A 125470-nucleotide genomic window follows, 5' to 3' on the forward strand; every position below is an offset into this window, starting at 1 on the left:
GAAGTTGGAACTCGCCAGTCTGTCTTGGAGGGGAAAACAATGAGGCTTTCTGCTCCTGTTCCCATCAAGAGCTACAGCCTCTGAGCCCAATGGGTCAATGTATGCTGCCCTAGAGGGTCCTGTGAGTGAACAGATTCAATGGCAGTATGTCTTTTGTTTGTTTGTTTGTAACGATCAGAAAGTCCTCAAACAGTAAGTGAAATTTCATCAGGATGGAGAATGGAGTTGCCATCTCCCTAGACTACAACCTTCCTTCAGCCAGCCAAGAACTTAGAATTGAAGCTGTAATGCGGCTACCCTAAACAAACACTATTTAATGCGATATTCTTCCAAAGTCCAAATGTACGCGGAATTCATGAACAAAATATCAGCATTTTAAGTGCATAACAGAATCTAACCCTGTACTTTGCTCTGCTTCTTCTTCTTTTTTTTTTTTTCCAATTCGGCGTTTTATTTGTTTCGATGTATTACATCCCTAGAAAAAGCAGCCCAGGATTTTCCCTCCCGTGAGCTTTTGCCTGGCTTCCTTGTGGTCCATGATGCTGGCACGATGAAACTGAACTGCCGGGAAGGGTGCAGGTTGTTCTGCCACTTTTCCAGATCTTTGAGCTGCACGTCAAATCTAGGGCGGATCACCCCGCACTTTGTTTAGTCTGTCCGGAAGGTTCACTACAATTTTCCCAGCTCTGTGATCATCAATAATTTCAAATTCACCAATGTAGCCGTGCTTCAACATCACAGAAACGGGACAATGAGTTAGGAGCATGGCCTAATAAGAACCTGGCGCTTGCCTCTCTTCTCGGCATTACTGATGCTCTTGAGAGCCAGGACGTTCATGCGCACCATTATGGTGGCAAGGAAAGATGGCAGAAAGCGGGAGGGAGGGGCAAGCGCATGCAGTTATCCGCTCTGCTTCCAATGAAATTTTATTTAGAAAACAGGCAGCGGGCCGCAGCCACTAGTTTACATATATATTTTTAACAGAGCGCTGAAATAATCCTTATTTTGATGAGTATTTTGACAGTCCCTCTAGCCTGCTCAGTAGAAGGAGCAGGTTTCCAGCGACCCAGCCAGTCCCTACCTGTGAAAGAGCAAAATCTTGCTTGGAACCCCAGCTTAAGTACCGCCCCCACTGGCCCCGCCCCCTCTGCCCCAGGCCCGCCCCGAACTCGGGCCACGCCCCCGAGTAAACACTGCTCCGCCGGTGCCTCCGGCCCACGCTCAGCGTTTGCGTCACTTCCGGGGCGGAGGCGACGCTCACTTCCGCCCGCGGGGAGCGGCGGCGCAGGAGGCCGGGCCCGGCCGCGGAGGGACTGACCGACGCACGGGCGGGCGGCCAGGCACCATGGAGCGCGGCCCTGGGGCCGGGGGGCGCGGGCCAGGGCGGTGAGTGCCGGGCAGGGGCGGGCAGGCCAGCGTGGAGCCGGCTCGATGCCGCCCGCGGCCGTTTGGGGAGCCGGGCCCGGTCGCGAGGCCTGAGCAGCCCCGTGGACGCCCCTGGAATCCCCTCACTCCTGGGGACAGCCGAGGACGGGGGTCCTGACTGGGGGGGCCAGGAGCGAAGACCGCGAGTGAGCGTCTGGGGCTCCTGCCAACCCGTATCCTTCATCCATTCAGTCCCCGACGTGGGATGAGCGCCCAGCTTCCTAGGGTCGCGGCCTGCGTCCCCTCCCCTCCGGCCCCGGCCCCCGCAACCAGCTGGTGGGCGAACCTCGGTTCGTAAATTTCGCCCCAGCACCTTCCCTGGAGTCTTCCTGCCCGCCTCGAACACCTGGGCCGCCTCCCCGTCCCACTGCAGCTTGTTTCCCCGGTGTCTGTCCCCGGCTCGGGACTCTCCAGGGGCCCCCCACCTCCCGCAGGAGGATGCAGCCGGCGCTCCGCCGCAGGGCTCGCACGGCCCAGCCTGCCCCACCCGGCTTCCTCCGGGATCCCGGCGCCCGCCCCGCCGCCTCCCTCGGGCTCTGGCCAGAGCCGGCACCTGCAGTTCCTGGAATGCCCTGGGCCTCCGAGCTCTGCACCCGCGCTTCCTTCCCGGAGACCCGGAGCCTGGCTGTTTCCTGTGCTCGCTGCAGATGGCTCCTTCCAACAGGCGGCTTTCCCGGCCTGGCTGGCGGGGTTGGCGCCACCCTAGCCTCAGTATGTAGGTCGCTCTGTAGAACTGGAGCCCTGCTCCCGTGAAGACTTAATAGCCTCAGGAAGCTTTTGTATTATAGGGTTGCCGTGAGTGAGAAGCGACTAGATGGTACTGGGTTTGTGATAGAATCGGAGCTGCTTGGCTTATTTGTTGCTTCTTAGCGTCACGCGGGGCGGTGGGGCGCCCAGAGTGCAACCAAAGGAGTCTTGTGTGCTGGATGAGTGAGGGAGTATCGAGAAGACAGGGGTGCGGTCTTACCTGCCTGTGGCCCTAGAAGGGGCTGTCCTCTTGGTCAGGGAACCTTCTCTCCATCCCCTGTCGCCTCAGCTGTTGACGCTCCAGGAGACCACTAGTCTATCTTGGATTGTGTGGCAGCCCTGCTGGCTCTGAGGAACCCTAGGGCTGTGGTGGTTAACGCGGGCTGCTAACCCACAAGGTCAGCGGTTCGAAACCATCTCTACTCCAAGGGAGAAAGACGGGTGGGGGTGGGCTGGACTTTCTGTTCCCATAAAGGTACAGTCTTGGAAACCCACGAGGGGCAGTTCTACCTTGCCGTGAGGTGGAATCGACCTGAGGGTAGTGAGTTTGGCTTTGGCTTAGTGGCACCTGGGTTTCTAAGCACAAGGTCAGCAGTTCAAACACACCAGCCGCTCCGAGAGAGGGGCGAGGAGGCTGTCTGCGCTGGGAAGGACGGGCAGTTTGGGAAACCCTGTGTATGCTGTGCGTGGGACTGGTTTTGTTCTGGGCACCGCCCGTTACCCTTCTCTGCAACCTATGTGCATGCACCAACGTAGAGCACGAGTCGGAACCGACTCTGGGGCGCCTAACAGCAGCCACCCCCAGCCTGTGGGTTGGTAGTTTGAATGCACCCAGCAGCGCTGTGGAAGAAAGGCCTGGTGACCTTCTGTCAAAGGTTAGCACTGAGAAACCCCCGTGGAGGGGAGTAGCTCTGCTCTGTAATGCATGGACTGCGGTGAGTGGGCATCAGGCGAGAGACCGGGTCCGAGTGTGGAGGACGTCAGGGACTGGACTGTAGATCTGTGAGGCTCACCCGCTCGCTCGCTCGCTCACAGGAAATGGGAATGCTGTCGCCTGTCCATTAGCCCTTTACTTCCTTTTGCCCTTCGAGATGGCCTAGAACAGCGGTTCTCAACCTTTCTAATGGTGTGACCCTTTAATACAGTTCCTCATGTTGTGGTGACCCCCAACCGTAAAATTATTTCTGTTGCACTTCATAACTGTAATTTTGCTACTGTTATCAATCGGGCGACCCCTGTGAACGGGTTATTTGACCACCAAAGGGGTCTCAACCCACAGGTTGAGAACTGCTGGCCTAGGGGCAGGGTTTCTCCTTGGGGATTCATCTCAGCTTTTCCTCTTGAAGCCTTCTGTTGGCTTGAATATCCCCCCACCCAACCCCTCCCCCTATTACTATAGTGTCCCACTGTTCTTGAAAACTAAAGTCCCCGCCTTGTAGCACACAGAGGAGGAACGGGGGCACCAAGCACGCCAGCACGCTTCTAGGGCCTTGACCCCTTGAGTCTTTGGGTGAGTCCTGTAGCCCCGTCTTCCCTCAGCCCTGCTGACAGGGCTGTGGGGCTGTCCTGTAGGGTTTGGAATAGTGTCCCTGGTCTCCCCTCAGGGGATAGTTTAAGGTGACACCTCCCACTCCCATGGCAGCCACAGATGGTCCTAGATATCCTTTGAGAACCTCTGCTACAGTCAGGAGCCTTGGTGGCAATCTGGCCCAGGGCTTGCTGTTGACTGGAAGGCTGGTGATTTGAAGTCCCAGCCCCTCAGTGGGAGAGCGGGGCAGAGTCTTGCCCTGCAGGGTCGCTGTGAGTCCTGATGGACTTCATGCTACCCATTTGCTTCTCTCACTTTTGCTGCTGCTGCTTTGCAGTAGATTAGATCCCCTCTTTCAACTGCTGGCCTGTGAAATTTGCATCCTGTTTGGGGGACTCAGGGGCTCCCTGAAGCAGTCCATGCCCCCAGCTCTTCCTAGACCACCTGGATGCTGTGGTCTAGGGCCTCCTACCCTGATCTTCAGCGGCGGGGCCCAAGGGGACTGGCGCCGTTCTCTGCCATGGGGACTCCCATGAGCCATCCTGTGGGCGCGAGCCTGCCAGCATGTCCCCAGTGGCTCTGCCCGCCTCTGCATACCCACTGCTGTGCAGTGGACAGAGTTTAACATCTCCTTTGGATTTCCGAGGCTGTAAATCTTCACAGGAGCAGACAGTGTCATCTCCCTCAGGGGGCTGCTGGGCTCGAACCGTCTACCCGGAGACTAGCAGCCCAGCTTTTGCCCTCTTTGGCACTTCAGACTGGGGCTGGGCCCTCCTCCGGTGTGCCCACCCTCTGAGGTGTTGAGCCAAGCTCACTGTGGCCCCACTGTGCCACCAAAGTGCATTTTCAGGAGGCCAGGGATTCTAGGGAGGGTCACCCCCCTCTGTTGTCCCCACCTTCTTCCTCAGTGGTCCCTCTTCTTGTGTGTCCTCTGTGGTTACGTGGCCTCCTGCTCAAACTGAGGGCCTGCCTTGTGCTGGGAAGTCCCTGGTGGCCCAGTGTGCGGCCACTTGGCTGCTAACCAGGGAGGGTGCTGCTTCCACCCACCCAGCAGCCCAGGAAACCCTGGGGCCGCCCCCTCTGTCTTGGGGTCCGGAGCATAACCGCCAATGGCACTCAGCACTGTCCCTGGTGTGACATCCGGTATGAGTGACCACTGTCCCCATTTCCAAGTCAGGCTGGCCTTCTGAGGTGTTGTGGACGTGAATTTTCTTTGCAAGGGGGAGGGGGTTGCAGGTCTCACCCTCCCAGGCCTCTGACCGCTTGCCCCTTCCCTCGCCCACCCCCACTCACACTGGGAGCTGCTGTCTGGCCTGATGGGACCTCAGAGCCCCAAGATGCATCCTGTGTGCGTTTCCTGAAACTGATTTGTATTTCCGCTGCTGGACACTGTCCCCAGGCCCCCAAATCCTGCTCTCGCCTGCCCCTTGGGGCACCCAGTTGGCCAGTCTCCTTTGCCCTCAGTCTTTTCTCTGGCTGCTCTGCTCCCAACGGGTGGGGGCCAGAGAGCCTGCACAACGCTGTTAGCAGCCTGCACAGGAGAGCCGGCTGAGGACTGTGCCATCCTGGTCTAGGACAAGGGGCCTGCGTGCCCCCAGCCCCCTCTCGTGACTTCACACAGTGGTTGTGGTTGATCCTCAGAACATTCAGTCATGGTGACAACCTGTGTGTGTTAGCCAGGACTGTACCCTGTCAGGGTCCTCAGCTGCCCAGATCTCGGGGACTCAAGGCCAGGCCTGTCTTCTGAGGCTCGTCTAGGTGGGCTCCTGCCCCAGCCTTTGGTGGGTGAGTGGCCCAGCTCACTAGCTGCAGGTTTCTCTGGAGGCCAGCAGTCAGGAGTTGGGGTGGGCCTGTCTGGACCCAGGGTCTTGTCAGGCATAATGAGGTTAGCAAGAGGAGTCTCATCTCCCTTACCTCAGGGCTGTCGCGGAGTAGGGGAGGGGGTGATGTCCCGTCATTTGGCTGTTGAGGCTCCATCACTTGGATCTCTGGCCAACTCCTGCATCCCATGTCTCCGTTTTGGCTCAGTACCAGACGGAACACTCTTGTACGGGGTCAGAACCCATCTTAACCTCAGCATACAGGGTCCAACTCATGCTTAACCTCAGCATACTTGCCAGGACCCTGGGGGGACACAGACCCAGGAAGAGTGCTGGCCTGAAGGGCCTGGTCAGCAATCCTGGGGTGAGGGCCTCCTCTGGAGTGACAGCCAGCCACTCCCTCTCCCCTGCAGAGTTTCCCACTGTGTGGCACCGTGGCATGCGGCTGCCAGCCTCCAGAGGGCGCAGCTTGGACCGCGATGGGGCTGGGCCGCAGCCTCCTAACGGGGCTCTTGTCTGGGGCGGAGGCCGGAGCACCCCTGCCGCCCCCTGCGGCGCTGCCCACCCGCCATGAACGGCCTGTCGGTGAGCGAGCTCTGCTGCCTCTTCTGCTGCCCGCCCTGCCCCGGCCGAATCGCCGCCAAGCTTGCCTTCCTGCCGCCCGAGCCCACCTACTCGCTGGTGCCTGAGCCTGAGTCGGGGCCTGGTGCCACTCCCTCTGGCCCCCTTCGGGCTTCAGCTGGCCCTCCCGGACGCTGGAAGCTGCACCTGACGGAGCGGGCTGACTTCCAGTACAGCCAGCGTGAGCTCGACACCATCGAGGTCTTTTTGACCAAGAGCAGCCGTGGGAGCCGTGTCACCTGCATGTACGTGCGCTGTGTGCCCGGCGCCAGGTGAGCTGGGGTCCTAGGGCCCACCCACAGAGGGCCAGAGGGTGGGCCCTCTTCTCCCAAATCCCAGCGAAAGAAGCCAAGGACTAGTATGGAAGGAGGGGGTGTCCACTGCTAAACGTAGGGCTCGCCTGTCCAGGAAACTCTCCCAGGTCCTGGGGACCCTGAGTGTGTCTCTTTAACAAGTCTCTACCCCACCCCCAGTTGCACAGACCAGCTCTTCAGGCCACAGGGCAGCAGCTGTGGTTTGCCCAGCTGGACGGGCTGCTGGGGGACAGGAGGGGCTGCTGAGCGCCCAGCCCCCACGTGGGCCCTGACAGTCTCACAGCCATGCACTGGCTCTGTTTCTGTCCCCTCAATCCAGGAGTCTCTGGGCAGCAAGGGCCTCAGTGGTAGTTGCCAGGAGGGCAGGTGACCTGTGGGGTGAGGAAGTGGCAGTGGGGGACAGAGCATGGTGCCTGTGCCCCAGGTACACGGTTCTCTTCTCCCACGGCAATGCGGTGGACCTGGGCCAGATGAGCAGCTTCTATGTGGGCCTGGGCACGCGCATCAACTGTAACATCTTCTCCTACGACTACTCCGGCTACGGCGCCAGCTCGGGCAGGCCCTCGGAGAAGAACCTCTACGCCGACATCGACGCTGCCTGGCAGGCCCTGCGCACCAGGTGACCTGACTTCCGACTGCAGTTGGGAAGGCTCAGGCCAATGTCCCTGGTGGGCTGCCCAAAGGTGGGGCAGAGGGTGAGGCTTGACTGTGGTTCACTTACATGGTGTGCCAGCTCTGGCCAGATGGGGCTAGCTGGGTGTCCACAAGGAACAGGTGGGGTCTGAGCAGGGGGAAAGGTGGCCCTGGAAGTGGGTCACAGGGCGGGTCCAGCCGGTGTGGTAGCTCCCCATGGTGCAGCCCCTTGGCCTGTCCCAGCCTCACCACAGACCCAGCCTTGATCTCTCCGAAGGCCTAGTGACTAACACTGGCTCCTCCTGACCAGCTGTAACCTTGCACTGTGGTGTTGCCCCCTTCCAGCTCTAGCTGGGGGTTGCAGGTGTGCAGCAGTCAGCTCTGGGGAGGCAGCAGCCAGTTGGGGTGATGTGCAGACATCCCCTGGTGCTCAGGGTTCTGGGGATACACCCGGTGCCCAGTCCCCAGCCTCTTGGAGCCCCTCCCCTAATCCACAGGGTAGGGGATGAAGGCTGCTTGCCTCATGTCCTCTGTGGACTGCGAGTGCCCTAACCTCTGACCTTTCAGAAAAGCAACCTCTGCCCCAGCAGTTGGGGAAACAGTGGCTCTTCTATGTGGGGCCTCATTGTCCCTGCGCCTGGAGCTAGGTTCAAGTCCAGCAGAGGTGGCCAGGATGGCTGGGTACAGAGTGTAGGGCTGCAGGGGATGACCCAAGGTAGAAGGAGAGACCTGACCCTGGTCCCTGTCCATTCCAGGCTGGGCACTGCACCTTGAGACCCCAGGCCTTGCCTACCTAGCCCCTGTCTACCTAGTGGGTTAGGTGTTTCTAGAGGGGGAAGGGCCCAGCCCTTTTAAGGCCCAAGCACTAGACACCCAGGCCAGGTGGGAGGAGGCAGCTGGACACAGCGCCCCTAAAGGTCTCAGGCAGAGGTGCAGACGCTGTCCCCAGGTGTGACCAGAGGGTGCTCTAGCCCCAGGGCTGGGAGGAGGCCTGCACATCTGTGTGACTGTTGTCCTCTGTGGGTGGGTGAGAGGGAGCCCCCCAAGCACTGACCCTGCCCTGCACCAGGTATGGCATTAGCCCGGACAGCATCATCCTGTATGGGCAGAGCATTGGCACGGTGCCCACCGTGGACCTGGCCTCACGCTACGAGTGCGCTGCTGTGGTGCTGCACTCCCCGCTGACCTCGGGCATGCGCGTTGCCTTCCCCGACACCAAGAAGACCTACTGCTTCGATGCATTCCCCAAGTGAGTGGGGGTGGGGCGGGGCGGGCAGGGGGCAAGGGCAGGGACACGCGCAGAGGAGGTGTGATCCGCCCCACCCCCGCCCACAGCATCGAGAAGGTGTCCAAGATCACGTCGCCTGTGCTCATCATCCATGGCACCGAGGACGAGGTGATCGACTTCTCGCACGGCCTGGCGCTCTACGAGCGCTGCCCCAAGGCTGTGGAGCCCCTGTGGGTGGAGGGCGCAGGCCACAACGACATAGAGCTCTACAGCCAGTACCTGGAGCGCCTGCGCCGATTCATCTCCCAGGAGCTGCCCAGCCAGCGCGCCTAGCTGCCCAGCCGGCCTGGACCTCAGCAATAAGGACCTGCCCCGTCTGCCGGCCGGGGCTGCATGAGAACCCCGGCCACACTCCCGCCCACCCGGCAGCCCACTGTGGGGCGGTGCCTGGCCCACCTGGCCACACTCCTCTGGGCTGCGGACAATGTACAGGCGACGGAGCTACACACTCCTTTCCTTTTGGACGCAAAAAGAAAAAGATCCTCAAAAATTAAAGATTTAAAATTTTCAGGCTCCTCTTGCTTCCATTGCTGGGTATCACCCCCTCCCTCATTCCTAAGGTCTCCACTCCACCTCTGGGAGTGAAGGAGGGTTGGGGGCTAGTGGGCCCAGCACCCGGTCTGCGGGCTTCCCTCCCAGGGCAGCTGTCCGTGGCTTTCACAGATGGCCTCTTGCCCACCCTTTGAATCACCACTGCAGAGGGGACAAAGTCCACCTGAGACCCTGGTACCCCAGGACAAAAGCCTGGAACCTCCCTTTGCAAAACGGAATGCAGACTCAGGTGGAGCCCTGGCGACTCCCAGCATGTCCCCAGAGAAAGGGCAGGATGCCCTGAGGGGGTCACTGGATGTGATTCTGCCCCCCAGCCCAAGACCTGTTTCAAAATTTCCCACGATATGCCAGGCCCTTCCTTCCGTCCGCGGACTTCCTGGGGGGGGCGGGCCAGGTCCCTCTCCAATTTCTGGCATGCTCTCTGCGGTCTGCTGGGGAAAGCTGCTCCTAGCAGCCTGCAGAGTTGAAGCCTGGGTGGTTCTAAAGGCGCGGGCCCTTTAAGGGGGCGGTGCCTCCGTCCGGGGCGGGGATGCCGGAGGGGCGCGGCCGGGGCGGAAGTGGAAGCGCGCGCGCGGAAGTAGCGAGCCCGCGCTTAGCCTCGGCGGGAAGCGGCGGTGCGGGTCCCCGCGGGCCTCGACCTCCCACTGTGGGAGTCAGGTCGGTGACGCCGTGAGAACTTGGGGTGCCCCCGCCTCCCAGGCCATCCCAAAGGCCCTGTCCCCCGAGGGTGGAGCCACTGGCAGGTCCCCCTAGCGGGTAGCTGGCCCCCGGGCTCGCCGCCTCTTCGCAGCGCTTTCAGTCACTTGGGCCCGGCGCTTAGGACGCGTGGGCAGCCCACCGCTGCGGCTGTGGCTGGCTGGGTGGGTGGTCGCCCCCGGGCCTGGAGCCACCTAGGGCGCCTCACCAGTCCTCCAGACCGTGGAGGTGCCGAGCCTGAGGCGCGCACGCCGCTGGCCCCCACCTCTGCCAATGCTCCAAATCCAGGGCTGTCTCCAAGCGCACCCACCCAGCGTGAGGCGCCGCGCACACTCACCAACCTAGAACACTTGGTTCTCTGCCTCCACGAAAAGGAGCCCAGCAGGCTCTGGGTGAGATGTCACCTGCTCACTCCAGGGTCGGCGGTTCAAGCCCACCACCCGCTCAGAGGGAGAAAAATGAGGCCACAGGACCATTTTGTTGTGCTCAGGGTTGCTTCAGTCCGAACTGACTACACCATCTAACAGCAACAAAGTCTCCGTACAGATTTAGCCCGGAGACAGTAGGGAGTAGTCTCCCCACCCTCTGTAGGGCCCGTAAGGCCGGGAGTCGACTTGATGGCAGTGGCCTTTTATTTGGGTGTGGTGCGATGGGCTTGAACCCACAGCCCTGCAGGGGGAGAAAGGTGTGGTGGGCCGCTTCTGTAAAGATGGCAGCTTACAAACCCTACGGGGCAGTTCCAGTCAAACATCACTGTCCCACAGCCGCAGGCCCTCCCCAGGCCCGGCTTCCTGATGGAAATGCCCTCCCTTTGTGCGGCTGCCACCCGGGCCCCACCCAGTGTGACCAGCAGTTCTTTGTTCAGGAGCGGCCTGCGGTTCACTCACTACAGGATTATTTATCCCATGTTCCTCCTCCCCTGGTGGTGTCTTTTTGAACCTCCAGAGCTGGGGCTCCCCCAATAACTGCTTAAAGGTTGAACACACAAACACCCTCTATAACCAAAGCCACACTAAATACACTGCCATTGGGTGGATGCCGACTCACATGGCTGCAGGTGGATTCTTAAGGTAACTTGGGGAGTGGCCTGATGGGTGTAAGAACTTACAGATGGAACTTACTCTCTGTACCATCGACACGGGCTCTTACTAGAACAACTGAGAGGGCGCTGATGGTGCAGGACCGGGCAGTGTTTCCTTCTGCTGCACACAGTAGGGCCACTGAGAGTTGGAACCGACTCAAAAGCACCTAAAAGCAAGAACAAGGAGGGGCCGGCAACAAGAACGAGGGGCCAGGTAGGCAGTTCTAACCCACCTGCTGCTCCGAGGGAGACAGATGAGATTTACAGCCCCTTAAACCTCAGCGCAGTGGTTACGTGTTGGGCTGCTAACTGCAAGGTCAGCGGTTGGAATCCACCAGCTGGCTGCTCCTCAGGAGAAGACAGGGCACTTTCTACTCCCTTTAAAGGGTCACAGACTCGGGAACCCACAGAGGCAGAGCCTCCCTGCCCTGTAGGGTGACTGTGAGCCCGCATCTATTCCATGACAGTGAATTTGGTTTTGGAAACCTTATGTACCGTTCCTGGCAGTGACTTCGGTGTCTTTAATAGCTTGTTTATCCCATGTTCCCGATGGTACAGATTGAGACCGTCTTCCGTGTTTTGTATCCACCGGTCCCACTGGGCTGTATGCTCCTGACCTGGGTAGGCAGATTCCTGTAGGTTAAATGTATTAGTGTAGCATTGTGGGGTCGGAGCCCAGACCTGCCTTTTCCTTGGACCTCTAAATAGGTTGATCGTCTCTAGTGGGCTGGACTGAGTTAAACCATTCCAACTCCTCTCTCCACCCTTTAGGACAGAGTAGAACTGCCCCCATGGGGTTTCCAAGGCTGTCGATCTTCCTGGAAGCCACTCCCCACGGAGCACTTGGTGGCTTCAAACTGCTGACCCCTGGGCTTGCAGGGGAGCGCTTTAACCCCTGCATCACCAGGGCTCCTTTGGACCAGGCGGAGCCCCATCCCCTTCACATCTGAGGAGCAGAAGTGCCCCCTTCCCGGCATCATGGAAACTGGCTGCGAGGGCTGTAAATTAGTATCTCGTTGTAGCTCTAGCTGCCTTTCTCAGGTACGTGCTTCCGGCTCCCTTCAGACTGACTGCTGATCCCTGCTACCCTGGTCAATGATGATTTCGGAACTAGAAATGTTACTTATAAGCACCAGTTTCAAAGCCACAGGAGCTTCATAGTCTCTGCCTGTTTCCCCGTTGGGTTTGGGGTTACGGCTACCTTTCTCTGTTGTCCAGAGTGAAGCTTCCAAACCTCAACTGTCCAAGTTCACACCCCAGCCACAACACTTACAACGTCCCCACCAGGAAGAAAGGAAAAAAAAATGAGCCATGTCAGGTTTCTGGCAGTTAACAATAAGCGGGGATTTTTTTTTTTGTCTTTCCTCTTTACCTAAGATACTATGTATCAAAAAAAAGATACTATGTATCCATTCTTGATTTCTTCAGGACACCACTGGACAAGGTAGAACTACCCTGGTGGGTGGGTTCTCCAAATTGTAACTTTCTTTCTTTTTTTTGGTAACTCTTTCTTAAAGAGAACAAAGCCTTGGCTTTCTCCCAAGTTGCAGCTGGTGGTTTCAAACCACTAACCTTGTGATTAGCAGCTCAGTGTGTATGTTGTTAGGAGAGACCAGTCCCTGGTTTTAAGGATATTGTGCTTGGTCAAGTAGAGGGAAGTTGAAAAATAGAAGGCCCTCAACCAGATGGCTGGCAAGAGAGGCCACTATAATGGGCCCAGACATGAGGACAGCTGTGAAGAGGGCTGTGTTCTCTGCTACACTGGGTTGCTATCAGCCCTTTGTGGATGAAGGTGCTTTTACCTGGGCTCCATCTGCCCCTGGTCTCTCTGCTGCTGGTCCTTTGCTGCATTTGGGGTCTGAAAGTTGCCCTTCCCTGTATTTTCCTAGGAAGTTTTCTTTCCCTGTGCTTTTCCTTCATCTCTGCTGCAGTGAGAGACAGGACTGGGGTTCACATCTATCAACATTATGAAAGGTTTCCTCCAAACACACTGGTCTCGTTAAAAAAACAAAACCTGTTTAAGTCACTGGTCTGCTTCTAGAATGTACTCAAGGAACTAAGGCTGCTTCCCACCCCACTCCCTGATCCGGGGTGCTCTGCCTCAAGTCCATGTCCTGAAAATGCCATCTACCCTACCCCATACCACCCCTACCCCCAAAGAACTGCACACAGGACTCTTCTGTGTCTTTGGGCCTGTTTATGGGCTGTTACTCCAATGTGTCTGACCCCCCTTGCCCAACTCCTCTATTAAGATCTTTTGTGATTCCTGTTTGGAAGCTGTGAGAGCAGGAATGCCAGGGGCTGCCAATTGGGAGTTTCTGGGTCTTGAAGGTTTGCCTCCTGTGGGCAGACTTCAATCTGTCGCTCCCATTTGAGTGGGGAAATATTTGAGTGTTCCTTCACTGGCAGGTTTCCGCCTTAAGTACCTGGGGAATTCCCCTCCCCTGTGGCTATTCTCAGCCTGTGATGCTGCCCTAAGTTTGAGGCTTAGAGATGCCATCCTGGACCTTTCTCCGTTGTGCCTGCCCATTTCACGGAAGGGACACACTGAGGCTGGCACATGGACCAAGGGCTTTCTGGCATCGAGGGACTTGGCCTCCTCTAATTCACTCCTAGGCCCCTCTGGGGGTACCTACTGTGCACCTTTGACCCAGGAGGCGGGGAGAAGCAGGTGTTACATACCTCCCCCTCTCCCCCCACTAGTTAAGTTTTCTTTACTTGGTTTGGCCTGGGCCTTCCTTGATTCTGGTTCTGTTTTGTGAATTCCACAGATGAGTCTGTTCAGACTCATTAACCTCCTGACCTGACCCAGGCAGGTGCCCAGTGTTGCCCCCTGTCATTACCCAGACATGGCTCCCTGGTCCCATCAGTAGGTACCAGGCTCCCTGTGCCCGTGGCCCTCCCAGGGCACACAGCCTGCCTGGGGTCAGGGGTATGATGACTCCCAGTGTTTTGATACTTTGCAGAACAGGACCTACCAGAGGGTCCAGAGAAGGACAGGTAGATTTCTGTGTCATGGTACTGTCCCCTCCTCTGTGACTGCCCACTAAGGGACTCCTCCACCATGCACTCCCCACCCCCATTTAGGTCTCAGATCCCCTCCCCCTGATCAGATCATCCTTCAGGTCTCCACTCTGACACCCTGATTTCAGAGTGTGTCCCACGGCCACAGCACTGTGTGGGGCCACCAGGAGGCTCCAGCTGGGCGGGGGGCAGTTCTTCCCGCACTGCTCAGGGTAAGGCTGCGCTGTGCCTGAAAGGATGGAGCACTGTGTGCAGCATTTGGGCTTTAGGAGTTAAATGTTCACGGAGCGGAGTACCTAAGCCATTGTGTGTTTGTTTCACCAAATGAAATAATATGTTTGGTCATTCAAAGCAAATGGACCTCCAGCAGGGGTCCAGGGCTGCCCTGTTAGTTACCTGCAAGTCTATCCAACTGTGCCCCACCCAGCCCCCGACTGGCCCCACACCTGAACAATTCTCTGTCCTCCTGACCACCTGGAGCTCCTACCCTGGGCCAATCTCACCTCACTGAAGCCACTGTCCCAGCTGACAGGTGAGTGGCTGGGCCAGCTAACCTGAGGGGAGAAGCCCTGTGACCACCCAGGTCAGGCCTCGGGTGGGTTCAGGTTAAAATAGCCACAGCACGCAGGCCAGGTGACCAAGCCTGTGTACACTCAGACCCCGGGCTCATCACTTTCCTGTGCCCAAACAGCAGGGTGTAAGTGGGGAGTGATCAGTCCAAAGTATTTGAAGGAAACCAGGGCTGAGGGACCCACCATCAAGCTCACAACTGGGGACATGCACCGGGGTGCCTCTGCCGATGCGTCCTTAAAAGCTCAGCAACTTCCTGTCCAGACAAGGACGAGGGAAAGGTCTAGTCATCTTAAAAAACAAGGTAGGAAACAAAGAGGCCAGGGGCCTAAGGGTGGCTTCAGAGCCAGACCCGTCAGCATCCCTGCAAATAAAATTCCTTTCATGACAGAACTGACTGGGTCATGTTTGTGACCAAGGAACAGCGTTTGTGTCCGAGTCTCTTCCCAGGAACTTTGGCCAGAGAACTTGCTGCCAGGTCTCTGCAGTCACAGCTGAAAGGCCAACCAGAGCCAGGTCACATCCACCCACAATCACCAAATAATATCTATGGGGAATTCTGATTGAAGACGGAATACACATTTTAAGTTCTCACAGATTTCTGAAGGCATGAAAGCTAGAAGAATCCCCCAAACTATTTCCCTGAGATATAACCTTTAAACTTTAACCCCAGAATGTCCCTTGAAGCCCTCAACAGAACAAATAATCCTCACTGCCATTGAGTCAACTTGAACTGCCTCTGTGGGTTTCTGAGACTGACTCTTGATAGGAGTAGAAAGCCCACTCTTCACCTGAGGGGCACCTGGTGGTTTTGAACTGCTGACCTTGTTAGCAGCCCAGCACTTAGTGGTGGGCCACTACTCCACCAAGGCTCCTGAGAACAAAAAATAAGCAAACAATAATAATTTAAAAAATAAAAAGAAACTCACAGCTATTGTGTCAATGCTGACTCACAGTCCCCCCCTCCCCCGTGGGATTCCGAGTCTGCAATTTTTTAATGCCGGCTGAGGCTGATTTCAAACTGGAGACCATGTGGATCGTAGCCCAAGGCATAACCAGTATATCACCAGGGCTCTGAGAACACACAGTAGCTGAGCTTATCCAGTACAGCATGTCTGTTTTGAGCACTGCTCTTTCAATGTTTGCTGTATGGGACCAAACTGACAACAGCAACTTGAAAGGTTAGATGAGACCCTTTGTGGGCAGGATATCACGGGAGAAGAACAATTCAGGAAAGACATGTGAGAATAGTTGTACAACTACAACATGAAGACTGTAATCCAGGCCACTGAACCACACATGCAGAAATCAATGAACTGACTGATGTACGTTCTGTTATGTGTAAGCCTGATAACAAATTAATTACAAAAAATTGGAGCAACAGGTGAACAAGCAAATGTGGTGAAGAAAGCTGATGGTGCCCGGCTATCAAAATATGTAGCGTCTGGGGTCATAAAGGCTTGAAGATAAACAAGTGGCCATCTAGCTCAGAAGCAACAAAGCTCACCTGGAAGAACACACCAACCTGTGTGATCACGTGGTTCCAAAGGGATCAGTTATCAGGTTTCAAAGAACAAAAAATCATATAATGTGTGCACACCTCCATGATACGATCGCCAAGGACAAACGGGTGCATAAGCAAATGTGGTGAAGAAAGCTGATGGTGCCCGGCTATCAAAAGTGATAGTGTCTGGGGTCTTAAAGGCTTGAAGGTGAACAAGCGGCCATCTAGCTGAGAAGCAACAAAGCCCACATGGAAGAAGCACACCAGCCTGAGTGATCATGATATGTTGAAGGGATCAGGTATAAGGCATCATCAGGAAAAAAAAATCTTACCATAGTGAATGAAGGGGGAAGTGCAGAGTGGAGACCCAAAGCCCATTGGTCGGCCACTGGAGATCCCCTTGCAGAGGGGTCTAGGGGAGGAGATGAGTCAGTCAGGGTGCGATGTAGCACCGATGAAGAATACAGCTTTCCCCCAGTTCCTAAATGCTTCCTCCTCCCCCAACTATCATGATCCGAATTCTACCTTGCCAGTCTGGATAGAGCAGAGGATGTACACTGGTGCAGATAGGAGCTGGAGGCACAGGGAATCCAGGGCAGATGATACCTTCAGGACCAAGGGTGTGAGTGGCGATACTGGGAGGGTAGAGGGTGAGGGGTTGGAAAGAGGGAACCAATTACAAGGATCTACATGTGACCTCCTCCCTGGGGGATGGACAACAGAAAAGGGGGTGAAGGGAGATGTCGGACAGGGCAAGATATGACAAAATAATAATTTATAAATTATCAAGGGCTTGTTGGGAGGGGGTGGGGAGGGAGGGGGGGAAAAAGAGGACCTGATGCAAAGGGCTTAAGTGGAGAGCAAATGCTTTGGAAATGATGAGGGCAAAGAATGTACAGATGTGCTTTACGCAATTGATGTATGTATGGACTGTGATAAGAGTTGTATGAACCCCTAATAAAATGTTTTTTAGAAATTGGAGCAACAGCAAGTTAGCTGAGAGGAATTACTAAGAGGTGGAAGAAGGGCGAGTATGATATGGTGGTGGGGAAGGGGGAAGGTAAAAAGGAAACCAAGGAAAGATCTAGGAAGCAAAGGAATGGCTAGAGGTATAAGCACAGTAGTGTGCTTAGGTAAATACATTAATTCATAAAAATAGAGGTATTGGCCTATGTACATATATTTATATGGTGATATACTGTGGTAGTGGATGGATTTCAGGCCTCTGCTCATGCCCTCTCTCAATGAAAGAACACCTTGTTCTAAAAACCCGGCATTCTGTGATGCTCACCCTCTAGTCACAACTGCTGAAGACAAAGCGGGTGCATAAGCCAATGTGAAGAGAGCGGGATAGTGCCTAACTTTCAAAAGATATAGCGTCTGGGGTCCTAATGACTTGAAGTTAAAACAAGCGGCCATTCAGCAGAAAAGCAACAAGCTCACACAGAAGAAGCACACCAGCCAGTGCGATCATGAGGTGTCCACAGGATCAGAAGACCCCAAACAATAAAACATAGTGTTGAGAACAGTGTGAGGGCAGAGCAGAGACCCCAAACCCATCTATAGACAATGAGACATCCCCTCACAGAAGGGTCACAAGGAAGGGATCTGTTAACCAGGGTTCCATGAGGCTTCCTCACCCCCACTATTGTGACCCCAGTCCTGCCTTTCACTGCGGGCTAGCCGGGAGCATGTGCACAGGTACAGATAAGAGAGAAGCGTCAGCACGGAATCCAGGAACAGGAATGGGAATAGCAACACCAGGAGGGTAGAGGGAAGGTGGAGAGAGGAGGGAGGGGATGATGGACACATGACCCAACAAACAACTGAAACCATGGGGGAAGGGAGACAGCAGTTGGTGCAAGATATGAAAATAATAATTTATCAAGTGGTCCTGAGGGTCGGGGTGAGGGGAAAGAGCTGATACCAAGGACTCAAGAGAAAGTAAATGTTTAGAAAATAATGATGGCGACATATGTACAAATATGCTTGATATAAGTGATGTATGCATTGTTATAAGAGCTGTAAGAGCCCCCAATAAAATGATCTTTTAATTAAAAAAAAAAAGGTGCTTAGGGAGGAACTAGCAAATGAAAGAAAAGTAGGAGGCCCCTATAGGTCTTACCCTACCTCCACTTGAAAAGGGGGCAGGCCCGACCCCTTGGCCCACATGGGGGAAGGCGAGGGGCTGCAACCCCCAAGGATGTTCCCAGCAGGTGCCAGCAGCTTTGCAGAAGTGCTTTCAAGAAGAGACCGGGGACAGTCACCCTCTGGCTCCTTCCCAGAGCCTAACTAGGGTCCCTGGTCCCACACCAAGTCCTCCTATCCCCTTGCCCACCTCGGTAGGATATTTCACTGGCAGACTAAACATGAAGGCAGGTGGGGTCGTGGCGTGAGGAGAGCATGGACTGGACCATCAGCCACTCCCATCGCCCACTCTCCCTGCGCAGCATCAGCCCTGTTCCAGGCAGGCTCTCAGACCACGTTTGCAAGGAGGAGCCATGCAGAGAGCTAGCTCTCAGTGGGTCCCATCCCTGCTGGTTGACGGCTGCAGTGCAAGTGGGCTGGGTGGGGTGGGGTGCCACCCGGCCCCTAGTGGTCTGCAGAAGTGAGGATATACAAACAGAAATGAACTGCCTACTGGGACTCTTTGCCCCCACGTGACCACCAGTGGTGTTGACCGGGGTCCCCAGCTCCGATTTCCTCATCTCTGCTCCATTTTTTCCGAGCGGGCAGGAGAAAGGGTGATTTGAGAATGGGCTGTTCACACTGCGAGGTGTGAAAATGGAAGGAAAAAGGGCCCATCATTTGGCTGTCCAGGTGCCCTGAGGAGCCCCGGTGGCACAGTGGACAAGCCCAAGTCTGCCAACCAAACGGTGGGTGGTTTGAACGACCCCTCCTGCCATCTGCTCCACGGACGAGAGAATTGGCTAGGTGCTCTGGGAAAGGTGGCCACCCGGGGAAGCCCAGTGGGGTGATTGTACTCTGTCATGTGGGGTCACTTCTTGCCTTACTCCATTTAGCAGTGCCCAACAATGAACGAGGTCCCTGACCCTTCACTTTATTTAAAAAGTTAAAGTGGGCAGGGGTGGGGTGGTGATGGGGAACTGATCTCAAGGGATACCAGAAGGAAGAAAGAATAGCAAGGAGAGCTAGCAATTGTAAAATGACTGAACTATCATATCGTGTGTTGTCTGCATTAGGTCCTCATAAAACAGTCTGTGAGCAAAAGTCAAAGTAATAAATACACGAGTTAAAAAAAAGTCAACTGAACCATTGGAATTGTATAAGAGATGGATTATGTCCCAATAAACCACACCAAACTCATTGCCATCCAGTCAGTGCTATGGGTTTCTAAGACTTTTAAAATTTTTAATTTTATTGGGGGCTCTTACAACTCTTATCACAATCCATCCATCCATCCATTTTGTCAAGCACATTTGTTGCCATCATCATTCTCAAAATATTTTCTTTCTACTTGAACCGTTGATATCAGCTCCTCATTTTTCCCCTCCCTCCCGAACCCTTGATAATTAATCATCATTATTTTGTCATGTCTCCCTTCAACCACTTTTCTGTTGTCCAGGGTTTCCAAGACTTATAACTGTTACGAGAATAGAAAGCCCAGGGCTTCTCCCCTAGGAGCTGCTGGTTTTGAACTGCAGACCATGTGGATCCCAGCCCAAAGCCTAGCCACCACACCCCCAAGGCTCCAGCCATGTTCCAATGAAGCTGTTAGAAAGACAGACCGGGCTGACTAGCCAGGCCAAGGATGTAGTTTAAATAGAAACAGAGGTTCAAATTCATGGGCATCAGAGCTGCCAGCAGAAAGGAGCTTCCCCCAAACAGACCTGTGCCTTGCAGTACAATGCCATTTCTCAGCATCCAGTTGTGGACACAGTTCACGATCAAGCTCACTGGCATAGGGAGCACACCTTATAATCTCTCCATTTCTGTTGATGCCCCCTTTATTATGATTCTTTCTCTTCCCTTTAGTTTTCATGAATCATTTAACACTTAAAACAAAAAGTCCTCATCATAGTGGAGCGTGTACAGAGTAGATGTATGTACCCAGCATGCACGTGTACAGTACCTGTTCTCTTCAAGGATTGGGATGGGATCCGTGGGGGCGCAATGGTTAAGCTCTCAGCTGTTAACCTACAGGGCCTACATTCCAACCCACCAGACGTTCCGAAAGAGAAAAGACTGGTCATCCAACTTTCCTAAATATGACACCAAGGGAAACCCTTTGGGGCGGTTCTGTCCTCATAGGGGGTCGCCATCAAACCACCTGGTATCCCATAGTTGATGCTCACCTACCTTGGCAATCTTTCCTACGGTGCATGTGCTTCGGGGTGTCCAAGCACCCCCATTTTTGTACTCACTGCCTTCACCTGTACCCCAGTGCCGTGCTCTCCTTCCCTCTCCCCTCGCCTGCGCCTTAGCTCTAGGCCCCATCTTCCTCCTTATTCCCATCCATACTTTCTTTCTTTTTTTCAGATGTTTCTTTCTAATGAATTGACCTTTACATTTCCAAGTTCTGAAATGGCCAACAGACCATAGGAAGACATTTCTTTAGGCGCCTGCTTGAAGCCAACAGCTCCATCAAACTGTCAGCCTTGATTCAGGGCCAACCCATCCATACTTTCAGACACAGGTTGCCGGCAGGTGACAGACCTACAGGGACCCATTTACGGATAGACAAACGGAGGTTTAAAGACCTGCTGGACGGGGATGTAAGCGCTGATGGCCTGTATTGGTACTTTCCCAGGGCTGCTACTTAACTGTGAGCACGAGCAGTCTACCCTGGGCGTCTGCCCACCTTAATTTCTCCATCTGTGGAATGGAGAGTGTGTGTGTGAGTGCGCATGCGCGCAAACCTAAGGAAACACGGCTAAGCGCAGGGAGGGGTGCCTAGGCAGCGCCAAAACGGCTCCAACAGATTATAAATCCACCTTGCTCCTAGGGATCAGGAGCCCAGCCCTTGGCCAGGTGTCTCTAGGCCCTAGTCCTTGGGTAGCACGCAATCTTGTATATTCCCGTCCCCCCAATGGGGGCACGCACCCACCGAATGTCTGGCAGCTCCACTCGTGGTTACAGGCTCAAAATCTTAATGAGTCCCAGGAAGGGAGTGGACACAGGAGGCGGATCCTGACTTGGTGGTAACTCTGCCCTCTGCCTGGCCTTGGCCCCATCCCTTGAACCTGGCTTCTCCTCGCTCCTCACCTGACCCCTGGCTCTTGGGGGTCTCCCACACAGCAGCCATGCTTACACCCACCACCAGCCTACCTCCTGGGCAACTTTGAAATTTCTCCGTGCCCACTCTCCCTGGCTTATCTGGGCTGGCACCTACACATGCTCAGCTGCGTGGTACTGCGGCCAGTCTGTCCCCAGCCCCAGCCCCAGCCCCCCTGGGAGGTCTCACTTAGGACCAATAAACCTAAGCAGAAGAAACCAGTCTTATTTCTGTTCTGGGGCCACTACAGTGTGCCTGAGGAACATTTTTAACAGCGGCTTGTGGGGTTCAGTGGCCACCAAGAGGTCAGGTGGCCACAGACCCGATGGCACAGGTGATCGAACAGCAAGAAGGCTGACCGAACGGTCCTTGGGCGACTATTGACCGCGAAGCAGCCTGCATCTGACTTCACCTGCCCTGCACCAAGGTGTGCCCCTCTGCCTCTACAGCTTGGTGCAGCCACGTGTACCCGCCTCCAGCATGGTTGAGGGGCCTTGGGGGCAACCGCCACACTGAAGACAGGCCAGAAGGCTTAACTGGGGTTGCAGGTGGGGAGGATGTGGTCAGGGCCAAGGTCAAGGAGTCAGTCCAAACCTAAGCCCCAGGGCGGCTCCCGGAGAAAGGCTAGGTGACCCGTAAGGACAGAGGTCCAAGTAGCTCTCCCCCTGGAGGTCGCTCCGGCTATTACACTGCTGAGGCGGCGAAGGGCGGGGACGTGCAGGGGCGGAGGGGCCGACCAGTGGCCCCCACTTCCTGTGCCTTCTGCCTGGGGTCTGCTAAGCTTTTTTTTTTAAAACTAGGGCCGTCATCTGGGTCCCCGGTGTTCTCCGGGCAATAAGACAACTTGGCCCGGACGCTCTGGGTTGTTCCGAGTGGCCTCAGTTTCTCCTTCCAGGCACGCCAAAGAGCTGTGTCTGGGTAGGTGGGTCGGCCCGCAGGCTGGGAGGCAAAGGCGCCGACCCCAGTGGCAAGGAAGTGCCCGGATCCGCCCTCTGCACACAAGGGGGGAAGGGGGGCCCTGCCTCTTCCTTTGCGGCCTGGCCAGCTCCTCTTCCCGCGCCCAAGCCCCGCCCCCTGCTATCCCGGGCCGACCCCAGCTACCCACGACCTGGTGGGGCGCGCCTCAGTAACCCCAGCCTAGGGTGCAAAAAGAGCAACACAGAATCCCATCACCCCAGCCGAGCGAAGTGCCCCACCTCTCCCGAGCTCAGAGCCGGGGTGCCCGTTACCCAACTGGGGAGTGTCACGAGGCTGTGGGAGCGGCGAGGGGGCCACTCCTGTAGAAGGCAGTTTAGGAGACCCCTGGGCGCGGTCAAGGCAGGACGGGCACCCGGCCATAGGCGAGGCGGGGGAAGGGTCGCGCACGTGGCCGGGGGGGCGGGGCGCCTGCTCCGGCCCCCCCACCGTGACCACGTGGGGATCGCAGTCCTCCACCGCCCTCCCACCCCCCCACCGCTCACGGGGGAGCGCCCAGAGCGCGCTCTCGGTCCTCAGGGGGGGGCGCGTCCGGAGAGGGGGAGGGCCTTTGCCGGCGCGCGCCTTGGTGTGGGGAGGGCGCGCCCGAGTAGGCGGGGCGCGCCGGAAAGGGGCGGGACACGCTCTGGGGCTGGAGGGGTGCGCCCGGTAGGAGGGGCGTGCTGGGAGGAGGCGGGGCGCGCCGAGAGGGGGCGGGCTTCGGCAGTCCGCCCGCCTGGCCTGGAGAGAGCGGACTGCAGGCAGCAGGCGGAGCGCGCTCGGGGGGAGGCGGGCGCTCGGGGGCGGGGCCGCTCGCCCCGAGGGGGCGTCCTCCGGGCGGGGCGGGCCGTCGCCCCCGCAGGCTCCGGTGCGTCAGGGCGCGTCAGGCGGGGCGGGGCGGCGAGCGCGGGCGGCGGCGGCGGCGGCGCGCGCCCGGCCTCCTCCTCCGCCTCCCGCACTCGCAGCAGCCGCCGCCGCCGGCCGGGCCGCTCCGCCTCCAGCTGCCCTCCGCACCCTCCGGCATGTCGGCGGCCGTGGCGTGCGTGGACTACTTCGCCGCCGACGTGCTCATGGCCATCTCCTCGGGCGCCGTGGTACACCGCGGGCGGCCGGCCCCCGAGGGCGCGGGCCCCGCCGCCGGCCTGGAGGTTCGCGCGGCGCGGCGGGAGCCCGCCTCACCCGGGCCCCCGGCGCCGCCGCCGCCGCCGCCCGCCACCCCCGGCCCTGCGCCCGCCGCGCCCCACCTGCTGGCCGCCAGCATCCTGGCCGACCTGCGCGGCGGGCCCGGCGCCGCCTCGCCCGCCTCCTCGTCCTCAGCCGCCTCGTCCCCGTCCTCGGGCCGCGCCCCCGGCGCCGCGCCCGCCGCCGCCAAGAGCCACCGCTGCCCGTTCCCGGGCTGCGCCAAAGCATACTACAAGTCCTCGCACCTTAAGTCGCACCTGCGGACGCACACAGGTGAGCTGGCCCCGGGGCGCCCCCTCCCCCCCATCGGGACCCCAAAACTGCGTGGCGCGCGGGGGGCGGGGAGGGGGGCGCGCCCGAACTGCCGCCGCCGCCGCCACCGCGCCGGGCGGGAGCAGGGAAGGCGGAGGGCGGTGCCTCGGTGGGTGGGGCGCGCGCGGGGGGCGTGGCGGCCACGCGGTCCGGGCGCGCGGATGGCGGCCCCGGCGGGGCTGCCCTCACCGGGCTGGTGGGGCTTGGGGTCCGCAGCTGCACTTCGCCAGGCCGCCCCCGCCCAGCCATCTGTCCTGGGGTTGGCAAGGTGGATAGAGCCTTGCGGATCGCGTCCGCTCCTTCTTTGCCCAAGCCTCAGTTTTCTTATCTGTAAAGAGGGAGGAGCCGCGTCGCCGCTGTTGGGTGGCTGCGCGCACACTGGGCCCGGAGGGCGCTGGGGCATCTGGCGCGAGGCCCGGGGGTGGGGGCGCGGCACGTTTTCTTGCTGCTGCTGAGAGCTTCAGAGGCGGAGCTCGGAGCTGGGCACTCGCAGGGGCACTAGATTGGGAAGGACAGAGACTTGAGAGGGGGACCCTGGAGGGCTCAGATGGGGTAGCCTAGCACGTTATTTTTCTCTCTCCACCTGCAGCGGGAGCCGGGAAAGGGGCTAGCTGTCCAGTGAAGGGACCCACAGGGGTCGGACTACATTCCCTGCACAGTCTGGGGCCAGTTTCGAGACCCTGCAGCCTGGCCGGCCCTGGTCTACTGTTTCCCTGTAGATTGTCCTACTCCTCCTGCTTCTGGGTCACCCTCTTGGCCCTCACCCTCACGACCACCCCGACGGCCCCCTCCGTGTTAGGAGTTTGTGCTCCGAAGGAGGGAAGTGCACAGCGGTGGCCGGCCGGGATGTGAGCATTGGAGGTGAAATCGAGGAACAGGAAGCAGGGGCAGTGAGGGTTTGGGGGCAGGTTCCGCAAGAGGCTGTGATCCGGGCCTCAGTTTCCTCATTTGCAGAAGGGACAGGGAGAGTTACGCCTGCGCCTGCCTGCCCAGCTTGATGGCGAGGTTCCGTGGGGGCAGCCCATGTCCCTTCGCGAGGCTTCGCAATGACCTTTGGAGGAGCCAAGTGTCATGTCTGTAGGTTTTAAGAGCCACACATTGGGGCATTTTGAAGGTTGGGGGGTGGGGAACTGGATGCTGGAGGGGGTGGCAAGCTCGTGAGGGGAGGGCGTGTCCTCAGTGCTCTCAGACCCCCGCCCCCTGCCTGGAGCTAGCCCAGCCAAGGTGCTAGGACAGGATTTGGGGTGGGGTCTTGTTCTTTGCAGCCCCCTTCATCTCTAGCGGAATGGTCCCTGGGGGTTTTTCCCCAGGTGAGTCAGCGCTGGAGAGACATCTGGGGGGGGGGGTTTGAAGGTGGAGAAGTTGGGGTGGGGGCTGGCTTTTATTGGGATGGACGCCCTCATCCTTGGATATTCCTGCATACCCATCTTTCTCACTGTTAACCTCCCAGCCTTCTCCCCCCTCCACCCCCCCCCCACATACGAACAGAAAAGTTGGCCAGGACCATAGCGCCGGGACCCTTGCCCACTGGCTTGATTTGGTTTCTCCAAGCCCCTAGATGCTGCGGGAAAGGGGCCACCCAGGCTCCCTGTGGTTTGTGTGTGGGCCTGAGGGTGGTAGCATTGACCCGTAAACTGTTGGCAGAGGAGGAAGAAGGAGGGACTGAGCTGCTTGTCACCCCCGCAAGGTGTGGAGCTCAGGCTGCATCCCTGTCGGCAGACCTGTGGGGGCCTTAGCCCTGTGCCCCAAAGCCCCTTCACAAAGGTGACTCCAGAGGGTCCAGGATGAAGTGGTTGTTTCAAGGAGCTGGGATATTCGTGCTTAAGCTGTTTGCTCCATGTTCTCCCAGCCTTTTCTAAAGGAGGGCTTCTGGGTTTTGCTGCCTTCCCCCCACCCCCAGGAAGGGGGAGGCCAGAGCGAGCCTGGAGTCCCCAGCACCGTGGCCAGGATTCCTGGGCTGGGCTGGCCTGGAGACAGATTGGATAAGGAGCCATAATTGGGCACCTGCTGTCTGCAGAACTGTAGCCTCAGGGCTCTTGCAAGTCAGCTCTTGCCCCTCCTCACTGCCGGGAGGTGTGGTCTTAGCAGAGAACAAATCCATTGTCACCCAGAGGGTTGTGACCCATAGCGGCCATGGGTCGCAGCGGAGGGCTGCTCCAGTGGGTGGCCAGCGGCTGACCACAGGCTTTCTTTACGCAGCAATGCGGGGTAGATCTGAGCCCCTGGCCTTCCACCCATTTAGTGAGCAAGGAGCAGAGGCCATGTGTGCCGCCCAGGAGCCTCTATCCTGGCAAAGGGAGCCGCACATGGTCCCATTTTACGGATGAGCAAATTCAGGCAGGGGTGGTCCGCCCATTATTATCTCCAGTCCTTTTGGCTCAGACGTAGGTGACAGGGGTATCTGCGGGGTGAGAGGGAAGAGGGGGAATCCAGAGGTTCATCAGGTCCCCCCCTCCCCGCCCTCGTATCGGCCGGCAGCGCCTGGCCCGGGCCAGCGCACTCCTGCGTGGGGCGGGAAAGGACTTTGGAAGCTGCTGGAGATGTTGACGGAGTTGCCGTGGATACGGAGTGTGTGAGCTCAGAGATTGGGCGGGGGCGGGAGGAGAGGCTGCTGTCTCCTCTCTGCTCTGAAACCACCTTCATCTCTGGACCCCCACCCCCAGAGTCCCCCAGTGTGTGGCACATGGTCTGCCCTACACCTTCGGGTGCCCCCTCACCCAGAGACAGGGATCAGACCTGGAGGGGAGGGGCCTGGAGAGGTACCTGAGCGCAAGCTCTGTCGCTGTCAATGCTTCCGACCAGGGGCTGGAGCCTTCTCTGGGGTAGGGGCTGCCCTGTACACTGAGGTGTTGGGCAGCAACCCCCCTCACCTCCGTGCCAGGAACACGCCCCCATGTCTTCAGAGCAGAATATCTGACTCAGCCCCCTGGCTCAGTTTGAGCCCCCATTTAGTTCAGCACCATTTCTGTGTTGCAGGCTCCCCAGGACGGAAGGACAGGAGGAAGGGAGCCCCAAGTGGTCCTGAGGTCTCGGGGGCAGGGCATGTACTAGGAGAGGCTCTGGGTGGAAGGGCGGGCCTGAGGTTTGAGGACTGGGTGGGAAGGAGCAGGTGAAGGTAAAGGGTTCTCCTTAATCCCAAGGGCAGGTGGGGGTGGGGGGCTTGCTTGGCTCTGCAGGGGAAAATCCGTTTATAGAGAAGGGATTATTGAAGAGGGTGGGTCTACCCCCATCAGGGAGGAAGGAGGGTGTGCTGACCAGCAAATTGGGTCAGAGGGAGAAGTCTTCAGACTGGGAAGAGTGGGGATAAGAGGTGAACCCCAAGAAAAAGAGCATATGGGAGAAGTGGCCCAGAGTAGGAGACAGCTGTACCCAGAATGGGGAAGACATGGGTGGCTTATCTGGGGGCCCAGTGGCAGGCCTGAGAGCTATGGAAAGGGGTAGGAGTGTCAGCCTCGAGCTAGTATACATAGATTACTGCCCACCTTCTCTGCCCAGCCCCCCACCCCACACACACCATGGGTGGGGTGTCTGCCCAGGCTCGGGGAGGGCTCCCACTGGGGGAGACCCAGAGAGTGTTGGTCTCTCCTAGTTGCAGGGTGATAACCACGGCTGCAGTCCCTTCATTCCTGCCCCTCCCCCTATGGTCTCCGATAAAGGTGGCCAGGAGTTGGTGCATGATATCAGCCAGAGATGGGCCACCCTGGCCCAGGGATCTCTTCAGAATCAGAGCAGGGGTCCAACACACATGCTCTGAGGACCTTCTGGGAACTATGCCACCCATCCCCCCCACACACACACACAAGGTCCAGCCCCACCCCAGCAAAGATGCCAGGTGGGGATGTGGGTCTGCAGGTGGGTCTCAGGCTGCCTCCCCACCCCCTACTTCAAATGGGCGGGGCTAGCAACCACCCCTGGGTAACTGGCATTGCAGCCAAACTCACAGACCCATCCCCCAGCCCCTCCCCTGCCTTCATTGTCTCTGCCTGCTGGCTCTCTCCACAAGGGTATTGGGTACCTACTGCAAGCCGGTGCTGCTAGCTCTAGCCCCTGAGAGTTGGGGTGTTTGGGGCTCAGACAGGGAACATCTCAGTAGCCTGGATGGGGGAGTCCATGGAGGGGCCCTGGACACTGTGGGGGACGGGGTAGGGCATGCTGGGGTCACTTCTGAGTAGAGACAACATGGGGGGAGGCTTCAACTTTGACTCTTGAGTGGCAGCAGGGCATAAGGTGCCAAGGGCTCCCCAGCTGCTGGGGGGAGTTCAGTATCAGGGAGTTGTGCCTCATCCAGGTGTATGGTGGTGGGCCTGTGGGGAGGTATGGGGAAGAAAAAGCAGGAAGAAGACAGTAGTAGATTGAAAAGGGGAAGCTCGGGGGAGGATACAAGAAGGGTGGGAGAACTTGGACTCCCTGGGTCAGGGTGGGGTAGGGGGCAGATGGGAGATGGGATTGGAGGTGGCCAGGGCCCAGCTTTTATATCCTCGAGGTGTTGGGCGGAAGCTTTGAATTCCAGACCTCAAGGTCAGTGCTTCGAACCCACCAGCCGAACTACAGGAAAAAGATGAGGCTGTCTGCTTCCATAGAGAGAGAGAGCAAGCTTCAGAAACACTGCATAGGATTGATTGCTTTGAGTCTGAAGTCGTTGGCAGTGGATTTCAGTGTGTTTAAGACCCAGGAGCTAGGGCTCAAGTAGAAAATGTTTTGAAAATGATGATGGCAACATATGTACAATGTGCTTGATACAGTTGATGTATGTATTGTTATAAGAGCTGTAAGAACCCCCCCAATACAATGATTTATTTAAAAACACACACAAAAAAAGCGAGCATGGACCCCATGAGACTGGCCTTCACACCGCCCTTAGGAAGGCTGGCTATACAGGGCAAGCACCCCTTCCTCCATGCACACTGAAGCCCTGTTAAGGTGTTACCTGTAGCACTGAGTGAGTCCCCACCCTGTGGGGGGGGGAACCTCCTCCCCCCAGCCCCAGCCCCTTGAGAAGCAGGAATGGAAGTTGCTGTGGGTTTTCCTGGAGGGGGGTGGGAGGGTTACCCCTTGTGGGGTGGCTCACCTACCCTCCCAGAGGCCCTCAGTATCAAGGTGAAGGTCATTCCCACGCCCTTTGCTCCACCCTGCCATCTGGTCCCCACACATACACTAAGGCGGATTAAGCAGACTCTTTCTAACCTCTCCCGCACCCCCCCCCAAAATAGAATCTACCCTCAAGACCCCTTGGGTTCCAGTTTTCAGAGAACTTCCCCAGACAGCAGCCCTCCCAAGCTCACTGGAGCAGCCTGAGTCAGAGGGTCAAGTTCACTGCGGCCCTGCCCACTTGGCTCCCCATCTCCTCCCGGGCCCAGCACCTGGGGCTCCGCCCCCGTGTCCCCAGATGTCACATATACGCCCCTCCCAGTCAAGGCACTTAGGCAGGCCTAGGGGTGGCGCCTGTGCAGCCTGAGCCCACACCCACGTGCGCACACCTCCCGTGTGCCCAGTGCGATGTGTGGGGGGCTGACAGCCGAGTAGGCCACCTCCTCAGAGGCGACCCTAGTCCGGGCCCCTGTCCGGTGGCCGGGAGCGGCCACGTGAGGCAGGCAGGCTTACGTGCGGCAGCTGTGTTCCCGGCGCTGGGCGCCGCCTCTATCAACCTGCTCGCTGCAAAGTGGTGGGGGCGGAGGCGGGGAACTGAGCCTGGCGCCCCGAAAGGGGAAGTGAGGGAGCTTCAGGGCAAACCGAGGTGGAGGCGGTACCCTGCCTTCTGCCTCCACCCTGCAAGATGGCGACAGGGCTGCCTGCGCCCTGGGGGACCGAGTCCGCTTCTGAAGCTAGGAGCCCCAGACCGAGCCACTCCCCTCCCTCCCTGGAGCTGCCAGCTCTGGGTGGGGTGCCCTTTGGAGGGGGCTGAGGGGGACCACCCCAAGGATTTCAGGCCAACAGTGGTCTTGGGAACACTTGTGCTCTCCCATAGCGCCGGCCCCCTCCTCACTGCCTGGTTCACACCCCCCAGGGACTATCCACCCGCTACCGCATGTGTGTGGCCAGCAGCCATTTCGTGGGGAACCGCCGGCGGTGGGGGGGGTTGCTGGTCCCTGACTGGTCTTCTCTGGTGCTGGCATGCCGCCCCCAGCCCCCACTTCCTTCCTCTCCTCTCCCTTCCCCCTTCTCCCACGGCAGCCCGCGAGAGCGGAGATGTCACCACGTGGCCCCTAGAATCTAGGAACGCGCCTCCCGCTGCTGTGGGTCTGTCTTTCCCCCCCCCCTCAGCCACCCTGCCCTGACTCTCCATGGGGAGGACCCCATTACCTGTAGCCTTCCATCTCCCCCTCCCCCCCGCCCACACACACACACACACACACACACACACACACACACATTGGTTGGCTTAGTCCTGGAGTGTGTAGCCTATGAGTTGACCCAACACGTCCTGGTCACTGAGGCCCCTTGGGGCCACGCAGTCCCTAGTTTCTTTTTGCCTTCTCAGTATCGTGAGGGTCGCAAATGCGTACGTGGGTGGATGTCCACATTATAGCTACGCTGCCCTTCAAAACCCGGGAAGGTTTTAGGGTCCCCGTACCCGAGCAACGTCCAGAGGGTGCCAGTCCGGGTGCCTATGGCCGCTGGTCCCCGGGTGTGGCCAGAGACTGCCAGGGTTCTGGGCTCTTAGGGGTGGGGACCCTTGGAGGGGGGTCTAAAGGTGGGAGTGACCTGCCCCCTCCCGCCCCTTGGCGCCGCCTCTGATCCGCTGCTGGGGAGAAGGCAGGCAGGCAGCTGGTTAGAAGATGGGTTGGGTTAAACCGGCGGGAGTAGCGCCCCGGCGCTGTGGCCGAGGACAGGACGGGCGGGGCCGGGCACGCGATGGGAGGGGTCTGCGGAGGAAGTTGAGGGTGGAGGCTGCTCCTCCAGCGCCATCTGCTCTGTGGGGGCGGGGCGGTCCCAGCTGTGGCTCCTGGCCCCGCCCCTTCCCGGAGGTCCCCACCCCCCCGCCCCCCCCCCCGTGCCAGGCTGCAGGTGGCGCGGGAAGCCCCGCAGGTGCCCCTCTGCCCGCAGAGGGACCACGGGTCTTCCCCCATTACCCTTCGGCACGGAAACACAACCGTGATGATTATGTAGGCTTTGTAACGCCCTAGGGTCCCCGTGCCGAAAGGTGGCGATTTGGAGGAGGAGGGTATTGGGATGGGGACTGTGGGGGGTAGGGGTAGGGGTGGGCTGGGGTGGACGCGAGTTGGCCATGGTGGCACCGCGTGACCCATTTATATAACCGTTTACTCCGAAAACCCCGCTCAGAACCTGTATTCTAAGCGCATGTGCATGAGGTGTGGGGGACACCTTTCCAGTTTGCCCTCGGGTCACCTGCTGAGGAGGGCTCCTCGTTGTCCGCCCTAGAGTCTCCTCATTTTTCCTTATTGTTAGTGTATATGCCTCACGGATGGTGGCGTTGCACCAGCACCCGCTTTTCTGGGCAGCCAGTACCGCCCCTTTCACCCTTAGCAGGACCTGGGTTCCCCTCTCTCCCCTCCCACATGCATGCCCCTCAGGCCCACTGAGGCCACGTCTTTCCCAATTTCACCCACCCTTGGCTTAGTGAAGCAGCGTGCTTAGATACTGCACCACGGGGACACCCATTTTGCCCTCTTAAATGAAGGTCAATTTTATGCCCAAGTTCACTTTCCAGCCTGGGGGTCCGGCAACCCTCTGGTGTCTATTGGAAAGCCTCGACACCCCCACCCCCCAATCCATCTCCTCTTTCCAAAGGGAAACGTGAGTGCCAGGCAGGCGTCCAACCGACTGACCACTGTCTGTCCTCTGCTCGGCCCAGGTGAGCGCCCCTTTGCCTGCGACTGGCCTAGCTGCGACAAGAAGTTTGCGCGCTCTGACGAGCTGGCCCGCCACCACCGCACCCACACCGGGGAGAAACGTTTCCACTGCCCACTCTGCTCCAAGCGCTTCACCCGCAGTGACCACCTGACCAAGCACGCCCGCCGCCACCCTGACTTCCGCCCAGAACTGCTCCGGCGTCCCGGGGCCCGCAGCGCCTCGCCCAGCGACTCACTGCCCTGCAGCCTGGCCAGCAGCCCTGTGGCCAGTCCCTCGGCCAGCCCTGGCCCCGCTGGCCTGTAGGGTGTCCGGCCCCTGAAGTGGAGAGACCGCAGCACCCGCAGGGACAGGGTGGGCGGGAGGAGGCGCAGTCAGGGAGCCCCGCCCTCCCAGGTCCTCTGGATTCTGAGCCCACCTTCCAGAAAGGAGGGCGGGGCCTGCAAGGAACCTGTTCAGAGGCCGGGGTCCCGGGGAGGGGTCCATTTCTGCGCCTGTAAATAGCCTCGATTGTTAACTTTACTTGTATCTGTTCAACAGGGACCCTGGGTGGGAGGCCAGCAGGCCTTGCCTGGGGGTGAGTGAGGGGGTGTCCCCCCTTCCACCACCTCCCTGCTTCCCCTGGGGGAGGGTTTCCAGGAAAGGAGCCCCTTGCCCAGGGCTGGACTCCACTCCCCTCCCCTGCCCCCCAGTTTCCTTCCAGTTTGAGATGAGTTGTGTAAAGAGCCATAGATGTACCAGGGGTCCCTGTGGGCCCCCATCCTTCCCCCTCCCCCTCCCCGGGGCCCCCAGCCCCACCGAAAGCCATTGGAGACGTTCAGGGAAATGGGGTGGCCTAGCCGCCCCCTCGGGTACTCAATCTCAGGTGTCCCAGGTTCTGCCCCCCTGCCCCCTCCCCCTGGGGACACCCTGCGGATCTAGACAGGGTGTGGGCAGGTGTTGGGGTTCCCATAGAGGCCCCGGCGGGGGTTGGGGGTGGGGATGGGGAGACCCCGGGGCTGCTTCCAAAGAGCATGGTGACTCAGTTTTGGGGTGGAGCGCGGAGGGGGTCCACGCTGGGACCCAAGGCGGCTTTATTTATTTCCCTCTTTTGGTGGAGGCCCCCCACCGCCCCATCCGGGTGTCTGTGTGTGTGAGAGTTATTGGGGGAGGCTGGTGCTACAGGCTGGCCTCCCCGTTCTCGCGGGGTAGGGTCCCCGACTTTGGCCTTCCGCAGTGTCTCGTGACAATCAATCCCAAACGTTCAGGACCCTGACAGCCATTGGGTATAATGTACCCCAGCCTGCCTGCAAGTGGGGGGTGGGGGGTGTAGAACCCAGCCGGGGCCACTTGGGTTCCATCTGCCCTATCCTCCTCCCTTCCCTCACTACGTATCCCGTCTTCCTTCTGGCTGCCTGGCAGGGAAGATCTTTTGACCACATGATTAAGGTTCTGGAACCTTCCACGTGTGGACTTGGAGCAGGAATGGCCGGCTCCTTGGGAAGAAGCTCGCTTTTTTGGACCGGGTAGAATATTTTTTCAGGCGCCAATCTCTTTCTTGTTCTGGGCCCCCCCACACATGGGTGGTCTGTCCTCAGGGGTGTGAGTGTTGGGGGCAGGGGTGTCTGAGTTTTGGGGGAGAAGGCAGTTGCAGGGGTGGGTGGTAAATGGCCAGGGACCTCTCCCTTACTCATCCAGTGGGATTTCTTTTGGGACAGAGGCTGAGGACCCCCTTCCCTGCATCCCGCTTCCCCCCGACCCAGAGTGGAACCTCCATCGGACACAACAAAAGTCCTGTCCCCCTTTGACAGGATCCCTCACTTACTATAGACCTTTCTTCTCTGATTGGGGGCTGGGGGCCGTGGGTATGTCAGCCGGTGGGATTTTTCTGTCCACGGATCTGGGGAAGGGGGAGGCACGGAAGGAGCCTTGGGAAGCTGGGCTTCTTAAAGGCTGGCCCAAACCCTCCCCTGGGGCTTTCCATTGGGCCCCCCCCAACCCTTCTCGCAGCTGACAGTGTCGATGCCTTAGTTCCCTTGAGTGGGTGGGGGGCTGGGACCCCGTGTTCCTTTGTGGGTTTTAGATGTGTCTGGCTGATGGTAAGACAGGGGACCCCAACTCTTCTCAGATCCTCCCCTGCCTAGGGCATGGGGGACACCCTCCCCCAGAAGCTTCTGGGCATGGGGAGGGCAGTTATTTAGCAGTGGGGGCTGGCAAGAGGAAGGGTCCCCTAGGGACTTGGCTTTCCGTGGGTGGGTGACCCTCCCCTTGTCTCCTGCCTGGTCTCTTCCTTGTATTTAATTAATTAAACAACCCCTTTTTAAAAACTCACCTTCCTGCGTCTGTGTGTTTTGTCTTCCTTCCACCCCCAGCCCCCGGGTCCCAGCCAGTACGGTGGGCTCCACAGCCAGCAATCTTAAGGGGGAAACTGAGGTCTGGACTTAGGGAGCCCCAGGACCCAGCTTTAAGGGTCTTGTCCATGCAGCTCCCTCGGAATCCCTCGCCATCCACTCCACCACCACCTGGGCTGCACAATGGGCCGGCTGAGAGACGCCCCCAGCCCTGGGGCAGGGGCTGCTGGCATCAGCGCAGGCTGCCGCCCACGACTAGGCAGCTGCGCGCCCCCCACCCTCGCCCCGGGCTTCCCGCCCCGTTACCCAGGCAACCGAGGCACAGTGACACAGTGCCGGGGGCGTCCATCACCCGCCCCCTTCCGGTGCTGGCGGAGGCTGTGGGGAGCCAGCGCCCCTGGAGGCAGCCCGCGGGAGCCATGGGGCTCCTCCCAGGGAGGCCCCTGGGGGCCCCCAGCCAACTCCCACCGCCTGCCAGCCAGCCGTGTACATCGTGTGCAGTCTCTCAACGCCCTGGGCAGCTTCCAGTGGGGAGAGTTAAAGGTGGGGGTGGGAGTCCACTGGGTGAGGGCATGGAAAAGCTCTTCAGAGCTTTGAACCCCGGGCTAGAATCCGGGGGGGCCCTCCCTTCCCCATCTCCCGCCCATGCACCTGCCCTCCCCGCGGGTTTCGCTGGAGCCCCACCCCTTGAAAGCGGCGCCCGCACCATCTGGTGGCCGCCCCTGATATTGCAAACTATTGCCGCTCGCCTGGCCCCTCACCATCCATCCTGGGGACTAGCCCCAGCCTGGGCCAGGGGCTCCACCTTCCGCCCCTCCTCCCTAACTTTTCCCCTCCTCCCCTGCCCGCTCCCACCCCGAGTTACCAGGCACGTGCACCCTGGACCCCCTCCCCTCCATCTCCTACCCGTTTCTCTCCAGCAAAACAATGCTTGGTCTGCACTGGCGACGTCCACCCCCCGCCCCCGCACGCCCCCCCGCACTAATTTAGACCCCAGCCCCCCACCGATCCGCTGGGTAGATCCAGTCCTCATCTCAGAGGTGCCCCACATAGTAACACCCCTACCCCGCCCCCGTCCAGTGCTGGAAGCAAGGTGCCGCGGCCTGTGGGTCCCCTGGCGTGCCTGGTTCTGCCCCACCCCTTCACCGCCCAGAGTGTGTTCGCCTCCGAGGCCGCCAGAGGCCGCCAGTGAGTCAGCCGGGTCCCTGCTCTGCCTTCAACGCTCCAGCGCGCCCACCTCCTCCCTCCCTCCCTCCCTCCATCCCTCCCTCCCTCAGCACATTCAGAACGCCTGACGCCTCCGCCAGAGCGGAGGGGGCGCCTCCGCTTTGCGCACTGATGATTCTAGCCGCGTGCCCAGGAAACAGCTTTCAAAGACTGGCTGAGATCAGCGATGGCGGGCGAGCCCTGATCAAGCACGATCTCGCTGGGTCCTCGGGCCAGGCTGAACAAATCAATGGTGCCAAGGCGCCCAGGCATCGAGAGCCTGCACCTCAAATGCCCACAAGCTAGGCTATTGTTATTAGGTGCCACCCAGTCTGCGAGGAAACGCTGCCTGGTCCCACGTCGTGCTCTCAATGACCCCTTCGCCCGAGTCCATTGTTGCAGCCGCTCTGTCCATCCTTGTCATCCACGAACGTCCTCTTTTGCTCTGCCCCTCCACTTTGACAAGCACGAGGTCTCTCTCCGGAAACGCGCCTCTCCTGATAGCATGTCCACAGTAAGTGAGACGAAGTCTCGCCATCCTTGGCCTCTAGGCAGGTTGTGAGAGAGGACCTGAACATAGTCATGGGCAGCCCTGAGCCCAAAGTGACCAAATCTTTATGGAGAAACAGAGAGGGACATGTCGCAGTTGTTACATGAGATGGCCCGATTTTCAGACTCAAACGAGAGGTCCACCTCCATCGAAACCAACAGGTAACAGACTCCTGTTCAAAGGCCGCGGAAGGGGACAAGAACGGAAAGTCCCTTGTTGGCGGGTGCCCAGGTGGGTAAATGCTGTTGTATACCAATAGGGCGAAAACACTGCCCAGTTCTGCGCCGTCCTGGTCCCTCATTACGTTTGGGCCCATTGCTGCAGCTACTGTCTGTCAATCCGCCTTGATTGAGTGGGAGGGGGGGCTTCCCCCTTTTCACTGACCCCTATCTCCTTTACCAAGCATGATATCCTTCCTCCAGAGACTGGTCTCTTCGGAAAACACGTCCAAAGTACCTTAGATAAAGTCGTCTACGGAACGTTACAACTGTCCTTTTACCAAGACTCTGCTCCGTCCTTTGGGCAGTCCACGGCACTCCCCGTTTTCTCCACCAGCACTGCCATTCCGATGCACCAATCATCCAGCTTCTTCTGCGTGCTTGGGAGGCAATGCGTCTTCAGAGTGACATCTTGGGTTTTTTTAAAAAAAGAAAAAAACTTTAAAGAGGTCTTGTGCAGCAGAATTTGCCCAGTGCCACTGGTCTTTTGATTTCTTGTCTGCTGCCTCCAGGAGCACTGGTTATGCACCCAAGGAGCACAGCACCCGCGACAACTTCAGGCTCTCCTCTGTTTACCATCGTGTTGTGTGTTGGTCCGGTTGGGAGGATTCGGCTTGTCCTTGTGGTGACGCGTAATCCGTACCATAGGCTGTGGTCTTTGAGCTCCTTCAGTGAGGGATGCAGGTGCTCTTGGCTTTCTGCACGCTACGTTCTTCCACCTGCACTTCATCCATTTCCAAGGAGCCTCCCCACATCCTGATGCCATTTTTTCCCCGTGACATATCCGGTTTCTCAGATCAGTAGCTCAGCTAGCTGATGGAGTGACTGTGATGAAAGGGTGCAGCCTTGGCGTATATCTTCTCTGGTTTTAAACCATACACTGTCCCCTTGTTCTGCTCTGCTGCCTGCCAATCGGTGTGTGTGTTGGTTCAGCGGGTTCCCACTCTTTACCGTGCTCCCTGCGATGTGCTTCAAGCTACACAGTAGAGCGCCTTTGCATGGTTGGTACCCGGAAGGCAGGCAAGCATTTTTCTTGCATCCTCAACTTTCAGCCCAGAGGCACCCAACACCAGGGATAGCCCTTGTGCCACATCCTCTTCAGAATCCAGCTTGAATTTCTGACGGCTCCCTGTCGATGTGCTGCTGCAACCATTTGTGACTAATCCTCATCGAAAGGTGATTTGCTTATTACACAATCCCCTGTCCACTTGAATGAAGGGTGGAGTCTGGCCTGTCAATCAGGTCACAGCCAGTGATTTCTCCATGTGGGGCTGGCCTTCTCCTGAGGATTCTGGGAACTCCTGCCTTCCTCCCTGGAGGCAGGACACACACCTGCTTGGTCTTCCTGCTTGATAAGACACAAAGAGCCATGCTGATGGAGCCAGAGCCCTGGAGCTGGAGGAGCCACATGGAGACCCACACCCGCTCTGACATGCTTCTACTGTCACTGGATCCACAAGACTTTCCACCCACTGGTCTGTGATCTTCCTGCATTCGGCGTCATTGCATGTGCTACCAATGCTCTGAAGAGGAATTCATAGACTGGTATCAGACATAATGGGCTGGTATCAGACCAGGCTGGGATGTTTTCTTCATATACAATTACTCTTCGCTACAAAGCTCCCTCTTACACACATATGAGTGTCTCTGGATTTGTTTCTCTAGTTGACTCAGATTAGCACACTTAGGATAAAGAGTTTGACAAGGTCTATGTTCGTTAGGTCTCCTTGCTTTGGAGTGGGTGCAAACTTGGGTCTCTTCCAGCTGGATGGCCAGTCACCTGTCTTCCAAACTTCTTGGCATTAGTGAGTGAGCGCTTCCATCACAGCATTTCTCTGTCATGGCAGCTCAGCTGGAACTCTGTTAATTCTCCCGACAGAGGAGCCCTGGGGGCATAGTGATTATGGGTCAGACGGGGCTTCTACTCCCCCCAAAAGGTCGCTCTTTCTGGTCTCAGTACAGCCATGGCTCCTGATCCCGGGAAGCGTCTTAAGCTGCTCAAAGCACTGGATGCTGAACAAACCGACCAGTGTGCCTGCTCCCCGTCCATCCGCTGGTCCTCACAAACTGAGAGCAAGTCTCCTGCTGGTCATCTTCTTAAGGAACAGACTGAAGTACGCTCTGACAGGAGATGACGTTAGGAACATGGACATGCAGCGGCTCATTAAGCTCCAAACTGGGGGGCGTGGGGAGGGAGGGGGTAAAATGAGGAGCTGATGCCAGGGACTTAGGTGGAAAGCAAATGTTTTGAGACTGATGAGGGCAATGAATGTACAAATGTGCTTTACACAATTGATGTGTGGATGGATTGTGAAAAGAGTTGGATGAGCCCCTAATAAAGCGATTTAAAAAAAAAAAGATCCAAACTGACAGAACCTTCCCTGCTGGTTTCCTGGGCGTCGTCAGCCTTGACAAGACAGAAGAGAATTTTGTTCAGCTCTGTGACACCATGGGTCGTTTCGCTGGTCATTGCATGATGCCTGAGGAGGTGATGTACATATTGTGCAAAGTGAGAAAGCTCTTTCGTGGGCACAAAAAGGCACCCCTCACCTGGTCACTCATGAGGCCCCCAACACCCACTCTCCGGCTCCCTCCACTCATCAAGGCCAATGACGCGCCATTCAGATTGGTCTGGAGACTGGAGAGATGACTGATTCATCAGGTGCCACACTGGTTACTCACTGTGCATGTGCATGGTCACCGGAGGGGCTGACCTCGGAAGAAAGGGTGTGCTCGCCGAGAGAGAGAGACGGCCTGGCTCTTTCGAGGTGGTTCATGGGAAAGAACTGGTATCCGTCTCACCACTGCTGAAGAGAGAGATGAGAGACGGCTGCCAGACAGACCAGCAGGTGACATGGTCTCTAGGTGTGTAAATGCAGAGACTGTTAAGAGAGTAAAAGCAGCAATTTAAATTAAAAAAAACAAAGAGGTACAGTCTTGGTAACTCACAGGGGCAGTTCTGCCTGTCCTATGGGGTTGTTACGAGTCAGCTGATGGCCCTGAGTCTGTCATCTACCAATGCCTTGGAAGCAGCTTGGACATGTCCCTTCAGAACCAGCGGTTCTCAATCCTCTGCCACCTCTTGACAGGGCGGTGTGTTGAGAATACTAGCTGCCTCTCTCAATCTCTTTCCCACTTGGCACCGGAGGCTGGAAGGTTTTCATCAGGTATTTAGCTGGACCCAAATGCCAAGGGGGTTGTAGCCCTTCCTTCGGCTGTCTGACTCCCAGCGCCTTCCGAACACTGCGTCTCCTCAAGCCTCCCTCCGGAATCGTCTGTTCAGCTCTGCGGCTTCATCCGTCATTTCTTCCGTGTGCTTTAGCCAGTCTGTTCTCAAGCTCAAGTTTCAGAGTCTCCTCTGACACTGGCTTTGGTTTTTACCTTCTTTCAGATGCTTTTTGGTCTGGTCTTTCCATACACGATGGCCTGGATGTCACCCCAAACTCGTTTGGTCCTCGGTCCTTAGTGTTCTCTGCGTCACATCTATTCTTGTTTCTTTTAAGTTTTCAAAGACTTTGGAAAACAGATCTCCAGGGAGTGCTTGGCCTTCTTAGGAGCCAACGTTAGGGGTATGGACTAGCACTCATGATTTGGGGGACACCGTGAACAAGACACAAGTGGCACTGTGTGCAGAGGTTCCTTTCTGGTCCCGGGTTCCTGCTCAGCCCACAGCACCATTTTCACGTGTTGGTTGCGAGGACTCAGGGCCAGGAATTAAAAACATGTCAGCTCATCATGCTTGGCCTTGTTGGCCTGGTAGTTGGCCAAGGTCAGAGGCATGTTCTCCTGGGGGAGACTGAAATATTTCCAGGTGTGTGACATTGTGGTCCCCCACATGGACCTGGATGGAGTCGTTTGTCCCGGCGACCCCCTGAGTCTGGTACTTCACAGCCTTAAACTGCTGGCATTTCTGTTTCTCTTCCTCTTCCGGCGGGGCTTTACCTTGTCAGCGATCTCTTGGATCTCTGCGATGGCCGGCTTCGTGGGCTAGGGTCACCCGCACGGCATCTCGTGGCGAGAAGCGGGGCGGCTGGCCTGGAGCAGAGAGAGCTAGTGGACACAGCTTGAGGTGTTTTCTAAATGCAGGTGGGGTATACCCAGGGTCAAACTCAGGCTCTAATGGGTTTGTTTTGAATTCCTCAGCTTCCACCTGAACTTAAGTTGGGAACAATTGACGGGAGGCTGTTGGCCTTGTTCTGATTGATGGTATTCAGCGGCTCCAGCATCTCCTCCCACAGTCTCTTATCCCTGCCGTCAGTCTGATTCCTGTGGCGGATCCATCTGATGGGGCCCACGTGCCTCGCTGCTGTGGGGGTTGTTGGAAAAAGGTATTTGCAAAATTCCATCGTGATCACTAGCCTCATTTCTGTCACCAAGCCTGTATTTTCCATCCTCCCATTCTTCTTTGTTTTTAACTTTTCTGTCTTTCTTTTACAATCCATGTTTTTTTAAATAAGAAAAACTGTATGTATGTTTTTCTTTAATACTTTCTTATAGTTTAATTGGCACCTCATCCACATATCATATAGTTCAGTAGTTCAATCATATCAAGAATAATTGCACAGTGATTATCCCAATCAATTTGAGAACATTCTATTTTTTTGCTCTTTTTCAGGGTTAAATCGCTTTAAAAATGAGCAGTGTAATCATCACTTCTAGGACTCCCTTCCCCTCATGCATGCATTGCTTGCCTACCCAGCCCCCTCACCTTCGACATCTTCCCCCCACCACCCCTACCTCCCTTATGAACCCTGTCTCCCCCAGCCCCCTCACCCTCGACATCTCACCCCCTACCCCTACCTCCACTATGAACCCTGTCTCCCCAGCCCCCTCACCCTCGACATCTCCCCCCCACCCCTACCTCCCCTATGAACCCTGTCTCCCTCAGCCCCCTCACCCTCGACATCTCCACCCCCACCCCTACTTCCCCTAGGAACCCTGTCTCCCCCAGCCCCCTCACCCTCGACATCTCCCCCCCACCCCTACCTCCCCTATGAACCCTGTCTCCCCAGCCCCCTCACCCTCGACATCTCCCCCCCACCTCCCCTAGGAACCCTGTCTCCCCCAGCCCCCTCACCCTCTACATCTCTCCCCCACCCCTACCTCCCCTATGAACCCTGTCTTCCCCAGCCCCCTCACCCTCGACATCTCCCCCCCCACCCCTACCTCCCCTAGGAACCTTGTCTCCCCCAGCTGCCTCACCCTCTACATCTCACCCCCCACCTCCTCTAGGAACCCTGTCTCCGTGCATCTGCCCCTTCTGTGCTTCACACACTGGGAAGCCTAACAGAAACAATTAAAAAACAGAAACAAACTGAAGTGGTAGGGATAAAATAATAATAATGTTACAAAAGATAAAATACAAGTAATGAGTAAGAAAGAAAAGACCACCCATGAATATATAACAAGCCAGAAAGAAATTTTTGTCACGGACACAGTAAGAAATACTTGCAGTGAGAACAATTCCAGGTCGGGTCAGAAGGGAGGTCAACTAACCAAGTATCAAGTTCGATCCAGTATAATCACAATTACAATGATCTCTATCTGATAATCTGTCAATTTGCAAAGGGGTGGAGTCTGGCCTGTCAGTCAGTTCACAGCCAATGAGGCCTCTGTGTGTGCGTGGCCTTCTGAGGATCTGGGAACTCCTGTCTTCCTCCCTGGAGGAGAGATGCACACACTCTCTCTCTGCTTCATTGCCATGCTAAACATTCCTGTTGACAAGCCACATGGAGCCATGCTGATGGCAGCCAGAGCCTTGGAGCTGGAGGAGCCACGTGGAGATCCACGGCAGTGCTAAGGTGCTTTCACCACCACTGGATCCACAAGACTGTCCATCCACGGGCCTGTGATCTCCCTGCACTTGGCATCATTGCATGTGTTGGGTGAGTCTGAAGAGGAATTTACAAATTGTTATCGGGCGTATGGGCTAATATCGGACTTACGGACTTGATCTGGAATGGGCTGATGTTTTCTTCATATGCAATTAGCTCTTTGATAGAAAGCTCTCTCTTATACACATGAGTGTCTCTGGATTTGTTTCGCTAGTCAACCGAGACTAACACAGACGGTAAAACTGTCCGAGACCCTTGCCGGTGACTAGAGGGGATTTGCCAGTGGCTTACTCTGCCTATATGCTCACAGATGAGTTTGGGGCTCCCACTGTCCTCTGGAGCCTTCGACAAAGTGGGCGTTTGCATTTCAGGCTCTGACACTTCTTCCTTTGTCATATTTCCATTTTGTAATTGTCACCTTCGGATCACTCAGGCTGGTGTGCTTCTTTTGTGTGGACTCAGTTGACTCCTCGCTTAGACGACTGCTTGTTTGAATCCAAGCCTTTAAGACCCAGACACTGTTTCTGCTGATTGATAGCCAGGCACCGTCTGCTTTCCTCACCTGTCGGCTGCCAAGCTCTTGTCTTCAGTGATCATTTGATGAGGGTGAGTATCAGTCAGGGTCATGTTCTCAGAACTGTGTTTAAATTTAAGTGTGGACTGGGTGAGGGTCATCCCAGTGAGCAGTACCTTCAATGACTCGTATACATGCTATTTCAGCCCCTTCCCTGCAGTCCCCTCCCCACCTCCTCATCATATTTCAGGTTTCCAATCCTCACTCCTTCCTAACCCTGGGGAACTTTGTCCTTGGGTAAATGCTGTTCCCCCTTGATCCCAGAAGGTCGGTTCTAACGAGTGTGTACCTCATTAATGTTACTGTTCCCCTCATAGAACTGTCTCTTTTTTTACTCCCCAACATTTTTATCGGCATCTACGGCAACTCACGCATACAGTTCAGCAGTTCGGTTGCATCAAGAAGAGTTGTACAATCATCACCACAATCAGTTTCAGAGTAGACCAGTCCATGTGTGGCTGGAATTTGAGCAGCCACAGGGGTGATTTTAGTTCCAAGCCTGAAGGAGGCTGACCAATTCCGGGAGGTTCTATCAGTTTCTCTCCGATCAGCAATCCTGGTCTCTTTCATGAATTTTGGGTTTTGTTCCACATCTTCCTCCCACTCTATCCAGGACCACCTCACCGTATCCCCATTTTAGAGAAGTTGTAGTGGTGGCTGGACACCATCTAGTTCTTCTGATCTCAGGGTCATGGAGACCCACGTTTGTGTGGTCCTGGAGTCCACTGGACCAATCGCTCCCATCTGCCTTAGACTTTCATCACTCCTCTTGCTTCCAGACTGGGAGACACCAGTATTTGTACCGTGGAGAGTTATTCATGAGTTTTTAAGACCCCAGCCACGACTCAACATAGTATCAGACAGAGTTTGTAGACTATTGTGTTAATCCGGGTGGTCTAGAGAAACAAATTCAGGGAGACTCACAGGTGCATAAGAAAGCGCTTTCTATCCAGGAGCAATGGAATATTGAGAAAACATCCTGGCTCAGTCCAGATCAAGTCCGTAAGTCCGATATTAGCCCAAATGTCTGACACCAATCTATAAATTCCTCTTCGGACTCACGCAACTCTTGCAATGATGCCGAGTGAGTACAGGAAGATCACAGACCAGTGGGTGGCAAGTCTTGTGGATCCAGTGGCGGTGGAAGCATCTCAGTGCTGGCGTGGGTCTCCATGTGGCTCCTCCAGCTCCAGCATTCTGGCTGCATCAGCGTAGCTCCATCAGGCTTATCTTTGGTAATGCCTCACCGGGGGTGAGCCTCTCTGTATCTGGCTTCCAGTGAGCTATTTATCTCCGTGGTACCTCCAAATGAGGTCCTCAAGCTATAACCCGATGGACAGGCTAGACTCCGCCCCTTTACTATTAATAGTCTCTGACAACAGATTATGTAACTCCCACAATTATGTAATACCAATTGACCCGGAAACGATGGTCTTGAGTCTCCAGGTCCTGTGACTCACTTTCTCAAGGTATTTGGCACATGTGACCAGAGTGTTTTTGTCTGAGACGTTTGTTTTAACTTTGTTCTCTGTGTGGTAGACCACACTCATGGGTATAGTTTCAGCAACGGTAAAACACGCATGCGCAGATGTTGTTGTTGCTCTTAGTACTTGCTAAGTCGCTTCTAACGCATATCAAACTATGTACAACAGGACAAAGCACCGCCCAGCCCTGGGCCATCCTCACCATTGTTGTGGCCACTCTGCCCACTCATCTCGTGGAAGGCCGTCCTCTTTGAGGCAGCCCCTCCACTTTACCAACCATGATGTCCCTCTCCAGAGCCTGGTCTCTCCTGACAACCTATCTAAATCTGTGAGACAAAGTCTCACAATTCTTGCCTCCACAGAGCATTCTGGCTGTATTTCTTCCAACACAGGGTTGTTTGCCCTTTTGGCAGTCCATGGTACTTTCCGTTTTCTTCTCCAGTCCCACAATCCAAATGCATCAATCCTCAGTCTTCCTTATGCAGTGCCCATCTAGGGCACTTACATACTCTATTGTCAACTGGAGGAAGAGGTGGAGTCTGGCCTGTCAACCAGTCGCAGTTTGATGACCTCATAGGGAGGCGTGATGGGGATAAATAGCTCCCTGGAGGCCAGATACATTCTCTGCTTCATCTCCCTGCAAGATATTCCTGCTGACAAGCCACTTGGAGCAGTGCTGGTAGAGCCAGAGCCCTGGAGCTGGAGGAGCCACGTGGAGACCCACGCCAGCACTGAGATGCTTCCACCACCACTGGATCCACAGGATTTTCTACTCAATGGCCTGTGATCTTCCTTCATTTGGAATTATTGCATAAGTCTGAAGAGGAATTTATAGATTGGTATGGGACATATAGGCTAATATTGGACTTATGGAATTGATCTGGACTAGGCTGAGATGTTTTTTCATATACAGTTACTCTTTGAAGCAACAAAGCCCACATGTAAACAGCACACCATCGTGTGTGATCATGATGGGCCAAGGGGACCAGGTTTCAAGCACCAAAGGTGGGGTAAAAAATCATATCATCGTGAATGAGGGGAGTGCATGATGGAGACCCAATGCCCATCTGTAGACAACTGGACATCCCTTGCAGAGGGGTAGTGGGAGGAGATGAGTCACTCAGGATTCAGTGTAGCAACAATGAAGCTTACAGTTACTCTTTGATATAAAGCTCTCTCTTATACACGTTTGGATGTCTCTGAATTTGTTTCTCTAGTCGACCCAGACTAACAGACCGACTTTCACATGGATTGAAAGTACCATGGCTTGAGGCAGGTGCACCCCAGTCCCCAAAGTAGCCCCCTTGCTTTTCAACACTTGAAAGAGGTCTTGTGCCACAGACTGACCCCATGAAATGCATCTTTTGATCTCTTGCCTGCTGCTGCCATGAGCACGGATTGTAGATCCAAGCAAGGCAAAATCCTTGACAGCTTCCAACCTGTCTGCGGTTATCATGATGTTCCCTACTGGTCCAGTTGTGAGGGTTTTGGTTTTCTTTCCACTGAGTTGTAATCAATCACGAGGGCTGCAATCCTTGATCGTCACCAGCAAGGGCTTCACGTCTCCCTCACTTTCGGCAAGCAAGGTTGTGTCATTTGTGTTCACTGGTCTTCCTCCAATCCTGATGCGTCATTCTTCCTCTGTCCATCCAACTTTCATTCGTGGGTGTGCTCTCAGTCCAAACCCACCTCCCGCAAAAACAAAACAACCCACCTCTTCAGCATGCATGCCTATATGTCTAAGCACCTACTCGTAGCTTACAGTCATTACCGGATTGTGTCTTTAACACTACTGACCTCTGTTGCCTTTAGCTTTTGCCCTGATCCCAATGTCTTCCCTGCCGCCATCACTTTGCCAGTCCTTCCTCTGACTGCACACTCGATTGTATTGCGTGCTCTCACCTTCACCAAGTTCCTGAAATCGCCTGGACTGCCTCTCTCTCCATTTGAAAGTTTTGTAATGCGTCTGTTCTCTCATTTTATTTTGTAATTGTCTTTCTTGCAAGTTGATATCTCTGGTTTCTTATTTTCAGCTGTAGCCTGGCTTTCATTTGGATACTTTTTATCTAGGTTGACTTCTGGGTAGTGGTGGGTGGCATGTACATCATCTCATGTCAACTTTGAGATATATAAATGGGTAGGGGTGGAGTCTAGCCTGTCAACCTGGCCACAGCCTGACTGTGGTAGATATATAATTGTTTGTCAATTTGAGGATTAAGAGTGTAGGGGTGGAGTCTAGCTTGTCAATCAGTTCATAGCCAATGAGACCTCTGTGTGAGCATGGGCTTCTCCTGAGAATTCTGGGAAATCCAGTACTTCCTCCTTGGAGACAGGAGACCCTTCTCTCTCTGCTCACACCCTGGGAAACATAGCAGCTGACAAGACACATGGACCCGCCCTGAGGCAGAGACCCCTGCCAGCGCTGAGATGTGTCCAGTGACACTGGATCCAAACACTTTCTATCCACTGCCCTGGGATCTTCTGCATTCAGCTTGTTTCCTGAGTCTGAAGAGAACTTAATAGATTGATATCGGAAATATGGGCTAATATTGTACTTATGGACTTGATCTGGACTGGGATGTTTTCTCGATGTTCAATTGCTCTTGTGTATAAATCTCTTTCTTATATATATGTGTATCCTTGAGTTTGTCTCTCTAGTCTACCCAGACTCACACATTATGGTACCAAGAATGGGGTACTAGAGAAACAAATCATAAAGAGGTGTTTGTTTGATTTCTGCCTCATGGTAGTGTTTCTATTTTGGCTAGCCAGAAGTCAGCTAAATCCATGCATTACTGAATTGTTTTCTAGAAAGAATATGGGAAATTAAAGCTTTATTTTGTTTGGTTGTAGTCTTTGGTTATCCTGTGTGAAATGGTAAAAATGAATGTTGTTAATATATATATATATATATATATATATATATATATATATATATATATATATATATATATATATATATATATAGTTGTTGTATATTTTAAGCTCAGGGGTAGAAATCGCCATTTAAACTTCTCAGAAACCATGCTGCCTAAGGAAAATGGCTGACAGGTCAGAATGGCTGACGGAAAGTATGGATGTTTTCATGCTCTCAGAGGCCTAACCCCATATTTTTATATCAATAGACTAGTTTAGATAAGGATTTAGATAAGCTAAATAAAAGTTGACTGTTTTAAGAACTGTTTTAAGTTTGTATCTGATTCTACTGTGCTTATACTGATTTCTTCTGCTTATTGTTATTGAAATATGGTTGAAAGAAATTGTTTGGGGAAGTATGAAAATAGAGCTTGTAAACCCACTTGCCTTTAGCCATTCATTTGCTCTTTAGATGTGTTTAGGACACAAAAAAAGGCTCTGGAAAGATAAGCCCCACCCAGTGCTTTGGAGAACTCAGGATATTTCCAGTCCAAGAGATCTGCCCAAGGTCAAGACTGACAGATTGAAGGAAAAGAAGGACCTCTTTGGGTTTGAAGTTTGAACTCTGGAGGACTTGGTCAGAAGCTGGAAAAAATGTGGAACCATGAGGAAAAATCCTCTCTGGGACTGAACTTTAAAGGGAGCCTGTGGGCAGGCTGGAATGCTTGCTAGGTGACCACCTGGATTCACTTGTTGAGTGGAAGTGGGAGAAAAGCAGCAATAAAGAGATGGGTTGAGTCTCGCCACCAACACCCATGGACCTGGTTCACAGGAAGTCGAGGAGAAGACAAGAGTGGGTTGACTGGTCTGAAGTTCATGACCTAGCACAAGGGTTGTTGAGAAGTTGTGACGGGGACATGGTCTAAGGCAAGGTGACCAATGGACACCCTGGTGAGGTTAAGAGAGGCAGCCCACATTGAGTTGACCAGAACCCGACCAGATGAAGAGATTTTTGAGCCTGTGAACTGGTGCATATTGTTACTGACTTTATGGATGGCCTGTCTGGATTTGACTTTGCTTGTGGATGCGGATTTCACAAGGTTCCAACTGGAATGAAGATTCTTTGTGTTAAAAAATGATTGTCTCCTCAGAGAACTGGGTTGATGTAAGTGGGCGGTATAGAAATTGGATACTCAAAATTGGGGGGGGGGTGGATAAAGGCATGAAGTGGTTGGCTTACAAACTTTCATAGGTGGGGGATATATTCATAGAATTATAGGATGAAGGTGTTGGTGGTACTTAACTGCAATTGTTAAGTGTAGGATATTTTTGTTTTGTTCATTTATAACATGTTATGATTAAATGAGGGTGGCACATGTTGAATTGGATGCATTTTAGTTTTATCCTGTTAGGTAGAGATATCATTTCATTATTGTTTGTTTGAAAATTACATATGGTTACAGAGTTATGTGAAAGCGTCAAATTGACAAGGGGTGGACTGTGGTAGATATAATTGTCAATTTGAGGATTAAGAGTGTAGGGGTGGAGTCTAGCTTGTTAATCAGGTAATAGCCAATGAGGTCTCTGTGTAGGCAAGGGCTTCTCCTGAGAATTCTGGGAAATCCAGTACTTCCTCCTTGGAGATGGGAGACACTTCTCTCTCTCTGCTCACTCCCTGGGAGACATAGGAGCTGACAAGACATGTGGACCCACCCTGATGCAGAGACCCCTGCCAGCGCTGAGATGCTTCCAATGACACTGGATCCAAAGACTTTCTACCCACTGGCCTGTGATCTTCTACATTTGATGTCATTGCATGTGTTTAGTGAGTCTGAAGAGGACTTTATAGATTGGTATTGGACACATGGGTTAATATCAGAATTATGGACTTCATCTGGACTGGGCTGGGATGTTTCCTCAATGTTCAATTGCTCTTGTGTATAAATCTCTCTTTTGTATGAATATCTCCATGGATTTGTTTCTCTAGTCTCCCCAGACTGACACACTGACCTATGGGCATGGCCTTTTCCCTATGGGCATGGCCTTCTCATCAGGAGGGTCCTGAGAATACCCCTCACCCCCACCTCAGTCATCACCTTTCTGCTGGCACACTATTCCGACACCTGCCAGAGCCCTGGAGATGTGTCTGCCGCCACTGGATCCACAAGACTTTGCCCCCACTGGCCTGTGATCTTCCTGAATTTGGTTTATTACATGTTCCTGTGTGAGTCTGAAGAGGGACTTGAGCTGGACCTGGGCTGGGTGGGTCTATTGATGCATAATCACTTTTTGATATAAAGCCCTTTCTTTCACATATTTTGACAAGTGTCACTGAATTTGTTTCTCTAGCCAACATGGCCTATCCCATGGTGTCATTTATGTCAATCTCGGCTTGAAAAGGCTGAGTTCACCTGCCTCCAACCTTGCACATGGTGCACCTGAGGCCTAAACCATGAAGACCCAAAGCAGGGCCTGCACAGGTTAGTGTAGAGGCGAGGGTGGACCATGCTTGTGGTCAGTCTCCAAGAAGGTGTGGAGAACAAGGAGAGTTCCACCTCCCCTCACCAATGCGTCAGGTCACTGTCTTGATTGAACGCTGCTGGCAAGAGCTAGAGATGGCTGCACCAATGACAACCGCCCGTTTGTCCGTCTCTTCTTTCCCTTTTGTTTTCCTCCCCCTCCTGTCCCTCTAGCTTGTCATCTTGCTTCTGACTTTCAAAAGCCAATCACCGATATTTATCAGCACATCCTGACTGCGGGTCTGATGAATGTCAGGCTGCAGAAATTGGTACGACATCCTCACTGTCTTTGGTATCTGGGGTTGGTGCGTACATTTCATAGGAAGTGGTCTAACTAGTAGCCTTGGGGATCATGGAATGTGTACAGTAGGTGCCCAATAATTAGTGAACAAGTGAGTGGGAACGGGGCCTCCTGAAGACATGGGAATTACACTGCTGGCAAGAGTCCAGTTTGGGGGGAAATATGCATTTATGGAGAGCTAACTGTGTATCAGGGAGTAGGGAGTTTCAGAGTATGAACAGGGTAAAAAAAGTCCATTACAGGGTACTCCCTCCCGGGCCGAGTATGCTAATACATGCAAATACATGCAAACCACCCCACCACGGGGGCCTGACAGCCTCTTTCTGGTCAGGCGCGCTGTGGGCAGCCTCGTCATCACAGTGTCCCGGGGCTCAAGATGGCGCTGGCGCGGCCGCGGAGGGCCGGGCGCCGCTGCCGCCGAGTCTCCCCGAGGCCGCAGGCCGGGCACCCCGCGTCCTCGCTGCCGTCTCCCCCGGCTGCGTGTCCCGACCCGCGGCGTCGGTTTTGCGGGGGCAGGCGTTTCTGATCAGGCGCGCTGCAGACAGCCCCTCCCGGGGTCCCTTGCGGCGGCGTCCTGGGGGCCTCCAGGGGCCTCGGAGCAAGATGGCGGCGGTGGGCTCCGTGAGGCACGGGCGGCGGCGACCGCGACTCCAGTGAGGGGCCCGGGGGCCCGGGCGGCTCCGGGCCGGGGCCCCGCCGTGGGACGGACCATGCTACGCTCCACCGGCTTCTTCCGGTCCATCGACTGCCCCTATTTGGCTGGGGCGCCCGGGGGTCCCTGCCGGCGACCCTACTGCCACTTCCGGCACCGCGGACCCCGGGGCCCCTGCACGCCCGGCGGCGTTGGCGGAGCGGCGCTCCCCACAGCAGGTAATGCCCGCCCGCCCGCCCGCCCGAGGCTCGGCTCCCCGGCCCAGGTCCGAACGCCATCGCCGGGGTTGCCCATGGTTCCCTCGCCCAGCCCCCTCCCCAGCCGCTGACGACCGACGTCCGCCCCCCGCCCCCCGCCCGCTACGCGTCCGCACCCCCAGCCCCCGGACCCGGTGCAGGTGGCCCGACCTCTAGGAGCCCAGCGCCCAGGGCTGTAAACAGTTGGAGGGCCTGCCCTCCCGGGGCTCCCGTGAGGGTGGGGCGAGGTCGGACACAAAGGCGGGAGCGACCTGGGGACCCAGCACAGCTTCTCCGTCCATGATTAGCGCCGCGGCTCTGCGGGAACGACCCAGGCCCAACCTCCAGGCGGCACACCGCCCATGTTTATGACCACACCACTCTCCCTTTGGTGGCCCCCGTCACCGTCCACACCCACACCCTTGCCAGAGGGTCTCAGGTGGTGGACCTGCCACGCGCTTGTCCGAAGCCACCGGGGTGGGGTGTCATTCAACACCCACTTGAAGAGGGCATCTTGGTGGTGGGAGAACGATGTCAGGGCTCAGCGGGGGGTGGGGTGGGTGGGAGGCGCCCCGGCGCGGTGCCTTTTGTAGGCGTGGGATTTGAGCGGAGACACTGAGAACCATCAGGGTTTGGTTTGAGGTGGGGGAGGGGCATCGGAAAGAAAGGTCTCCATGCTGAGAGGAGTAAATGGGGGGGGGGGAGATCTTGGAGACCTGCGAGAAATTCAGGGGTACCCACGGGCATCCACAGCCTCTCCCTGGGCACCTCTCACCTGATTTCTCATTCCCAGGTTTTCTCAGCGAAGCCTCAGCTTCAGATTATTGAGTCTCACTCTCCCTGCTAGACTGTAATTCTCGGCTCCGAACCTTTGTGACTCAGAACGTGCCTGCTTTCCCATTTTTGCCTGGGGGACATAAAAGCACTCTCGGAGCACCTCCTCAGTAATCTGGCAAGGGCCATTGGCACCTGTGGCCACCTGTTTGCTGCCAGGTGAACATGGAGGGTCGTCGTCTGCAGCACACTTGGCACCCAGCAGCTTTGCTGTGCCAGGTGTGGGGGTTCATCTTGGCCTTGCTCCCAGGAGGGAACCAAGTGTGCTTACAGATACCTCAGCACCAGCTCTCGGGGATGGGGGAGGAGGGAGTGGACTGGGAGGCTGACATGCTGGGATGCAGTCTTGTGACTCAGTCTCCATACTTGCTGCTTCTTTATGTGCTGCAATGGCCCACTGAGGCCCCCCTCTCTCTACATGGATTTTCTGCAAAACGTGGGTTGAGCCTATGCAAATCAGGTACCAATGGCCCACCCAGGAGACTGGACAGTATGACAACACACATAAGACCTGTGGCGACCGTGTGTGTTGTGTGTTTAGTGCAGTGCCCTGGAGTCAGTTCTGAGCCACGGCAGCCCTATGCCCTGCAGAATGAAATGTGACCTGGTCCAGCATCATCTTCACGATCATGCTTCTGCTTGGGCCCATGGTGGCAGCCACAGTGTTAGTCTATCTCAGAGAGGACCTTGCTCCTTCATGCTGCCCCTCGACTTTAGCAAGCATGATGTCCTCTAGGGAGTGGGTGTGTGCAATAGGTGTGTGGAACCCTAGAGAGGGGATTGTCCCGTTTTGCCATCCCACTAGCTTAAAAAGAGGACCACTTCAAGAGCAGAGGGAAGGAAAGAAGCAGAGACAGGAGTGAGTGGTGCATCTTTTGAACCTGTGGTCACTGCGGAGAACTTTCTAGACCTAAGAGACCACGGCCATGGCACCAGAGGAACAGAAGCTGAGGCGGAGGACTGGCGGCAACTGAACAAGGAGCCTGGCGTGCTAGACTGTCCACGGAGCAGGATGGCTGCTTGTGGGCCAGCTGACCCACAGAGGAAGCAAGAACCACAGCCCTGGGCATGGGAGAGAGCTGGCCACCTGGCTGGGGTGCCTCTGGGAACTTGGCAGTGGAGCAAAGAGTCTTGTAACACTGAGCAGGGCAGAGGCCAGGCCTGAGTAGGGGTAGGGAGGAGACTGAGGGGAGCTGAAGTGCTGTCCTGCTTTGAAGAAGGGGTGCTGCCCACAGACCTCCTGATCCCAGGCCTGAGACGTAGTTAATAACCCCAGTGATCGTGTGGTTTGAGGTCCAGTGGCCATTTCTGCTGCTGTGGAACTCAGCTGAGTGGGAGTGTTGAGTGAAGAGCTGCTGGCCTCGGTTTAGAGAAGCAGGTCTGAGCCATTGTGGGAACAGGCCCTGAGCTTGTGAAGTAGGGCAAGGTCAGGTGGCCATGGCCATACTTACAGGATAAACTCTCCTAGGAACAGGAAGCCCTCAACTCCCATTCATTCAGGCCCAGCATGACCTCCCCAGACTGCCTCCTGTCCATGTGAGCATTTGACATCTTTGCACATGACAGTTCCCTCAAGTGCATTTGGGTAAACCCAACCAGTGCTCTCCAGCGGGCCCACATGTCCCTGTGCTGGTAAGCTGCGTTTTCTCCATCTGGGTGAGAGCCATGGTTGCTCTTGGCCCTTGGTGGCACTGGAGGCTGATGGGCACCTTCTCTGAAGAGGTCCTCTCCCCTCCTATAGACACCCAGATGAGACATGCTGTGTTCTAGTACACGACGACGCCTGCCTCGCAGCCACACCATGTGTTCCAGATCAGGTCCTTGTGGGTGGGTGTGGCTTCTAGCTTTGTGGAAGCAGTCACCAGGCCTTTCTTGAGCAGTGCCGCTAAGCTCAAGCAGGGCGAAGCCTTTGGTGAGAGGCTGGCTGCTGATGACTTGTACTGAAATTCCAGCCCAGCCTCCTCCCTGCTGGGGGCCCTTTGTGCCTCCACCTCTCATCATACCCATTGGGTCACCCCAATGAGGGCTATTGTCAGACCTGGCCGGACAGTTCACCTCCACCCTTTACCCTGAGAGCTCTGGGCCGAGGCTTGGTGTCCCAGCAGGTGGGGACCCCATGGGGAAGCTCTTAGTACCCCCTCAAAGTTGTCACTTCCCACCCCTTTATGAAATCCCCTTTTGCCTCCTTTGTGACTAGGAAACAGGTTTGTTTGGGGCTCTGGACTCCAGATGGCCAGGTGGTCACTGGAGCAGGGGCAGCTAGGACGAGTGTATATAGGTGCAGAGGACTGGGGTGGTTGGGCGGGGCTTGTCTCTAGGTAGCCTGGGGCTTTGGAGGGGAAGGACTGGGGTTGGCAGATGGGTAGGTGGGGCTTGTCCCTAGGTGGCCTGGGGCTCTAGAGGGGAAGGACAGGTTGTCAGGTGGGTGGGTGGAGTTTGTCCCTAGGTGTCCTGGGGCTCCTGACTGCAGAGCAGTTTCCTAGACAGCTTCTGCCAGGGTGGCTTGGAGTAGTGGCTTAAGGATCTGTGGGTCTGAGACACAGGCACAGAGCTTGCTTCGTGGCATCTTCTGTGTCATCCTTGCCCAGATGTGCCTGTGGGTGTGCATGGTGGCGGTGCTCAAGTCTGTAGTCCCCTCAGGAAGGAGGAGGGCCGTCCACCATGGCCCATCTTTCACAGGCCTGAGAGAGCAGTGCAAGGTCCCACAACCCTGAGCAGGACACAAGTCATGCTGGGCCTTTGCCAATTCCAGAGTGCCTGCCCCATGCTCAGCTGCACTGCCTTCACATATGAACCAAGCCTGAGTGGGGGCACACAGCATCCTACCTGCTACCCAGCTGGCAACTCTGAGGTGTTGGGTGGAATGTCTGGTTACTAGCAAGCCCCCACAGTGTTACAGGCTGTGGGAAGTGATCACAAGGGGGAAATGAGAGAACCCTGGGCTGGCAGCCCTGAGGTGTGGGTTTGGGGTGGGCCTGGAAGTGCTACTTTGCTAGGGTGCAGATGATGTCCAGGAGCAGCATGGGACCCCTGGGTGGGAGTTTATAGAAGGGGAGATGCTTGTTGGCAGGTACTTTCTGGAAGGACCAGGACTTGGCCAGGGGACAGAGATCAGTTCCAGCGGAGGAAAAGGATGAGCAAGGCCATTGGCCAGGTATGGGGGCCTTGGAGAGTATCTTCTTATTGCAGGCAGATGGTCTGCTGACCTTACTAGTGGTCCTGTGATGCCCAGGGAGGCCCGTGGGGTGGGGATGGGGGTTCTCAGGCCCAGGAGCAGAGCCCCCCCTCTGAACCCATCTTACTCTTTCCCAGCAGTGTTGGCTGAGCACCAGCAGGCCCTGCTCCTGCCCCTTAGATGGGAGCTGAGTAGGCATGCAATGTTGACAGGTGTGCAGTCACTTGCCTGTGTCCTGACCACCACCAGGGCTGGGCCCAGTCCAGCCAGTAGCACCTGCCTTTAGAAGAGAGGCCCTGGTCCCATAAGTCAGGCCCGTCAGGAAGCCCAGACTCCCTGAGAAGGAGAAGGGATGGCTCGGGGGAAGAGGCCAGTCAGTACCCCACGCTGTCTTGATGGGCTTACCTCCACTGAGGGCACCCTGCATGGCAGCCCCATATCTGCCTGCTACTGGCAATGGGGACTCAAGCACCCCGAAAGAGTGGGTTGGGTTAAGTGCTTGGTTGCCCAAGAGGGGTTGAGGTTTGCATCCCCTGAGGTACTGGGGAAAGGCCTGGCAGAAGGTGTGGAGTAGTGGCTGGGAGTTACCTGTTCTGTGGAAGTGAGAGGTGAGGGGCTGCCTATTGGTCGGTCCCACTTTCTGTGTGTGCCACAGACAGAAACTGCCGGTCCTGCTGGAGCCCCAGTGTGTGTAGCCCCTGTCCCTCTCCCTGGTGACTGTCCACTTGACCAAGCTTGCTGTCCTTTCTCAGAGGTGGGTAGTGCGTCTAAGTGCATGAGACCAGTCTCAGCACCCTTACTTCTCAGGAACACCTTAACTTGCTTCTTCTGAGGCCACCATGTGAGCTCCTAAGGGTCAGCGACTGATTAGATCTGGGTGGGCTTATGAAGCAGCAGCCCCGGTTTCCCCCACACTGCAGAGGGCTGGTATCTTTCCTCTCCTGCCCCTTCCAGGAGCCCCTGGGTCCCCAGAATCTAAGGCCCTCAGGGACCCTCTACCATGGGAGGGTTTGAGTTGCCTCCCAGAGGAGGAGCAGGCTTCAGTCTCCCCACCATTGTGGGCGTTCCCATTGTTCTATTGTTCCTGTGAGCTGCTGTGGGTTTCTGAAGCAGCCACTCTCCGGGGCTTGTCACAGGGCAGAGGGACTGGGGGGTGGGGAATGTGTCTGGCTCCATCCTGCACAGACACGCCCCGTGCAGGCAACAGAAGTCACCTCAGCTCACTCGTGTCCCCAGGGGTGAAGCTGGCTGCAGGGGAGCCCTGTTGCTCTCTGGTCTCCTAGGTTCCCAGCTAGTGGTCGAGTTCAGCATAGAATTGGGAAGGTGCAGGGGGACCAGCAAGGGGGTGGGGGCTGCATAGTAGGAAATGGTGCTCCCTGAGGGGCCTGGCCCCCCATGGCTGTATGTCAGGGTTCATGGAGGGGGCATACTACTGGCTGGGAGTCCCTAGAGCTGGGGTACTTTGGGGCAGGACCTGACCTCTGGGGGGCTTTCTGCCCAGTAGTTGGTGGTGTGTGGGGGGCAAAGTGAGAGAGTGGGGGTAATGACAGCAGAGGGCTGGGTCCAGCAGAAAGTAGGGGATACTTGGGAGTCAGGTGAGTGTCCCTTAAAGGCGGTTTCTGACCTGGGCTTTCTGACTGGTTGTACCCTTGTGGGTTTCCGAGACTAACTCTTGGTGGGAGTAAAAAGTCTGTGTTGTTCCTGTGGAGTAGTTGGTGGTTTCCAGCCACTGAGGTTAGCCAGCACTGAGCCCACTCTACTGCCAGGAATGGACTCAATTCAGGGCTGTGTTTTTCCGTTTGGAGCTGGGCTTTGAAGCATGAATAGTTTTCCAGGTGGCCAGATGTGGGATGGGGCTGGGTGGTCCAGGATCCTCAGCAGGGAGACCACCTGCCTGAGAGTGTGCATGTGTCTCCACTCTGCCCTGCAGGGTTGACCTTGGTGCTGCAGCCATCATGAAGCCCAGTCTTCCTTCAGCCCCCCCACCCCAACCCCCCCAGCACAGGCTCAGAGACCAAAGGGCAGAGCAGTGGGGCTAGGCTGGGCGTTGATGGAGGGCATGATATATATCGATATAGCCTTCTGGTCTCCCTGTCTTCCTCAGGAACTAGGAGTGGACGTTTGTCAGCTTGCCAACCCTGGTAGGACACATGTTGGGAGTTCCCATATGTGGGGTGGGTCTGGAGGGCCACTGAAGGAGGTGGCTTTGGGTAAGTCTGTAGGAGGTCAGGAGGTAAGGGCTCTGTGCTGTAGGAGGGGTTAGAGATGAAGGAGCCCCCTTGGAAACAAGTGTGCTCAGTCACCTACCACCATCCGTGTCTGCCTGCACCCACCTCATACCTGTGTACACCCTACCTCTGTGTGCGATGCCAAGTAATAAAAGCAGCTGATGCTCACCTCTGACCCTGGTATAGAGGCTCTTTCTTGGGGGACCCAGCAGGCTCCCTCCCTGCACCCATCCCCACCCAGCTTCCTGTCTCTGGAGGACCCCTGGACTTCTACTGTGGCCACCCCTATGGGCTGGGCCTCAGGAGCCTCCCGGAGGGCTTTATCCTTGCTAGACACCACCGTCAGGAGCTCATGGAGGGCCGGGCGGGGTGCCTGTGACAGACTGGGGATCTTTTTCTCCTTTGTGGCCTGGATTCAACCTTGCCACCTGCAGGGAGAGCCTGGGATTCCTCTCTCTGGCTCTGGAGTTGAAGGGACAGCTCCTGGGTAGGGTGGGGTCCTGCCCAAAGGTCTGTGCTCAGTGCTAGGGTTCTGTCACCCTTGGGGATGCTTTCCTGCAATGGGGGGAGTGGTCCCAACCTGCTTCTGGGTCTGGTCTGGCTGAGAGCCTGGAGACCCTATCTTAGAGGATCCCCTGTGGACCTAGCCTCACTGTCCCCATGACCCTGTGGTGGATCCCAGTTCCCCCCTCCCTTTCTCTGGGCTGCTTTGACTGACCCTCAGCAAGGCTCTGTCCCTTCACCTGCGAGGGGTCCTGAGGGCGCTGCGCATCCTTTCTGTTGTAGAGGATGGAGGACCAGGATGGGATTATGTGGGTATAGAGGTGGGGGATATCATGTGTAGAGGTTCCATTAGGGTTGCACACCACATCCTCACAGGAATTGGGGGTGCGATTCCTACTTCCAGGGCTTGTGATTGATCCTGTCAGGGCTGTACCTGGAGCTGGTTGTCGGGGCCCCTGTGTCTAGGCTCCGTATCTCCTGGAAAGCCGTGAGGGGAGGGGTTAACGGAATGGGTGGTTTTAGAGCTTGGGATGTCGGGGGCCAGACTGGGCTGATTGGGACAGAGGAACTGGTTTACCCCAGCTCCCAGGAGCACCCTCTGCCCGTGCCACGCCCTTTTGAGTGCACAGGGGTGGGAGCGCTGATTCTCATCTCTGATGAGGCTCCAGGCCAGCACTTTGGGGGTACAGGGTAGGTGCTGGGCTTTCTGAGCCCCTAACCCATCCCAAGCATATTCTGGGGAAGTTGAGGACTGCAGGGGGGCTCCCCTTTTATTTTGAGTGGGAGTGAAGGAGCCCAAGTGGTGTGGCACCTCCTGCTGCTTTATGGGGTCCTGCACCCTCCGGGAACTGGCAGAAGATATTTAAACCCTCCCCACCAGGCGAAAGTTTTCAAGGCTGTGACCAGGTCACTGGCCCCTGTGACTCACTAGCCATCAATCATTTAAGCTAGAAGATCTTCCTCCCCCCGCCCCCCTGTGACTGACTAGCCATCAATCATTTAAGCTAGAAGATCTTCCTCCTCCCGCCACCCCCCTGTGTCTGACTAGCCATCAATCATTTAAGCTAGAAGATCTTCCTCCTCCCGCCCCCCCCCCCTGTGTCTGACTAGCCATCAATCATTTAAGCTGTTTGCGACATTCCTCGAGTCCAAAACCCCAACCAAGCCCGCTGCAAGTCATGAGACCTTATCCAGGGGTTCCTAGGCTGCACATTCTTACGGGCACAGACATCCTCACCTTTCCCTGCAGCACCGCCGCAGGTGGTTTGAGTCGCCTACCTTGTGGTTAGCAGTCTGCTGCGTAGTACCGGACAGCACAGCCAGTCCTGAAACAGATAAACCTCACTCACCCCAGCTCGCATTTGGAAACCAAGATTACCCCCCTCCCCCAGTTCCCGCTCTGCCGCAGTCCAGGCTTGGCTCCTGGGAAGGGGTGCAGCCCCCTCCCCCACTACCGCACCGCCTCACCTGGGGCAGCGGTGGCTCTCTGCCACCCCGCTGGGTCTTAGCACGCCGGGGACGGCCCTGAGTTCCGGGAGGGAGAACGCCTTGGCCTCAGTTTCCCCGGAGGAGAAGGACTGAGGGTTGCCGCTGTGATTTGCCTATTACTCGGAGCTCAGCGGATGGGGGTCGTTTCTGGCCTCCCTCCCACCCACTCACTGTATCCTCCAGCCAGATAGAGCCCCTCCCCCTCTGGCTCGGCCCCTCCCAGGTGCCCGGGGAGGGGGCCGTCTTCACCAGGTGGGTCCTCCCCATCCCAGGGAGCAGTGCGGTGGGCTGGGCTGAGGGCCCCTGAGTCACGGTGGGAGCAAGGCCATCTGTCGTTGTCATCTCCGTCGGCAGCCATGTCCAGTAAGTACCCCATGGCGTCTCCGCTGCCGCCCGGTGGCCCAGACCCCTTTGCTAAGGGCTACGGGGTCCATCGCTGGGGTTCTTCCATGGGGCGTCGGCCGGGTTGTGTGGTTGTCGTGGCTTGGAGGGATCTGCCCTGGGAGGAAACCTGGCCCCGCTGCTGGACCGGGGATGGGAGTGGGGGGGCACGGGCAGTGCGGCGGCCCTCTTGACCTCTTCTGAGAAGCCCCATACCTTCTCACCCGGGACCCCTGCAGAGGGTCTCCACCCCACCTGGTATCTCGGAGCCGATCGAAGCCCCCGTGACCGCTGCCGGGCGTGGTACAGACGGGCGCTGGGGATGAGTAGTGTCTGCTCCCTGGACGCATGCTAGGACGCCCCCAAGGGACCTCAGCCTGCTTGGTGCCCCTCGAGGCACGACCTGCGCCCGGAGACAGCGCGGGCGCTGTCTGCCGCATTGTAGCCACAGCCGCAACCGCAGCGCAGCGCAGCGCAGCGCAGCCGGAAGCGCGGGCGCTGCCCGCCTCCTTCCCAAATACAATTTCTAGAGTAGGCCTGGCGTCCGGAGAAAAACACGCCCACCGCCCCCTCCCTCCGCGCCTGGTTCCTTCTGCACATGCGCAGACGGACTGGCCACCTTTCTCCAGCGGGCCGCGCACCGATAGGAGCTCGCAGCTGGGGTCAGGTGTTCAGCATGGACCACCGGAGCTGAAATCGGGGTGTTCACTGGTTCCCCCCACCCCCAGGAGAGGGAGAAGGAAGCGGCACCTCCCCAGGATGGGGGTGGGGAGATGGCTCGCCTGTGGCCGCTGTGGCGAATGGCCATAACTCAGCACCTTAAAACAACGCGAATGTATGACCCATAGCTGTCGGCGCTATAGCCCTGAGGGGGGTCTTACGAGCCCGAACTCAGAGGTATCGGGTGGTTCGCGCCAGGGAGGAGCACCTCCCGCCTCTTCCAGCTTCCCAAGACCCCTTCCTGTGTCTTTTGGTCTCTCTCTCGCTTTCTGTCCGGCCCTCGCGGCTCTGTCCCGAGAGCACCATGGCTTGCCCGGCCCTCGGGCGGGGCGGGAGGTGATAACGCGCTCAAGCGCCAGCCAGAATGATTTTTAACGCCAGCCAAAATGGCGGGGGTTTGAGTCCCTTGGGGTCTCTGTGCAGAAAGGCCCGGCAGGCGTTCTACTACCGAGTAACCAGCCTCTGGCAACCTCAGCGCATAGCTCTCTTTTGGCTAGCACAAGGGGTCACCGTGCGAAAAGGTTGACATAGTGACGTGGACCCCCCAAGTGATCAGAGGTCACCTTAACCTAATCCAGCTCTTGGGCAGCCTCCAGGGCAGCGGAGGGCGCACAGAGCTGTCGCCAAGGGTCTCAGCAACCCCCTCTGGTGCTTTGGGACCGCGGCGCGGGGGTCAGTGCCGCGGAGTTGTGAGCTTAGGAGGGCCGGGCTTTAGGCGACCGTCTGGACAGTGTTTGCCATAGCTCGCGTCGCCCTGCCCAGATGGATCAGGTTTTTCGTCGCTCCTCGCTCAGAATCAGCCCGCCGCTTCCTAGTCAGCCTGCGCTGATGCTGGGATCTGAGAGAGGACTCGCAGAGCTGCCAGCATCACGAGCACTTGCTTGCAGCCTTTTGCTCTAGAAAGTTCCACGGCACAGGTTCTGGAGGTTTGAATGTGGCCATCTCTCAGGATGGGAGGGGGCGGTGGTTAAGAAGCCCTCAGCTGCTGGCCACAGGAGGGAGTGCTGACGATGTAGGAAACCTCCTGCGGGCCTGCTCTACTGAGCCCGGTAGAGTTGCTCCTAGCTGGGACACTGCGCGTTTCCCTTTGGGCTAAGGTTTCCGGAGCAGATAGTTTTGTATTGGTACGCTTTCCTTGGTACAGGTCTCACACCCATCCATTTTGTTTCGCTTCACACTGAGCCATCCCCTCAGCGATGGTGGTGGATTGACACTCAGCTCCCAGTTTCGGTTCCTATCCCTCTGATTCACCTGACCCCCGACCCTGCCCACCGGTAAATGTGACACTTTTATTCTCAAACGGTTGACTGTTGTCACATAGCGCCACTTGCTAGTCAGTGTGTTGTACTGTGGTGGCTGTGTGATGCTGGACACCGTGTCACTGGTATTTCAGATGCACCCCATGGGAGCAGGTTTCAGCCAAGCTTCCAGACTAAGAATAAACTCCGGAAGAAAGAGCCCCTGAAAACCTTATACATAGTATCCAACCTTTGTCGGCTGAAGGCCTAATGAATGGAAGCAGAACTTTGTCAGAGACGGCAAACATTTATTAATAATCAGAACATGCAATGCACAAAGTATGACTAGGAAAATTGGAATAATCAAAAATTGGATGGAATGCATAAAGTTCAATATCCTAGGTGTTCAGGAGCTGAAATGGACTGGTAGTGGCCATTTGAATCAGGGCACCATGGTTTACTGGGCTGAGGATGGCACAATCGGGAGGGACAGCGTTGCATTTCATCCTCTTAAAGGACATGTTGAGGGCTAGTTGGAAGTACAATGCTGCCAGTGATAAGATTATAGCTATCTGAATTCAAGGGGGTTTGATCAGTACAGCGTTTTCAAATTTATACACCAATCACTAAAGCTCATGTTGGAGAAATTGGAGAATTTTACCAATGTCTTCAGTCTGAAATTGATCAAACATAAAGTGCATTGATAATAACTGACTATTGGAAACAAAGAGGAAGGAACAATAGTTGGAAAGTGTGGTCTTGCTGCTAAAAAGGAAGCTGGAGATCACCTGACAGAACTTTGTGAGGCCAGCAACTTGTTCATGGCAAATACCTCTTTTCAACAACGCAGGAACTCTACACGAGGCCTTCCCCAGATGGAGGACACAGAAATCAAATTGCCTCCAGCTGTGGGAGAGACCCCATAGCTGCAGCCAAGATGAAGCCAGTTGTTCACATAGAAGTTCAGGTTGAAGCTGAAGAAAATTAAAACGTGTCCACAGAAGCCCAAAAAGAAGCGTGAATGTCTCCCACCAGAATGTTGAGAATATCTCAAGCATGGATTTGCTGCCTTGAACACTAAGGACAGAAGACCTGACGAGCCACGGGGAGACACTGAGACCGTCATGAAGGAAGCAAAGGTCATTCAAAGGGCAGGAAAGAATGAAAAGGCACGACTCGGAGCCTGACAGCAGCGTGGATGTCTGGCTGAGACTTGCTCTAAGTCGTAGAGTAGCTAAAGCAAATGGAAGTAAAGAAGACACCATAAAGAGCTGAACAGAAAATGTCAACGGACAGGTCGGAAAGATAAAGTAAAATATTAAAATATGCGAAGTCCTAGAGTTACAGACAACCAAAAGATAAGAATAAGCTCAGCAGACCTTAAATTGAAAGAACTAAAGAAAAATAAATTGTAGCCTCCAGTTGCCATGTTGAAAGATTCCGGGGGCAAAATATTGAGTGATGCAGGAAGCATCCAAAGAAGTTGGAAGGAGCACAGAGTCACCGCGCCACGGAGAACGAGTTGACAGCCCACCCTTTCAGGAGACAGCATGCGAGCAAGACCCCGTGGTGGTGGAAGGAAAAACTCAAGCTATGCTCAAAGCATTAGCCAAAACCAAGACTCCCGGCACTTGATGGAATACCAGTTAAAGTGTTTCAGCAAGCTGCTGGAGTACTGGAAGCACTCACTGTTTCATGTTAGAAAATTTGGAAGATAGCCATTCAACCGAGTTGAAGAGATTTATATCTGTGCCCAAGAAAGGTGACCCAACAGTGTGTGCAACCTATGGGACAATGTCATTAATATCTAGGATCAGTAAAATTTCGCCTAATATCAACCAGCGAAGATTACACCAGTATATTGACAGGGAGCTGCCAGGAATTTGGGCTGGATTTAGAAGGGGATGTGGATAACGGGTAGCATTGCTGATGGCTCTTGGCTCACAGCAGAGAGTACCAGAAAGCTGTTTACTTAAGATTCATTGACTGTGCCAAGGCATGCGACTGTGTGGGCCATAAGAAACGATGGAGACCTTGAGAAGCATGGGGTTTCCAGAGCACGTCACTGGGCCCATGCGAAACCTGTACAAGGAACAAGAGACAGTTGAGTGAATAGAACAAGGAAATACCGTATGATTTAAAATCAGGAAAGGTATACATCAGTCTTATTCTCTCACCATACTCATCCGATCTGTATGCTGAGCAAATTATCAGAGAAGCTGGGTCATATGAAGACAAATTAGGATGGGAGGAGGGCTTATTAATTACCTGTGATAAGCAGATGACACAACCTCGCTTGCTCATAGTGAAGAGGACTTGGGGCACTTGCTGAGGAAGATCAAGTATTGAACCTTCAGTATGGATTATAGCTCAATATAAAGAAAAGCTATATCCTCACAACTGGACCAGGAGGTAACAAAATGATAAATGGAGAGACTGTTGAAGTTGTCAACGATTTCTTACTGGATCCACAATCAGTGCTCCTGGAAGCAGCAGTTGAGAGATCAAGACACGTTGCATTGGGTCAATAAGGTGTGCAAGGCCTGTCTTTGTGAACTGGCCAGCACTTCCAGCCGCAGTCTGCTGCTCAAGACCTCTTTAGAGTGTTGGAAAAAGCAAAGGGTGTTACTTTGAGGACTAGCGTGTGCCTGACCCGACCTGAGCCATGATATTTTCAGTGGCCTCATATGCATGTGAAAGTTGGACACTGAAGCAGAATCTGTGCGTTTGAATCATGCTGGAGAGGAGTATTGACAGGCACGGCACCCGGACTGCTAACAGAGCGGCCCCTCCACCCCGAGAGACGTGCAGGACAGGGAGATTTCCTCTCAAGTCCTTTCAGCGCGCTGTCAGGAGAGATCAGCCCCTGGAGGAGACATCATGGTTTGACACAGCACAGCTGCAGCAATGGACTCAGGCGGGGAACAATTGCGAGGCTGGGCGAGGCAGTGTTTTGTTCTCTTGCCCTTGGGTTGGAGCCGACCCGATGGCCCCAACAGCAGCCACCACAGCACTGTAACGGGGGAATTTCGTGCAGACATTTGTGGGTCTGCCTGACGACCAGGAAGCCTGGTCTGGGACTGCCAGTGTGTCCAGGGCATCCTTTTCAGAGCACTTGGTAGTGCCCACCGGGCACATCTAGCTTCTCTGGTCTCAGGGTTATAGAGACTGAGGGGTGTGTGAGCCATAACCTGTTGGACTGATGGTTTCCATCTGTCTCTTGGGTCTCTGCACGCTTTCCTCTGGTTGGAGAGACACCTTACCCAGCTGCTCAAGAGCTTATTTTTTTTTAATTTTTAAAAAACATTTTACTAGGGGCTCATACAACTCATCTCAATCCATACATATACATACATCAATTGTATACAGCACATCTGTACATTCTTTGCCCTAATCATTTTTTTTCTTTTATTTTTTTACATTTTATTAGGGGCTCATACAACTCTTATCACAATCCATACATATACATACATCAATTGTATAAAGCACATCCGCACATTCCCTGCCCCAATCATTCTCCAAGCATTTGCTCTCCACTTAAGCCCTTTGCATCAGGTCCTCTTTTTTTTTTCCCCTCCCTCCCCCTCCCCCCTCCCTCATGAGCCCTTGATAATTTATACATTGTTATTTTGTCATATCTTGCCCTATCCGGAGTCTCCCTTCCCCCCCCCTTCTCTGCTATCCATCTCCCAGGGAGGAGGTCACATGTGGATCCTTGTAATCAGTTCCCCCTTTCCAACCCACTCACCTTCCACTCTCCCAGCATCGCCCCTCGCACCCCTGGTCCTGAAGGTATCATCCACCCTGGATTCCCTGTGCCTCCAGCCCCCATATGCACCTCTGCCCTATCTAGCCCTGCAAGGTAGAATTCGGATCATGGTAGTTGGGGGGAGGAAGCATCCAGGATCTGGGGGAAAGCTGTGTTCTTCATCAATACTACATCGCACCCTGACTGACCCATCTCCTCTCCTAAACCCCTCTATGAGGGGATCTCCAGTGGTCGACACTTGGGCCTTGGGTCTCCACTCTGCACTTCCCCCTTCATTCACTATGGTATATATATATATATATATATATATATATATATATATATATATATATATATATATATATATACACACACACACACACACATACATAGACACACACATATATACATATATTCTTTTTTTTTTTTTTTTTTTGCATGATGCCTTATACTTGGTCCCTTTGGCACCTCGTGATTGCACCGGCTGGTGTGCTTCTTCCATGTGGGCTTTATTGCTTCTGAGCTAGATGGCCGCTTGTTCACCTTCAAGCCTTTAAGACCCCAGACACTATCTCTTTCGATAGCCGGGCACCATCAGCTTTCTTTGCCACATTTGCTTATGTACCCATTTGTCTTCAGCGATCCTATCATGGAGGTGTGCAGCCAATGATAAGATTTTTTGTTCTTTGATGCCTGATAACTGATCCCTTCGGGACCACGCGATCACACAAGTTGGTGTGTTCTTCCATGTGGGCTTTGTTGCTTCTGAGTTAGATGGCCGCTTGTTTATCTTCAAGCCTTTAAGACCCCTGTCACTATCTCTTTTGATAGCCGGGCAACATCAGCTTTCTTCCCAACATTTACTTATTCACCCACTTTGGTTTCAGCAGTTGTGTTGGGAGAGTGAGCATCATAGAGTTCCCATTTAATAAAAGAAAGTATTCATGCATTGAGGGAGTGCTTGAATAGAGGCCCAAGGTCCTTCTGCCACCTTAATACTAAACCTATAAATATAGACACATAGATCTATTTCCCCATCATATATATATATTTGCATGTACATGTCGTTGTCTAGGCCTCCATAAATGCCCCTTGACTCCTAGCCCTTTCCTCCATCTCCCTTGATCCTCCTGCCCTACTACCATGCTCCGTCCCCACCTGGGCTACAGCTATACCTCTTCTGTATGCAACCTTACCCTCCAGAGCTTTTTAAGAGCCCTGTGGCTATGCCTTGATTAGGAGAGAGGCCATTGTCTCTGTGAACTCTGCCCTTTCACCGCAGTGTTCCCTGAGGCCATGGGCCTGCTTATCCCCCTAGGTCCAGTGCTCCCCTCCCCACTTCCCTACATTTTGGATCTGAATGCATATAAACCATGGTGTAGCCCAGCCCATTGCCCAGCTGCAGTCACTGCTGCTGTGGGGCTGCCTCCTGTGTGCTGCTGTTTGCCTCTGCTTGTTGCTCAGTCATCCCCTGCCCTGACGCTTCCTTGCTACAGCTGTGTGTTGCACCCTCCCACTGCCTCCCTGCTGTGTGGTACCTTCCCAGGCACCCAGGTGAGTAAGGGTTAGTGTGTCCTGGAGCAGAGCCGCCACTTTGGAAACTGCTGGCTTTCTTGTGGGCAGCCGAGCACGTGGACACCAGTGATGGTGACCCAGACATGTCCCGGCCGGGGCTTGTGAGGGCTGCAGCAGCCGTGGCTCACTCCACCACCTGCCTCCAGCCCGAAAGATGCTGGGCTGTGACCTCCCCCCTCCTGCCTGCCCCCCCACCCCCACCAGTGGGCAGAGTGGTCTTGGCGAGCTTCCTGTCTCTTTTCAGAGGTGTGGGGGTCCTCGATGTGGAGTGGCTGGGGGGCAGGGCAGGACCTATGGGAGGTCCCAGGGCATCCTCAGCCCTTCTTTATCAGCCATCATGGCAAATGCCTTTGGGCAGCAGTTCTCAACCTGTGGGTGGGGGTCCAACGACCTTTTCACAGGGGTCACCTTAGACCATCCGAAAGCACATATTTCCAATGATCTTAGGAACAGAGACACCGCTCCTCTATCTGTCTCCAGGCGGGTCTGCCCACATGCAGATATGTCGACATATGGGTACCCAGCGTGAAAACTGTTACCCATGCTACACCATGCTTCAAGACAAAATTTCATGTATTTGTCATTAGAAATAGATATTTCACGATATATAATGACGTATTGGTTTTGTGATTCATCACTGTGCTTTAATGATGTTCAATTTGTAACAGTGAAAATACATCCTGCATATCAGATACTTACGTTACGAGTCATCACAGTAGCAAAATGACAGTGAAGTAGTAGCAACGAAAATGACTCTATGGTTGGGGTCACCAGCCCATGAGCTGCTGTGTGAAAGGGTCACGGCCTGAGGAAGGCTGAGAACCACTGCCCGGGCATTCTCATCCCTTTGTTATCAGCCATCACGGCACTACCTTTTCGCAGACAGGAAAGAGCCTGGTGGCCCGTGCTGAAGTGCTGGGCTGCCTTTCCTCTGTCCGGAGGGGACAGGGGGAGCACTGGATGTGTCCGACTGTGGGGTGGCGTGAGAGGAGCCCCCCTCTGTCCTCTGTGTGGGTCTGCTGATCAGCAGGGTGCTGTTCATGGCGAAGTGACTATGGGCACTCCTGTAGAGCAGTGAGAGCCACACCGGGGCCCTGGCAGGGGGTGTGCGTGCGCGTGTTGTGTGGACTGTGCCCTGGGTCCACTTAGCGCCTAGCAGCGGGACCAATGGAACCTTCTAGGTCTTATTTGCAATCACTCCTGGCATCTTATTGTTGGGAGTCCTGGTGGAGAGTGGTGGTTACGACTTGGGCTGGGGTCTTCATGGTGGGCAGTTCGAAACCACCATCAACTCCTCAAGAGAGAGAGTGGGCTTTCTATTCCTGTAAAAACAATCTTAGAAACCCACTGGCATGTGACCTGGGGGTGGGGGTTGCTATGAGTCAGCATTGATTCGATGGCAGCAAGAGCTTAAAAAACAAAATGAGGACATACTTCTGACAGACGCATGTCCTCCTTCTGCTCCCTCCCCCTCCAAACCTGGGGCGCTGGCTCCCAGGGTGCGAGCACAGCCCCATCCTCCCAACCCAGCTGCGCGAGCCCATTGTTGCAGCCTCTCTGCCAGTCCAGCCCGTGGGAGGGCTTCCTCTCTTGCTGGCACTCTACCCCACCAAGCTTGGTGCCCACAGCCTGCGCGAGTGCGTCTCCCCACCCTGGCAGCATCTCCCGTGCTGCCTCCAGCACACATGGACTCCCTCCCTGGTGGATCCAGTATGCTTGGCAGGCTTTTTGCTTTTTATTTTTTATTAGACTTTTTAGAGAGGTTTTAGTGTCAAGCAGTCATGCAGGAAGCGAGGGGAGGGGACGTTCTGTGATACTAACATGCGACATGAGGCATGAACATGCTACCTTTGTTCCAACGGGCTCACGCTGCCTTGTCCTTGCATACGTACTGAGATCTGCAGTTTCCATCAGCGTCTCTGTTGTCTGGTCCCCAGGCTTTTCACAGATGCATATTGTCACATGTCTGCCATCACAGTGTCTGATGAAATGCCAGATGTGGGGTCAGTGTTTGCAAGCAGAAGGTAACCCACGGCTCTAGGGCGCCTGTGGCTGCTGTGCCTTTAACCCCCTGGTGCACAGGCTGCTGGAAGCCAGGGCAATGGCTCCGGTGGGAAGTGGGTGCTTCACCTCTGGAGGCTCAGCTCCCCACTGTGGTCTGGGTGGTGGACAGCCCCCATAAACTTGTGCCTGCTGCCATGGAAGGGACTCCAGAGTCTCCCTCTGTTGTCTGCCCAGGCCACTGACTGCCCCTCCTCCCCTTTCCAGGGCTGGGCTACGACCCCTACAACCCTGAGCTGCCCAAGCCACAGCCTCCGCCGGCACAGCAGCGTGAGAATGGCGCCCTGGGCGGCGGGGATGAGCGCTCCGACATGCTGGAGCTGGAGCTGGTCAACCAGGCCATCGAGGCCGTGCGCTCCGAGGTGGAGCTGGAACAGCGGCGCTACCAGCAGCTCCTGGGCTCTGCCAGAGCGGGCACCACTGCGGAAGCCTCCGCCCTGGCACCCCGCCGACCTGCTGCCCCCGCCGCTGAGCTGGGTGATGAGGATGCCTTCCCACTCTCCTTCGACTACCACCCAGGTGGCCGCAGCCCACTGAGCCCTGATGCTGGCTACCAGCCCACGCCGCTGGCCACCCCTGCTGAGCCGGCTGGCAAGTATGCCCTCGGGAGGAGCCCCCCGGGTCGTGGCGGGGCCCTGGAATATGTGCCCAAGGCTGTGGGCCAGCCCCGCAAGCATGGTCGCCCGGGCCCCAGCAGTAAGTACGTGGTGGACAACTCCAGGCCAACCACAGACCTGGAGTATGACCCGCTGTCCAACTACTCGGCCCGCCTGCTGAGCCGGGCTGGCTCCAGGGAGGAGCGCCCCTCCAAGCGGGCACGGCCCCCCCCTGGCCGAGAGCCCTACGCGCCGGCACCCAAGAAGTACTGCGACCCCTTCGGCAGCTGCGATGCACGCTTCTCAGACTCAGAAGACGACACCACCGCGGCTTCCGGGCCGGGGCCCACCCCTGCCAGCCCCCCTCAGGCTAAGGTGGGCCCCAAGAACCAAGCTCCTGGGAAGCCACCTTGCAGGCCAGCCCTGGAGCCTGAGGAGGGGGGTCTTCGGTTGACCAAGGAGATGGCGGTGCAGTGCGACGTGGGCGACCTCGGGCAGCCCCCCCAGGGAAAGAGCAGGAGGCCCCAGGTCACAGCTAGCACTCCAGCCCCTGCCTCACACGAGCGGGGGGCCACCAAGGAGGCAAAGTCCAAGAAGAAGAGACGCCCAGAGTCACGGCCCACCAGCCACAAGGACAGTGTCCGGAAGAAGGATAAGGACAGGGACAAGGACAGAGACGGGGACAGAGGGAAGTCGGTTGAGAAGAGAGGCCCCCGGGGCCAGGCAGAGCAGCCAGACGGGACCAAGAAGAAACCATCCTCTGCCACCGCAACAGCCCCCACTGCAGCCGGCTCAGGGAAAGTGAGGCCAGAGCGGCCCCCGGAGCCCCGGTCAGCCCGCACCAAGCGGGGGAAACCCGTCCCCTCGGGGAAGCTGGCTGCGCGCAAGGCCCACTCGCTGGACGAGGGTGGCATCCGGGACACCCCCAAGCTGAAGCGGCGTGCCCTGAGCCATGCCGATCTCTTTGGGGATGAGAGTGCGGATGAGGACCCGGAGACCCCACGAGCCTGGCCCCCTGCCCTGCCCAGCCTCAGCTCCAGCTCCAGCTCCAGCTCCGACTCGGATTGCAGTGTAGGTCCTGCGGGGCCGCCCGAGCAGGGCCCACCCAAGCGGCTCAAGGCCTCCTCACCCCCTGCAGCTGCCCTCTCCCCGTCCTCCTCCTCCTCCTCGTCCTCGGAGGAGGACGTGGACTACGCCGCCCTGGAGAAGGAGGTGGGCTTTGACTCAGACCCCATGGAGGAGTGTCTGCGCATCTTCAACGAGTCCACCAGCGTGAAGACCGAGGACAAGGGCCGGCTGGCCAAGCAGGTGAGGGCCTGCTGGGGCAGGCTGGCTGACCACACTGCTATCCCAGGTCCCCCCCCCCTGCCCCACCCAGTGTGCCCTATCTCACTCCTCATTTGGCTTCCACCATGGACACTGGGGTGGGGGCGTGCTGCCTTCAAATGAGGCAGGCTCAGTCTGGGCCCCCCTTGCTCCCCTGGGTTTTGGGGTTTGGAGGGATCCATCTACCCCTTGCTCGGGGGTCCTGCGCTGTGAGGCCGCATGTGCGCTCAGGCTGCCCGCTGTGTGTCCCAGCCGCCCCGGGACGAGAAGGCCGAGGAGCGCAGCCCAGCCAGCCTGACCACGCTGTTCCCCGGGCAGAGGAGGAGGATCTCGCATCTCGCCAAGCAGGGCAGTGAGGTGAGGCAGATGCAGGCCGCCTGGCGCTCTCGGTCCCACTGTACCCAGACCCTGGGTGTGGGGCCTCAGTGTTTTTACTCCTCTCCTGCAGGCAGAGCCACCCAGGAGAGTCCCGGTGGCCACAGTCCGACCCCCGACTGCCCAGGAGGCATGCTACCGGCGTGCCCAGCAGGCCCAGCGGGAGTCAGCCAGCTGGCTGCAGGCAGCCCCCAGGCCTGCCGAGAAGCCCTCCTCTGTGCATCTCTCAGCACCCGGCGAGAAGAGACGGATCGCACACGTGCCCAACCCCCGGCTGGCTGCAGGTGTGTGGGCCAGAGGGCCGTGTAGAGGAGGGCCCTGAAGCAGACTCTTGGAGACTCCCTCCATGTGCTTGTCCAGATGGGGTGGAGCCGACCCCTGTTCACACTCTCCCAGCTGAAGCTGTCCAGGTGGCTGTGTCCTTGTCCCTATCCCTCTGTGCTCCTGCCTTTCCATCCTCCCAGTGTTGCTGTCCCACTATCACGTCCTCCTATCTGCTGCGTCTTTGCCTCCCTCACCCTGAAGGCCATCCTTTTCCCCTCTAGCTCCGGCTCCTGCTGGGGCAGGTGGAGGTACACACAGCCCAGAGTGTCCCAGCTGGGCTCAGTCAGGGCCTCCAGATGGTTTAGAGGTGTGCCTGGCAGGACCTCCCACGGGTGGAGTCCCATCTGGTAAAGGGTCCATACCAGTGACTCAGGTGGCCTTAGGAGCTTGGTCTGTGGTAGACTCTAGCTGCCTGGTGAGGTCCAGGTGGAGGGATGGGGGGTGGGCTGTGCGTGTAGAGAGGGTGGTTGGAGGTTCTTGGAGAGCGCTCTTGACTTACCCTTGGGCAAAGCCACTCCACTCTGTCTTTGGAGGCTTGTGTGTTGCTAGGTTACGGAGACTGGAAATTAAGGCCCGGCACTCAGCTGTCAAAAATCAGTGTGTCTCACGGGGCAGATCGGTACTCAGCAGGAGTGGTTGGACGTGCAGTGCTTGCTCTGCTGTGCTCGGGACTGTCCTGACAGCAGCTTGCAGTGATGGTTTGTTCCAGCCTGTGGCGTGTCCCTACAGCAGCCCTTGGCCTTGTCTGAAGGCTGTGCCTCCCCCGACCTGTGGCCAGGCACTGCGCAGGTTGCTTAGGTGCTATGTTCCTGCAGCTGTACGCATCTCCCTCAGGAGACCAGGAGTCGGCTTCAGCTCTGGCCTCTGCCTTAGATACCTTTCTTGGGTGGCTACCTGCCCACCCGTACCCCAAGCCCCAGGGAAAGCTTCCTGCAGCGTGGTAGTGCTGGACCTCTCTGTGGACACAGGTCCCTGGGGCAGAGGTCCTGCTAGGACTCCAGCCAAGTCCCTGCCCATGTAGAGCCTCAGTCAGATACAGGGATGGGGCTACCAGGTGACCCTTGGTGACATGTGCTCCCCCACCCTTCTGAACCCCAGCCACGTGGTCCATGTTGCGGATCCTTCCTGGCCTCGAGTTGTTGCACCCCTCAAAGCCCAGGGGGCTCACTGGTGACCTCAGGGCCATGTGTGCATGCCCTGAGACTGAGATCCCATGTGGACAGGGGGTGGCCCTTGGTGAGGACAGGGCAGCATGCCGGGCAGGCAGTGTGGGACAAGCCAGGGCCAGGCAGGTTGGGGAGAGGTTGGCGCCTGGTTAGGGATGGAGGTCCAGCTCTCCAAGCAGCATCTCTTCCCTGTACCCGGACTCTGAGCCAGCCACCCCGGCTTCAAACACACAGGTACATCTGGCTGCACATAGCCACCTCACCACACACACACACACACACACACACACTCCCACATATGCATGCCTGCCTCTCACCCCACACACGTGTACATGGGACACATACTTACACCCGCCCATACCCATGCACACACATGCCTGTTTCGCACACACATAACCTTGTACATACAGGCATACCTGTCTCCCACAGCCATACGCACACGTACACTTCCACGCACATGCATACCCCGCATACATAGCTACCACTCTCTCCATACCCCCGCCCACATAGGCCCCCCATTGGGCAGAGTCTGCAGCTTTGTGACCTCATTGGAGGGCGGGGCAGAACACTGGGCCAGCCTGTCACAATGACCGGTCTCCATACCCTCGGGTGCTCTGCCCAGGAGCCAGACGTCGGTGCCTCAGAGTCAGGGCCCTGACCATGCAGCAGCTGGTGGCCTCGGCCCACACTGCCCCCCACAGCACCCCGCCAGTGGCCCTAGCGCCTGACCCAGCATCCCCCCGCTGTTGACGCCCCCCCACCCCCTTCGATGGCCTTGCGTACATGCAGATAGAGCCCGATGTCCCTCCCTAGCCCGAGCTGCAAGCCACGGCACCCGGGCCTGGGCAGCGAGATGCGCGTGCTGCTGGCCCTGAGTGACCACCGCTGCCTGGTGCTCCGCAGCTCGGTCATGGGCCTGCTCGCAGCTCGCCCTCGTGCCCCCTGCCCCTCTCCAGCCCCCACAGGTGCCAAACGGAGCCTGGCGGCCAGCAGCAGCCAGCCCACCCACGGCCCCGAGCCCAGCAGGCAGTCCCTGAAGACACGCACCCTGGCAGGCATGGCCTCCAAGACCACCTCCACAGTCACCCCCAAGAGGGTGGCCCACAGCCCGTCGCTGCAGGTGATGTGGTGGGGCCGGTGGGTGGCCAGACTGAGAGACCATCCTTTCTGCTGCTCACCGCTACCTGCCCGCTCTGCTTCCCTCAGAGTTTAAAGAAGCCCATTATCCCCAAAGAGTTCGGGGCCAAAGTCCCCACGGCCATCCGGCAGCGCTATCTCAACCTGTTCATTGAGGAGTGCCTCAAGTTCTGCCCCTCCAACCAGGAGGCCATCGAGAAGGTATCCCCCACTCCCCCTGAGAGCTCCCGGTGGACATAGTGTGCTTGCAAGCTGAAAGGCTGAGGGCACTGAGTCCTCCCTGAGGGCCTCAGAAGGCCCGCCTAGGGGCAGCTTCCTGTGGATAGGCCTGCATAGTACAACTTGGGGTCCCCAGCCCCTCCAACCTGGTGTTGCCTTGCTTGCAGGGCTTGGGGGGGTGGGGGGATGGACCTGAGCAGGGTGCGCCCTGACCCCCCCCGCAGGCTCTGACTGAGGAGAAGACGGCCTACGACCGTAGCCCCAGCAAGAACATCTACCTGAACGTGGCTGTGAACACACTCAAGAAGCTGCGGGGCCTGGTGCCCAGCGCCTCGCCCGCGCTCAGCAGTGAGTCCCTGCGGGGCCCTGCGCCCACCCGCTCACCCGTCAGAGCTGGCTGGGCTGCCCGCACATTCGGCTCTGGGTTGTGGGGTGGGCATGTGGCACCCCCTGAGCTCTTTCCTGAGGTGCATTAGCACAAGACTGCCCCTCTCTATGAGCACTGATCCCAGCACCCCACTGCACGCCTGCCCCGAATTCACGAGCTCCTCCCATGTAACTGCTGGTTTGGGGGACACCCGTCGGGCAGCATGTGTGTGGGGGTGCTGAGGGCCCAAACTTACTCTGTCCAGAAGCCAGCGGCCGGCGGCTGGTGTCCCACGAGGTGGTGCTGGGTGGCAGGCTGGCTGCCAAGACCAGCTTCTCGCTCAGCCGCCCGAGTAGCCCCCGGGTCGGGGATCTCAAAGGTGAGTTCCTGGGACAGCCCCTCCCCCCAAAAAAGCCCCACACTGGCAGCGTGGCCCTAGGACAGGAGCCCTGACAGCGGCCCCTTGGCGTCCATGTGCAGGGGCCGCGCTGTACAGCCGCCTGAAGGGGTACCTGCTGACGGAGGAGCAGCTCAAAGAGAACGGCTACCCCTTCCCCCACCCCTCGCGGCCCGGCGGGGCCGTGCTCTTCACCGCCGAGGAGAAGAGGCCCAAGGACGGTGAGGGCCACGCCTGCCTGCCCGCCGCCCGCCCTCCTCCTCCTGGTCCTCCGCTCCCCTCTGGGCTCCCCTCTGGGCTCCCCATCTGCCCACACACCACACCACACTCAGCCTGCGCCTCCTCTCACCCCACCCCAGCCTCCTGCAGGATCTGCTCTCGCTGTGGGGCGGAGTACCTCGTGTCCGCCTCGGGCCGCTGCGTCCGCTCCGAGGAGTGCTGCTACCACTGGGGGCGGCTCCGCCGACACCGAGGTGAGGGCCCCCACCCCACACCCCTGTTCTCTGCTCCTTTGTCACAACAGACAACCCTCTCTGTGAGATGGGCGGGGGACAGGCGAGAGGAGGGTACCACGGGGACATTCTCCCGGTCCGCACACCTGCCCCTCTTATGCCCATCCGCCTGTCTCTGCCACAAGGACCTTCACCTGGGACCCAGGGCTGGCCCTGCCACCACCCCTCACCAGTTCCAGGGCAGCGAGCAGAGGGGCCTGCACTGGGGTCAGTGTCCAGTCCCAAGGCCTCTGGCTGCCCCCCAGACCACCCTTTGGACCAGTGCCCGAGTCGCCCACTGTGATGGTCTGGCTGGTCTCCTTTAGACAGCTGTACCAAATGCCACCAGTGGGTGGTGACAGAACAGGTGGGGGGAGCCAGGGCTGTAGTGGGAGCCCCAAGACCGTGCCTCTCCACGGCCCAGAGCCTGGAAGTCCAGGTCAGGCCCCCACCCTCCAGGTTGCTGTGTACAGGAAGGAGGCTTTGGGAAGGGTCAAGACCAGGACCACGCTGCTCCTGAGTGATCTCTCTGCAGCCACCCAAGAGAAACCCCACCTTTCTAAGAGGACACGAGGGCGGGCCTTCTGAGGGGCAGGGAAACCCAGCTAGTTTTTAGTGGTTGCTTTTTAGAGCAAGCCCAGGCAATTGGAGTCTGTCAGTCTGCACACTCCTTGGTGTCCCCGAATACCCCAAGACCCCACTGCTGAGGTGGCACGTGTGTGGTTGGTGCATTTCAAAAGAACAGGGAGCAGGGAGAAAGCGGCCCCTTTCCAAACCAGGCTCCTCCCTCCCTGGGTCATGGGGGACTGGATAGGGTCGGGACTGGACAGACCTGGGGGGTCACGGGGGGGGGGCAGCTGGTCATTCGGTGTGTGTTCCCGGCTTGCCCTCCCACAGTGGCCGGTGGCTGGGAGACTCAATACACGTGTTGCTCAGCTGCCATCGGCTCCATCGGCTGCCAGGTTGCAAAGGTAGGTCTCTCGGGACCCAGCTCCCTGTCCTGCTTGCCCCTCCTGCTCCGCCATTGGGCCCAGGTTGCTCCCTACAACAAGGAAGCCCTAAGTTTCCCCAACTGGGGAGGGACTGGTGACCAACCTGCCTGGTTCCCAGCACCCTGAACAGACTGCTGTTAGCTCCCCAAGGATGGCGAGAAGGAGGTGTGGAGTGTGGAGAATCCAGTAGGAGGCTCCCAGGAAGCGGGGTGGTTGGGGTGTCCCTGGGGAGGTGGTTGGCGGCATGGTGTCTGCCACTTGGGGGGGAAGGGCAGGGGATTTGGCCGAGCAAGGGGGGCAGTTGTATGTGACAGTCTCCCTCAGACACTGGGGCCTCCACTGAGAGTGTATGGAGGGTGGTAACAGGAGGCAGATGTCCCCGCCCTGCTTGCTCATGGCCCTCTGCTTGCATCACCCTGCCCCCCAGCAACACGTGCAGGACGGCCGCAAGGAGAACCTGGAAGGGTTCGTGAGGACCTTTGAGAAAGAGCTTCCGGAAGACACTCACCCGGGAGTCTATGCCCTCGACTGTGAGATGGTGAGTGCCTGCAATCTGCCGTGGGGAGGGCGGGCTGTGCCAGGGCTGCTGCGCCCTGCACCCCCACCTCTGTGGGTTGCAGGATAAAGAACAGGCAGATGAGCAGCGTGACCCTGAACCCAGTCTCAGGGCCTCTCTCCCAGCACCCGCCAGCCCGCCCTCCCTTCACACCACCTGCCCAGTGGGAGAGGGGCCTACATCTGAAGCAGAGCCCAGTACACCGTCTCCCCACGCCCCCCAGCTCCCAGGCAGGACAGGGACTCAGTAGAACCTGTCCAGTCCAAGTGCATGCGTGTGTGTGTGTGTGTGTGTGTGAGAGAAGAGGGCGGGCCACCGGCAGGCAGCCAGGCCCTGACCTACATCTGCCTCTGCGCCTGCAGTCCTACACCACGTACGGCCTGGAGCTGACACGCGTCACTGTGGTGGACACAGACATGCAGGTGGTCTATGACACCTTCGTCAAACCAGACAACGAGATTGTGGACTACAACACCAGGTGTGTTCCGCTCTCGCACTCCACGCTGCCACTGGGAAACTCCTCGCTGCGCCCTCCCACTCTGCAGCCACACAGCCCCGCCCTGCCCCACTTCCCCAGGTTCTCCGGAGTGACCGAGGCCGACCTCGCCGACACCAGCATCACGCTGCGGGACGTGCAGGCCGTTCTGCTCAGCATGCTCAGCGCTGACACCATCCTCATCGGCCACAGCCTGGAGAGCGACCTGCTGGCTCTGAAGGTGCCCGTCGGCGGGGGCGGGGTTGGCCAGAGGGGAGGGGTGGCCTTGCCAGCTGGGTGCTCCTTGTTCTGGGCTGCGAGCTCTGGAGGGGCGGGCTGAGCCGGCCACCCGCCCGCAGGTCATCCACAGCTCGGTGGTGGACACGGCTGTGCTGTTCCCGCACCGCCTGGGCCTGCCATACAAGCGCTCCCTCCGGAACCTCATGGCCGACTACCTCAGACAGATCATCCAGGACAGCGGTGAGCCCCCTCCCTCTCTCCACCGCATGCCCTTGGGCCATTAGTCACCACTTGACCCCTCCCAGGTCACTTGACCCCTCCCATGTCCCCGCAGTGGACGGGCACAGCTCCAGCGAGGACGCCAGCGCCTGCATGCACCTGATGATCTGGAAGATTCGTGAAGACGCTAAGACCAAGCGGTGATCCGTCCGCCCCCGCGCCCTTCGTCCCAGCCCGCGCCTCCTCCAAAACAGTGCAATAAATCTAGAGAGTTCACTCTGTCGTCGCCGCCGCTGCCGCCGCTGCTGCCACCGCCGCCGCCGCCATCACCACCACCACCACCATGCCCGCCGGAGACTGCCCAGCCTCGGCGCCGACTCATCTCCAGACAACAGGCTGCTGCTGACCGGACCACACGGCCGGAAGGACCCTGCTCCCCCTGCCCCCCCAGACCCCCCAGCTAGGACCTGACTCTGACCTTGCCGTGCCCCAATCTGACCCTTTTTATGTGACGTGGGGTGGGGGGGTGGGGGGACGGGCTGATTTGCCCTGCGTTTGTTTGAGATAGGGGTTGTTTTTATTTTGTATTGTTATTTTTAATTTAAACCGATGGCTGACGTGCACAGTCGTCGTCCTCGTGGTTGTTGTTGTTGTTGTTGTTGTCGTCGTTGTTGTTGTTGTTGTTGTTGTTGTGCCCCTGCCCGGAGGAGCAGTCCCTCGCCCTGGCTTTCCCTTGGGTGGGCAGGGGCAGGAGAGTGGTCTGCCCAGACCTTGAAAGCCCTTCGCTGCCAGGACTGATGTCCTTGCCCAGGCCAGGATCCTCTGGGACCCAGGTGGGCACCTCTGCCTCGTCACCAGACCACCTGGGCTTTCGGGACCACTGAGAACCCAAGCTGCCCTGCCCAACACCCCTGCGCTCCTCGGTCTGACACTGTCCTTCAGCGCCTGGAGTGCCCACTCCAGCCCCTCCGGTGCCCAGTTCCCTCCCCTTCCCTGGGCTGGGACAGAATAAATGTTTGTATGGACTTTAGAGTTCTGGTTTTGTGGTGGTCTGGGTGCCTGTGAGAGCAATCGCGGTCCCCAAGACCAGGGCCGACCCCTTGGAATGGGAGCTGCAGAAGGGAGGTCAACCTGTTTATCCCTGCACCGCCTTCCATCTCGTGGTCCCCACTTACCCGGCCTCTCTGTAGGGGTGGGGAGCTCAGAGGACCGGCCTATCAGTGGGTCTGCCCTGCTGGGGGGAGGGGGAGTATTTATAGGGCAGTGCCTAGTTATCTCCCCGAGAAAGGACACCGGTGCAGGGGTTGGGCATGGAGTAGACCCTGCCCACCACCCAGGCGACCTCCACTGCTCTCCACAGTCTTGGGAATGTGGTATGGTGGGTGTGCCTTGTGGGATACAGTATGTGTGATGTGTATTCCATAAGGGAGGGGTGGGGGAGTGGAGGTGTGAGTATGTTGTGTGCTCATGATCTGTTTTGAAGGTGTATATGATGTGTGTGTGCGGTGGATGTGGGGTTGGTCGACGAGATAGTTGGTGTGTGGATGTGAGGTATATATATTTGGTGTATCTGTAGGGGTGTGGTATATGAGGAGTGTGTTGTGTGTGGGGGGTGTGGTGGTTGTGCATGTATGTGAGGTACGTATATGATGGCGTGGGGTACGATGTGTGTATAAGGTGGTATGGTGTTTGGTTAAGTAGGTATGTGGGGTGGAGGTGTGTGGGTGGTGGTGTATGTATAGGGGTAGAAGTGTGTATATGGTGGTTGTGATGGTGTGGATGTGGGATTGTGTTATATAACGTGGGATGGTATGTGGTGTGTGCAAATACACACCCTCAGGGACTTAAAGCCCCCACTTGTAATCTCACCTCACTTTGAGACCGGACGGGGGGCTGTGTTTTCCCTCTGTTTCCCAGCTCCCCCCATGTAGTTGCCACTGCCTCCACGGAGATGGGTGTCTGTCCTTCCCACCTCCCGTCCATCATCTTCATATAGGAGTGCCGGGTCCCACAGGTGATCTATCCGGGCACTGCCCACCCTGGACCAGCGCCCAGAGCAGGTGGTGGTCGATGGGCACAGGTTGGCCCTTAGGCCAGCTTCAAGGGATTGTTTCAGCTGTACTCCAGGCTTTGGCCTGCCTTCTTCAGTCCTCACAGCCGGGGCCCCAGCCCCGTCCCGTCCCGCATCACCGCTCAGCCAGAATCAGCCCTTCGGGCACAGCAGCAGCCGTGAGTGGCCACAGCACCGCTGGGTTTCGCCCCATGGCAACTGGATTAGGGCTGTCACTTTTTTTAAATTTAATTTTTAAAATCACTTTATTTTAGTTTAAAACATCCATTGTGTCAAGCACATTTGTACATGTGTTGCCATCATTTTCAAAACATTTTCTTTCTACTTGAGCCCTTGGTATTAACTTATTTTTTCCCCTCCTTCCCCCTACCTTCCCACCCTTCCTCATGAACCCTTGATAATTTAAAATCCGCCCCATGTCTTACACCAACCACTTTCCTGTTGTCCACCCCCCTAGGAAGGGGTTATTTATAGATCACTGTGATCTTGTCTCCCTTTCTCCCTCCACCTTCCCCTGCCCCTCCTGGTGTCACTACTCTCATGATTGGTCGGGCTGTAACTCTTTACAGAAGCAGACAGCCTCACCTTTCTGCCCAGGGCCAGCGGGTGGGTTTGAGCCCCCGACCTTTCAGTCTGTGCAGCGCTTAAGTCTGCTGTACCACCAGGGATCTTGAAGCTGGCACAGCCCAGTAAGCCCATTGCCGTTGACTCCAATGTCCCGTGTGTGCGCACAGCTGCGCCTCACAGGGCAGTCAGTGGCCGCGCTTCCACCTCCCAGTGCCTTCACGGTAGCATCCTGCGCCGTTAGCCCCACTCAGACTTTGCCCACACTGGTGGGTAAACGTTGGGTGAAGGGGTGGATTAAAGGGGGCGGGGCCTGTAGCTGCAAAGCTCCACACAGGGCCCGCCCACTGCAAGGCTCCGCCCCTGAGGCTCTGCCCTAAAGGGAACCCATGTACTGCCACGGCCTGATTCGGAGACCAGGCCCACCCAGGACCCGTCCTCGCCCCTCCCTCGAGATCCCGCCAGCCCCCACCCCCAAATCTTCCTTAGCACCGCCCACATGAGGCCTGGCCCCACCTGTGCCCAGACCCGCCTGCATGCCCTCTATCCTGGTCCCCATCTCTTTGGGGTTCTGCACCCGAAGCCCCGCCCCTGACCTGTCTTCCGTCCCCAAGGCACCGCCCACCATTGGGCTGCCTGCCCAGCCCCGGTTTTGGGGCCCCGCCTCCAAGGTCAAGCTCCGCCTTCGATCCTGAGCGTCTTTGAAGCCAGACCACGCCCACCTAGCCCCACCCTGCCCCCAAGCCCGCGCAGCCCGTTTCAGCCGGTTGCTGCCAGGCCAACAGCCCCACCACCAAGGCCGCCCCGGACACCGGTGCGATGCTGTGCGTCCCCAGGTAGCAGCGCAGCCCCTGGGCTCTGCTGGGTTGAGGGCTGGCTAGCAGAAGCAAAGCGAGGGCGCCCTCGGGGGCTCACGTCAGGACCTGGGAAGGGGTAGTGGAAAGCACACTGTCCACTGGGCCTGAGTCCCTCTGGGCTGAGGATCCCCGGGAGGCGGCACTCAGCGCAGGAAGACGTGGGCTGTCGGTTAACTGAGTCTGGGGGTGGGCTTCAAGCAAGCCTGCGTGGGTATATCCGCCCCCAGAAGGAACCCTGCTCAGTCTCCGCCCCAGCTGTGTCTCCCCAGCTCTGCCCGCTGAGCCCCGCTTTTTCACATTTGTTGAATGGGGCGGGGCCTGCCGAGCCTTCCAGGGCTGGCCCTGAGTCAGGCTCCCCCACGGCCTGGCCCCAGGGACACGGCCCTGGGGGACACATTGACTCTGACTCAGCGTCCCAGCCCTCAGACGGGGACTAGCTGAAAGGAGAGGGAGACCCAGGCCATGATGGGGGACTGCTCTGGTCAAGGGGACGCCCAGGCTGGATGGTCAGGCACATCTGAGCTGAGATACAGAGGGTGAGGAGGCCAGTCCTGGGCATTTGGTGGGCGGAGGGCTTGGGAAAGAGGCTAGTGCTGCTGGTGGCTGGAATGGGGTGGGGAGGGCCGCCCAGAGTCCCCTGGGGCTAAGCCAGACTCAGAGAGCTCTGACAGAGACCATCCACCACGGGCAGGACCCAGCCCCTGCAAAGGTGTACATCTGGTCCTATCCCCAACACAACTTGATGGGGGGGCTAGTGCCCCAACATCTGGTACCATAGCTGCCAGATGACTCTCGAGGTCCTGTCCCCCCCCCCCCACCCTCTTGTGCAGTCAGTCGGCAAACTCGTCCTGGTGCCAGGCCCTGGGCAGAGCACTCGGGAGATCAGAGGGGAAGGGTGTGATGGAGTTATGGACCTTTGGGTGCAGAGAGAGCTCTGTGTGCTCAGTGGAACATTAGTATAATGTGAGAGGGGAGGGCTGGGAAACGGGGGTGCCGACCCACACTGGGGCTGTGGCAGTTTGGGATCAGCCTGGGTCTGGCAGGAGGTGGCAGGGGCTCATGGAAGGGTTGCCGCTGGCCTGTGTGCTGGGAACTCTCTGGGCCTCTCTCTCTGATCAGCGCCCAGAGCAAGGACAGCACCAACTACCTCGACGTTTTAGAAGAAAATGAGGACTCAGGTGCGTGTCCCCAGGAGGAGCTGCGGGTGGTCGGGTTGGGGCTGAAGTTGGGGCACTGGGGAGACCTCCCAAAGCCGGTGTTGACAGCATGGGGGCAGGTCTACGGAATCTTCACCTTGCTCGGGAAGCCGCAGGTCCAAGCTCGGCGCACCTGGCTGGGCATGTGGCCGAAGGTGCCTCCCTCAGTAGGACTCACTGGGCCGCTTTTTCAGGGGTCCTGTTGTCCGAGTCTGTGAGAGTGCCTCGCAGCTCCCGGCAGAAGGGGGCAGGGCTCGGGGTGAGATCCCTGTGTATGCCAACAGTATGCAGAGACCCAAGCTGCCTTCCCCGCCCCCCCTGCCTACTTGCCTGCAGTCCCTTGCTGGCCACCTCAGCCCTGTTTGTTTACCTGCTCCGGTGTCCCTAGCCATGAGCTGGGCAGCCCCAGCACTCGTGCTCCCCAGGGGCCCATTAGCCCTCCTCCGGGGTGTCATCACAGGGTGTTTGTCTTGGACCGAGCTTCCCTGCTCTCCCTGCAGGGCTCAACTGGGAGGTGAAGGCCAACAACCGCTACTTCCATTGGCAGTTTAAGGAGCCGGCTTTCCTGTGCTGCAAAAGAAACAAGTATAAGGTGGGGGCCCACCCAACCGCCAAGGTCACTGCAGGTGTGGGGAGGGGTCACGGCCCCCATGGAAGTCATTTCGCCCAAGGACGGGAGACCTCCTCCTTGGGTGCCCTGCTTTGGGAAACGGAGTCCTGGCTCCCGAGAGGGGCCTGGTGTCCGGCAGGCGGTCCATGAATGCTGCCACCTGCAATAGGTGCTCAGTTCTTGTGAGCTTGAGGGCCCTGCAGGCCACAAAAACATAACTGAGGCTGGCATTGGGCTGCTAAGTGCAAGGTCAGAAAGACAAGGCTGTCTGCTCCCATAAAGCAACCACTCACTCTGTGGCAGTGGATTTGGTCCGGAGGTCTTAGATCATTTGGCCCACCAGGGAGTGCTGCCTCGGGGTCTTGCGTTCAGCTAATGGTGACTGAAGGCCTCGTATTCAGTAAGCGCATTATTAATGCAGACTGGAGCTCTTAGATGCAGCAGGCCTCCAGTCCGTGCAGCTGGCCAACTTGTGTCCAGCCAGTGTGCTGCTGACGTTGAGTGTTGGACAGAGGCCTGGTGCCCACTCAGTGGGTGCTCAGGAAACACTAGCCATCTGAAGCAGTCTGTCCATTGGGCGTCCGTTAACACTGACTCGAGGTGCGGCCTTCACGTGAGTCCAGCAGGCATTCAGTAACCCTGGACGGAGACCTTGCACCCGAAGATGTTTGAGGAACACTGGCTCTGTCCGGGTCCTTAGCCTCCTTCAGACTATTGCAGAGGGTACTGGGTGAGGCCATGGCGTGGCAGGCGGCAGGGGGACCCCTGTCCTGGATGGCACTTCCATGCCAGCTGGCTGGGGTGGGTGGCTCTCTTTGTAGACCAACATCATCCGCACAGCCAAGTACAACATCTTCACCTTCTTGCCGCTGAACCTGTACGAGCAATTCCACCGGATTTCCAACCTCTACTTCCTCTTCATCATCATCCTGCAGGTGGGCTCAGAGGAGTGGCCCCTGGGCCCTCACACGGTGGGGCAGGGAATTTGTCACAGCGAGGGGCATCTCTGGCGGGGGCCGGTGGAAGCAGATGTCCTACCTTGAAGCAGCACTCACTGGCGGGCCAAATAATCTTAAGGCCTACCTAATCATCTAAGTTACTACCTGGGGTTCAAATCTGAAGTGCCACCTCCTCTGGGCTGCCCTCGCTGCTGACCCCTGCTGAACATGACCTGGAAGAGCTGGGGTGATGGAAGAGGGGGTTTGCATGACCAGAGAGCTAATACCGAGACCTTCACAGACTAGAGGTGCCCCAAGGGTGGACTTGGCATATGGAGATGCTCAGTGTGTGCTGGAGTGAGGGTGGGTGGCAAGGGGGTAGGGGTGGGGTGCCCAGGTCCAAGGAGAGCTCCCTCTCTGAGACCTGCTGGCCCCGACCTTGGCCATGTGGCTCCTGGGGGCCCCTGACTGCAAACTGACTCCCGAAAGGCCTCGAGGAAGTCACAATAGTTGGGGTTCAGTGTCCAAACAGCCCCGCCCCCCAGAGCTGCGCATGTCCACCCCCACCCCCTGTCTAGCAGCTCCTGTCCACACTCCATGTTTACTCACAAACCCAGACAACATTTGCAGCACCTACTGTGTGGCCCTGACTTCATGCCACTGAGTATCTGGCAGGGGCCACTGTCCCTGAAGGGGCAGGGCTACAGGGGAGGGCGTGGGAGGGGCTCCTGGAGGCAGTGAGGTGGGAGTAGGGGACTGGGACTTGGTGATGTGGCCCCGAGGCTGGTGTGACGGGATGGCCAACCCAGGACCAAGTGGACCCTCAGATGCCTCTGAGGAGGGGCAGCGTTAGACCCCAGGGAGGTGGCGGTGGGTGGAGGGGAGGGCTGGGAGTGACCGCTTGTCTCCGTCAGGGCATCCCCGAGATCTCCACGCTTCCCTGGTTCACCCTGTTCGCCCCGCTGCTCTGCCTGCTCTTCATCCGTGCCTCCCGAGACCTGGTGGATGACATCGTGAGTGCCCCAGCCCTGGCCGCCATGGCCACGTGGGGCAGGTGGGAGGGCAGCTCTGGCTGGCGGCGGGGCTGGCGTGGTGTTGCCCAAGGATGCCCAGACTGTCCTGGGGGGCCACCTTGTTTGCTGGCTGTGTGCCCTGGGTGCCCGTGTGATTGCGCCGGCCACGTGGGCCTATCCGCCCCCCACACGGCCTTTGTGGCCACCTTGAACCCAGCCGTGCCGTGTGGGTTCTGCTTTTGGTTTCCTCCCTGCTGGCTGTCCTCAGTTTTCAAATACCGGCAATTCCCGGCGTCGGTAGATACAAACAACAACAACCACCCAAAACTCCCTGCCACCGAGTCCATGCTGACTGCGACCCATGGGGCCCTGCAGGACAGAGTGGAACCGCCCTGGTGGGTTTTCCAGTCACTCTTTGGAGGGTGAGGAGGGTAGAAGCCCTGTCTTTCTCCCACTGGTGAAGCCAGGGAAGCTTCGGAAAGTTCCGTGGAGGCTTGGAATTCAGAGATAATGGGATCCCCCGACTGAATGTGTTGAAGCCCCCAGGCTGCCCCGACAGTTCAGGTAGCTATGTGTCCTGGTGGCATCATGTTTGGGCCGCTAGCTGCAAGGTCAGTGATTCAAAACCACCAGTTGCTCCTCAGGGGGAAGAAGATGGGTCTTTCTACCCCCACAAAGAGTGACAGTCCGGGAAGCCCACAGGGTCGGTTCCACCCTGTCCTATGTGGTCACTGTGAGTTGGCATAGACTCTTTTTTAGTTTTTTGGTTTTTATTGTTTTGTTAGGCCTTGGCGGCCTATGGGACAGGCACCCCTGGCTCTGTCAGCCATATCGTCTGGGGGCCATTTTATTTGTGGCCCTCTGGGGCCTTGTTTCGGGGCCACTCTGCCTGGGCAGCAACATTGGGCGGGTGACCCGGCACAGTTAGCCTTGTGGCTTGGGCTATTTACTTGGGTGGCCCGGCTGGGCAGGTCGGAGCAGGGCAGCAGGGTGGGCGGGACCTCCCTTTTGGCTCACTGCAGTTATTCGGACCGATAAGCTCCCTGGACAGACACAGTGGCAGGGTGGGGTGGGGTGGGGTGGGTGGGGCAGGGGCGGCGAAGATGGGGCACAGGCTGCTTCCCTCCTGTGAGCAGGGGCTGCGGCTGTGGGGCTGCCTGGGTGTGGCCGGGTCATGGCTGGAGAGTGGGCGGCCCATCTCCCTGACCCTCCGTCTCCACCCAGGGACGCCACAGGAGCGACACCGCCGTGAACAACAGACCCTGCCAGATCCTGATGGGGAAAAGGTGACGTGGGGGCTGTGAGGAGCAGCGCCCCGGCCCCCCTCAAATCCGGACAACTTCAAAACCATTCGGGTCCCACTTGGATCCCAAAGAGGACCCAGGGAAGCATAGACTGGGCTCTGGCTCTGCTCGGCCAGGCCCATAGCCGGGCTTGCAGTGAGGGCCTCCTGGCCCGAGGAGGGAGAATCTGGAGGAGGGGGCACTGGGGTCAACGGGGAAGACTGTGGAGCCATGAGGGTGGAGGAGAGATGTCAAGGTGGAGTTGGAGGGGGCTCATCACCCTCCCGGTACAGCCATGACCCACCCTGCTCTTTTGCTCCATTCACCCATCCACCTGTCTACTTGTCTTTTTACTCAACCCACAGTCTGTCCATCCATCCATCCATCCATCTGTATCCATCCATTCATCCATACCCATCCATCTATATCTATCCATCCATATCCATTCATCAACCCATCCATTTATATCCATCTGTTCATACTTCCATCTGTCTGCCCCCATCCCGCCTGTCACCATGTATTTATCTATCTACCAATCCTTTGTTCACCTACCCAAACAATCCATCTATCTGCCCATCGACCCACCCACACACCCATCCATCTCTTCATCTACTATCCATGCACCCATCCATTGTCTGTCTGCCCATCCACCATCCCAGTCATCATCCACCTATCCACTCATCCATCCTTCCGTTCATCCACCCACCCACTGTCCATTCAGCAGCCACACATCACCCATCCGCCCGGCCCCCCTTTCTTTATGCCCCTAGTCACCATCCCGCTATCTAACCACCCGCTCCTGTGCACATTCCTCTCGCCGTCCATCCGTCCACCCATCCATGCTGTCTTCCATCCGGGTTGGGGTGACTGAGGGGATGCTCCTTACGCCTGCTGCTTGCCCCCCCTCCCTGCCCCCAACAGCTTCATCTGGAGGAAATGGAAGGACCTCTGTGTGGGAGACGTGGTGTGCTTGCGCAAGGACAGCATTGTCCCGGTGAGTGAGCCTGGGGAGGGCCCCCCACACGGGGGGGGGCCACCTCTCTGACCCCAGCTGTGACGGACTCCTCATTTCCTCCAATTGCCTCCTACGCCCCCCCCCCCACCTTCCCCCAGGCCGACATGCTCCTGCTGTCCAGCACTGAGCCCAGTAGCTTGTGCTACGTGGAGACAGCTGACATCGACGGGTAAGAGGGGTCTGGGGGCTCCGCACCCCTTCCCTGGTTGCCAAACTGGTCATTTCCCCCCACTACCCACAAGCACTCATGGGGGTCTGCACGATGCAGGGGGGGCAGACCCACCCTGAGGCCCCTCCAGAGAAAGGTATGTTTGTGGGTGTATGGAGGGGTGGCGGGGTGGCCCCCCCAGATCCAATGCCCGGCCAGAGGAGCTCCCACAGAGGGTCCCACGTATCTGTCCCCCGCAACTGGCAGACCCACAGAGAGAGGAAGTGAAGGGGAGAGGTCTCCTTTTGGGGCGTCTGGAAGGCTTTGGGAGTAGGAGGCTGAGGGACATGGGGAAGGGGAGCCCCCTGGCCCAGGCAGGCCTCACAGTGGCTACGGCAGCCACGTTGGCTGCTGCTGTTACCCTGGGGAGGGGGGCTTGGAGAAGTTCCTGAAAGTGTCTGTAGTCTTTTCCTCCCACTTTTGAAGCCCCCTCCTGTAGCTTACCACCCCAAACTAAAGTGATGCAAACAAGAAGCCGGGGGCGGATGGTGGCGCTGACATGGGAGAGGGGACCTGTGCACCCTCCCTGCACAGATGGTGCTGGGGACTCCCTCCGTGGTGCCCTCGTGGGCTCTGGCAGGTTCAGGCTGACAATGCTTGGGGAGGAGGGCCCTGCTGGAGGGCGGGGTCCAATCCATGGTCACCTGCTCCCAAATCCTTGTCCTCAGGGAGACCAACCTGAAGTTCAGGCAGGCGGTGGCAGCCACCCACCATGAGCTAAGAAGCATAAGGAAGATGTCGTCCTTCCAAGGTGAGTGGGCCAGGGGCAAGCCCTCCCCCCCCACACCCTCTCCTCTGCCTAAGGGGCCTGGGAGACCCCGCCCCTTGGAGGGCTTTGGCAACGGGAGCGCTCGCCTCAGCTGCTGACCGCAGGGCCGGTGGTGCAGTCCCACCCCCCAGGTCCACTTCAGGAGAGATGGCCACCAGAAATCCCTGTGCATTCTCATTTCAACCCCACCCCCCACCCGCTGTCTCTGCCCCCAGGAGGTCACCTGCAGTCTGGGGGCCGACCTGATGGCTGTTTACAGCAGCAAGAGCAGTGCCCCCCGTGACTGTTGCAGGGAGGGAGGGGTGGCGGTGTGGCCCATGACTGCTCCAGCAGACACCCAGTCAGCGCTCAGACACTGTCCCCATTGCTCACCAGCTCCTGGGACTCCCTCCCTTCTCACATGCTTACTGTTTGCCAGAGAGGGAGCTAGGTGGGAGGCGTGGGGGCCCCATCTGCTTGGAGGGCCTGGGTGGGCTTCCTGGGGCCGGTGTGAGACCCAGAAGAGGCACCCTGGCAGGGGGAACAGCATGCAGGGAGGTCCCAAGGCCGAAGGACAGAAAATCTCAGAGGAGATGTCATGGTGGGGTTGGAGGTGTGGGGGGACAGTGTGTGTGTGTGTGCCCAAGGGTGACAGGAGCACTCCCCCTAAGTCGGAGGTGGGTGGCTGGGAGCCCAGCCATGCCGTGGGCGGCTGACCACAGGCTGCCCCCAGGGAAGGTGGTGTGTGAGAAGCCCAACAGCCGCATGCACCACTTCGTGGGCAGTCTGGACTGGAGAGGCAAGAAGTACCCGCTGGACAGCGGCAACATCCTCCTTCGCGGCTGTAAGATCCGCAACACGGACACCTGCTACGGCCTCGTCATCTACGCTGGTATGGTCGCCGTGGGCGCTGGCGCGAGGGCTGGCAGGGTCAGGTCCCCGGGGGTGGGGGCACAGGTGAGAAGTCATGGGGTTAGGTCTGGGAAACAGGCTCCTGGCTTGGTTTCTCTGGACCCTGGTCTCTGGGGCTGTGGAAAGGGTCACGCTGAGGCAGCACTCTTGATTTGCCTGGGAAAAGCAGGGGGATGGGGTGCGGGGGGATGTGTTGTACAAAGATCGGAATTGGAGGGACAGAAGGTGGGATAGGCAGATGGGAGGGTGGGCGGATGTTAAATAGATAGATGTGTGGACAGATGGGTGAATCGATGACCAAATGGATAGATAGATGGATGGATGAATGGATGGACGGATGAATAGGTGAGTGTATGACTAGATATTTGGGTGGGCAGGTGGATGGGTGCATGGATGGGATGGATGGGTGGTTGGAGACATGGTTGGTTGGATGGAGTGGATAAGTAAGTGGATGGATGGATGGATGGATGGGTGGATAGGTATTTGAATAGATGGGTGTATGTATAGATGGGTGGGTGGCAGGTGGATGGATGGATAGGTATATGAACAGATGGGTGTATGCATAGATGGGTGGGTGGGTGGCAGGTGGATGGATGGATGTATAGGTATTTGAATAGATGGGTGTATGGATAGATGGGTGAGAGGTAGTAGGTAGGTGGCTGGCTGGATGGTGTTTGCATAGATGGGTGAGAGGTGGGTGGCAGGTGGCTGGATGGGAGGGTGGGTGGAAGAAGAAAAGGTGACTGGTTGTGAGAATACATGGATGGCTGGGGTGATAACTGCACACCCTTGATCGGATTATTGAATTGTCTGACAAGTGGATGACGTGCTAATTAAAGTGTTAAAAAGATTACCTGGATGGATGACTGATGGACAGAAGGATGGGTGAGCAGAAAGATGGATGGAAGGAAGGTGGACATATGCATAGAAGGATGGGTAGGCAGGTGGATGGCTCTCTCTGAGTATGAAGAATCAGAGCCTCTCCTAGCTCTGCCTCTTTAACAAGGGAAGTAGGCGTGCTGCCCGAGCTGGGTGGAGCAACCAGAAACAAGGAGTGGGGGTTGGGCTGGGGAGACCGGCCAGGTTCCCTGAGCACCGGGGCATGCAGGGGGTGGCAGCTCATGCCCAAACCATGCCCAGATGTCCGTGGGGTTCCATCAGCACAACTGGTGCCTGGCCGGGCCCTACAGGTTTCGACACAAAGATCATGAAGAACTGTGGCAAGATCCACCTGAAGAGAACGAAGCTGGACCATCTGATGAACAGGCTGGTGGTCCTGGTGAGCGGGGGTGGGTGGAGGTGGGGGGGGTGGACTCTGCAAGGCCCTACCTTGTGGACAGGACCCTGAGACTCTCAAATTCCCCACATTCTCCGTTCACACAATTCATCATGATCCTGGCATTTCCCGGACATTCTCTGAGTAACCTCCGGCAATAGTGGGACCACCCTCCCATGCCTGCCTGAGAGGCCCAACCAGTATAGGTGTGGCCCTCGCCCATCCACCCATCTGTCTGTCCATTTGCCTGCTGGTCCCAAGAGGCTTCCGTGGCACGGTGATGCTGGACACGTTTCTGCAGAGTGCCCGGACAGAGAGAGACTAGGAAGAAAGACCTGGCTGTCTACTTCCACAAATAAGGCCACGGGAACCCCACGGGTCCCGGTGGGCCCATCTGCCACAGGCCTCGGAGCGAGCCTACCGACTATGCTGCTCTTTCAAACTCCTGAGCTTAATACATGTGCTGTTGTGGTCAGGGGCCGTTGGGTCACTTCTGACCCACAGGGACCTGAGACACCGTAGAAGGAAACGCCACCCAGCCCTGTGCCATCCTCGTGAGGTTCTTATGCCCAAGCCCCTGGTGGCAGCCACTGTGCCTGTCCACCTCGTCGAGTGGTCTTCCTCTCTCCCTGCCACTTGCCCAGGCCTGATGCCCCTCTCCAGGGCCTGGTCTCTCCTGACAACGTGCCCAAAGTACACGAGACAAAGACACCATCTGGCCCTACGTCTGCCAAGACAGATCTGTTTGTCCTCTTAGCCAGCCATGGTGCTTCCAGTATTCCTCTCTGCACCGCAGTTCAGATGCCTGGATTCTCTTCTGGTCTTCCTTATTCAGTGTCCAATTTTAATATGCACATGAGGCAATTCAAAACACCATGGCTTGGGTCATGCATCTCTATTTCTCTATCCATCCATCCATCCATCCATCACAGCCTGGCTGAGACCCGGGAACTTCCCTTCCTCTTGAGGCTCCCGTCAATCCCTTGGCCAGAAGTGGGGTCAGTGGTGGGGGGACTTGCTGCTCCCCTCAGTCTAGGCTGGTGCACGGGTGTCCACTCAGCCCCAGTCTCTCCCTTCTGTCCCCCCCTGTCCCCTCAGATCTTCCTGTGCCTGGTGCTGATCTCGTTGGCCCTGACCCTGGGCTTCAAGTCCAAGCTCCAAGATTTCCGGGAAAAGCACCACTACATGTCCATCAGCAGCCAGCGCAGCAACACCAAAGAGTCCATCTACAACTTCTGGGGCTTCCTCATCCTGCTCAGCGTCATGCTGCCCATGGCCATGTTCGTCATGTGAGTCGTCCCCTCGGGTGGAGTGCCCCCCTCCCCACAACACCCCCACCTCGCGCCTCCACGAAAGGAGCTGGGTGGGAAGGCTGGTGGTTCCAGTCCACCTCGGGCTGCCTCGGTCAAAAAGCCTGGCTACCTCCTTCCCGAGAACCTGGCCCCCAGCAACCTGGTGGGGCTCTGTTCGGCTCCGGCGCATCTGCACTGCTTGAGGCTTGCTGGCCAAGCCAGGGTGTCGGGTGGGGGCAGGTGTAGGGTGGAGACGTGCTTGTCAGAGCCCAGGGCCAGAGTGACTGGGACATGCCACGCCCCGCAGCTCCGAGTTCATCCACCTGGGGAACAGCATGTTCATCAACTGGGACGCGGAGATGTACTACGGGCCCCTTGACACGCCGGCCAAAGCACGCAGCACCAGCCTCAATGACCAGCTGGGCCAGGTGGAGTATGTCCTCTCGGACAAGACAGGCACGCTCACGCAGAACATCATGACCTTCAAGAAGTGCTGCATCAACGGGCAAATCTACGGTGCGCCGCCGCCCCCGCTTGAGGTCCCCAGCCCCATGCACACACGCGTGCGCACGCACATACCGTGCACACGCCACGCACACCCATGCACACACACCACACATGCACGCACACATCACACACACACGCACGCACACACCGCGCACACACAGACACACACCATGCACACGCATGCACACACAGACACACACACCATGCACACGCACACCACACTCATACACACCACGCACACACCACACACACATCACACATGCACCACACACACGCACACACACCGCGCAACGCAGACACACACCACACACACCATGCACACGCACACCACACTCATACACACACCCCATGCACACGCAGACACACACCACACACATGCACACGCACAGCACACTCATACACACACACCATGCACACACACATCACACACCACGCACATGCACACACACAAACCATGCACACGCACACACACCACGCACACGCACGTGTGCAGAATTCCCGGGAACTTGGCGGGGCCCATTGTCAGAAGTTGTTGAGCTGATTCCAACCCAGAGGGAACCTGAGAGCATGACCCAAGCTGCCCAGAGTGTCTCCTAGCCTGCGCCTGCAGCACCTTGGGTGACAAGGGTGCCCCACCCCTAGGTCACTCCTCAGGTCCACCGGCGAGCCGAAGGCTTGGAGGACAGGGCAGGAGAAAAACCCTATGCCCCATGGAGGGCTACAGTCATGTCTCATAAGATGGGGTGGCGGGAAGCACCCGCCTGGCACAGTGGGGGCTGCAGACTTGTCCGCCCAGCCCCGTGCCTGCCTGGGTCTCCTCAGGGCGCCTTCAAATGGAAGGGCGTCCTGCGTGGGTCTAGAGTCAGGAGGGGGGTGTGCGGCAGGGAGGTGCCCTCTCACCACACCTATCCCGTCTGTGCGCCGAGCAACCCGCTGGAGAAGCTGGCTCCCGTGCAGAATAGGGAGGCCTGGAGGCGACGCGATGCGTCTGAGAAGAACACTGAAAGGACCACGGGCTGCCGCGGAACCAGCGCACCGGAGTCAGAGAAAGGAAGGCCCGAGGCCGTCCGGGAAGGCATCCGTGCTCCCTGGAGGCTCGGGTGGCGAGAGTTCCTCTTCCAGACTTGGGACGTGTGGTCAGGAGAGACCAGTCCCTGAGGAAGGACGTCACGTTTAATAAAGTGGAGGAGCAGCGGGAACAAGAGGACCGAAGGCCCCCAGAGAGATGGAGGGACGCAGTGGCTGCAGCTGTGGGCTCAGGCGCAGGAATCGTGGTGAGGACTCGGCGGGGCTTTGATGTGCCCTGCGCAGGCGCCCTGTGGGTCAGAGCCGACTCCATGCCCTTCCCCCGCACCCCCCAACAGCGGTGACCGTCTTTCAGGACTGCAAGGGGGCAGTCCTGGTAGATTTTTCTTAGGGAAGTGAGGACAATTACCGGGGTGTTTTGGAGGAAGAAGTAAGTGTGGAGGAAACAGAAGAGTGCACTGGCAGGGAAATGGCCAGGAAGGGGCACAGAGGATTGTTCTCCATGGTGACAAAATGCCACCCACTCATTCTCAGGGGCGGGGCGGCAAGCAAGGGCTGTGCTGGAGAATGTCGCTGGGAAGCCTGCCCCGTTCACCCTGCCCCACTGATCTTGCCCCTTCAGACCTTTCTCTGTTCCAGCAAACTAAGGTAGCACTGTGTTCTGTTGTGGTTTTGTTTCTGGTTTTCTGACCTGGAAGAAGTGCAGTTAGAATGGCCCTTAGGGGACAGGATGGCGAGACTTGGTCTCAGGTATGTTGGATGTGTTGTCAGGAGGGACCAGTCCCCAGGGAAGGACACCGTGCTCGGTCAAGCGGAGGGGCCACGACAGAGAGCAAGGCCCTCAAGGAGGTGGACGGGCACCGTGGCTGCAGCAGAGGGCTCAGGACTGGGCGGTGCTTTGTTCCGTTGTGCATGGGGTCGCTATGGGTCGGGGCCAGCTTGATGGCACCCAACAATGACAACGACAAGCTCAGCTTTTCCAAAGAGCAAGCTTGGGGCCTTTGGAGGAGGCCAACGCTGTCTTTTTGACATGGTTTTCGAGGGGGGTGGGGAGTGCCCAGCATTCTCTGGGGGGAAGGGTTAGGGAGCCGGAAGCACTGCCCTCAGAAACACTTCACACCGAAAGCCTCAAACCAAACCCACTGTCCTGGAGACAGTTCCAAGTCCAGGGGCATCCTAGTCATCCTCTGTCTGCAGGATCAGACAGCCTCGTTTTTCTACTGTGGAGCGGCTGGTGGGTCTGAACTGCTGACCTGGCGGCTAGCAAGCCAACAGTTCCTAGCCCCCAGCGGCCAGCAGGGCCCCTGTCCCGTTCTGAGCTGCTTGTTTCAGAAGGGTTCTGTTGTTGACTAGCAACAACGCTGGTTTTAAAAAAGATCCTTTCTTTCTTGTGCACCGGGGGTGAAGGTTCACAAGCAGATCACCAGTTTCCGGTCCCCCAAATCCCCACCCAGGTGGTCCCATCTCCTCTAGGCCCACCTCCTCCCTCAGGGCAGCATCACCAACCTGCCCCACTCCTCCCAACTCCGTTCCAGATGCTTCTGGACTTTGAATTGTAGCACAACGTTTCACTTCTGCACTTCCAGGAAACAATGTATCTTTAGGGGCCCTGGCCACATAGTGGTTACACATAGGGCTGCTTTTGTGCAATCGAAAGTTCAGTTCTAAACCACCAGCTGCTCAGTGACAGGAAGACGGGGCTTTCTGCCCAGGTAAAGAGTACCAGTCTCAGAAACGCACAGTGGGGTTCCCCCCCCCTTGTCCTGCAGGGTCGCTGTGCCCTGGCATTGACTCAAGAGCAGGGAGTTTGTCTGTTACGGGGTTTTCTGTGCACAAAAGACATTAGAGAGACACTCGAGATACACCAGGATATCTTTGATGGGGTCAGGCTGCAGTAGGGATCCGGACAAGGTCCTGATGCAGACGATGGAGCAGCATCTCGAGTTTTTACTGTGGTGGGCTTCGCCGGCTCCTAACTACGGCCTGTATACCCAGAAACCATATGCCTGAGACCCAGACAGAGGCTGCTGGCAATCTTTATGGAGGGAGCCCCCCAGTGGATTCTAGGTTAAGAACTTGGCTGTGAGCCGTGAACCAGAGGCCGACGGGCTGGACCCAGCCAGCCGCAGAGGAGGAGAAAAATTTAATCTGCTCCAGCAAAGACCCGGAGCCTTTGCAAGCCTGTCCCCAACCCCACCCCCATCAAAGACAATCTGCCATAACAGAGCCCCTGGTGGCTTCGAGCTGCCAGCCTCTCCACTGCACACCCTGTGGCACACGGGGACCTTGCCAGGGGCCAGAGAGTCAACATGTCTGCCTGGCTGGCTTGGGGGGTGGGGGGGGGGTGCCAGGCTCTGTGCTGATGGCTTGCTGTGGTTAGGGCCCCTGGAGTGGTTCTGGCTCACAGGGACCCCCAATGTACACCACCACCCTCCCCATCGTCCCTGTGCCCGAGCCCAATGGGTCAGCCACAGTGCTCCCACCCCCTGGAGGGCCGTCCTCTCTGTCACCGCCCCTTTGCTTTACCAAGCATGGCATCCTTCTCTGGGACCAGTCTCTCCAGACAACATGCCCAAAGTCCGTGAGACCAAGTCTTTCCATCCTGGCCTCCGAGGAGCACCCTGGCCGTCATCCTTGGGAGATGGGTTTGTGGGGCCTTTTGTCTGTCCATGGAACTTTCCGGATTCTTCTCCAGCCCCACACTCCAAGTGCCCCGATTCTTCTGTGATCTTCCTGGTCCCGTGTCCGACTGCGACTTGCACAGGAGCCAAGGGGGAACGGCAGGGCTTGCAGCCGGCACACCTTCACCCTGGGTGGCTGCTGCCCCATCACGCTTCCAAGAGGCCGTTTGCCCGAGGCAGCACGCCCTCTGGCGTCCTGACCGCTTCTGTGGCCGACGGTGGATCCAAGCCAGACAGACTCCTGGACATCTGTGACCTTTCCTGGGTCTATGGGGTTATGCTGGGCAGGTTTGGGTTTTAGTGCCAGCTGAGGGCTGCCGTCTGTGGTCCTGGTCGGCGAGTGCTTGGAGCCCCGCCCCCTTTCCGCAGACATTGGGGTGGCTGCCGGGGTGCATCCTACAGGGTCAGCTCTACGGGAGGGGGGCAGCGGGGGGCCTGGATCAGCTATGGGGTTGGCACCCATGGCTCCTGACAGCAACTCATCTGTCAACGCTGGAGGCCAAGCCCAGGACCCTCCTGAGAGGGTCAGATGTACTGTGTCCCAAGGTCCCTGAGTCCTGCTTTGGCTGCCCTGGGGGATATGGCTACATCTTTTGGATGGGGGCGGGAGTGGGGGTCGAGGGGGAGTCCTCTATCCTTAGGAGTTGTCTAGCCACACCCATCAGCCCCGGGAAGCCTGACGTAGAGGTGGGGGCTATTGTCCCCGTGAAGGGTCCCTGGGAGCTGAGCTTGAAACTTCCCATCCATGGATGTCCCTCCCCAGGACCGCAGGAGACCCCACAGATGGTGAGCACCACCCCGCTGGGTCCCTATGGGGGGGAGGGAGGGATCTGTAGCGGTCCTACTGAAACAGTGCCACCCTGCTGGCCTATTAGGTGCTGGCAGGGACCCTCAGCAGAGCCCTCCTGTCCCGCCCCCCCTTCCCTGTCCACTGTCCACCCCCCCACCCCCCCAGGAGAACCCCTACCTGTGGAACGAGCTTGCGGATGGGAAGCTGCTTTTCTACAACAAGGAGCTGCTGGACATTGTGCGGGGTGACCAGGACGCCGTGGTGCGGGAGTTCTGGCGTGTACTGGCCCTATGCCACACTGTCATGGTCCAGGAGCACAACAGTGAGTGGACACGCCCGCCCCCCCTCCACCCACTGCGGGGCTGCCCTCAGGACTCTCCTGGTGCTGGCGACACTGCTCACCGCGGGCCTGGCAGTGGGAGTCCACCCACCTGTGTCTTGGAAGGAAGGCCTGGCCATTCTCTTCCTGAAAACCCCTTGCTACGGGTCATGAGACCCACGACCCACCCAACCCTGACCCCCAGGCAGAGCCCGCCCCCGTGGCTATGACCCTTTGTCTGTTTTCCACTCTTGGTTTGTTTTTTTCCTACACGTTTTCTTCTTCTTGGCTCCTGGGAATTTTCCCCCCAACAGTTTTAATGGCCTATGATTCACACCTCATACAATTCAATCACTCCGTGGGAAGGAGAAGCGCTGTACAGTCATCACCACCCCCAACCCCCGGGCCCCCCCCCCCCCCCCCCCCCCGGCTGCTGGGGAGCGTCTTCTTCCTTCTTGTGCTCGTCAGTCTTCGCCCCCACATCCGCCCCCAGCCTCCGGTTTACTTCACTTTCGGTGGTGAATCAGAGACAGCCACCTCATTCCAATGCGCGCACACACACACACACACACGTCCTGTTACCTGTCCCGTGGTTGCCCCCTTCCCACTGGCTCCCCAGAGTCCCCGGCCCATGCTTCCTCTAGAATGGTGCCCCGGGGCCAGTGCCACCGTTTGGGTCCCAAGTGATTGATGGCTCTCAGGTGTGTGTGCTTCCCTGGCACCACCGCCCCCTTCTGTTTGTCCTCCCCGCCCCGCCCCACCCCACCCCCACCACAACCAAGTCCAGCCTTGAAGAGCTGCTAAGGGCAGAGCCTCAGGTTCCTGCCAGCCTCTCTCTGGAAGCCTGGTGTCTCCCATGGCTTTGAGTTCTCGTCCACATTTCTCTCCCACCCCACCCAGGACCCTCTCATATGACCCCTCTCTCTCTGAGCAGTTGGCTGTCCTCCGGGTCTGGGTCCGGGTCCTGGAGGCCGATGTTTGCGTGGTCCGTGAGTCCACTGGGCTAATGATCTCCACGCGTCTCTGCTTTCCTTCAGCACAGTAGCTATGCCTTCTTTTTTTTTAATACTTTCATTGGGGGCTCTTACATCTCTTATCACAATCCATACATTCCTCCAGTGTGTCAACACATTTGCACATATGCCGCCATCTGCATTTTCAAAGCATTCTCTTCCCTCTTGAGCCCCTGATATCTGCTCCCCATTTATTGCTCCTTCCTCCCTCATGAACCGTTAATAAGTTATAGGTTATTTTTTCCGTATCTTACGTCATCCTCCGTCACCCCTCAGCTACTTTTCCATTCTCTGTCCCCCTGGGAGAGGGTTCTAGGTTGGTCTTTGTGATTGAGCCCCCCTGCCTCCCCCCACCCTCCCCTAATCTTCCTGGTAGCTCTACTCTCCTTGTTGAGTGGCTGTGCTTTTTAAGCACCCATGGATGTGACCCTGTTCTGAATCAGGAGATTTTCTTTTGTAAATACGGGCTTTCTCTTCCCGGTAAAGAGTTAATGGTCTCTGAAAGCCCACAGTGACTTTGTTTTGTCCTATGTTAATGAGGGCGCAGGAGTGCGGGCCTGGTCTCTCCTGAGTTACAGAAAGAGCAGGACAGGCTCAGAGACACTCAGGTGGGAGGGAGACTCCAGGTGGCTCTAGAGGCAGCTGCAGGCGCTGGGGTGCCCGGGCTGGACTCCTGCTCCCAGAAGCTGATCTGGGTACAAGGACGGCTCCCGACCAACCGGCTGAAGACATCCATGTGTGTGTGTGTGTGTGTGTGTGTGTGTGTGTGTGTACCTTGCAGAGAGGGGCGACCCAGCAGACTCCCGCGATGAGAGAACTGTGCCCTTGAAATCACATGCGGACGCAATTCTGCGGAGGATCGTTCAACATCAGTTGCAGCAGCGCTTGGACGGGGCGCTGCCCGAGGTCCAGGCCGGATCCAGAGCTGCGTGATGGGTGTCCTGGCCGATGTCAGATGGGTCCTCGCTGAAAGCAGAGAAGGCCAGAAAGGTGTTCAGCATGTGTTTGCTTGAGTATGAAAAGGTGTCCAACCATGAGGACTCACACTTCACTGGGTGCCCGTGGAACCTGTCTGTGGATCAGGAGGCAGCCATTCCAACAGGACAGGAGTGTCCTGCGTGGTTTGAAGCCAGGGAAGACGTGTGTGCATGCATGCGTGCGTGCGTCAGGGCGGTGTCCTGTCACCTTCCTCATTCAGCCTGTGCCCTGAGCAGAGCACCCGAGGAGCAGGGCTGTGGGGCGAGGAAGGTGGCATTGGAAGTGGAGGAAGGCTTGTCGACGACTCAGCCTGCCAATGGCCACCTTGGACCGCAGGGAGGACTTGAAGCCCTTGCTGATGGAGATCACAGGCTTCAGCCTTCAGCCTGGATCACGCCTCACTGTGAGCAAGTCCCCAACCCCTCAGCCGGACCCGTCAACAGACAACATCTCGTACACAGAGGAAAGATCAAAGTTCTTGCCCGTGGAAGCAGCAGGCGGGAATAGAAGGATGGGTTGCTTTGGGTCCCTCTGCTGCACAAGACCTCGTTCCTGTGTTTAAGGAGCGAAGAGGTCACTCTGAGGACTGAGGTACGGGGCCTGACCCAAGCCGTCGCACGCCCCCCGCCCCCATCGCTGCATCTCCACGTGAAAGTTGGACATGGAATGAGGAAGACAGGAAGAATCGATGTGTCTGAATGGTGGGGCTGGTGAAGAATACTGGGGGTACCACTGGCTGCCAAGAGGGCACGCACCTCCATCTTGGTCGAAGAATAGGCCAAAAGACTCCTTAGGAGCCAGGGCGGCGAGATGAGGTCTCTTGTACTGTAGACCTGTGGTCGGGAGAGACCAGTCTCTGGACAAGGGCGTCGTGCTTGGTCAAGTGGGGGGCAGGGGGCAAAGCAGAAGACCCTCAAGAGGTGGGTTGGCAGCAAGACCGCAGCAGCGGCTTTAAGCAGGCGGTTGGGAGTGTGGCATGTGCAGGGCCCGGCAGGGTTGTGTCCTGTGGCCCTCAGGGTCACAGTGGTTGGGCACAGACCCAATGGCCCCAAACAGCCACGTGAGTGGGAATGGTTGTCGTGGCAGTAGGCCACTTACTTGGGTCACTAAATTAACCCCAAACAAGAAGCCATAACCACCGGTGGATTCCACCCCACAGCCTATTTCTGGCCATGGTCACATCTAGGGTTGGACTTGCCTAACCCTTTGGCCATCCAATCCAAATCCAAATCCCACGGACAACAGAAGAGTGGGCGAAGGGGAGACACGGGTCAGTGTAAGATATGAAAAAAATTATCAAGGGATCATGAGGGAGGGAGGGGGGAAGGGGGAGAAAGGAGCTGATACCGTGGGCTCAAGTAGAAAGAACATGCTTTGAAAATTATGTTGGCAACATATGTACAAATGTGCTGGGCACAGTGGATGTATGTATGGGTTGTGATAAGAGCTGTACAAGGCCCCAATAAAGTAGTTGAAAAAACTACCACAAACGAATCCAAACCCCAATCCAATCCACAACAGGCCCCCTGGTTGCCTTCTCTTACGGGGTTGGGACCACAGTGGTATTAGCCTTCGTTAGGCACCCACCGTGCGCCTGGGGAGGTGGTGGGGACCCCACACAAGTGTCAAGGCCCAGCTCTCCACCCATGTCCACCCCCACCCCACCCCCCTTTCCAGAGCAGCTCCAGTACCAGGCCGCATCCCCTGACGAGGAGGCCCTGGTGACGGCTGCCCGAAACTTCGGCTATGTGTTCCTGGGGCGGACGCAGGACACCATCACGGTGATGGAGCTGGGGCAGGAGCGGGTCTACGAGGTGCTGGCGATGATGGACTTCAACAGCGACCGCAAGCGCATGTCCGTGCTGGGTGAGCCACCGGCGCGCCTGGACCCCAGCAGCGGGGAGGGGAGTGGGCAGGGGGGGAGAGGAGTGCGCCCGGCCAGCTGGGTGTCTCCTCGCCTACCCCCCACAGTTCGCAACCCAGAAGGGTCCATCTGCCTGTACACCAAGGGCGCAGACATGGTCATCTTTGAGCGGCTGTGCAAGAAGGACAGGACAGAGATAGCCACAGAGGAGGCCCTGTTCGTGAGTCCCTGGGTGGAGCGGGCTGCAGGGGAGTCTTGGGGGCGGAGCAGGACAGCCAGGCTGGGTGCACACTGCGCTGCGCGAAGGCACCCCTCATCCCGCCCCACGCCTGTGGCCAGGGAGTGGAGGCCGCCGTGCAGGTACCCCACTGGACAGGGTGGATTGGCCCCAGTGGGGTTCCAAGATGGTCACTCTTGGAAAGTCCAGTCTCTGCCCTGCGGAGTAGTTGGTGGTTTGGGGGCTTCAGATGGGGCAGGGTTAAGGGGTGATGATGGTCGTCTGAGTTCCTGCCAGGACCCTCTGTGAGCGGGCTGTTCGTTCAGGGTGGCCGCTCGCTCCCTGAGCCCTTAGGGGCACCATGGTCATGCTGCGCATGAAAAGGCTGGCCACTGGAAACCCCATCCCCTCCCTGCCCCGATGCTGGTGCAAAGGGAGGGAGGTCACGTGGGAACACTGAGCGCTGGACCGGAGACCCCAACAGCAGTAGCTGGTCCCCCCTCCCCCACACCCACAGTGCCCCCCCCCCCGGGTTTCAGAAGTAGCTGTGCCCAGCTGACAGATACCGTGGCTCCCCAGGCTGAAGCCCAAACTCTCACCCAGGCCCCTTTGTCCAAACAGAGGAGCCAGGCTTGGGGCCTTCATCTGGCCAGGGAATGGGGGTGGCAACCAGGGCTCTTTTCTGGGGCCATAGGACCTTCCTGCCCCTGCCTCCCAACTCCAGAGGCCTTAGCCCTGAGAGAACCCCCCCCCCCACCCCTTACTCCACCCCACTCCCTACGCCTACCCTTAGCATCAATCCTTGCTGGAGGGGCAGGGAAGGGGGCTTGGGGGTGGGGGTGGGGGGGTCCCAGAGAAGAAATGAGACTGTCCCAAGTTGGCCTTGGTCGCAGGAAAGTGGCTGCTGGCCAAGGAATAGATAGCATGGGCCAAGATTGAGGGGGGCAGAGGCCCAGGGTCTGTATCTGGGGGCCCTGGCCGCTGGGATGCATGGGCCAGGGCCCTCCAAGGGGCCCATTGGCTGCCATAGGGGAGGACAGACTGCTGGGGGGAGGTGGGGACTGGAGAGAAAGGCGCCCCGCTGGACTGGAGGGGGTGGGCGGCAGGGCAGGCATTGATGAGCTCACCGCCCTGGCCCAGACCTTTGCAGAGCAGACCCTGCGGACGCTGTGCTTGGCCTACAAGGAGGTGGACCCGGATGTGTATGCTGCGTGGCAGCAGCGACACCAGGAGGCCAGTCTGCTGCTGAAGAGCCGGGCGCAGGCCCTGCACCTCTTGTACAATGAGATGGAGCAAAACCTTCAGGTGGGTGGGTTGGGGGTGCCGGGCGGTGGGGCTGGCCATCCCCACAGGGGTGCCTTCAGGCTCCTGCTCAGCCCCCTGCCCTGCGCCCCCAGCTGCTGGGAGCCACAGCCATCGAGGACAGACTGCAGGACGGCGTCCCTGAGACCATCAAGTGTCTCAAGGATGGCAACATCAAAGTGTGGGTGCTGACCGGAGACAAGCAAGGTGAGTCCCAGGCCTCATCGTGTGTGCGTGCGTGTGTGTGTGTGTGTGTGTGTGTGTGTGTGGTGGGGGCTGCTTGCAGGGCAGGAGGGAGGAGGAGGAGGAGGAGGAAGAAGAGGCAGGCAAGGCAAGAACTGTCCCATCCACCCAAAGCTTGGTTGTCAGTCCAGGCTTGTCTTTGGGGTGAACCATTGCGCTCTGGAAGGCATCCTGGTGGCATGGTAGTGAAGCGCTCAGCTGCTAACTGAAAGGCCGGCCATTTGCACTCACCAACCCACCGGCAGCTCCTCTTCCGGAGAAAGGCATAGCAGGAAATCTGCTCCCCCCACCCCCAGCCCCACAGGCCCCACCAAGTAGACCCTGTGGAGCAGTGATGCTCAGTCACCTGGGGTTGCTATGGCAACAACAGCAAGTCTAGTTCCAATTCTCAGGGTGGAACCGCCCCAATGGGTTTCCAAGACCGTAGCAATGGCCCCACTTTTAAAATTTTAACCGTGTCATTGCCATAGAACTCATACCGTATAATTCAGTGCTTTAATCACATTAACGCATGTGCAGGCTTCACCACTCTTTAAAAACATTCTCTTCTCTCTTGTACTCTTTCCTATTATTAGCTCCCCGATTCCTCCCAACCTCCCCCACCCCACCCCCCACCACCCTAACCAAACTCAAACTCACTGCCCAGTCTGACTCATGGCGACGCCATAGGACCAGGTAGAACTGCCCATATAGGTTTCTGAGGCAGCAACTCTGTACGGGAGTAGAAAAATCTCATCTTTCTCCCTTGGAGCAGCCGGTAGTTTTGAACTGCTGACCTTGAGGTGAGCAGCCCAGCACGTAATCTCTATGTGACCAGGGCTCTTACCATATCCCTTTAAAACTCCTAGTCCAGTTACTGTCTTTATAGATTTACCTGCCCTGGATTCCACATAAGAAAAAAAACCCACAAACAAAAACAACCACCAAGAGTTGTATGAGCCCCTAATAAAACGATTTAAAAAATAACCAAATAAAAACAGAGAGAAACCTCCATCAAAAGGAATCCAGAAAACAATGGAACCTAAAATATGTATTTTTAAAAGGGTCAATCTAATCCACTCTGTCTGCTGGCCAGGCTATTGACATGGCTGGTCAGCGGTCAGAGGGGGATTCTCCAGAGGCTTAATCCACGTGGAGACCCTGCAAACGGATTTTGGGCTTTCAGTGCCCCGACTCTAACTCTTTTCCAAAATAGAAAGCTGCATGATTCTCCCACGGAATGGCTGTTCCCGTAGCAGCCCGAATCATCACTAGGCCACACCTCACAAGAAGGGTTAGATTGCGTTCATTTCCCCCTGATGGTTTAAAAAATGAATGAAGACACCCCCCCTCGGGGGCCTGAAGCACGGTCAGTTAGTCCTTGGTGCCTGGGACTTCTCTAGGGTCCTCTTTGCACACACACCGCAGTCCCACTCACAATCCTCTCCAGCAACCCCGGCCCCAAAGCGTGGCAGCGGACACACAACTGCAGCCAGAGTCTCAGGGCTGCCTCTCATTGGCCAGCACTGTTGGCATGCCCTTCTCTGAGCCAATCGTGGTGGCCAGGGCCAGAGCGTGCTTGTCGTGATTGGTGGGGAGTGGTGGTGGGTTGGGCCCGGCGGGACTCGTTGGTGGCCCCTCCTTGCAGAGACCGCGGTGAATATCGGCTTTGCCTGCCAGCTGCTGACCGAGGATATGGTCATCCTACAGGAGAATGAGATCACGTGAGAGGGGACTGGTGGGGGACGGCCAGACAGGGTGCAGGCCAGACTTGGCACCCTGTCCAGAGGGAGCCCCAGGGGAGTCTCCCAGTCTTGAGGAGAGGGCCACGCGGGCATACGGGATCAAGATGTGGCTGTTCCTCCCCCCCGCCCCCCCTTCCCGCCGGCTGCCCCCACAGCCGCAGGATAGATGCCAGCTGCGACAGCGACAACAACCTGCATGACTCCAAGATCCGCCTCCCGCCGCAGCTCAAGATGGCCATGGTCATCACGGGCGACTTCCTGGTGAGTGTCGCTGAGGCCGCGCCGGCCAGGCCACACCGCCCCCCCCCCGCCCTGGTGCTGGTGGACTGGGGAGTGACCGAGCAGGGGCTGCATGCCCAGTGTGACAGGCCCTCTCCTCCGCGGCCGCGCAGGACCAGCTGACCATCACCGGCATGGACCAAAAGCCCCGGAACAGCCTGCGCCCCCAAGGGCTGGCCGAGGAGTCCTGGCAGGAGCCCGGCCAGCAGCCGGATGTGTGGTGGACCGGGCGGCTGCCCAGGCTGTGGCGCTCCGTGGCGGGCCGGCTGGGGGCCTGCTGGAACTCGAAGAAAGCCAGGCCCCTCGAGAGCCCCCAGGTGCTGCGCGAGCGGGCCTTCCTGGACCTGGCCTTGAGCTGCCAGGCGGTCATCTGCTGCCGGGTGACGCCCAAGCAGAAGGCCCTGATCGTAAAGCTCATCAAGAGGCACAAGGGCGGCGTCACCTTGGCCATTGGGGACGGGGCCAACGACGTGAACATGATCAAAAGTGAGCGCTTGGCGGGCGGGCGGTCTTCAGTTAGGGGTGGGCAGCGGGGAGGCGTCCGGTACTTTGTCCTGGGGGCGGGTCTATCAGAGATGGGGCGGTCTGGGGGCGGGGAGTTCAGAGTGGGGCAGCCCTGTGAGCGGGGCAGTCAAAGATGGGACGTCCTGGGGGCGGGGCTGCCAGAGATGGGGTGGTTCTGGGGGCGGGGCTGTCAGATTGGACAGTCCTGGGGGGCGGGGCTGTCAAATGGGACAGTCCTGGGGGCGGGGCTGTCCGAGTGGGGCGGTCCTGGGGCGGGGCAGTCAGGGGTGGGGCTGTCCCAGGGGCGGGGCTGTCAGGATAGTGCAGTCCTTGGGGGAGCAGGGTCCAGGAGGGGCAGGGACACTGTGGGGAGACCGAGCTGGGGAGGGACGCCCTGTAAGGAGCAATGAGGTTGTGTGGGAGGTCTGAGGGGTGGTGGAGAGGAGCTGGGGAAGGGGCTGTGAAGAGTGAGAGGGTGTTGGCGAGTGGGGGACACAGTCCAGGGGCTGTGTGGGGACCAGGACAAGGTGGGCTGCGGACAGGAGGTGAGGCAGGAGCTGTGGGGTGGTCCGGGAGTGGCTTTGCGGGGCGGGAGCCGGGCAGGACGTCCAGGCTGGCCTGAGCCTCAGGCTGCGCTGTCTGGCAGCGGCGGACATCGGCGTGGGACTGGCGGGCCAGGAGGGCATGCAGGCCGTGCAGAACAGCGACTATGTCCTGGCCCAGTTCGCCTACCTACAGCGCCTGCTGCTGGTGCACGGGCGCTGGTCCTACATGCGGGTCTGCAAGTTCCTGCGCTACTTCATCTACAAGACGCTGGCCAGCATGATGTCCCAGATCTGGTTCGCCTTCTACAACGGCATCACAGCCCAGGTGTGTGCTGAGGCGAGTGGAGGGGGGCGCGCAGGGGCGCTCCCTGCGTTGAGGGGGGCGTTGCTCCGTGAAGCCCCTCCCCTCCTGTCTAGCCCCATCTCATTTGTGCAAGGTCCCCTAGTGAATGGTGAGTAACTGCTCAGTGGAAGGCCATTGGTTGGGAACCACCAGCAGCTCCGCGGAGGAAAGGCCTGGCCGTCTCCTTCCTAAAAAATTCCGCATTGTGACCGAGTGGCTTCTGATCCACAGAAGCCCAATAGGAAAGAACAGAGCCACCCATAGCCATGCATCCCAGGGCCACGCCAACTGTCACCCCACCTTGCAATTAGCCGCGGGGTGCTTAACTGCCACACCACCAAGACTTCTATTTAGTAATAAACTGCAGCCTCGGGCCAGTGTCGGGCAGATCGACTCTGTCCTACGGGATCCCCATGGGCTGGGAAGGAACAGACAGAACCCAGGAACGCAGCAACTCTTGGCTAAGTCTTTCTGTCATTAAAACAAACAAAACAAAACAAAAACAGGTGCACTGCTAGCGAGTCGATTCTGACTCAGTGTGACCCAATAGGACAAGGTAGAAACTGCTCCCGTGAGTTTCCCAGATGGTAATTCTCTTGACGGGAGAAGAAGGCACACAGGCATGGCTGGCGGTTTCAAACTGCCGACCTTTATAAAAGCACCCATGGGAAAGAAAAAACACCCCCCACCCCCAACTCAAAGGTTTAAAAGGCACCAGGCCCCGGGCACTGCTCTGAGCTAGCTCAGCGCCAGACTTGACTAGAAGGTGACTTTCTGACTCTCCTGAATTCCATCCCTGCCCCCCCTCTGAAGGCAGGTGCTCTTCAACTCTCTTCTTGTCCCCCCCACCCCACCCCGCCTCACCCCTTGCAGCCCCTGTATGAAGGCTGGTTCCTGGCGCTCTTCAACCTCCTGTACTCCACCCTCCCAGTGCTCTACATCGGGCTCTTTGAGCAGGTGAGCATCTCTCATCCACCTCGGGGCCTGTCACATACCTGGTGGCGGGAAAGGCTGGGAGACCACCAGGCCTGGGAGACGTTCAGGCGTGACACAGGTCGCCCGAGATCACATAGACTTGGCACCCCCATCAGTGGACCGAGCCTCTCTGTCCCCGCTTCCTTGTGGGGGGCCCTCAGAATCCTGGTCCCACTGTCTACTTGTGAGGACACTTGGGGCCTGGAAGGGACAGCCACTTTATGTTCATACCGTCCCTAGCCCTGAGAGGCTACCAGGAGGGTACCACCTCCCCTCACCATGGGAAGTTTCCACCTCCGCGCTGTCCTGTGGGGGAAGGGTAGCCACCAGGTTCAGACCAACGAGCCAGTGAGCACTTTAAGCAGTGGCCGGTGGGACCCAGGACCAGAATTTTATCTCCCTCCTTTATTTCCTCGCTTAAAAATAAGCCATTTTCTGTTTCGCGCGGGGAAACACACAAAACAAAACACACATGCCAATCCGACCATTTCTGCGCCGAAGGTTTGGTGGCACTGCCTTTGTTCTTCCAGCGGTGCCACCGTCCTTGCCGTCCTCCCCCAAACTGTCCGCCACCGTGACTGTAAGCTCACCGCCCAGGGGTCTTACGATGGTTTGAGTGTTTAAAAAGCTACTTAGTTGACAGTTGTTTTCTTTCTTTTTTTGTACTTATTTTTATTGTCTAATTTTCTTTTTTAAAGCTTTATTTATTATTTTTAATCGTTTTGTTAGGGGCTCATACAACTCTTCTCACAGTCCATAACACATCAATTGTGTCAAGCACATTTGCACATCCATTGCCCTCATCATTCTCAAAACATTTGCTCTCCGCTTAAAGCCCTTGGTATCAGCTCCTCATTTTCCCCTCCCTCCCCGCTCCCCCTTCCTCATGAGCCCTTGATAATTTATAAATTGTTTTGTCATATCTTGCCCTGTCCGACATCTCTCCTCACGCACTTTTCTGGTGTCCCTCCCCCAGGGAGGAGGTCACACGTAGATCCTTTTAATTGGTTCCCCTTTCCAACCCACTCTCTCTACCCTCCCAGTATCGCCCCTCACACCACTGGTCCTGAAGGGATCATCTGCCCTGGAATCCCTGTGTTTCCAGTTCCTATCTGTACCAGTGTACATCCTCTGGTCTAGCCAGATTTGCAAGGTAGAATTCAGATCATGATAGTGGGGGGCGGAGGAAGCATTTAGGAACTAGAGGAAAGTTGTATTTTTCATTGTTGTTACGTTGCACCCTGTCTGGGTCATCTCCTACCCAGGACCCCTCTGCAAGGGGATCTCCAGTAGCCTACAAATGGGCTTTGAGTCTCCACTCTGCACTACCCCCCTCATTCGCTATGGTAAGATTTTTTGTTTTGCTGATGCCTGATACCTGATCCCTTAAACACCTCATGATCGCACAGGCTGGTGTGCTTTTTCCATGTGGGCTTTGTTGCTTCTGAGCTAGATGGCCGCTTGTTTACCTTCAAGCCTTTAAGACCCCAGATACTATATCTTTTGATAGCCGGGCACCATCAGGTTACTTCACCACATTTGCTTATGCACCTATTTGTCTTCAGCGATCCTATCATGGAGGTGAGCACACAATGATATTATATTTTTGTTCTTTGATGCCTGATAACTGATCCCTTCTGCACCTTGTGATCACACAGGCTGGTGTGCTTCTTCTATGTGGGCTTTGTTGTTTCTGAACTAGAGGGCCGCTTGTTTACCTTTAAGCCTTTAAGACCCCAGACACTATTTCTTTTGATAGCCAGGCACCATCAGCTTTCTTCACCACATTTGCTTATTTGCCCTCTTTGTCTTCAGTGGTTGTGTCAGGGAGGTGAGCATCATGGAATACCAATTTAATAGAAGAAAGTGTTCTTGCATTGAGGAGTACTTGAGTGGAGGCTCAATGTCCTTCCGCCACCTTAATCCTAAACCTATAAATATAGGCACATAGATCTATATCCCCATCCTCATGCATAAATATATTTGCATATGTACATGTCTTTATCTAGACCTCTATAAATTTCCCTTGCCTCCCAGTGCTTTCCTCTATTTCCCTTGACTTTCCTCCTGTCCCACTATCATGCTCAGTTCCCACCAGGGTTTCAGCAGTTCCTCTTGGTTACATTACATTTGATCATGCCCTACCAGATCTCCCATACCCTCCTCACCACTGATTTGGATCACTTGTTGCTCCTTTGTCCCTGGGTTTGTTAACCCCACTTCCTTTCCCCCCACTTCCACCTCCCCATGCCCCCCCCAACTGTCGGTCCCCTTGTTTTCTCCTCTGGATTATTCATCCAGCCTATCTTATTTAGACAGACCTGTGGAGATAATAACATACACAAAAACAAGACAGAGCAATACCAAGCAACAACATACAACAAAATAACAACAAACCAATGACAAAAAACAAATAAACACAAGAAAGAAAAGCTTGTTCAAAAATTGTTTGTTGACCTTTAGGAGTGTCTTCCCATCCAGTCTGTTTGGGCACCCCGCCGTGGCCCTAAAGTCCACCTTCAGCATTCCCTGGGGACCTCGCCGCTCCATTTCCTTGGTGTTCTGGTCCTCTTTGTGGACTGGCTGCTCTAATCGGGGTCATCGTCCTCACGGCCTGGTGGTCCAGGATGTGCTCCACTCTCTCCTCCTCCCCCTTCACCTGCTCCAGTGTGCTCCGGTCAGATATGTCCTTCTCCCAGAGCTGCAGATTCAATGCCGTCTTTTGAAATAAATAATTCTTGGGGGAGGGGCAGATGTCCACTTAGTATTTGGGATTAGGGCGCCCCCTCCCCGGCTGTGGTTTTCAGGGGTTCATTCAGCCTCAGTGGCTCCAGAAACGAGCCCCTCTCCCCTCCAGGATGTGAGTGCGGAGAAGAGCCTGCAGATGCCGGCACTGTACGTGGCGGGGCAGAAGGAACAGCTCTTCAACTACTGGGTCTTCTTCCAAGCCGTGGCCCACGGCACGATCACCTCGCTGATCAATTTCTTCGTGACGCTGCTGGCCTGTTGGGACAGAGGGGAGCCCAACCTCTGCGACTACCAGTCCTTTGGCGTCATTGTGGCCCTATCGAGCCTGCTGTCGGTCACCGTGGAGGTAACACGGGAACCCTGGGCACAGGGCCACAGATTCCCCCCAGCCCGCGCCCCGACTACAATGACGCCCCCGCCCCGGCAGGTGATCATGAACATCAAGTACTGGACCGTCCTGTCTGTGCTGGCCATCGTCCTGAGCTTCTGCTGCTACGCCTTCATGACCTACGCCTCTCAGAGCGAGTGGTTCTTCCGGCTCTCCCCCAGCACCTTCCCGTTCCTGTGTAAGAGCCCCACCCCCGTGCCCAGGCTTGCAGCCCCCGCCCTACCTACCCCCACCCTAGCCCCAGCTGTCTTGGCCGCCCGTTGGGAGCATGACAGGATGAGGGCAGCCCCTGCCGCCGGCTCCACGGGGGCCCCAAAGAGTGGACACCTGTCCCCGCCACCTGGTGCTGCCGTCGTGGAAACACCACGGCACAGCAGCCTTCCCGGGCCTGCACTCCCTCCCAGGGGCTGTTGAGGGCAGTCCTGATGCGGAGAGACCCCGCGAGACAGAATCGAACCGCACCAGGATGTCCTGGGGCGTGGCCTGTTTGCGTTTCTCAATAACACCTCAGGGGTTCCTTTGGCCAGCGTTGACCCAGAATTTCAGGTTCTCCTTGGAGAGCCCCGCACCCAATCCGCCAACGGGGCAGTGGCACCCCTCACATTTCCCACATGGGGTCCCCATCCGCATCCATGGTGGTCCCCTTCCGGAATGCTAGTGTCTTCTCCTCGCTCCTCCCCTCCCTCCGCTGGGCTTTGGCTTAAAGACTGACCAGATGGTTTCCCTTGGGGACACGGGCCATCTCCCCTCCGCTGTGTGCGGCGTGCCTCTCCGCTTTCCTGTCCACCGTGGCCTCGGGCCAGTTTGGGCGCGGGGTTAGAAGACCTTCCCGGGTTGCTGGTCTCCTGTGGTGCCCACGTGGTCAGGGGTCAGCTGCAACTCAAGTCAGACTGGCCCCTTTTGAAGGGCGTGGGCTTAGCAGAACCCATTACTGTGTTCCTAGAGAGATGGGCCCATGGTGGCACCCGGGCACCAGCTGCTTCTGGCCTCCGGAGAGCTGAGGCCAGTGGCTGGCATAGGCCCTCCGTCTCGTATATACGTGTTCCTTCTCTGCGGTCTCCTGGGTCACCTTCTCACTCCTTTGGCCCTGGTGACGAGCAGAGAGCCCAGTCGCCGTATCTCTGATGGGCACGCTCATGTCCTTAAGACTCCAGGCAGGCTACCCGCTTCACTGTGCTCCACACGAACCCATTGAGGCAGAAGGACAGAGTTGTGCCCCTCACCCCCGGATCCGATGGGGCCCTGAGTGGTCAAACCTAGGAAACCAATCGCAGAAGGGGTTCGGTTATGACCGGGGACTGCCCCTGCGGTTGTGTCGTCAGTGGACACACACGAAACCGTAAGGATTCTGAGGGGAAATGGAATTGGAAGACGATCGAAAATGTCCACACTCTTTTTGAGGCCCCGCCCCTCCGACTCCCAGAATTCCTGCACATGTCGCTGCTTTGGCTGTTGGCTGGCATTGAGTCAATGCCAGCCCCTGGCGGCCGGCTGCCCGACAGACAGAGACTCTGCCCAGTCTGCGCCATCCTCCGGGCCCTTCTCCGTGGAGCCCACTCGGTCTCCTTGAGGATGTTTCTCTTGTGAGCACTGCCCCTGGAGGGTGTCCTCTCCCGGGGACTCTTCCCTCCTGACGACGTGTCCAAAGTGCGGGAGACAGAAGCCTCAGCACCTTGTCTCTCAGGAGCATCCTCGCTTCTTCCAAGACAGACCCATCTGCTCTGGTGGCGGGCCCTGCTTCCCCCGCGCCGTCCTGCAGAGGCATGCATTCTTCCGACTTCCTGGCCGAGTGCCCAACTTTCACAAGCATAGGAGGTGATGGGCAAGACCATGGCTCGGGCCAGGCCCACCCTGGTCCTCAAAGGAGCACCCTTGCTTTCCATCACTTTGAAGAGGCCCCTGCAGCATCCGATTGACCCCAACACAACTCAGCTCTTCTTTGGGTCCCTTGACGATGGCCGCTTCCACGAGCATTGGCTGAGGATCCCAAGCAAGACGAAATCCGCGACAGCCCCTCATGTGACCTTGTGGCCCAGCTGCGAGGAGTTTGGTTTTCTTTGCATTGCGTTGTCCTCCAGAGTGAAGGCTGCCGTCCTTGATCTTCACCAGCCAGGGCTTCACGGCCCCCTTCATGTTTAGCAAGCAAGGTGGTGTCTTCTGCAGACGGCAGATTATTGCTGAACCTTCCTCCAATCCGGAGGCCACACACTCTTCTTCGTATCCTCCGGCTTCTCGGACGATTTGCTCAGCATACAGACTGAACAAGTGTGCTGAGCGCATGCACCCCTTTCCTTATCTTAAACCACGTGATGTTTCCACATTCTGCCTCTTGAGTCATGTACGGGTTCCGCAGGAGCACAACACATTTTTCTAGAATTCTCATTCTTCTCAAGGCTACCCGTGGTTCGTTAAGATCAACCCAGTGGAATCCCTTGGCTTAATCAAGGAAACACATGCAAACCTCTTTCTGATGAGCTCTGCTTCGAGCCAAGCTCCATCTGACAGCAGCAATGATAGCCCTTGTTCCACGTCCTCTTCTGAACCCGGGCTGAGCCTCTGCCAGCTCCCTGTGTTTGCGACCACGGTCGGGTGATCTTCAGTGCAATTTTGCTTGCACGCGACAACAACGATAGATTGTTCTATAATTTGGACGTTCTGTTCGGTCACTGGTCTTTGGAATGGTTCTAATAGGCTCTCTTCCAGTCAGTTGACCAAATAGCTGCTTTCCAAATTTCCTAGCAGAGGCCAGTGAGGGTTCCCAGGGCATCAGCTTGCTGAGACACTCCAGTGGGTGTTGCATCGATTCCTGGAGCCCTGTTTCCCCCGACACTTCCAGTGCAGTCTGAACTTCTTCCTTCAGCACCATTGGCTCTTGCTCATCTGCTGCCTCCTGAAATGGTGCACTGTCGACGGGTTCTTTCTGGCACAGAGACCCTGTGTATTCGTTCCATCTTCGTATGATGCTTCTTGAATCACTCACTATTTCACCCGTAGAATCTCTCGATATTGCAAGGCGAGGCTTTGATTTTTTCCTTCAGTTTAAGACATGCCGAGCGCGTTCTTGTTTGGCTTTTCTAGCTCCAGGTCTTTGCACATTGCATGGTAATATGTTGAGCATCTCTGTCCAGCTCTTTGACTTCCTTGTTTCTTCCATTTGCCTTAGTGTGTTGGTCCGGGTGGACCAGAGATACAAATCCAGAGACGAACCTTCCATCAAGAAGTACTTGTGCATCAATGAAACATCCCAGCCCAGTCCACAATCAAGTGCATAAGTAGCCGTCGAATTCCTCTCCAGACTCACGCAGCACATGCAATGATGTGGGATGCAGGAAGACCGCAGGCTGGTGGATGGAAAGTCCTGTGGGTCCAATGGTGGTGGAAGCATCCCCGGGGCTCTGGCTGCCATCCGCGTGGCCCCATGTGGCTTGTCCATTGGAAGATGAAGCAGAGAGAGAGAGAGAGAGAACGTCCCGCCTGCCTCCTCACGAGAAGACCACAAGGAGCGATCAATCAGTCTGTGGCCTGATTGACAGGCTAGACTCCACCCCTTCATTCTTTAATCAAGTTGGCACAAAATTGTGTATGGACCGCACTCAGCTACTCCAGGATTAAGGGCAAGGTTCAGAGTCGCTGCTGACATCCACGCTGATGGTTTTTCTTGTCTTTTTTCCCCTTGTCTTCTTCATGGCCTGTTACTTTCTTCATGAATGATGCCTTGATGTCTCCTCACAGCTCACCAGGTCTCCTGTCATTAGTATTCACAGCATCCAATCTATTCTTGAGCTGTCCTTGACGTTCAGGCGGGATGGACTCAAGGTCATATGTGGGCTCTCATGGATGAGCTTTAATTTCCTCCAGCTTCAACCGGAACTCAGATTTGCATGGTCGATGGTGTGTTCCGCAGTCGGTGCCTCGCCTGATTAGAGCTCCCGGCATCGAGCAGCTCCATGGTCTCTTCCCACAGAAATGGTCAATTTGATTTCTGTCTATTCCTCCTGGAGAAGTCCATGTGTCTAGTCGCCTCTTGGGTTTGTTGAAAAGAGGTATTTGTGATGAAGAGGATCCCAAAGTTCTATCATGTGATTTCCAGCTCCATTTCTCTCACGGGGTCTTATCTTCCAACTAGGATTCCTTCTTCTCTGCTTCCAATCACTAATAATTATCAATATCTACTGATTGCATGTTTGATCAATTTCCGCCTGAAGATGTTGGAAGAACTCATCGATGTCTGCCACCAGCCTTAGTGATTCAGCATACATTTGAATAATAGTTGAATTGATTGGGTTTTCCTGTAGGCACGTGGATATCATCCTATCACAGATACATTGTACTTCAAGACAGATCTTGAAATGTCCTTCCCAGTGATGAATACGATGGTATTCCTCTTGTGTCATTTCTGGTGTAGTAACCCCCAAGATCTGTTGTAGCCTACTGCGCGTTGTACTGCATACAACCCAGGCCGCTGGCAAGTTCAAAAGAAAACGTTTTGTTTCCTGCGCAGGGACCGTCAGCCCTCTTGAGAGGAGCCCAAGTGGCCTCCATTCTCATTTTCCAAAGGCGTTTTTATACTGTTGCAACGTGCAGGTGTGCAAGCAAGCAGAGCACAGAAGCAGGATATTGTGGTGAGCCATTCATTCGTAGTTGAACAATCACTGCTCTTAATTGAACAATAACTCCGCTCGTTCATTTATAGTTCATAGCTAGTTCGTCATGGCTTCTGTCAGCTCAACGTGGCTTCCCTCTTGTCAAGGCTCTTTCAGCTTTTCCTAGAGCAACTACAGGGAGAGTCCAGCTCCGCTCACCAACAGAGATCAGTCCTCACAAGTTCGAGTTCAGTGTGGACAACTTCCAGTTTTCCTGGATTCACACTTCGTGCACGCCATCTTCCAGTTATTAATCGATGTTTGCAGCTGTCTCTCCTCATTTTGAGGTGTGCCCCGTCAGCAAATGAAGGTCCCAAAGACTTGACTCCCCCCCACAAGTTTTACTCCATTCACATTATTATAGTGGACCCTGCTTTGAGGAGGCAGCTCTGTTGGAAAACAAAAACAAACAGAACTCTCCAATGTGTTTAAAAACAACAACAACAAAACCAAAAAAAGCCAAGCTGCCCCTTTGAGGGCTAAGGCATTTGCCTCACTGAAGCCCTGGGTTTTTCCCCCGCTTCACACACGTGCCGATGCTGCACAGAGAGTCAGGAAGCCCGAACAAGGATCGACCCCCTTGGGTCACGGCGTGTGACCTCAGGAGTATGAAGTATCCGGGAGAGTGCAAGCAGATGAAGATGTGTTCTCAGGAGGGACGCGCCGGGGGCGGGGGGGGCGGGGGGAGGGGTGGGCGGGAGGATATCACGCGTGATGCAAAAGAGGAAAGCCCTTCATGGGACGGATTGACACGGTGGCTGCAACAATGAGCCCAAAGACAGCAGCCGTGGTGAGGGTGCCTCCCACTCTGTGGTCCGCCAGGTTGCCGTGAGTCGGCTATGCTGCCATGGCACCCAAGAGACAACACCAGCTCAGGATCACGAGCATCTTCTCTCGCGACTATTGGCTGTTGGTACGTCTTTTTTCCAGTGAGGCTTCTGTTCCTGTGCTTTGATTAGCTGAGTCGTGGGTTGAATTGTCTCCGCCCCTCACTCAAACCCGTGTCAGCTTGGCTGGGTTATGATTTCTCTCTCGATGGTTTGGCATTGTGCAACAGTGCATACCTGGTATGCACCGTCTGGCGTATAATGATAATATAAAGGAATTTGATGTATGTGTATGACAATTTAGTTCCGGAACAGATAGTTAAATGTGGAAGCAGTTTGGGAAATGGATAATGGGTGGAAGCCGGAAGAGTTTGGAAGTGCTTACTTACAGCAAACGCCTAGATTGCCTTGAAGAGGCCGCACAGTCAGGGGAAGCCAGCCCCTAACACATCATTACGGGTCCGGTAGGTGCAATTGTACAGCGAGAATAAGTAAAGATCATAGTAAAGTTATAGAGAGCATGAGAGACAGAAGAGAAGTATTGAAATAAATGGAGTCAGACACGATTCATGGTAGCATGCTCACCTCAGGCCCTCTTGGTGGTCCACGTGGAGGGGGAGAGAGAGATTGAATGCTAGCCCAGGCTTTGTATCTTCTCTGGGGACATGCAAGCCCCCTAATTACAGGTAAAGACATGCGTCACAGGAAGGGATTGTCTTATTGGTAATACAGTAATGGGAGGGGGGTGGTCTAGGGGTATTCACGTAATAGGAAGAGGAGGGGTTGGGGGTATACATGTGACAAGATGGGCGGGTCCTAGAGTTAGGACGGCAACTTAGCTTTGGCTGTCACAGAGCCAGTTTGGCCTGTTCCCTGGCTCAACTGATAGAGATCATTATTGGTAGGGTGTGATCCCTGGGTTGCAGGCCTCAGGGAGGAATAGTTGTTTGTCCCCAGCAGCAGGGAGGAGGCCTACCTTGTAGTCTGGTGACTAACTGCCCTTGGGGAGGATGTCTGTAAGCCTCTGACCTCACACACCGCAAGTCAGAGGCATGTTCTGGTGGAGGATCCAGGAGGAAGTGAGGAGAGCAGTAAGGCTGGAGGCGGCACAGGTGGCAAGAAGCCGTGACAGACACAGGGCAGCAGCAGAAGCCGGGTCCCAGTGCTTGATGGTATGGAGGCTGCCCCTCGGAGCAAGAACACCAACTGCCCCCAGAGGGCAGCTCTGTCCCAGTAGGGTGTCTTCAGACACTTAGGGGCAGGGCGAGGCTGGAGCACTCATGGAGTAAGGGAGCTGAGGGCCTTGGGGCAACGGCTAAGGGGCAGAGTGAGCTGGTTCTGTTACTCTTGCCCCGAGCAAAATAGAAGTTGGGTTGAGGCAGCACATGCTAGCAGTCTGACCTTGGTCACCTCTGACCTTAGTATCTTTGCGCTGTCCTCAAGGGGAACCATCCATGATCCTTGTCAGAAAGGAACGGGCCCTACTTAGGACTGGACACACAATAGGGTCTGATGACTCTAGATGGCAGACAACCTTCGGGCAGGTGCCTTCAAGCAGTTGACCTTCCAGCATTGCACCTTAAAATTGGCATTATATGGGGTGGGGGACATTGTGGGAATAACATTGACTTAGGAGAATGTGATTGGGACGCACCTCCAACCCATGCCTCCCAGACTCCTTAACATATGCGTGTTGAGTTTGTCTGAGGACAGTCTCTTCCCAGTATTGTTCCCCACGGTCATTCCCACACCCAGAATCCAGAAAGCAGGGCCACCATCCAAAGTCTGGGGCAGGGCCGATCCCTAGATGGTCTCAAAGAGCAGAGGGTTATTTTGAAGGCTTGGAAGCGGACGTTAATGGTTCCGCTGGGCTTTGAACCTGCCTGGTGCCTGTCCTTCCTTCTGTCCCCCTCTGGTTTCCCCCATTTGTAATGGAACTGTCCCAGGGTGCTGTCCCACCGCTGTACTTTGGAAGCGGACAACTTGCCATCTAGATTTACAAACGGAGAGGAAGCCTGCCCCGGGATGGACTGAGAGTTGATGGAAGACGTTGGGGGTGACAGGAAGGCGTGAAAGATGTGGTGCCTGTGACAGGACGTGGCTTGTTGCAGGATCCTCGAAGGTAGAGGGTCGTGGATTGACTTGTGTCCCTCCCCCAATCCCGCCAGCTTCACTGGACCATGGTTCTTCGTGGCTTGGCAGTTAGGTCATAATTTTATTATTCAGCAGTTCCTTTAATCGTGTTAGTAATCCCCCATCATGTGAAAGCCAGAGTCAAGCCCGAGCCCGGGTCTGATGTCAGGGGAGTCTTCCTGCTGGCGTGTGGGCTGCATCCTCTTTTATCTTGCAATAGAGCATTAATAGGAGAGAGAAGCAAAGGAAGAGGGGGTTCACCACCACCAAGAAAGAAGCACTGGGAGTCAAGCACATCCCCTGGCCCCCAGGGTCCCTGTGCTGGCAACCTCCTAGGCCAGGCTAAGATGGATGCCGGAGGTCCCCATGGCTCTGGAGAGGAGACACAGACCTTCCCCCAGCGCTGAGAGGAAAAGAGAGCCTTTCTCTAGAGTCAGAACCCTGGGCCCCGACTTCTGGCTTCCGACACTGTGAGCGGGTGAAGTTTGTGTCCGGGCAAGCCACCGTTGGCGAGTGGCCTCTCTGCCATGGAAGCACTGGAGAGCCAAGGCAGGCTGGAAGCCTGGCGGAAGCAGGTGGCCAGATCGCTCTCCTGAGGCGCCCCTTCTGGGCATTCCAACCCTACTGCCATTGAGGCAATCCTGATGCCTAGTGACCCTCGCTGGACGGTGTCTGCGAGGCTGTCCGTCTGTGCCGGAGCAGACTGGCTGACCTTTGCCCCAGGAGGATCGGCTGGTGGGTGAACCTCCCACTTTGCGGTTAGTAGCCCAGGAGCCGTCAGATGGGGCTTAAGCCACCACGCTTTCTGTGAGCCGCTGAGCAGGGGGCCAGTGCAGCAGCCTCCTCCCTCACAGCTGAGGAGACGAGGCACCCGCACTCGAGGCTTTGCTGGCTCTAGGGGAGGCCTCGTGCCGTCTGCTTGGCGGGCCATGCTGCCTCACCTACGCCGCCTCTCTTCCCCAGCATGGCCTTGCACGAGTCTGTCTAGTCAGCTCCGTGTTGACCTCGGAGAAGGGTTGGTTTCAAGATACACCCTTCAATGAAATTAAAAAATATATATATAAATATCTATTTTGGCTTACGTGACTCAGGCCCCAATTCCAAATAGGATGTCATCCGTACGTCCAGTTGTCAGGTAGCTCTCCGGCCCCAAGACCGAGGAGAACTCCCACAGAGGCTTTTCTAGGTCGCTGACCAAAAGGTCAGTGGTTTGAACCCACCGGTCACTCCGTCAGAAAAAGGTGAGGCTGCCTGCTTCTGTCAAAGGTGCACAGTCTCAGTGCGGGGGAGGGGGGACATGGGACAGGACTCTTAGAGAGTAGTGCAGCTCTGTCATCGTGGGTCCCCAGGAGTGCAGTGACTGTCATGGATTTGAGTTTTTCTATCGGATTTCATCTTTATAGGGGGAGGGAGATCACCAGGCCTTTCCTCCTCATCCTCCTCTAAAACATTCTGGCAGGTTATCAGTTGGGAGTACCCCCTGGTTGTACCACCAGCCCCTCCACCTACGTGTACAAGTTGTTTATTTTTGGCATACACAGCGGGGCATGCACCAGCTCAACCATTTCCAACACATGGCTTTTTCGGGAGGTGGTTGGATACAGGGGCCTCTTTTGAATTCTCACAGGCTATCTTATGGGCTGGTGACATCCTGGGAGGGTGAAGGGGAAGGCTCCCCCTCCCCACCAGGTGCTTTGGGGGTGTGGCCTCCCCAAGCAGGGCCGTGACCCTACCACTGTCCCTAGATGCCGACCGCAATGTCCTCTTGAAGCCCTTTGCCCTGCTGGTGATCCTGCTGAACGTGGCTTTCAACACCCTGTGTGTCCTGGCCTTCCGCACCATCTACAAGATGATCAAGAAGTCGCTGGTCAAGGTGAGACTGACCTGGGTCTAGGTTCCCCGGGGCATGCTCCACCAGAGATGTGGGGGCGGGGGGCAGTGGGGGATGGGGACCCTGGCATGAACCCAGTGTTCTCAGAGCAGACCCTGGGGCCCCAAGAAGGAGCCACACTTCCTGGGAGGGAGGTGACCTGGGGGCCCTCAGGATGTTGTCCAGGGGTCAGACACTGGCACCATGAGACTTCAGATGATGATTTCCCAGGGCATGGGGTGGGATGGGTGCCGGGTGGAGGTGGCAAAACCAATCCTGAAATGGTGGAGACAAAAGTTGGGAAAGTGCTTAATGGCTCACAAAGCCGAGACATGGATGGTCAGGGTGGGACCCAGGCATGGACTGGAATGGTGGACCAAGGACCCAAAACCTTGACCATGGCCAAGAGCCTGCCAACCAATGCTGCCACACACAGCAGGACACCCAGCTCCACGGGGTGCACGTCTCCCAGCTTTGCCACCCCAGGGCCCCCAGGGTTCTCAGTCCTTGGTTCAGAGTCAGGTCCTGGGATAGGCCTCCCATTGGCCACACTAGGCTAGGGAAGGCCTTTCATTGGCTAAGATAGGCAGGCAATGCGGTGCAAGGGCGCGGGCTCAGGGGGGAGGGGGGGGGGAATCGCACCATCCGCAGAGTGCTAGGGTCTGACGGCTCCTGTTCTCTCCGCTGCTTGGCAGGTGGAGGAGGTCCCCCCGAGCGAGGAGGCCATGGGGGAACCTATTTCCTACCTGTACCGGGAGGCGCGCGTCAGGCGATCCAGCTACGCTTTCTCCCACCGGGAGGGCTATGCGGACCTCATCACGCAGGGCACCATCCTCCGGAGGGCCCGAGACACCAACGATGAGCTGGCGGGCGAGGAGGACCAGCCCCCGCTGGAATGCGAGGTCCCCCCGCTGTTCGGGGACTCCACGTGGCGTCCGAGGAGGATGTCCCTCCTGGGGAAGAAGAAGTTGTCGCACATAGAGGTCATCACCTCCGAGATGCTGGTCTCCATATCCAGGAGGACCTCCTCGGTTCCGAAGCAAGCCTCTGCCCTCAAAGAGCTGGCAGGGCGACCCACTGCCGCCAGGTCCGCCGATCACGTGAGGGTTTCTTCCCCGGAGCAGAGGCCACCCCCGCCTCAGGACAGGTCCCCGTCACCTGGGAGGAGGCCTACTCCTCCTCTTGGGGGCTGGTCATCGCCCCCCGGGCAGAGGCCACTGTCGTCACCTGAGCAAAGTATCCCTTCTCCCGAGGAAAGCTTGCCGTCAACTTCTTTGCGCCCCCCGCAGCCCTCTGACGGCCCAGCGGCGCCCCCTCCAGACCAGCTGCCCACGGTGGGTAGCCAGCCGACGTTGCAAGGAAAGCTGTGGCCCTGGACGCCCAGGAGGCTGACCTGGCCGTTCAGCTGGCCAAGGAAGCCCTTCAGATGGGAGGAGCCAGCAGCCCCCCAGGCACCCCAGACGCCCAACAACACCCCGCCACAGACCACAGACGACTCCTTTGTAACTGAGCAGTCTATGGAGGTGGAGTTCTGGCCGCTGGAGAGGCAGCCGTCATCCATGGAGTGGCTGCCGGCCCAGGAGCACCTGGAGCCGGAGCCCTCACCTCCAGAGAGGCGCGAGGGCCAGGCGTAGTGCACCTGGAGACAGGAGGCCTTCCCCGGAGGACAAGGGCTCTGCACCCTTTCCTTTTTTGAATCAACCAAGGTCCATCTGACCCCAGGACTGGGCTCCCCTTTCCTACATTCCTGTTGCGAATCCGGCCACTTGGAAAAACAAAACACACAACTCTGACCTCTAGTGGCCTGGAGAAGGAAGTGTGTGTGCGTGTGTGTGTGTGTGTGTGTGTGTGTGTGTGTGTGTGTGTGTGTCCTGGTAGATCAAAGTTCCTTACCTCCAACACCTGTTTCGTGTGTGTGTGTGTGTGTCCTGGTAGATCAAAGTTCCTTACCTCCAACACCTGTTTCGTGTGTGTGTGTGTGTGTGTGTGTGTGTGTGTGTGTGTGTGTGTGTGTGTGTGTCCTGGTAGATCAAAGTTCCTTACCTCCAACACCTGTCTGCTGGTCCCTCTCCGGGGACTTGGTCAGTTCTGATTCTGGCTGCCCTGCTTCCTTCTCTTCAAATAAACCACCAGGCGGACTCCGTAGACACTCAGAGTGTATTTGGCACAGCGAGTTAACACTTTGGGACACTCCCCCCCTCCCCAAGCTGGTTCCCAGGAAAAAGACAAGGCTGTCTGCACCCACTAAAGATTCACAGCATCTGGAGACTGGAGGGGAGCAGCTTTACTCTGCCCCTTGGGGACTTTAAGAGCCAGGATCCACTCTGATGGTGGCGGGTCTGGTTTGGGGCTTTGGTTGGACCCCGGCTTCTCTGGGGGGTGTGAGAGGGGGACTTGATTGACACAAGACCATTGCACTCTTCCCTCTCCCAAATTCTTCACTGTGCCCCAAAGAAGGTGGGGGCAGTGTGGAGGTGGGGACTCAGGCAGGGCCAGCAGCCAGGAGGAGTGTGGAGTTCAGAGGAGTGGGCTGGAGAAAGGGAGAGAGAGACCCTCCTTCCTCAGACCCCTTTCTCCCTCCCCATCTTCACGGTGGTGGGTACAGCCCAGTCCTCCCGCTGATGCGCCCACTTGGAGCTGGCCAACACGCACACCCAGGTGAGTGACTAGAAAATAATTTATTGAAGGAAAACAAAACAACAAACCCAGCACAGCAATGGTTAACAATGATGTTTTTTTGGTTTGCTTTAAAGTTTTAAGCCTGTCACCTGAGGATGGGGGCTGAGACTCTCAGATTCCTCTCATCAGGTGGGGGTGGGGGTGGGGGCGGGTGGGTGGAGAGGGCGTCGACCTTTGGATGACCCATTGGATGACCACCCCCCCTAATTCTGATCTCCATTAAACACTCAAGACCATGTGGTCTCTGGATCCTCCCATGCCCCCAGTTGAGAAACCCCCCCCTCCCCAAAGACCAGCACTTGGGGAGAATTTGAAGGGGCCCCTCGGTCCTGGTGGCCTTGGGTTTGATTCAACCACAGTGAACAGGACAATGGAGGGGGAGGCTGGGGGCTGGGTGGGAGGGGCCCTGGGAGGGGCCCTGCCTGGAATGTCCCCCATCCCTACCATCCATGTTAGGTTGGTGCAGCCCTTGGCTCCAGACCCCGCCCCTCAGCCTGGATTCCACCGTCCTCCCCGTGTATGTAGAACCCCATCTGGTCACTCCAATCCCCCCTCCCTGGAAAGTGAACCTGTGCCTCTCCTTCCTGCCCTCTCCTTGGACCCGTGGACCACCCGGGAAGGAAGGACAAGGAATTCTAATCCTGTCTCCCCACGCGCAGGAGCTCTGGGAAGAGTAGGTTCAAAGAGTGTGTGAACCCTGTTCTCTCGGGGGGGCCTAAGGTGGCCTGGGGGGTGGGGTGGGGGAGGTCCCACGGCCCCCTAGAACAGATAGAAGCTGAAGTCACACCCAGCCCAGGGCCAAGGAGACCAAAGGAGTCTGGGGAACAGCAGGTGGGGCGGCGTCCACCAGAACCTCAGAGGACCAAGGACCCTGTGGATCTGGACACGTTGGGGCCACATCCCAGCCCCCACCACCCTGGGCGACAAGACTGGAACAGTTGTCTGATTGTCTCTTTCCTCTGAACAAGACACTTCGGAATTCATGCTCTCGTAAAACCCACCTGGGTCCGGGACGGGGGTCTGGCCCCAGACAGCGAGGACACCCACCACGTACCCTCCAGGACAGGCTTGGGAGGTGAGGGCTGGCAGGTGGGGGAGGAGACCGTGGATCTGGTTCCTGCACATGCCCCTCCCGCCCCCATCTGCCTCCTATGCCCGCTTTCCCTCACACCCCCCCCAGTCCACCCCCCACCGCTGGACACAGTTCCATGGGAAGGGGCAGGGACACTGGGCAGCACCAAGTTGGTCATGAAGTACAGCGATGATTGGACACGGACTCCTGAGGCCCCGCCCCCGCCCCACCCCGCCCCTCGCTTATTACATCAGTTTCAAGAAAGGGTACATTAGTCATGCATCGAATTCCATTTTGTCTTTTTTTTCTTCCTTTTTTTTTTTTTGTTTCTCTTACATTACATTTGAACACAGAGCACGTAGAATAATAAATACTCTTAGAAGACACAACTCCGAGGAAACAAAAACCGAAGAACAGAAACACGCCCGAGAACAGAAAGGCATCCCAACTTGCTCATTTCCCGAAAGGACTGTTTAAATAAGAAATCTGAAAATCCGTAAATCATCTCTCTCCGTCTCTCGCCTCCTGGCGGCCCCTCCGCGGGCCTGGCCTGCCCGCCTCCCGCCACCACATTCACGCGTCTCCGCGATACTCAGAAACTCATCCAAGAGTCACATGCCGTCGTCTGCAAAATTATAATTTAACGGTATAAAGCTTCAAGTCACATATTCCAAAAACTAGCTAAGGAATTTTTTTATCACATAAACTATACATTAAATATTTTGAGGTATTTCAGAGAAAATTGTCAAAGGCTTGAAGGAATTGTGCTGGAGGCTCCCTTCCCCGGTGGAGAAGGGTCTTTGGTTTGTGGCAACCAGCTGGGTATTGGGGAGGCCCTGTGGGAACAGGGGGTGGCCAAGCGACCGTGGGGCAAGGTTGGGGTGGAGATCGTGGTGCAGGGGGCCTGGCTAAGGTGTGGGGAGGGACTGAGCCTGGGGTTTGTGTCTGTGTCTTGTGCGTGTGTGTACACGTATCAGGGTCGAGAAGGTCCACCCGGTAGCTCTGGGGACACGCCGGTGGGTGTCCTCTGACCCCGTCGATCTTGCCCCAACATCCCACTCCAGAGCCAGAAACATCTGCTGCCAAATCCTAGTTTTCCAGGAAAGGCCAAGTGGCTTGTCAGCAGACACCCAGCAGAGGGCAACAGTGAGACTCTATTCCCCGGGAATCTCGCGCTTGGCGGGGGCTGTGTGTAGAGGGGTGTACCACAGAGAAGAGGATGGTCCCAGCGTGAATTACGCCTTCCGTAGTCGGTCTCCCTCCATAACACAAAAATCAGAACAATATTTTACGGATGCCCTGGTATACAGGCAAAGGCATCAATATTGGATAGGAAAAACGTTTCCCCCCTATGCTTTACCTCCCACCCCTCTGCTAATTTAATTTAAAAGGATTGAAGATGTTGACATGGGCCTTCCAGTGTCTCTGGTCCCTGGGCTGAGAAGTCGGCTCTGCCTGGGGTGGACAGAGAGATTGGGGGCCAGGCCCGTGGGGGGGGGGCAGAATTTAGTGGGAGGAGGGATAAAGAGACCTCCTTCATCCACCCCAAAACCCATCTGGAACAGGGAAGGTGAGGTTCCTGAGGCTGGAAATCCTTACTGAAGCTGGGGAGTGCTGGCGGGTTCCCAACTTTCTTTAGCAGTCTACTGTTTAACTCCAGCTAAGGAGTGCCCCCCAGTGTGTGCATGGATACCGTCTGGGGATGACCTGTGGGCCCCGTGTACCACATGTATGTGTAGCAGTGGGTGTGCACTCTATGTGTGTACACTGTGTGTGCTGAGCTTGTATGGATACTGTGTGTGTGTTCCTGTGTACGTGTGGGAAAGGATGGGAGGAGGGGGGGAGTTCATTGCTGAACAGGAAGGGAGACTGGTTACTTTTGGGGTTCTTCCCCAATACCCAACGGTTTAGAAGCATCACTCAGATCCAGTTGCTTCCAAAACTGGGGGGAATAGTGAGTGAATAAGGACACTAGCACACTCCACACACATCTTTGGTTCAAGAGAAAGGCACTCATCGACCTCACTTCTCTCTCTCTTTCTCTCTCTCTCTCATCTCTCACAAGTCTCTCTCTTTCCTCTTTCAGGGGGAGGGCTTGCAGACACCTGGTCTGGAGGTGAGGGAATTCTAGCATCCAGCACAAGTCCTCGGGGAAATCTTTGGTATCAGGCGTGATTTTTCCAACCACAGACATGAACGTTTGAGTGAGGTAGCCTTTACCTGGGGGGAAGGGGAGGGGCATTTCGCAGGAAATGTCTTTTGCATTCTCAAGGGGAGAGGGTGGGGTGGCCCCCCTCCCTGGGAGGCAGCAGAGGGGAACAGGGATTGGAGGGGGGGGTTCCTTCTAGCCTCCACATCTTGAACCCCTGGGGAGGAGGTGGGTGGTGGTGGTGGTGGGGTGGGGGAAGGCAAGCTCCCCATCCAGCTGCCCACCAGCCATGGGAGTCGCCCAGCAGGGGAGGGAAGGGGGGAGAGGCTCATCTCCACTTGTGACCCCTCCCCCTTGTAATTTTTTTTTTTTTTTGGCAAAAATGGAGCAAGCAGATTCCACCTTCTTCGGCATCTTCTTCCTCTCCTCGGAGAAAGAGATTGAACAACACAAAAGTCCACCCCCCTTCGCCCCCTCCAGGCCCAGTTCGGTCCCTCCAAGAGGGCTGGGAGGTGGCGTTGGGGGCTACGGCTCCAGCGGAAGGGGGCGTGTCCCAGCGCCCGCGGGCACCTTTGGGGGCGGGGGCTCCGGCGCTGCCTCGGGACTCCTTTTCAGTGGAATCGGGATCTTTTCCTTGTTTCTTCCGTAGCGTCTTTCCCTGCGTGTCATTCATCAAGGTGCCTAAAAACAGAGTGAGCTGAACCGAGGGCCAGTGGCGGCAGGGGAGGCGTCTAGAAGTTACCCGCATGTTTGAGCTCGCCAGCCCCTCCAGTCTCGGGT

At 57.0% G+C, this 125470-nt stretch overlaps 4 protein-coding genes, 1 non-coding gene and 1 pseudogene across 5 annotated transcripts; 4 read left to right on the plus strand and 2 right to left on the minus strand.

Moving 5' to 3' along the window:
- The first annotated feature begins 1240 nt into the window (after positions 1-1240).
- On the plus strand, positions 1241-8886 carry ABHD17A (abhydrolase domain containing 17A, depalmitoylase). Its single transcript, XM_075544388.1, has 5 exons — positions 1241-1386; positions 5934-6413; positions 6880-7074; positions 8158-8337; positions 8424-8886. Exons 2-5 carry the CDS (start codon positions 6091-6093, stop codon positions 8647-8649), a joined length of 924 nt encoding a protein of 307 aa, XP_075400503.1. The 5' UTR covers positions 1241-1386; positions 5934-6090; the 3' UTR covers positions 8650-8886.
- An 11415-nt stretch (positions 8887-20301) lies between these two features.
- Positions 20302-20437, minus strand: LOC142437764 (small nucleolar RNA SNORA2/SNORA34 family). Its single transcript, XR_012782285.1, has one exon. It is a non-coding gene; the product is annotated as a small nucleolar RNA SNORA2/SNORA34 family (small nucleolar RNA).
- Positions 20438-22940: 2503 nt separating this feature from the next.
- Positions 22941-33606, plus strand: KLF16 (KLF transcription factor 16). The gene is made up of 2 exons (XM_075544417.1): positions 22941-23448; positions 31301-33606. The coding sequence occupies exons 1-2, from the start codon at positions 23016-23018 to the stop codon at positions 31600-31602; spliced, it is 735 nt and encodes a 244-aa protein (XP_075400532.1). The 5' UTR covers positions 22941-23015; the 3' UTR covers positions 31603-33606.
- A 5708-nt stretch (positions 33607-39314) lies between these two features.
- On the minus strand, positions 39315-39608 carry LOC142430260 (cystatin-B pseudogene; annotated as a pseudogene).
- Positions 39609-49571: 9963 nt separating this feature from the next.
- REXO1 (RNA exonuclease 1 homolog) lies at positions 49572-77918 on the plus strand. Its single transcript, XM_075544451.1, has 16 exons — positions 49572-50038; positions 68216-69912; positions 70183-70287; positions 70379-70589; positions 72752-72915; positions 73002-73133; positions 73376-73499; positions 73784-73897; positions 73999-74136; positions 74275-74388; positions 75304-75377; positions 75826-75936; positions 76317-76432; positions 76532-76670; positions 76789-76909; positions 77004-77918. The coding sequence occupies exons 1-16, from the start codon at positions 49879-49881 to the stop codon at positions 77090-77092; spliced, it is 3609 nt and encodes a 1202-aa protein (XP_075400566.1). The 5' UTR covers positions 49572-49878; the 3' UTR covers positions 77093-77918.
- Positions 77919-80266: 2348 nt separating this feature from the next.
- Positions 80267-121118, plus strand: ATP8B3 (ATPase phospholipid transporting 8B3). Its single transcript, XM_075544465.1, has 28 exons — positions 80267-80359; positions 81500-81558; positions 82077-82168; positions 83008-83121; positions 84039-84137; positions 85362-85423; positions 86342-86414; positions 86534-86604; positions 87312-87394; positions 88125-88283; positions 89494-89582; positions 90678-90868; positions 91179-91387; positions 95849-95871; positions 96041-96197; positions 99863-100051; positions 100157-100269; positions 101407-101571; positions 101664-101775; positions 103439-103514; positions 103691-103796; positions 103928-104300; positions 104965-105188; positions 106080-106163; positions 109039-109275; positions 109357-109495; positions 118666-118793; positions 119486-121118. Exons 1-28 carry the CDS (start codon positions 80343-80345, stop codon positions 120422-120424), a joined length of 4383 nt encoding a protein of 1460 aa, XP_075400580.1. The 5' UTR covers positions 80267-80342; the 3' UTR covers positions 120425-121118.
- The last annotated feature ends 4352 nt before the right edge of the window (positions 121119-125470 follow it).

The sequence above is a fragment of the Tenrec ecaudatus genome, chromosome 1, assembly GCF_050624435.1.
Source record: "Tenrec ecaudatus isolate mTenEca1 chromosome 1, mTenEca1.hap1, whole genome shotgun sequence".
Classification (NCBI taxonomy): Eukaryota; Metazoa; Chordata; class Mammalia; order Afrosoricida; family Tenrecidae; genus Tenrec; species Tenrec ecaudatus.

Excerpts from the sequence above, each read along its gene's own strand:
- ABHD17A (XM_075544388.1), top strand. The coding sequence starts at position 6,091 with ATGAACGGCCTGTCGGTGAGCGAGCTCTGCTGCCTCTTCTGCTGCCCG. Across the intron at positions 7,075-8,157 it reads TGGCAGGCCCTGCGCACCAG|GTATGGCATTAGCCCGGACA; the intron begins GTGACCTGACTT and ends GCCCTGCACCAG. Across the intron at positions 8,338-8,423 it reads TGCTTCGATGCATTCCCCAA|CATCGAGAAGGTGTCCAAGA; the intron begins GTGAGTGGGGGT and ends CCCCGCCCACAG.
- KLF16 (XM_075544417.1), top strand. The coding sequence starts at position 23,016 with ATGTCGGCGGCCGTGGCGTGCGTGGACTACTTCGCCGCCGACGTGCTC. Across the intron at positions 23,449-31,300 it reads GCACCTGCGGACGCACACAG|GTGAGCGCCCCTTTGCCTGC; the intron begins GTGAGCTGGCCC and ends TGCTCGGCCCAG.
- REXO1 (XM_075544451.1), top strand. The coding sequence starts at position 49,879 with ATGCTACGCTCCACCGGCTTCTTCCGGTCCATCGACTGCCCCTATTTG. Across the intron at positions 50,039-68,215 it reads AGCGGCGCTCCCCACAGCAG|GGCTGGGCTACGACCCCTAC; the intron begins GTAATGCCCGCC and ends TCCCCTTTCCAG. Across the intron at positions 70,590-72,751 it reads CAACCCCCGGCTGGCTGCAG|CCCCCACAGGTGCCAAACGG; the intron begins GTGTGTGGGCCA and ends GCCCCTCTCCAG.
- ATP8B3 (XM_075544465.1), top strand. Across the intron at positions 101,776-103,438 it reads GCTGACCGGAGACAAGCAAG|AGACCGCGGTGAATATCGGC; the intron begins GTGAGTCCCAGG and ends CCCTCCTTGCAG. Across the intron at positions 118,794-119,485 it reads TCAAGAAGTCGCTGGTCAAG|GTGGAGGAGGTCCCCCCGAG; the intron begins GTGAGACTGACC and ends GCTGCTTGGCAG.